General features: G+C 45.8%; 8 protein-coding genes across 12 annotated transcripts in view; 5 read left to right on the forward strand and 3 right to left on the reverse strand.

The window, feature by feature from the left end:
* Positions 1 to 11,592: 11,592 nt before the first annotated feature.
* LOC125430036 lies at positions 11,593 to 50,264 on the reverse strand. Its single transcript, XM_048491711.1, has 7 exons — positions 50,161 to 50,264; positions 41,445 to 42,385; positions 40,775 to 40,895; positions 33,081 to 34,252; positions 18,636 to 19,454; positions 17,178 to 17,316; positions 11,593 to 15,711 (listed from the first exon to the last, which is right to left on the reverse strand). The coding sequence occupies exons 2-7, from the start codon at positions 42,246 to 42,248 to the stop codon at positions 14,381 to 14,383; spliced, it is 4,386 nt and encodes a 1,461-aa protein (XP_048347668.1). The 5' UTR covers positions 42,249 to 42,385; positions 50,161 to 50,264; the 3' UTR covers positions 11,593 to 14,380.
* Positions 50,265 to 55,513: 5,249 nt separating this feature from the next.
* On the forward strand, positions 55,514 to 63,874 carry LOC125428663 (zinc finger protein 397-like). 2 transcript variants are annotated; one of them, XM_048489156.1, is made up of 5 exons: positions 55,514 to 55,729; positions 55,964 to 56,096; positions 58,174 to 59,065; positions 60,692 to 60,770; positions 62,001 to 63,874. In XM_048489156.1, exons 3-5 carry the CDS (start codon positions 58,277 to 58,279, stop codon positions 63,038 to 63,040), a joined length of 1,908 nt encoding a protein of 635 aa, XP_048345113.1. In that variant the 5' UTR covers positions 55,514 to 55,729; positions 55,964 to 56,096; positions 58,174 to 58,276; the 3' UTR covers positions 63,041 to 63,874. The 2 variants fall into 2 exon arrangements, with proteins under 2 accessions (XP_048345113.1, XP_048345111.1); XM_048489154.1 differs by lacking the exon at positions 55,964 to 56,096.
* A 3,932-nt stretch (positions 63,875 to 67,806) lies between these two features.
* LOC125428778 (protein ANTAGONIST OF LIKE HETEROCHROMATIN PROTEIN 1-like) lies at positions 67,807 to 71,428 on the forward strand. The gene is made up of 2 exons (XM_048489415.1): positions 67,807 to 68,866; positions 70,270 to 71,428. The coding sequence occupies exons 1-2, from the start codon at positions 68,300 to 68,302 to the stop codon at positions 70,969 to 70,971; spliced, it is 1,269 nt and encodes a 422-aa protein (XP_048345372.1). The 5' UTR covers positions 67,807 to 68,299; the 3' UTR covers positions 70,972 to 71,428.
* Positions 71,429 to 77,702: 6,274 nt separating this feature from the next.
* On the reverse strand, positions 77,703 to 85,877 carry LOC125428564 (zinc finger and SCAN domain-containing protein 2-like). 2 transcript variants are annotated; one of them, XM_048488879.1, is made up of 4 exons: positions 85,741 to 85,877; positions 83,818 to 84,784; positions 80,655 to 80,781; positions 77,703 to 79,649 (listed from the first exon to the last, which is right to left on the reverse strand). In XM_048488879.1, the coding sequence occupies exons 2-4, from the start codon at positions 84,565 to 84,567 to the stop codon at positions 77,839 to 77,841; spliced, it is 2,688 nt and encodes an 895-aa protein (XP_048344836.1). In that variant the 5' UTR covers positions 84,568 to 84,784; positions 85,741 to 85,877; the 3' UTR covers positions 77,703 to 77,838. The 2 variants fall into 2 exon arrangements, with proteins under 2 accessions (XP_048344836.1, XP_048344835.1); XM_048488878.1 differs by having other exon boundaries at positions 83,818 to 84,789.
* Positions 85,878 to 88,170: 2,293 nt separating this feature from the next.
* Positions 88,171 to 95,872, forward strand: LOC125428703 (zinc finger and SCAN domain-containing protein 31-like). The gene is made up of 5 exons (XM_048489253.1): positions 88,171 to 88,302; positions 89,238 to 89,292; positions 90,939 to 91,669; positions 93,391 to 93,487; positions 94,727 to 95,872. The coding sequence occupies exons 2-5, from the start codon at positions 89,271 to 89,273 to the stop codon at positions 95,593 to 95,595; spliced, it is 1,719 nt and encodes a 572-aa protein (XP_048345210.1). The 5' UTR covers positions 88,171 to 88,302; positions 89,238 to 89,270; the 3' UTR covers positions 95,596 to 95,872.
* A 5,442-nt stretch (positions 95,873 to 101,314) lies between these two features.
* On the forward strand, positions 101,315 to 108,968 carry LOC125428693 (zinc finger and SCAN domain-containing protein 30-like). The gene is made up of 5 exons (XM_048489227.1): positions 101,315 to 101,338; positions 101,438 to 101,487; positions 103,053 to 103,768; positions 106,156 to 106,288; positions 107,704 to 108,968. Exons 2-5 carry the CDS (start codon positions 101,475 to 101,477, stop codon positions 108,585 to 108,587), a joined length of 1,746 nt encoding a protein of 581 aa, XP_048345184.1. The 5' UTR covers positions 101,315 to 101,338; positions 101,438 to 101,474; the 3' UTR covers positions 108,588 to 108,968.
* An 11,093-nt stretch (positions 108,969 to 120,061) lies between these two features.
* LOC125428792 (zinc finger protein 239-like) lies at positions 120,062 to 126,632 on the forward strand. Of its 2 annotated transcripts, none has more exons than XM_048489453.1 (3): positions 120,062 to 120,131; positions 122,430 to 122,547; positions 125,226 to 126,632. In XM_048489453.1, the coding sequence occupies exons 2-3, from the start codon at positions 122,529 to 122,531 to the stop codon at positions 126,383 to 126,385; spliced, it is 1,179 nt and encodes a 392-aa protein (XP_048345410.1). In that variant the 5' UTR covers positions 120,062 to 120,131; positions 122,430 to 122,528; the 3' UTR covers positions 126,386 to 126,632. The 2 variants fall into 2 exon arrangements, with proteins under 2 accessions (XP_048345410.1, XP_048345409.1); XM_048489452.1 differs by lacking the exon at positions 120,062 to 120,131 and adding an exon at positions 121,344 to 121,545.
* Positions 126,633 to 133,864: 7,232 nt separating this feature from the next.
* The window catches only part of LOC125428598 (zinc finger protein 271-like), an 8,831-nt gene continuing 1,744 nt past the window's right edge, over positions 133,865 to 140,951 (reverse strand). For both annotated transcript variants that reach the window (XM_048488999.1, XM_048489000.1), the window contains exons 2-5: positions 140,150 to 140,361; positions 139,378 to 139,485; positions 136,407 to 137,998; positions 133,865 to 135,320 (exon numbers count right to left, since the gene is read on the reverse strand). In XM_048488999.1, the coding sequence (XP_048344956.1) occupies positions 134,814 to 135,320; positions 136,407 to 137,998; positions 139,378 to 139,485; positions 140,150 to 140,303 (2,361 nt within the window). In that variant the 5' untranslated portion in view covers positions 140,304 to 140,361 and the 3' untranslated portion in view covers positions 133,865 to 134,813. The remainder of the gene's footprint in view (positions 135,321 to 136,406; positions 137,999 to 139,377; positions 139,486 to 140,149; positions 140,362 to 140,951) is intronic.

Raw genomic sequence — 140,951 nt, forward strand, 5'->3', positions numbered from 1 at the left:
GTAGCGAGGCTCTATCTTGAAAGTGCGCCCGATGTTTTCCCAGTCCTTAAGATTCAATGTCCCCCCTCTGGGTACCATGGACACTGAGCTTCAATCTCCTCAACCAATTTCGCGCCCAGCTCCCTTCTCTTCACGGGGACCCTGCAGCATTTCGTTAAGCAGCTTTCAGTTAGATCCGCGTGCTTGTCATAAGCCCTGCTTTTGCAAGCTCCCATACTCACCGGTGTTCCGTCCGGACGAGAGAGTGTCCTAGGGCCAGCGTGTCTCTGGATCGCATGATCAGAGGACGAAGCGATACGAAAGCAGTGGTCCCTGGATGCGCCCGATCCAGCGGACTTCCGGTATTCGGCCCTTCCCAGGCGGCGGTGAGCAGGGTGGAGGTTCGAGGATTGCCGGGTTTCGGCACCAGCTTGTAGTCCCAACCCGCGGGGTCATTAAGCTAAGGAATAGAAGCGAGGCGGAGGAGGAGGGTTTCATCTGGGCGTCCAGCTTAACAGAAGGCCAGCGGAGTTTTCATGATCCTGACAACTCTGCCCTGTGCTGGTCTCTCGCACCTTTTATTAGGGTTTCCTTGTGGGCGTGTAAAGGAGGTGGGTAGGGAGATGAGCGGGAGACCGGGAGACCTGGAGATCATCATGTGATGCATGATCTCACCTGGCTACGTGCGGAGAGGAGCGTAAGCGTCTGAGCCTAATCCTCACCTGGGGGCAAGACCATTGTCCCTGCGCCCGGTGACTGAGCCAGACAGTTCATGACCCGTGACTCATAGGGGGATGAGGAGTGGGGGTGCGGTGCGACCAGCAAGGCCGTAGGTCCATTGGCGTCCCAACGTTCTACCACGGTGCTGCTGGGTCAGCAGTGCATCACTACAGACTAAACAGAGGCGATTGTACTTTGGTCACACTGAGAAGGAAAGAGTCACAGGAAAAGCGGAAGCTGCGGGGAAAGAGGAAGACGGGTTTACACTCAGTCAAGGAGTCCAGGCCCTCAGTTTGCAAGCCCTGAGCAAGACTATTAAGAACAGGACTTTAATTCATAAGGCTGCCATAAGCTGGAGACAACTTGAGGGCACTGAACACACACACGCTATCATTAAATGGGGTCATTTTACATTTGGATACGTTACGGTTATATCCAGTAATAATTTGTGTGTGTAATATTTAAAGATGATTATTTTACATTCAGGTTCCTCTTCCTTTCAAGTAACTATGGTAAGTGAAAGCGAGGAAAACAAGATGTTTCAGGCCTCTGAGACTAGCCTTCCCGCAAGAGGAAGAGACCCAGCAGGGGTCGATTTCCAGCTGTCAATTAATCGCGTGATAGTCACGCGAAATATCAACGTTTCAGCAAGAGCTCCCCACTGCTTAACTGCCAATCACAGATTCATCCCGGTTCTGGCGTGTGCTCTCCCCCTATCCCGTGTTTTTTCAGAACCTGCATTGAAGTGCACCTTTTCTCCCAATCACGCTTTGAAGCCGGATAGGTGGAAAGAAACGGGACAGACGCGGCTTATTGTTCCCGCCTTTGGAACCTTCCAGCCAATCAGAGCGCAGTAGGCTGTGCGCAGAGCGCGCGCAGCCTTTTTTTTGTGCCACGCTGAGCATGGCTACGTATAAATGTATAAACGTAAATAAGAAACTACGGTATAATGATTTTAATACATTGTTTATGCGTGGCTTCGTTCAAATGTAAAAATGAGAAGAATAACATGCATTTTCAATCGGGGCGGAGTAGTGTTCCCGCTCCAACACAATAGCCAATCAGAAGGCGGAGAAATTCTGCCTATGTAGTTACGTAGCTGCGCGAAAAAATATTTTTTTAAAAAAAATTCCCACCCCAACACAACAGCCAATCAGGACAAGGAAGAACAGAGCCGCTGAGCAGATGGTGCATTCGTGGGGAGTGCTGCACTGCTTGAAACTGTGATAGACATCCAGGTCTTCACTAGACACACACTGCAGTGGGAAGGGAGAAACCACGATGAAAAGGTGCTGTTTCTTTTGAAACCTGGTTGTATCTGGCTTTAATTTCTCAGTGGGGAAATGGCCAGGGAAGACAAGGAAGAGAGGTGGTGGGCCACTGCTGATGGAGGTTGAGCCGGGGGGAGCGGGGCAGCAGCAAGCAGGTCGCAGCGAGCCTGCCATGGAACTGCCAGCTGGTGCTGCCCCCCTCCCCAGTCCCATTTCAACCTCCATCAGCAGCGCCCCGCCACTTCTCTGCCTCAACTTCCCTGCTGGGCCTCTGGCTGGGCCAAGGGGCGCCCGGTGGGCCCATCGCAGGCTTTGTTGTGTGAGAGGCAATTTTGCACACATACCCCGCATGACCAGATTTGTGGCGCCTGGGATACCACAGGTCCCTCTGGTATGTACACCCCTGAGGCAGGATCCAAGCTTATGTTTACAGAGCATAATTATAACAAGCTATTTTGTAAAACAATTTACTGATAGCTTGTTTCTCATATCTTATCTTTTTGCCCTCTTTGGTGTGCCACATCATTTGTAATGCTGTCTTTTCTTTGTATATTTGTTTATTTTAGTCACTTTAGCCACCTTTCTCCCTAAGACTCAAGGCAGATGTGATGGATTTAAGCAACAAGCAGAGGTAGCAAAGCTTGCCTGAAGTTAATCCCTCACACAACCTGAGCGTGTGAGTGACAGGCTGGGAGTGGGTGGAGTAAAGAAGGCAGTCAGAGGCCAATTACACACAAGGTGTTTGCAACACAGTGGAAGTGAATGTCCTCCGCAGCAAAATTTCTTGTACAAACTTATTTATTCTAGCCCCACTTTCACTTTCCACTCTCTCTGCCGCAAGCAAATCTACTTATAGCACGATTTTAATTTTTCTTCGCAGTCAGAGCAGGACAGATTTGCCAGTGGTCACCTCTTCCCTCTGCCAGCAAGCAGCCCACCTATTCTTAACCCCCCACCACTTCCTCATGCTGCTTTGCATGTTTCCCTCTCGCTCTCCTCTGTGTTGTCAAGTACTTCCCGCTTCTTGTCCTGCTGAATCATTTCAATTGTTCATGGCCTCCCTGCTCCTGCATATCTTTAGATTAAAAAATAAATAAGCATATTGATAGATCAATAATATTGATAGATCAATCCTGCTGACAGGAAGGCTGGCTCTCAGGTAGGAGCCGGCCTGCGGCCATGGCTCAACAGCAAGCTGCTCCGGCAGGCACCACAGCCACAACCATAGCCACAGCCAGCCTCCCTGTCAGCAAGGAGGCCAGGGAGTGCAGGAGCTGGCCTGCAGCCATGGCACCCACTTGAGCAGCACAGCCGCCGGAGACATCCCCCCCCCCCCATGTGATCAAATGGCATGCAGAAACCAGACAAAGGCAGACTGGTACAGGGAGGAAAGAAAGGCAAACAATTCTCAAGGCCGCTTAAGCACTCTGTAGAAAGAAATATGGCAGGACCCTGTAAGACAGAGGCTGATGGCAGAGGCCTAGTCACATGCTGGGGATATTGTCTTAAGAGTCTCTCACAATTCTGAATTCTATGCTCAGTGCCAAATATAGAACATGTGAAATCTTGATAATGACTCCTAAAACCATTCTCAGTGTTCTTAATGCTTGGGCAGTTTTTCCTTTCCTATACCGATTTAACAATATCAGATTAGGCCAGATTCCACGTGTCACCATTGAAACAAGTGGAAGTGGAACATACAAAACAATTACACACTGAGCAGGGAAACCAGGTCTTCTGTGTAAGTGGGAGACCTCTGCCTTCAACCCACACTGCCTGCTGCGTTTCACCTAGGCTGTGGGAGAAAAATACAGAGGGTGCCATGACATCACTTCTAGCATGTCACAGAAGTGAGGTCAATGAATCATGCAGCAATCTAGCACATCTCCCGAACTCCATAGTGTTTTGGGCAAATGCCAGCATGATTAAATCTCCAACAATAACAGAACTCCTCCCAGTCACCTCAACAAAAAAATTGCTGTTGGGTCAATGGCTTGATATCACTTCCAGGGGAAGGCCAGAAGTAACATCAGCCCTGTCTAAGAATCGTCCTAAAAGCACTGCCCCCTGCCCTGCCCCACCATGACCCTATCCTTTAAAAGTCTGTTCCTGGCAACCCGAACAAATGCAAGATCCCAGAGGCGTAGCACAATGCCCTGGGCGGAGGCGTGGCCAGGCTGCAGAGGGGGCGTTCTGGGGGCATTTGGGGGCAGGTGACACTGTGGCAGGGGCACAGCGCAGGCACGCACCCCAGGAGGAGTTTCCCCTCGCTCTGCCTCTGCAAGATCGTCACCAGCGATGCAATGACATCACTTCCGTGTTGTGCCAGAGTTGCGGTCACTGCACTGCCGGCAATACCTTCCCTTGCATCATTTTAAGAGGGTGGTCAAAAATACCTCTTCCTCCAAGCCTTTTATGTAGCTTGGGCTAGGTTGGGTAAAAGTTTGCTTTGAATTCATGCCTTAACTGTGGTTGTTCCTCATGATAATTGCTTTCACTACTTAGACTCCACAATTTATTATTGTGCAGATGTTAATTCTGCATTCTTGTTTACATTCGGCAAATAAGAAGCCATTGCAGCCTTTAATCCTGAAGCCCCCGTTTTATTTCCTGTCCTCACTCCATGGTATATAAAACCTATAAAAATCTTTTGTTAGAAAGCACGAGATGCCTTATTAATCCTCTCATTAAAACAAACCTGGTATTCTCTGGGGAGTAAACCTGGCATATCTTAACCTAAAGCACTAGTTGTGGCTGACTAGATGTGCTTTGAAAACTGAAGCATTTAATGTATTATAAAGGAAACCAGAATTAACTTGCCCTTCAAGGATTCAGAGAAAAAGCAGAAGACTTCTAAAAATGACAAAAGCCATCAAAAACAGGAAAAAGCAGCCTTCTCTAGTGAGTTAAAAGCATCATGGTCAGGTAGGACCTACACTAATTTGGTTCCAGGCAATCCTTTGTTTCAGTCGTTTCAAGATGGAGACTCTGGATGAAGCAGAAAGCAATTTAAGCATAGTAAGCATCAATACATAATCAATCTCCCAACATCAGCCCCCTGCAGGTTTAAAGGGTAATGCAGACTGAGGAGGGGCTGTGAAATTGATCACAGGGGCCCTGTTGAGAGAGAATTGATTCGTCCATTCCTCATAGTCCATTTGGAGATTTAAATTTCTTTCCCAGCTGTTATCCCACCCACCAGAATTCCCACTCCATGGGTGGGAAAGCAACGTTGGAGCAATAATTTGGGTGACGGAAAAAAATGCCCCACTCCTTTAGGAAGTGTTATTTGGCTCCTCTACCAAATGCAACAGCTACCGTCAACTTTACACCCCCTCCTATTTCCCGTAATAAAAACGGAACGTCGGGAGATCAATCTCCCTAGCTGAGCTTCAGGGATGGTTAAATAGTGCTTAAAATGCCGCAGTGGAAGTTATTACATCGCCACTCGCCTCTGGACATTTTCTGTCTGCTTTGGATTCTCAGGCAAAGATTTCCTCTGCACACACCCCTATACAGGCACAAAAGACTACCCAGGTTACAACAAAGGTAGTCTAGTTAATTAGTTAACAGTTAAAAAATTTCTCATTATGAGGTAATTCTGTCCAGAGCTATATTGTACAGAGGCGCCTCATGCTCTGAGGAGCCGAACACAGCTGTGGTGTGTTTTGGCCCTTCACAGACAATGGAAATTATAAATCAAGCAGGAAAGCAGGGCACTGTGTCGGATTTCAGTCTTATCTGTTTACCTTGTGCACAACCTACAATTAATCTCCAGCTTTGATAATATCAGGACTGCCGCATTTGCATTCATCGGCGGCCCTGTGTTTTACAAGGGCCCCGTGTGCACAATGGCGAGAGCTTTGATTAACTGCTGGGGTATATGTTTTTAAATGGAGAGAGCAGCCATTTTCTCCTTCCCTATCCCAGTAGCCTCTGGTGCATCCAGAAATCATTTTTTTCACATCATTAAGTATGCAATATTTCCAAGGGACTCTCTAGGAGCAGCAGTGGCGTAGGAAGTTAAGAGCTTGTGTATCTAATCTGGAGGAACCGGGTTTGATTCCCAGCTCTGCCACCTGAGCTGTGGAGGCTTATCTGGGGAATTCAGATTAGCCTGTACACTCCCACACACGCCAGCTGGGTAACTGTGATGGAATAGTGCTGTAAAACGAGCAAAATCACACATGACTGTGAAAAGCATCTTTGCCTTTTGATCTCCTGGAGGGAGGACAGGAAACTATGCAAAGGTGCCAGGATGAAACTTCAAAGGCCTAAGTTACTCGTGGCCTGAACAGAGTTTTCCTGGGAAGGGGAAAACAAAGGTTTTAGAATTCCATCTTGAGACGTGGTCAGAGAAGGATCTCTGGGCCATGGGTTCCCGGAATGGGGACAAAGAACCAAAAGGGATATGACCACCTAAGCAATCCCTTAACTGCATCTAAGTTTTATTTCTTTTATTTCTGTTTTTCAATAAAAATTGTTGAGACCTCAGCTGGTTGGAGTTATTGGAGAAAAGAACCCAGGTTTTAATGAAACAAGCATTGGCTCTCCCAGGCTTGCTTTCATGATAGTAACCTTGGGCTAGTCACAGCTTCTCGGAGTTCTCCCAGCCGCACCCACCTCACAGGGTGTTTGTTGTGAGGGGGGAAGGGCAAGGAGATTGTAAGCCCCTTTGAGTCTCCTGCAGGAGAGAAAGGGGGGATATAAATCCAAACTCTTCTTCTTCTTCTATGGAAGGATTTTGCCTTCTCTGCAGTTGAAAGACTGCTGTTAGAATCCAGATGACGTTGCCACTCCCAACCCACTGTTTTCCTGTATTTTCCACATGGGTAGACTGTTGAACTAGGAGGTTCAAATTCCCACTGTGCCATAAAGCTTGCTGGGTGACCCAGGGTTGATCAGGGAGGACAACATTAACAATATTCCTGGAAGTCCCATCACTGATGTTCTAGGATTTTGCCAATCTCTATGATTTTTACCATAGAGACTGGCAAAATCATAAAGTGTCAGTGATGTCTTTTCCAGGTTTTAGCCAGAAGTGACACTGATGTGTTGGCAACATCTTTTTTCCTGTGCACTGAACCTCAAAGTATCCCAGGAGTATTCAGGAACTCTAGGAAGCATCTATTTGGAAACTGCTGTTTCCATCACAGGAGTGTGCTTGGCAAGTTGGTTTGGAACTGTTGGAGACAGCAACTCAGCATGCCCGGACATTGGGGAGGAGGCGCACGCTAAATCTAAGTGTATAATGGTTAACTCTTGAGATGTTCCTCTTGTTGTCCGTACCTGGGAGCTGCCTCTGACCCCTCCTCATTCTGACTCAGTAGCCATTGCTGTTTTGGACCAGGGAACCGCATAGATCCACTTGGAGGGCAGAGCCCTTTGAATTTGTGTGGTCTGTTGTGGTGTGATCTGTTGTGGTCCAAAGCTTGTTTTGCAGTGCAGAGCAAACTTTCTAAGTATCATTAATGTTATCTATTTATTTGGAAATTTTGACGCTGCTTCTCCAAAGAACCTTCCCTGTTCACAATTGGATTTGCGTTCAGTGTCGACTTCCTAGGGATTAAATCCTGTTGACTTTAGTGAGGTTTACATCAGAGGAAATGTTTCTGGTGTACTTATTCATTGTCACCAATACTTCAGAGACAGAAATACTGATGTTCTTGTGGTTTTGCAGCACCTACTGGGATGACATTGACATATGAGTGACCCCATGCCTTTTTCTGAAGGAAATATTGTCACAGTTAATGTTGGTTTTCATTGCTTTGTCTGTTCTGGACCACATATTGTCGCACTGTTTCTTTAATTTTATCATCTAGTTTTCTTTCACTGTTTTTGTATGTTTTGTTGGGTATAGCACACACTGTTTTGTTGCATGTAGGGTATCATGTTTTAGTGCACTACTCTCAAATTTTGTATTTTTTCTCTATATTTACAGTCAGCATTTTTTTTACCAGAACTCAAGGAAGATTATACAGTGTAGCCACCTTTTGTCCTTCGGGAGATTGGTGGGGTAAAAATGTAATATAAAAATAAATAAATAATAAGGCAATGTTATCAATAGCATGAGAACATCTAATAAGCAATGTACTAGGATTACAGAAAAGCATAGCATATTACAGAGGATTGAGACTGCAGATACATTGCAAAAAATGGTATTATCTCTGTAGAAAATGAGGCAGTAACAACCACATAATATATACAACAAACGAATACAGTGGTATGGTCCACAGTCTCTATTCCTTGATGAAGCGCTCCTTCTGAACCATTCCGTTATAGTATAGCCCTGTTACCTTTATAGAAATTCCCTCCTGAACTATTCTGCTTTACATAGCTTGTGGAATGCCAGGATGGTGGAGGCATTTATAAGTTCATCAGGCAAACTTTTCCATAAGGTGGGGGTCACAACAGAAAAAGCAAGTAAATGGACAGCTGCGTCCATTTCAAGGGCAGAATCCCCCAGATGAGCAAAGCTGTTAATAATACAACATGGGGAAGAAGCGGTTTCACAGATATTATGGTCCACGGTTATGAAAGGCTTTGTGCTATGATAACCACAGTAACATAATTAAACACAGTTAACAAATGAGCAGCCAAAGGAAATGCTGCAGAATGGGTGGATATACATGTTCCATTTAGGCTCTGATAATAACTGAGCAGTTCCATTTTATACCCACTGAAATTTCTATGTTGACTTCAAGGGCAGACCCATGTAGGGTGTATTACAGTAGTCTAGTCTTGATGTGCAGTGCCATAACTCCAGATGGTCAGATATGCTGAATCAAAATAGGGGTAACACCCCTTCATTGCACTGTTTCAGTTGTGTGAACTGCCTGGTGTTTTGGTCAGAAAGGCGTCAATAAATGGAGAAAGTAAATACATTCAGTGCATTCTTACATTTCCAGACCTTTCTAGGACTCTGACCTGATCTCTGTACATTTAACCATTGTTGTGAAGGCACTTGGCTGGCTGAACTTCAACTTTCATGCTCCAGTCAAATCTCTCCTTTTTGTTCTGCATGGAGTTGCTGTAAAAACAAAAAAAGACTTACAATTCAAGTGGAATCCTCTGGACATGAACAGAATGATTTTGGAGATGAACCATTTTTTTTAAAGGCAAAGCTTTTCTGAGGATGTACCAAGTTCATTTGCTTGGTGAACTAGCTTCTGCATTTTAAAAACAATGGCCTCTGAGCATGTGATAACTGGCAAACGTCTCACAAAGGAGGCTACATTATTTGTAGCAAAATATGTAAATATTTGCCAGTGTTGAACTCTTCTTTCCGAAGACCAGATGTTAGAAGGATGAAATCATGTCTGGGTTTCCCAGCTGCTGGAAGACTGGAAATATAAATTAACGTCTTAATGGGAAGAATTAAGGGAAGAACAGAGCAATTTTTTTTGCACTTGCTGGAAAATTAAATTGCACTGGAAGTAGATAACACAATTAATGGCAATGCTGCCAACCAACTGGAAATATTGTCAATTAATCCTGCTTGTTGACCCACTTAACTGATCAACTCCTCTATTACATCTAAAAAATATGTGCATATTATCCAACCACCAATATATGGGCTTTTTGAAATAGGATAGGGTGTAGATAATTTGTGAGGTAATAAAGAATAAAGGAAAAAAAGTAATAAAGGAAAAATCCTGCCCCTTTCCTCTCTCATTTGCTTTTTCATTCTCTGCTGGTTTATTTGAAAACATGTTTCACCACCAAAGCCAGCCCAGGCCCAAAAACAACAAATTTTTCAGACCTCCTTCAGTGAATGAAATCACTGGTACCTGTCTAAGATGTCCTAAGGCACAGGTGTCAAACTCGCAGCCCTCCAGATGTTCATGAACTACAATTCCCATCAGCCCTTGCCAGTATAGCCAATGCTCATGTTGGGAGGGACTGATGGGAATTGTAGTTCATGAACATCTGGAGGGCCACGAGTTTGACACCCGTCCTAAGGAGTTCACAGCTGGTCAGCACTAGTTCTGTTCAGGGCAGGGTGGGGATTGGGAAAGCCGCCCCAGCTGTCAAAACAGCACCAAATATGATAGAAGAGAGTTGGAGGAATCCACACTCCCTTGGTTGCCAACTCTTTGTTGGCAAATTCCTGGGGATTTGGGGGTGGAGTCTGTGGTGGGTGGGATCTGGGGAGAGGAAGGACCTTACTAGAGTATAATACCATACAAGGGTGTTGTAGGTTTTCCGGGCTATATGGCCGTGTTCCAGTAGACTTTTCTCCCGATGTTTCGCCTGCATCTGTGGCTGGCATCTTCACAAGAATCTTCACCTCTGTATCGCTTGGTGGGAAAGAGAATTTCTCCCGGGCTCTGACCCTTAGCTCATTCCTCAATATGGTATACCTCCCAGTATTTGACTACTTGTTCCCTCTCCTTGGTCCTCTGTTGTCTGTAGTCCTGGACTTGGCATTCATGAGTTAACAATTCTGATTCCCCCTCTTCCTGTCACATGACACAGATAATATGTGCTTACAGTTCAGTGGGTTCTGAGTCCAGGAAGGTTGAAGATTTAGATCACCGACTGGGAATGTACACAGCTACTTCCTAAACCACTTTCTAAAACCATTCGGTGGGCACCAGGAAAGGTGTTGGTGGGTGCTGTGGAAATCACAAGCACCATGTTCAGGACCCCTGCTTTATGGTACACTTTAAGAGTCTGGGACACTGATGGCAAACCTTTCGGGCTCGATGTGTCAAAAATCTGAAAAATGCCTAACTTGACACTGCTGGAGTGCCCTCCCCACACCTCACACAAAAGAGAAGCAATTCTTTACATATTTATTTTTAAAATACAGCCCAGTCATGTGGAGTACTATATATTATGCGAAGAACCATCAAATAATTGCAAAAATGACTCAGACTGAAGCAGGGAAAATAGTTGTTGTCGGGTGCTGGTGAATACTGGTGTGTCACTCAAAACCTCATGGCATGTTGTCTTTGACACGTCATAGGTCAGTGATGGCGAACCTTTTCGAGACCGAGTGCCTAAATTGCAACCCAAAAACCACTTATGTATTGCAAAGTGCCAACACGGCAATATAACCTGAATACTGAGATTTTAGTTTAGAAAAATGGTTGGCTCCGAGGCATGCGTTACTTGGGAGTAGTCGGTGGCTTTGCTTTAAAGCAACCGTGCAACTCTTCCAGCAGGTGAATCACAACCCCTAGGAGGGTTTACTCAGGAGGGTTTACTCAGAAGCAAGCCCCATTGCCAGCAACTGAGCTTACTCCCAGGTAAAGGATTGCGCTTTAGTTCTTCGCATGAAAATCAGTGGGGTTTAACAGCACTTTGTTTGCTCGTGCCCACAGAGAGGCTCGGAGTGCCACCTCTGGCACCCGTGCCATAGGTTCGCCATCACTGTCATAGGTTCACCATCACTGGCTTAGGTTCACCATCACTGGCTTAGGAGAAACTGGATTTCTAGAGTGGTAACAAATCTCAGCGGGTCCCTCTGCAAAATCTCCAGATAACTTCTCCTCCATCTCCAGGAAATTTACCTTGGTGTAGGCGGCAACTCCGTTCTTCGATGGTCTGAAAACCACTGAACTTTAGATGCCAAATCTCTTAACTTCAGCGTATTCATTGCAGTTAAAGTTAAGTGTTTGCGACTGGGTTAAATTTATTACATAGATTTTAAAAAGCAGACCAGTTTTAAAACGAACAGACTATCGCACAAATTGTTTCACTATTAGATCTGATAGTAAAATAAGTACCTTGCACCACTGTTGAAAATATGGTCATCCACAGTCGAGCTGAGGTTTCTGACATAGTTGGGAGAGGGGGATCCAAAGATACACAGATATTTTGAAAAGGGATAAGGACTGAGCATGCTGTAGGAGGCATGGAATGTGGAAAACAACTGAGTCAGTTAGGAGGGGGGATGACAAAGGGGAAATTGCTCAAGCCCTTGAAAGTTTTATTTCCCTTTGTTTCCTTCTCCCTCATAAAAGTCAACAAAATGTGATCCCCCCCCCGCCCCGGAGTACTAAAGTTGCCAACATCCAGTACAGCCTGGAATTCTTCCAGAATTATGTATGATCTCCAGACTGGAGTAAATGGCAGATTTACCCCTGGAGTAAATGGCAGATTTGTAAAGCAGACTCTATGGTATACCACAGAGTCTAGAAAAAATGGAAATCCTAGAGTGACATTTCCACTGAGTTCCCTCCTCTCCCTAAATTCTGTCTTTCACAGACACAGCCATGTTCAAATTTCCAATAAATTCTCAAAGTAGAGTCAGTGACCCTAATATGTACCCTTTTATATATTTGGTATTTCAAATTCTTTCCAAAACTTTAGAGTTTAGCTAATGTTGTAAATGCTCCCCAGCTGTTACATTATATGTTGACAGCTAACAGGGAGCCTGTTTCCTTGTTGAAGCCAAAACAAACAGACTATAGGCCATTAACCCATTAAGTAGTGTAAAAATAGACCTGATTTGTGGAGAATTCTTCTGACCATACATTCTGCTAGATACTCCTAGGGTGAAATTGTCTGATGAGTGCTAATATAAAATCTCCCACAGGAAAAAACTTCCTTCTCCGTCATAAAAACTGTATCCTGTCTTTCCCCAAAAACTAGCCCCCAAGACAGATTAGAACAACTACCTCGAGCTATACAAACATATAGCACAAGCACAAAAGCACTGGAATAAAATAGCAAGGAATATGAAATAGCAGCAGAGGTAATAATGAATAAACACACAAATGTAAGAAAAACACCATCAAGTGCTGTCACAGGCTTGCAAAACTAAAAAGTTTTCTCAGCTGGCCTCTAAGGTGAATGCGGATAGCGCAGTCTGGGTGCCACCACAGAAAAGTCCTTTTTTTCTAGGAGCTACCCACCTCGCCCTCCAAGGTAGGAATATAGCACAGGACTTCTAGGAAGCTTGACGAGGAGGCAAATTCGTGAATACGAGCAGACAGCCTTTAGAGATACTAGAGTTCAATCTTGTGTCTTCGCAAGTTTTTTTAAAAAACAGCGCAGTGCTCTTGTTTCCAGCGCAGATCTTAAAAGCAGTGGTGGGATGTGATTGGTTTTGCCAGTGCCAGTCAACTCCCTGGCATTTGTATTCTGACCACGATGCAGTTTCCAAACGCTCTTCCTCAACATCCCCTCATATCACCCACTGCGGAAGTCTAACTTGTACATTACCAATGTGTGATCACCGTGTCCAAACAAATACTCTACATACATGTAAAACTCAAAGACTTTCACAGCCTTGAAACTGCCCGATCAAAAAGCAGAGGAACAATTTTAAAATTCGGGCAGAACTTAAGATGACCTTGCCCCATTAATATTATAGGCCGTGTGTTGCACTAACTGTCCCATTTCTCATTCCAGATTCAGTTGTGTTCCCCTACCCAGTTGTGTTTCCCTCGAACAGTCACGATTTCCTGGTCAGTGCCCCAATATTAATTCAGACCTCCCTTAAGCACAGACCTCTATCCCTACAGGTTCTTATGACCCGCATGCAACTATCAGTAGGAAGACGCAGAATCCAAAGTGTTATTTTGATACCATCCCACACAACCATTCCACACTGTGCCAAGGAGAGAAACACATCTTGCTATGACATGTCTCTCAAGATGCCAGCCATAGATGTGGGCAAAACCTTACAACCAAAAACTACCAGACCATGGCCACACAGCCTGGAAAACCCACAACAGACAGTTGATCCAGCTATGAAAGCCTTTGACAGTTCACTGTTATTTTGCTGCCATTCTATGTGAAATCACCATCCCCTGCCCCTTGACATCACTAGACCTTCAACCATGATGGGGAACCAACCAATGAATTCCAGCAGTTAAAATGATGGGGTCCTGGAAGTCCACCCAATTCACAGCATTTAAGCTCCTGCCTTATTTTTGACTACACGCCAGCTTTATAGTTAACTGTTCAATTTCAGTTTGGATCATAAGTTTCTCAACTGGGTCCTTAATTGCTTCTTCAGAAAATGTGCATTTGCTATTCGTGTTTTCCTCTTTCAGCAAAAGATCATTTGATTTTAACATCTCAGTTTCTGTCTAGGATTGCCAGACCTGTCTAGCAGGGTCGTGGTGGGTGTGGTGGGGGGCACAACGTTGGTTACATTACTACATCAGTTCTAGGGGAAGCACCTGGAAGTGATATGCCCTAGAAATCGCAAAGCTACCCTATATCACTTCCAGGTTTCTCTAGGAATTGAGAGCGATGCTGTCAATGTTGCCCCTTTTCCCCTTCCCACTGATGCTCAGAGCAGTAGGAAACCACTAGAGATGCTGGTTTGAAGGCCCTCCACCATAGCAGAAGGCCTGCTAGCCCTATTTCTGTCTCATTCTTCAACTCAGCAAATGAGAAAACAGACACAAGAGAATTTTAGGAAACAGATCCAAGACCCTAGGCTAGACTCAACAGCGAGGTTGACTTTCCTCCATCTTAGATTCTCTCAGCTGACAGACTGCAACAACCTCAAGTGACCCCTGACCTGTATCTGCATATGGTTGCTCTTCTAGGTTATAAGATACATCAATTTTCATGTGCCCTGCATTTTGAGTGCTGACAGAAGCTTTTTCACAATCAGAGCTTGCACTGGATTCCCCTGAAGGGTTTGTATACTGAAGCACAACACCAGAGCTAACAGAAGAACCCTTCTGACTTGCCGAGCGCCTTTTTTGTCCCGTGTGAACACGCTCATGTGTCATTAGGCCTGATCTCTGGCAGAAACATTTCCCACACAGCGGACACTTATAAGGTTTCTTCCCTGTATGAATCCTTTGGTGCGTAATGAGATTGGAGCCATCGCTGAAGCTTTTTTGACATACCGAACATTTATATGGTTTCTCTCCCGTGTGGATCCTTTCATGAACGGTTAGTTCAGTAGAGCTACGGAAACCTTTCCCACACTGAGAACACTTGTACGGTTTGTCGCCAATGTGAATTTTTTCGTGAGTGGAAAGGGTTCCCTTCTGACGGAAAGTTTTCCCACACTTTGAACACGCGTAGGGTTTCTCTCCCGTGTGAATCCTTTCATGCGCGATCAGGTTAGAGCCGCTTGCAAAACTCTTCTGACACATCGAGCATTGAAATGGTTTCTCTTCGACATGGATCTTTTCATGTGTCGTAAGGTTTCCCTTCTGGTGGAAACTCTTCCCACACTGCAAACACTTATATGGCTTCTCCCCAATATGAATTTTTTCATGTGTTGATAGGGTTCCTTTTTGACGGAAAATTTTCCCACACTTTAAACACTTGAAAGGTTTCTCTCCAGTGTGGATTCTCTCGTGTGCAATCAGGTTGGAACCGCTAGCAAAACTCTTCTGACATGTCGAACACTGGAATGGTTTTTCTCCTGTGCTACTTCGTTCCGGGCTCCTCAGTTCACCAGTACCACTGAACTTTTTTCTACATTCTGAATACTTCTCTGCTTTCTCTCCAGAGCGTACTCTCTCATGTGTTTGAAGATCTAAAATACTTCCAGTGGTCTCCCCATAGGCACAGCGTTGGGTATTTTTGACGCGCTTGGTTTCTTCCTGGCTGCCCTTCAGAACAGGTTCATCCATTTTCTTTTCCAGTGTGGTTCTCTGCTTCCTACCTGGTTCCATCCTATTCCCAACTCCTGTTTTTTCATCACAATATTGAAATGTGCTGTTACTTCCCAGTGACATTCCCTCTGGGGCTCCTTGCTGGAGAACACCCTGATGAAGATTGTCCACTTGGATCACACGCATTGGCCCATTGCCTGCAGAAAAGAAACATAGCCATTTGATTGATTGATTGATTGATTGATTGATTGATTGATTGATTGATTGATTGATTGATTATACATACTTGTATACCGCCCTCCCCCGGAGGGCTCAGGGCGGTGAACAACAAGATATACAGATAGAGCACGAAATAAAATAAATAAATCCCAGAGTTAATTAATTAAATAATTATGGCTCCATACACATTAAAACCAAACCCCATTAAAATGCAGCGTCTGAATACCAAACACAACAGATGGCAACCTACTACCAAATCCCCTAAAAGAAGGGGAGGGGAGGGGATGGCAGGATCCCCCGATGTTATGGGGGGGCTATCAGCGGCCGGCCTCCCCAAAGGCCCGGTGGAACAGCTCCGTCTTGCAGGCCCTGCGGAACTCATTAAGATCCCGCAGGGCCCGCACAGCTGGAGGGAGAGCGTTCCACCAGGCAGGGGCCAGAGCTGTAAAAGCTCTGGCCCGGGTGGAGGCCAGCCGCATCATTGAGTGGCCAGGGGTCACCAGCAAATTAGCCTCTGCTGAATGCAGAGGCCGATTAGGGACATATGGGGTAAGGCGGTCCCATGGGTCCTTCCCTGAGTAGCATTAAAGAATGTACAACTCTAAAAGATGAGGAGAAAGGTGTGAAAGGAGACGGTGCCACTGAACATGTATAATCTGTTTTCTTTTCTCTCAGCATTACTTCATCATGTTTGCTTCAGAGGTAGGGAGTCTACGGTCCAGTCCTCAATGAGGTAGTAACTCTGCACAGAGAAAACTACCTTGTTATGGGGAAGGTGAATTTTTGTGTATGTGAGATTATCCAGCTACATGAGCCTTTCAGTTACCCAAGGGCAGTGGTGGCGAACCTTTGGCACTCCAGATGTTATGGACTACAATTCCCATCAGCCCCTGCCAGCATGGCCAACTGGCTACAGACTGGGTGGCCACTAAAACTAAAAACAGTGGAAGAACCGTGACACAGAGGTCAACAAATGGAAGTTCTTGCTTCTGTTTAGGACTAATAAAAAGAACAAGCCATTCAACCACAACGCAGGGGAAAGGCTGCAGCTCAGTGGTGCAGCATCTGCTAGGTATGCAGAAGGCCCCCGGTTCAATTCCTGTTATCTCCAATTTACTGTACCAGGTAGGAGGTGATGCAAAACATCTCTACCTGAGACCCTGGAGAATCGACGTCAGCCTGAGGCAACAATACTGATGGTGAGGAACCAATGTTTTGATTCAGTGTAAGGCAGTTTCGTGCGTCCATGTGACTCCTTACAACTTTTTAACAGGGCGGGGCCATGGCTCAGTATCTGCTCGGCACACAGAAGCTCCCCAGTTCAAACCCCGGCATCTCCACTTAAAAGGGCCAACAAATAGGTGATGTGAAAGACCTATGACCCTAGAGAGCTACCAGCAGGCTCAGTAGCAAACCAATGGTCTGATTCATTACAAGACAGTACCGTGAGTTTTCCTACCCAGCATCCATTCTTCTCCTTCCCACTCCTGTTTGACTTCCACAGCAAGGTCCCAAGTATCTGGTGGTGGACTCTTGCGCCCCTTGGAAGGAGTGGCGCCTTCTTCAGACAAGGGTTCTGGCATCTGAAACATGAAAGACCTATTACAGTGATGGCGAAACTTTTCGAGGCCGAGTGCCCAACTGCAACCCAAAACCCACTTATTTATTGCAAAGTGCCAACACGGCAATTTAACCTGAATACTGAGGTTTTCATTTAGAAAAAACAGTTGGCTCTGAGGCATGCGTTACTTAGGAGTAAGCTCGGTGGTAGTCGGTGGCTTTGCTTTGAAGCAACCGTGCAACTCTTCCAATGGGTGAATCATGACCCTAAGAGGGTTTACTCAGAAGCAAGCCCCATTGCCAGCAACCGAGCTTACTCCCAGGTAAAAGATCGCACTTTAGTTCTTCACATGAAAATCAGTGGGGGTTACCTACACTGCTTCCCCAAAACTAGGTCTTAGGTTTAATGCTAATAATCAAGCCCAGCAGCCCAGGCCAGCCTAGATGTGTGTGGGGGCACTCTGCGTGTGCCCACAGAGAGGGCTCTGAGTGCCACCTCTGGCACTCGTGCCATAGGTTCGCCACCACTGACCTATTAAGTGTGACAAGGGCCATTTGCACACTTACGACTTGTCGCAAGCTTTGCGTTCAATTGACCTGCAGGTTTTTTTTCTCCGTGGAGTATGGTATTATTTTTACACTTTTCTTTCCCCCCCCCCCCCCCCCATCTGCTCGAATTCATCATTTTTCTTGTGCAGAGGAATGAGCTTTTGATGCCCCAGGTTTCCGGCTTCCCGTGATGTCAGTCATGGGGGAGTTCCTTTTTTAAAAATGTGCATACAGTTCAACCAACACAGCATCGCAGCGCAGAACCAAGCAGCTTGCATTGGTCGTGAGTGCATGCACGCAGCTTGCATTGGTCGTGAGTGCATGCACGCTAGGGCAGTTGAGTAACTGCACAAATCTTGACTGTTGGATCTGAAGTCAGATTCATACAAGCAGATGAGTCCTTAGTTGATCCTTCATTGGTTCCACCATTCCACAATACTGGACAAATTATAGATCTAGTTCAACTCCGTGGTGGCAACCGAACCTGATTACACATTTGGTCCTCTCAGACATTATAATCCCCCTTGAATCCTTACCAATTAATCGTCGTCATCATGGTCTACATTTTTTAAGAGAGAATTTAGATTGTTACCCACTCTCGCATTTAAGTCCCCCAATATAACAATTTCTGATGAGGGGGTGTGAGGGCGATCTGGCTGCGACATCTGTCACCCCATTGATCACCAGGGTTGATTCGGCTTACCAATTAAGGAATACATGTTAAGGAATTGAACAAACAGCTCTGTACTGAACAACAGGTCTGTTTGGAAGTACTCTCATCAAACTCTCTCACCTGCTCTTTTGGTCTCGTAGCCTCATTCTTCTTCAAGAGGAAATCTTCTGCCAGAGCCACGGCCTGGATGCAGGTTTCAGGGCCACGTTCCCGGACCCAGCTCTGCATCTCCTGGGGCAGGACAGTCAGGAACTGCTCCAAGATCAGCAGCTCCAAAATCTCCTCCTTCGTGTGTCTTTCAGCTTTCAGCCACTGATGGCAAAGCTGCTGGAGTCTCCCATAAACTGCCCTCGGCCCCTCCACTTCCTGGTAGCAGAACTGCCTGAAGTATTGACGACGCCTCTCCCTCATGACAGCCTCTCTTTGCAAGATGGTGGCTTTCACCTTCCCATAATCCTCTCTGTCCCGGACACTGAGGTCGCTGAAGGCCTCTCTGGCATCTCTGCTGAGGGCGGGCAGAAGGAGGGTCGCCCACTTGTCTTGAGGCCAGCGGCATGTCAACGCAACTTGCTCAAAGGAGGCCAGGAAAGCCTTGGCATCTTCCCACAGTGTGGGCTCCTCACACATCTGTGTGTTACCCCATTCTGTGTGAGGGGCCTGTAGGGCTCCCAGAAACTCCTGCCACTGGGCCTCCCAGTGCTGCTGCATCCCTTCATCCAGTTCCTTTTTTACGAGGTGTGGGGATATTGCAGTCTCCAACTCCCTGATACTCCCCACATGTAGAATCTGTGGGACTTTTGTTCCCTGAACCTGTGAACCCAACTTGAAAGAGTCTGTGTTCTCTTCTTCCTTCACCTGCTGTGGGACTTTGGTGGCCCTGTCCTCTACAGACATGTTCACCTCTACCTCCACACACTCGTTCTCCATTAGGCAGTTAAAACATCAGGGTGTCCGAGGGGCTTTTAGCCTCTGAACTAGTATATTCTACTCCAGTCTGTCTTGTAGGTTTCCCATTTCCCTCAGTTGGATGTGTCTCTTTTCCAATAGCTACGCAGGTTCTCTACAGAAAGAGAAGAGTCCATTTAAGGAGACAGGATTTCGCACACTTAAAAACATATTCACAAGATCCCAGAGCCGCCAGAGGAAATTCAAACTCAAGCCAAGTTCCCAACTAGTGAGGAAATTAAATTTACCTGTCCATTTGGGGCCCTGACCTGAAAGGCCCAGGCCCATGGTGGCGAGCCTATGGCACTCCAGATGTTCATGAACTACAATTCCCATCAGCCCCTGCCAGCATGACCAATTGGCCATGCTGGCAGGGGTTGATGGGAATTGTAGTCCATGAACATCTGGAGTGCCATAGGTTCACCACCAATGGCCCAGGCTAACCCAATTTGGTCAGATCTCAGAAGCTAAGCAGGGTTGACCCTAGTCCAGGGGTCTGCAACCTGCAGCTCTCCAGATGTTCAAGGACTACAAATGCCATCAACCCCTGCCATGCTGGCAGGGGCTGATGAGTAGTCGAGACATCTGGAAAACTTACGATTTACGAATCTACTAGATCAGTATTTGGATGGGAAACCACCACAGAAGTCCAGCATTGCTTCACATGGGCAGTCGATGGCAAAGAACCTCTGAATAGCTCTTCCCTTGAAAACCCCATTGAGAGGTCACCATAAATCAGCTGTGATTTGATAGCACCTTCCACCTTCAGGTAGGAGCCTTGGGACCTTAGACATTCCATCCCACTTGAATAAAAACCCTACTCTGAATACCATCACCCATCTTTACTGAATTTTCACCTTCTGGAGGCCCTTTACAAAGAACCCTTTCTCTGGATCTTGAGACACTCAGGAGAAAGCCAGGCAGGCATTTTGAAATAAATTAAACAAATTAGATTTCGGAAGGCTTTCAGTGATGCTTTTAAGCCCGATTTCTTTTTCAGTGAAAATGAAGGAATTTAGAGTGTTGTTTTCGTGAAATATTGACCATTTTTTAAATGTATGTGCTTGATTTTTTTAAAAAAATGTGAACCACTTTGATGGGGTTTTGTTTTAAAAAAATACAAATAGTCTAGAAATTTTATTTATTTGTTTGGAATATTTCTATGCCGCCTCTTCAGAGTCCTACTCAAAGCAGCTTAAGAACATAAGAACAAGCCAGCTGGATCAGACTAAAGTCCATCTAGTCCAGCTCTCTGCTACTCGCAGTGGCCCACCAGGTGCCTTGGGGAGCTTGTGAGTTTAAAAATTATTTTAAAATAGTCAGTGCTAGGTTCCCCATACAACTGTGGTAGAGTTGATTGAATGCTGAACTGGTTGGAAAATAAACCTGGTCTTGCGGTGAAACGTGAAATAGGATGTTCAAATGAACTGAACGTAGCTGTGTCCTTTTAAAACAAGGAGCCTCAAAATTAACCTGGTTGTTCTAGGGGCAAGAGTTGTAAATCAAATGACATCCAGTAACATGTGGGGCTTTTTAGTGTGTGGGAAAAATAACTAAAGGACAGCAGGTGTGATATTTATTAAGTTATGCTTGGTGTGGGGAAAGTAGGTAGGTAGGTAGGTAGGTAGGTAGGTAGGTAGGTAGGTAGGTAGGTAGGTAGGTAGGTAGGTAGGTAGGTAGGTAGGTAGATGGATGATGGGTAGATAGGTAGGTAGATAGGTAGGTAGATAGGTAGGTAGGTAGGTAGGTAGATAGATAGATAGATAGATAGATAGATAGATAGATAGATAGATAGATAGATAGATAGATAGATAGATAGATAGATAGATAGATAGATAGATAGATAGATAGATAGATAGATAGATAGATAGATAGATAGATAGATAGATAGATAGATAGATAGATAGATAGATAGATAGATAGATTGATTGATTGATTGATTGATTTCTCCTCTTCCCTTAATACTAGAACCAGGGAACACCCAATAAGAAAACTGGTAGGGATGTGAGCCACAGCTGACTAAAGGAAATCCTTCCTCGCTGAAGGGATAATTGGCTTGTCAAATTCACTGCCAGAGGATATAAAATCTAGCTAGAAAGTTCATCTTTCTCTGAACTCTTACATTCCAAGTGAGGTGTCCCCAATGCAGTGCCTGTTGGTAATATGGCACCCGCCAACTCCTTTCTTGGTGCCTGCCAAGTATTTTCAGAAAGCGGGTAGCACTAAGCTTTTGCCCACCAAATCTTCTGACTGGCCACTGGAAGTTTGATTGGCTGTGCAAATTTAAAAAAAAATGTTTTGGAAGCAGCTGCCACCACATTATAAGGATCGGCATGATGTGACTGAAGATCAGCTGTGGTGGCCATTCGTGGACACCCATTACACTATGTCAGAATGCCAAAGGTGTACACAGCCCCAAAAAGGTTGGGGAGCCCCAAGCACACCAGTACCTCAGCAAAACCTTCTGAGCCCCACAGTATCTGGAGGACTGCCTCGATTTCTCAATTTCTTGGAAGTAACTGGTCAACTGGTTATTGTGGGTTTTCTGGGCTGTGTGGCTGTGCTCTGATAGATCTGGTTCCTAACGTTTTGCCTGCATCTGTGGCTGGCATCTTTAGAGGTGTTATCACAGAGGGAAGTTTGTTACACAGTGTGTCTAGTGAGTCAATCTTTGTAAGGAACAAGATGGTGGACTGATGGATGTTCAACCTAACTGGCCAACCTTTGTAAGGAACAAGATGGCGGACTGATGGATGTTTGCTGTGATGCGCTGAAGCCACTGTTAGCTTCTTCCCACCTAGCCAGGCATTGATTGAAAACAGATATGATGATCTTAGTGAACCTGGCCCCCAGGCCAAAATTCAAAATGAGCCCTGAGAATTACTGCTGTTCCCTGCTGCCTCACCCCTGTCCTTACCCCACTACCTGAGCATCCCTCACCCCATATGAAACAGCAAGGAGCCACTGCTGCCCCCAAAAGCTGGCTGCCCAGACCACAGGTGGGGTGGGTGTCTATAGTTACTGGTGCTGAGATGACTGCCCCCTTTATTAGCAGGCAGGGCCATGGGAAATCAGGACTCCCCAGCATGGGAGCTGGGGCAGCTGCCCCCATTGCTCAATACCAGCCTTGATGAAAGAGTTGAGGAATTATTATACTCTGTATAATAATGATATACCTATTGTATGCATAATACATACAGAGTATAATAATGCTATACTGATTGTATGTGCATTTGTATATGGATGCACACACAATACTGCTGTGTACTGGTCCACTCTAGCAGCTTTCCAGGGTCTGGGACAGAAAAAGGTTTTTCCCAACACCCATGCCCCGGCTCTTTGGCAGGGGGTATTGGGGGCTGAGGCTGGGACTGTCTGTATCCAAAGCAAGTGCTCTGTTACAGAGCACAGGATCCAGATCTATACCCACCCTGGGGATTTCATCTCCAGAGCAAAGGAAAGAGCTCTGTCCATGTGAACCATAAATAAAGACCCCTTTCACAACATCTCTACGCCTGCCCCGTTCGCTTTCTTTTCTGAACAGGAACCAGAAGACAGAGACAGGCTCTACCGGTTGCCAACTCTGCAACGGGAAATTCCTGGAGACTGGAGGAGAGGGGTTTGGGGGAAAAAGCGGGACCTCACCAGGGTATAACGCCATAGAGCCCACCCTCCCAAGCAGTCCTTTTACTCCGGAGGAAGCAATCACCTGGAGATCAGTGGTAATGCAAGTGGAGGTTGGCAACTTTGGCAAATGCCGATCTAAATGGGAAATGTGCATTTAAAAAAAAATGTTCTGAACGTTTTTCCCTCCCCTCCGACTCACACCTGACCTTCCGTGGCTCAACAGCTCCTTTTGCAGCCCGGGATTCTTCTGCTTCTCCTGCAAACGCCCCCACCAGTCTTTGCACTCACCTCTCCTTGCAGGGCTTTGCAATGCAAATCAAAAGAACAGCCTTTTTCCCCCCTACCAGTGGAAAAGAAGGGAATTGGGCTCCCTGGATCTTATATCAGACATCCTTTCTCACATTTTTTGTTGTGCTGGTCTCTCTAGGACTCAGACCCGAACTCAGTGGGTTTAACCGTTACATGCACCTCGCGATTGCCTTCACTCTTGTATGTTAGATGAACTTCGTTTGTCAGACTGTGGAAAGCTGCTGTCCTTTGTGTTCAACGGACAGATCCCTGCAAGGGAATCTGAACGTTTCCAAATATGTGCAATGTTTGAGGAGAACTTTAAAAAAAATAGGGCAAAGCTTTCTGGAATTGCCAGAAAATTAGAGCACCAATGAAGGAGATCATTAAAATTGATTGTTGTGGGTTTTTAGGCCCTATGGCTGTGATCCAGTAGCTAAAACGGCCACACCACAGCCACACAGCCCAAAATACCCACAATAGCCAGTTGATTCCAGCCATGAAAGCCTTCATCATGGAAACTGTTAAAATAATTAACTCCAGGGCCATGAACAAGTTTAAAAACATCTACAGTAGAATCTTAACAAGCTGATAAAAGCCAAAGGGACTTAGAAGATCACAGTAATCAGTCATTTGGTTTGAGCTGATCAATTCAGCTCTTAAATAAATATGGGCATTAATCCAAACCACACCGTTCATGTTATTTGAACTATTCTAAAGAAGCGCAAACGTGGCTTGCAATTTAACAAAGAAAACTGACCCATCTTAGAAGGAAAGGCGATCTTTAATAATTAATAATGAACATTTTTTCATTAGCTTATTTGAAAATGTCTTTCACTGTGGATAGAAAAACAGGGCAGACTTCACAATTCTTAAATGAACTGAGGATGACAGGTTTAAAGTGCAGCAACAGGAAGAGTTGAATGGGAAATTGTTCCAGAGGGTTTTGTTTGCCAGCATTACCCTCGTCCTTCCAAGCTTTTGTTGACACCCTTGTGAGACATTTGAGTTTTCTTGTTAAAAGGTACACTGAAACTTTCACAGTGCTAAGTTCTACGCCTGATATGAAGTCCCTAGTTTGCTCAGCGAGTCAGCATGATCCCCACACACAGCCTAAATGAATGTCCCCCAAAATCATTCTCAAAATTCCTACCATGCAGCCAGATTCCCCCTTCCTGCATGTATTATAAAAAGGAAGCTAGGGAGCCTTGTGTGTCTCCAGGGGGGAGCCAGAATCCCCGAAGCCAGAATCCTAGAAACCTCAGGGGCCGTGCAACTGTGAAGAGTTATTATGGAGACTGGGCTCATGAAAAATGGCAGAGCACACATTCACTGTTTGAGGGGTTGTGATGGACAGCAACGCAGTTTGTTTGCCACGCTTGTGCACTTCCTGCCCCCTGCCCTTATACAGAGACTGCAATTAAAAGTGAGCAGACTGCCAATCCCAATTTGCCACAACACCCAAAAATGATGTGCCTGACCAAGCTAGAGTTTTTGTTTCAGCCCCTCCCCCCAAAAGAATTCTAAGCTGGTGTCTAGAATTACAGGAAATTTTTAATCGTACCCCCCCACCCCCACAAGGGGGAAGCAAACAAGAGGTGTATGTGCCCATCACAAACAGGTTTCTTTTTGTGACATCTAAGGGAGTTAGGGCTGCCAACCACCAGATTGAATGGCATTATAACCTTCAGCCTCCCACCCACCCAATTCTACCTTCCCTATTCTCCACCCTCAAATATCCAAGAATATCCCAACCCAGAGTTGGCAACCCTAGAGAGGCCTTGAGCTTTGGCATTGGTGCTTTTCACAAACTACCTTTTTCAGGATAAAGATACCAGATTTGAGAATTCATCCACCATTTCCTGGACCGTCTTTGTTCTAGAATGCCCCGTTTGGGTCCTGGTGCCTGCCTAGCTCTGTCCTCAAGGCTCCAGGACCCAAGTCTAGCATTCTAGAGCAAAGACGGTCCAGGAAATGCTGGATGAATTCTCAAATCTGATGTCATCTTTATCCTGGAAAAGGTACAGGTTATAGTCATCTGAGGGGTGAAATCTTCTGAGCCAAGTTGCTGGAGTAGACAGATTGGCTACATAACAGTATTAAATGGGCACCTACTATATATTTATTTTATACTTTAAATTTAATAGCAGGTGCCCAATTTACTAGGAATTGCGGAGGTATAATACCTTGTACTTCAGCTTTCTAGTGTCACAATGCAAATGCCCAGACTACTAAAATTCGAGGTTAGGAACGCAAGAACCTGCCAAACTAGATTTGAATGTGGTTTGTGTAGCATAAGAGGGTTCTCATGGTGCTTGATTTTTCTTAAAAAAGAAAATATGAAAGGGGAAAAACCCTCAAAAATGGGATATAGCAGAACAGCCAGATTTGAGTCCAGTTGCATCTTAGAAAGCAATAACATTTTCAGCTATAAGCTTTCTAGAGTCAAAGTTCCCTTCGTCAAGACTTTGGAAAGCTTACACCCTGAAAATCTTCCTTTCTCCAGAAGAATATCAGCTGCTGGGAGGACTTTAAATTTTCCTTCCTGCAGCCGTTAATTACTTAACATTCTGTACACCGCAGAGTTAAAAAAAAGCATACTTAGTGTTCACTGGGGAATGAGAAAAGGTGTGTATATCCTCTTAAAAATAAAACCCCATATGAATAGTTTTCTGTATACCTGGGCTGTCCCTAAAGTACACAGAACCCCTTACCTTGTCTGTGGGAGACCCCCCATTCACTGCCCTGATGACATACATGAGGCCTTCAATTTCGGCAGCAGAGGGAGTGTAGGCGCAGAAGAAAGAGAAAGTCAGAGCAAGTGGAAGAAAGTCAGAGACAGAGAAAAGGGTTTTGGATTTAACAAAAAGGCTATTTCTTCTTTCCCTCCATTATTTTTCCTATAATGGAGAGATGGCAACCATAATGCAGCTGACTTGACCAAAGAAATCATGCAGGCCTTAAACCTATTCTTTTCTATTGCTAACATAGCTTAATAGCTCCAAAAATGTCCCTTTGTTCACAATTATACAAAATGGGCAAACTAAACTGTTTTTGAGATCCTGTTGCACCCAAAAGATACCTTAAAAGTTGCCCTCTTCCTGAGAACAATAGGAAAGCCTATGAGAAAGTTCAGGCTCCTCGTCTGAGAAATAGGTCAACTTGAAACATACATGATAAGAGGAACAAGGGTTTTTGGTTCATGTAACGTCAAAGAGTGAAATAATGACATCCTCCAATGGGGATCTTGGACAACCCCAAAGGGCTGTGGGAACAGGGGAAATCTCCACCTTTTGTGTGATTGATTGATGATGTGGGCATTTTGGGGTGTCTTCTTTGCTGCCATTTTGATATTGCTTGTCATTAATACTATAAAAGTGAGAACACACCGACATTTTAGTGTGGCTACCCTGATTATTGCCTTTGCCCGCAGTTAGCCGAATAAAGATCTCTGATTTTCTTCTGTATCGGCTTGAGCTTCTTTGAGCTTCTTTATTTTAATTCGTTACTCCGTTGTAACAGGAGGATAACGTTTTGAGCCAGGACTCTGTGTACCATGCCAGAAGCCAGACGGGGTGAGTTCTCCAACTTAAGGTCCCTAGAGACAGAACTATACCAGGCACTGCTTTGCTAATGGGAGAAAGTCAGAAGGGACAAGCTCCTTGTATTTATGCCTGACCACTCTAGAGACCGGATGATGCCAGCCCATCCAAAGCAGTTTATACTCGACATCCTTTTTTGTGCATGGGTCTGTAAGTATACACTGTCCACAGTTGCTCAATATGCTAAATCTCACTGAGGTTTGCTATTCTGGAGTCGTCTGGCTCCCACCAGAGTTTACTCATCTGTTATTCCAAAAGGCCAAGACCAAACCACATCTTCTCGAGGTCCTGGGGGATAGAAAGCTGGAAGTTTTTTTGCTTTAAGAATAACTCAACAATATTGTAGCTGTCATCCGTGAATCTGAACGTGACCCTTTCACCCTAGGCCTCTGGCTTGGGGGCAGGGCACAGGGCAGCAAGGCGTTGTGTGACATTGTGACATCACTTGTGAGTTTTACCACAGAGTAAAACCATAGAGTTTCAGAACTTTCTGGAACCTCATTTCCTGACCACCACTCTACTAAATGAGAGCAGTGGACACAGTGGAAGCATAAGTAAAAGTATACTCCTACCACGAATGACTAAGTGGCAACTCTATCCCACACATCAAAAATTGCTGCTGTAAAAAATACATTGAGGAGGACCAAGAGAATATCCATAACCAATGTAAAGGTGGTTTGTGAACACTCAACAGGAAGAAGGCTCTTCGACAGTCCTTTGGCACAGTGGTTTTCAAACCTCTGGCAAATCCTTTCCTGCATCGGCTCATCTGCCACGTAATAACTGCATGTCTTGTTAGGCAACCCAGGATATTAAAGAATTCTGGAGCATGCCAGGTGTATCCTACTTAGTACAGATGAAATCAGGGATGTTCCTGTGTGCCACTACCTGGGTGGGTCTAGTGCAGTGGTGGCGAACCTATGGCACGGGTGCCAGAGGTGGCACTCAGAGCCCTCTCTGTGGGCACGCACAAACAGAATGCCTGCCCCAACACATCTAGGCTGGCCTGGGCCACTGGGCTCGATTATTAGCATTAAACCTAAGACCAAGTTTTGGGGAAGCAGTGTACATAACCCTGTTAAGCGCTTTTAAACCCCACTGATTTTCATGCGAAGAACTAAAGTGCGATCCTTTACCTGGGAGTAAGCTTGGTTGCTGGCAATGGGGCTTGCTTCTGAGCAAACCCTCCTAGGGTCGTGATTCACCCATTGGAAGAGTTGCCCGGTTGCTTCAAAGCAAAGCCACCGACTTCCACCAAGCTTACTCCAGAGTAACGCACGTCTCAGAGCCAACCGTTTTTTCTAAACAAAAACCTCAGCATTCAGGTTAAATTGCCGTGTTGGCACTTTGCGATAAATAAGTGGGTTTTGGGTTGCAATTTGGGCACTCGGTCTCGAAAAGGTTCGGCATCACTGGTCTAGTGGCAGGCAAAATGTGGCTGTCGAAGAGAAAGCCGAGGGCGTGACTTGAGGACTATGGAGGGTCCAGGGTTCGCAATGCAGTTCAAGGTACCAAAGCCACACAAGCAGAAAGTAATAAAGTGCATGCAGAAGAGATAAGAGAAAGGAAGCCAAATCCACACACTTCGGTTTAGGTTACATATACATATAGATATATACATATATGCACATAAATAGAAAGAGAGAAACAGAGAGGGACAGACAGAAAACAAGAATAATGTTAGGGAATTAAGTATGCAGACAACATTACAGAAAACATTTATCCAGTTTAGAGAGTGGAACACAGAAGTGGAGAGGTGATAAGTCGGTCCTCCGAAAACACACAGAAAAACACAGCATGGCCCTGAAAAGTTTACTCAGAAGTAAGCGCGCCTAGGCTCGCAGCTTATCCTAGGCATGCTTATCTTGAAATGACTTCAATTAGCTTATTCTCACATCAGGACTGTAACCCCTTTGATGGAATGCCCAGGCATGCCACACTCCAAACTAAATACCAACAGCCTCAGTGTTATTTACGTCTGAGTAAATCTGGCTAGGATCAGGCCAAAAGTCATGGATCCAAGTTTGAAGATATTGTAGGCATAGGCATCAATACACTTCCAAGTTTCATTTACAACCAAGTTATAAACTGAAAAGTCTTCAAACGTCCAACAAAAATCAGATGAATCCAACTTAACGATGTAAAATCAAAACATCTCTTAATGTTCTTTTGAAATAGAGAGAGACCAATAGAGGAAGACTTCTTAATCATGAACATGGTCAGAGTTTATGATGAAGTTGAGCTCTTGCAGCTCAACCCTATCATTCACAGCCACACATGCCAAACATAACCTTTTGGGGTGGGGGTGGGGGGTTAAAAAGCAAACACCACTTGTAGGAAGCTACCTGCCACTACTTGGATTCTCATTTCCCATCCATCTCACACTTATTCCCTTTAAAGAGTGGTCAATCTTTCAGTCAGTTTCTTTATACTACAGACTGGGGTTTTTCTCATCATCTGTTATCCAAGGCCCCTTACCAGGAAGAGCCAGGGTTTGAACCGGGAGCCCTGGGCATGAAAATCAGGGACCCTGCCACTGATGGTCTACACAACAGGCTTTTCCCAGGTAGTTCCCCAGATGTGGTCTGGGATTTCCATGCTTAAGCCTGCCTACCACACACCATTGTCTTAACCTGAAAAGACATCAGAGACCTGCCATTTGCCCCAACAGGGAAACTTGATGGGTACCTTTTCAGTAAATGTTAATATTGCCCAGTGTAAAACAAGCACTGGGGATTGGAGACTTAACCCCCTTCTGACCATGGTCCGCTTGCAAATTGGACCTGCAGGTACATGGGAAACCCAGCACTCCCAGAACACATCTGTCAACTGGATGGAGGACACACGTAGGAGAAATGCACCATGTAGTTAGACTCTGAGCCTCCTGTTCCTTCATGGAGCCCATGAAAATACTTTTTCATGGAGCCCAGAAAATACTGACTTAAAGAACAGGGGTGGGTGGTAGGACAACAGGTGGGAATAGGGAAGCCAGACTGCCTGCCATCGTGGGCAACTTCCCAACCTTGTGCTCCTCGTCTCCGATGCCACTCCCTCAGGGCACTGGAAGCAAAAACGAGAAAAGGAAATGATGTTGCATGACAGGGTGACATCACTTCCAGGTGAAGACCCAGAAGTGACATCACCATATTGAACAATGCTCTGAGTATTCCCTCATATTTACCATAAGAAAAGAGTTTGGATTTAAACCCTGCCTTTTTCTCCTGTAATGAGTCTCAAAGCCACTTACAAGCTCCTTCTCTTCCTCTCCCCACAACAGACACCTTGTGAGGTAGGTGAGACTGAGAGAGTTCCGAAGAACTATGTCCAAGGTCATCCAACAGGCTTCTAGTACAGGAACGAAGAAACAAATCCAGCAGATAAGAGTCTGCTGCTCATGTAGGCATGGGGGGAATCAAACCTGGTTCTTCAGATTAGAGCCCACTGCTGTTAACCGCTACTGGCTCATAGAGATTGGGGAAATTCCTAGAGCTTCACTCCACATGGTGACATCACTTCTGGGTCTTCACCTGGAAGTGACATCATCACATCATTCCCTGGAAGTGACATCACTTCACCTGGAAGTGACATCATCACATCACATACTATCCCAACCCACTAGGCTCCTGACACATTTGCCAACCCTAGGTGGGAATTCCAATCAGCTGCAAGGAGATTATTTGTTCTAATTCCCTTTTTATGTGCTTTCTTTATAGGTGGGTCCAGTTTGGAAAAGGGGTTTTGTGAAAATGAGGGGATGGGGGAGAGCCCACCTGCAAAGCTTCTGTCTTGCCTCTCTCATCCTCATGGCTGTAACAATAAATGGCAGAGCTGACAGTTGAGTAGGCCAGGCTCCTGCTGAGATTCTTTGACTGACAGCCCTGAGCTCTCAGGTGCGCCCTCGCAGGAAACGGTGCCAGAACTTGCTTCCCTTGCTTGCAATAACAGTAGGAGAGGCTGTCCAGCATGCATGCAAGTTGAATAGTCCCATAGTCTGTATTCTCCTTCTGAGTGGGGCTGAATCAGACAAGCAAGATGGATGCACCATGTAAGATGAGGGAATATCTGCACCCCCTTAGATTTGCTGACAAGCTGTGACCCCTGGCGGGTGACAACATAGCAGTGAAGAGAGTATTAAAATCGGGGCCAACCAGCGCAAATGGGGATATTTTGAAGGCTAATGACTTAACTGGGGCAGAGTTAATATCAGAACTATCCTCAGAAAATGGGGACTGTTGGAAGGCATGGAACATGTTCTAGGACACAGAAGCGTTGGCTACACGTCCCACCACCAACGTACCGCATGAATTAAAGACATCACAATTCATTCAACACTCTCTCCCCCGTGGCTGCATATTGCATAGGAATATATAATGTCTAATCCTTAGTGCCCTCGTTATCACCTGTGCTGGAACTGTGCCATTTCAGAGTATAGATGAGGACTCACAAGACAGGAATGTACCCTACACACAGAAAATCAGTACTTGAGGGGAAAGTCTCCTTCTGGCATTCTAATTTTCAGTGAGGAAGGGATTATATTCATGGAGAAGCATTTAGCCATGTCAGCCCAAACCAGATACAGTGGAATCTCGGTTTTCATTGCCTTCGGTTTTCATCGGTTTAGGTTTTCATCGATTTTTTTTTCAGTGAAAAATTTGTCTCAGTTTTCATCGATTTGCAGTAAGGTGCAGGGGTTTGTGGAGAAAAATCACCCAGATAAAGCTGTTGCGGGCCGTGTCTGCAAGTTGTTTAATGACGTCTTGCCCCATTTCAGACAAATCTTAAAGAGGCGTCAGAAACAGACCTCTTTGGACAGCTTTCTGGTGTGACATTGGTCCACTGGCTCTGAAGCTGGTCCTAGTGTTATTGTTTGCTACTGCTTTCAGAATTAAACACTATGTTTATTCACCAAAAATGTGTTTGTAGTATGTTTTTTGGAGTGCCTAGAACGGATTAATTGGATTTACATTGATTCCTATGGAAAAGTTTGCCTCGGTTTTCATCTGTTTCGGTTTTCATCGATTCTTTTCGGACAGATTACCAACGAAAACCGAGGTTCCACTGTACATGTTTACTACTTCAGTGAAAACTAGGCCTGAGGAACTTCAGGTCCCTGGAATGTTAATTTGATAACTGCTTTATCATCATAAAGGAAGGGAGAACCAAAGTCAATGTTTTTTTTTTATCTTCAGTGGATTCACCGCAGTGAAATTTAACTGTTTTGAGGCCAAATATATAATTTTTTCAACAAATACTTTGATTATCGAACACATATACTGTATACTTGGGAGTTTCCAATCCTTCCGGAAAAAAATCAGGGTGAGGTAAGGGTTAACACAGCCAGTACAGGCAGAACTGGGCTTCGTGATGAGCATTTCCTTATTAAGAATGTACTGTGGGAACTGGCCCTAGTTTGCAGACAGTTCTGGTCAAACCTTCTTTCGCATACATTGCCTAATGAGAAATAAATGGTGCCTGCTTAATTTTCCTTCCAGTCTTATGTTTTAAAGTTTCATTCTCACATGAATGTTCAGATCTTACTAAATGCTGTACTCTGACTAAAATATTTCTCCACACAAGCATGTCCAGGCTGGGTAGATTTTGCTGGAGTTTTAGAACATCAGGTAACCATTTTTAGGTTTCCTCACTGTCCAAATTTCTCAACAGTTCTTGTCTCTCCTGAATAAGCTTTCCTACATACACTAAAGGTTGAACTATGTCCCAAACTATTTCCACAGTCTGAGCACTGATATGGCTTCAGTCCTTTTCGATGTCTCTGACAGGCCTTAAGGCTTGAACTCCAGCCATGGCTTCCCTCCAGTGTGAATTCTGTTCTGGTGACAGAAGGAATTAATCCTTTCCTTCATGGTTATGTTCCTACATTACATGATTTCTTTCATAAGCCCTGCAAGCTGGACGCTCACTGAAGTTTTCCCAGCAACCACTGCATGAATGCGAGTTCTCTCTATTGTGGATTTTCACATGCACCGTAAGCTTGGAGCCATCGGTGAAGCTTTTCTGAAGCACCGAGCATTGATAAGATTTCTCTCCAGTATGGATCATTTCACAGCACCCAAGTTCTTTAGCCCTACAGATACTGCCCCTAGTAGAAATCTCTTCCAATGTGAATTTTTTCGTGTGCTGTAAGTGTTCCTTTCTGACGGAAACTTTTCCCACATTTGGAGCAATTATATGGTTTCTCTCCAGTGTGAATTCTCTCGTGTGAAATAAGGTTGGAACCGGTACTAAATCTCTTCTGACACACCGAGCATTGATATGGTTTATCTCCAGCATGAATTCTCTCGTGTGCAATGAGGTTTGAACCGCTTGCAAAACTTTTCTCACATATGGAACATTGATGGGGCTTCTCTCCGGTGTGGATTTTTTCATGTGTTCTCAGATTTCCCTTCTGATGGAAACTTTTCCCGCACTTTGAACACTTGTAAGGTTTCTCTCCAGCATGAATTCGCTGATGCGCAATAAGGTTGGAGCCAGAGCCAAAACTTTTTAGACACACTGAACATTCATATGGTCTCTCTCCAGCATGAATTCTCTCATGTGCAATAAGATTAGAGACGCTTGCAAAACATTTCTGGCACACGGAACACTGATGCGGTTTCTCGCCAGTGTGGATTTTTTCATGTGTTCTCAGATTTCCCTTCTGATGGAAGCGTTTCCCACATTTTGAACACTTGTAAGGTTTCTCTCCTGTATGAATCCGCTCGTGTACAATAAGGTTGGAGCCACTAGCAAAGCTCTTCCCGCATACAGAACACCGAAACGGTTTGTCTCCAGCGTGAATTCGCTCATGCGCAATAAGGTTGGAGCCGCTAGCAAAACTTTTCTCGCAAATGGAACATTTGTGTGGTTTCTCCCCAGTGTGAATTTTTTCATGCGTTGAAAGGTTTCCCTTCTGGCGGAATCCTTTACCACATACTGAACATTTATATGGCTTTTCGTCAGTGTGAGTTCTCTCATGAACTCTAAGATCGGAGCTTCTTCTGAAACTTTTTCCACACTGACAAATGTGGAGTTTTAGGCTATCCTTGGTATCTTCCTGATTAAAATCACCTTCACCAATGAGAATAGGTGCATCCATGCTCTTCCCTGGTTCAGGTCTCTGCTCACCCTCTGGTCCCTCCTGACTTCCAAACTCTGTTCCCTCCTTGCAACATGGGTTGGGGCTGTCTGTTTTCGGCAATTCTTCATCTGGGGCAACCTGCTCAGAGTCAGTTTGATGTATATTATCCATTTGGCTCCCAAGCACCTCATCAGCACCTGCAGGAACAAACAAGAGTCACATGTCCTGTTTTGGACAATTTCCCCAATACATGATCAAACAAGAAACCTAGGAGGAAGATGTAAAAGTAGATTGTGCCTCTGAAAATGTACAGCCTGTTATTCTCTCAACATGGGTGGAGTTGAATCAGGGAGATCTAGTTTCAAATCTCATGATTGGCCATGAGGCTCACTAGCCAATTTGTGATTTTGGGTGTCATTCTCTCTCAATTTAGCCTACTCTGCACCATTGTTGTGAAGATTAAATGAGAATCACTCTCAGACAGGATACTCTGAACTCCACAGAATCAGGGTAGGATATGACTGTAATTACTTAAAATTGAGCTAAGTGGCTCTTTCTTCTTCAAGCTCAGAACCTTCCAGGACAAAGACGACCACATATCTGTGTATCATATAATGTGCAGACTCATGCAACTTCAATTTACGTTAGGGCCATGCAGGGGTGGAAAAATAAAAGATTTTAAACCATTCAATGTTCACCCATTTCTTCCCAGTTGAAACTGGCCTCTGTAGTATTTTAAAATATTAACAGCAGAGACAGGAAACAAGCTAAATCTCTCTCCCCATCCTGCAGAGCCTAAAGGCAAATTGATGCTGAATCAGCCTGCAATTGGCATTTTTATAGACTAACAGAGATGTGCCTCCTTTGTCATGACTTTGCCATGCTCACAGTCTTCTGCTCTTTCAGAATTCTCAGATTCTCCATCACTACCACAATTTTACTCCCACCCTACGCCCTCTATTTTCTGTGCAGGGGTTCTCCTCTCAGGTCTCATGATTGTTTTGGTCATTCAGTCAAAACCAACAGAAATTGTGTAAGTGATCGTCACATAATGCAGGTATCAGAGAACAGGAAGTCCTTTTGAGCACGTGGCTGTTGTGCTGGCATGAGGGGACTCCGTTTTAGAAGAGACACCTAGATCTGCCTGGTGCCCACCTTGCTTACCTGGGGTGCAGATCATGAAAAGGAGAGCAAATAAAGAGAGATAATGTGTGTGCAGGCATTAGTGTATACCAGAGGTCTGCAACCTGCGGCTCTCCAGAAGTTCATGGACTACAATTCCCATCAGCCCCTGCCACCATGGTGAATTGGCCATGGTGGCAGGGGCTGATGGGAATTGTAGTCCATGAACATCTGGAGAGTCGCAGGTTGCAGACCGCTGGTGTATACAATGGCCAGAGGAAAAAGTAGGCATAAGAAGTCTAGTTCCCCGCCCCCTTGCCAGTTTCTGTAAGACCACAGAAGTGAAAGAAAGGCCTCTGTTACCAACCACAGGAAAATGGGCCCCAGGACAGTTCCACCTTTTTTTGTCCAACCTGCATGAACAAGGAGGGGAAACCAGCTTTACACAACGGCCTCAAATGGATCTCCCTACCCCAGAGGTGGGATCCAGCAGGTTCTCACCAGTTCCCGAGAGTGGGTTACTAATAATTTGTGTGTGCCGAGAGGGGGTTACTAATTGGGTCTGCTTTTCTGTTAGAAATTCCGTTAGGTCCAAAAATCATAAAGTCCTGTTGTTTCCTATGTGGCTGGTTAGCAAAGGTAGAAAATGGGATAATTCTCCCTGTTGGGCTGTTTTAAAAACATGTTTTAGAAATATGGTAAAGTTCCTTGTTTAAGGAAAGTATTCTTCTTTTGATTTCTAGAAACAAAATTAAGTATGTGAAAGTATTAAGTATTTGACAGGCAGTCAATTAGAGGAGAAGTAGTTGTTTCTGTTGGCAGTAGACAATAGGACTTGCTATAATGAGTTTAAATGATGGACAGAAAGATACCAGCTGGAAATTAGGAACTTTTTTTTTTACAGTAAGAGTTTTTTAAAGCAACAGAGAAATTATTAATACCCCACCCCCGGAATGCCCGGCCACGCCCCTGTCGTGCCCCGCCCCGCCCCATTGGCACTGCGCCACTCTTTGAATCCCACCACTATGGGAACCTGTTACTAAAATTTTTGGATCCCACCGCTGCCCTACCCTATCTTCTCCCTTCCCTTCCTCTTCCCTTCCTGTTTTGCTATTTCATTTTACAAGCCTGAGGTCAGAGCCTGCCTTTCTTCATTGACAAGGTTGGGTTTGGGCGACGCTAGGCCGGAAACCAGGTCTAGCTAGGCCGAATAACTACAATGCACAAACTCAAACACACCTTTGTGGGGAGCCTGAACTATTCCCACCCCACCTGTGAAAAACAAGCAGGGACTGTGTGCTCCATTGCAGAATGGTGTTGCTAATTATACACAAGAGTGCTGATTCAAGTTGCATACTTTATTTCCTCGTTTTTCAGAGCCTGCTAACTAACAGCCACTGTGATAATTCAGTCAAGACTCCACACAGCTTACTGGAAGCCTTTTAAAACTGGGGAATACTCGCAATGAATATTCACTTCAGCCGGGAAATCTGGCAAAAAAGGAGAAAGAAACCCACCCTCAACCAAAGTCAGTGTTGCTCTTGAAGAGGAGGGCAACTTGGATTTGCAGTGGATTATTACGCTGAAGCACAGCAGCCTGGCTGTATTTATGGGGAGAATAAAATTTTATGGCGGTAACCACAGCAACGGGGCAGACTGCATTGCCAGGAGAAGCTGTGAAAACTCGCTGCCCTCTGTTTGTACTCTTAACAAACCTAGTTTTTTATTCTTTCAGTTGTGTGGCCTGCCTACATCCCATCTCCCATCCTTGTTTATTCACTGCACTCAGTGGGGTTTACTCCCAGGTAAGTGAGCGGTGGATTGCATTGAGAGGTATCTGTTGGACTGCACAACCAAGGTATGAAAACAAATCCTCCCTAGGGTGCTGTGTGGTTTTGGGCTGTATGGCCGTGTTCTAGCAGCATTCTCTCCTGACGTTTCGCCTGCATCTGTGGCTGGCATCAGATCCTCTGAAGATGCCAGCCACAGATGCAGGCGAAACAACACCAGTGATTCGACAGTGAAAGCCTTCGACAAATCCTCCCTACTTCTTTTTGTCAGTCTACTTCCACTCCAAAAATCTGCGGTTCGGAGGTATACTGATAGAGGTTGCGTTCAGCTATCACATTCAGTCTTTTTTCCAAAGAAGCAACAGAATGCTTGGATCGTCAAAGCACACCAGTGATGGGGTTAAGATAAAACTGCTCAGAAATTCCCTTAACTTCTGTGCAGTACAACCATTTTATAGACATCAGCGCTGCTCTTTCTTTCCAAAGTGTCCCTCCACATCTTGTATTTTTTTTATTTATTTATTTATTTATTTATTTATTTATTTATTTATTTATTTATTTAATTGTTTCGTTTTCTATACCGCCCTATTCAGAGATACAGTGCCTAAGAACACGGAGGCGCCATTCAGTTGTCAGGGCTAACAGTTCTTGGTGGACTACTCTTCTGTGAGTTTGACTAAACCCCGTTTTTAAACCCAATGGCCAGCATGGCATCTTGTGGAAGGGAGTTCCGCAAGTTAATTATGCTTCCTTTTTTCTCTCCTGGCTCATAAATTTCATTGGGTGCCCTGGAGTTTTAGCATTGCAGAAGGTGGTGAGTAATCTGTTCACTTTTTCCTGCACTATAAGAAATGTTATAAACCTCTTTGCCATTTCCCTCTTTGATTATCTCTTTTAATTATATTGACAAACATGAGCTACCACCTAAACGTCACCTTTGTGATGACAGTACACAGAAAGGAGTTCAAGTTGTGAGTTAAGATAAATCATGCTTATGAGACTCGGCGAGTGACCTGGGGCTCTTGTCGCTACTGTTTAGCCTAACCTACCTCAAGGCCACCATGTTCATCAGTCACTTTGAGCTCCTTGAAGGAAGCATGGTATGAACATGTAGTCTGCATATGCTGGAGAACTCTCTAAATATGATGTCATCCCATGTCACAACAGTGATTTTTGCATTAGTCCCTCCCCCCATCCCTCACTGGTCTACCAAGTGGCAGAAGTTCAGGGGTGGGGAGACTTCTGGCAGGAGAGACCTGACAATCTTAACCTGAGTTGTTTCAGGTCAGGAAAATGGCACTGGAAAATGGCATCTCAAGCCCCACCTCCCCCATTGGATTTGTGTTTCCACATCCTTGGAAAGGTTTCAAGTACAGAAACCTGCTTCTGATTAGCAGGACCCACAGAAAATGTAGCATGTAGTTAAGCTCTTCAGCAAATTTGTACTTGTGGGCAGTGGTGGGATCCAAAAATTTTAGTAACAGGTTCCCATGGTGGTGGGATTCAAACTGTGGCGTAGCGCCAATGGGGCTGGGTGGGGCACAACGGGGGCGTGGCCGGGCATTCCGGGGGTGGGGCATTCCTGGGCGGGGTTGTGGCAAGGACGCAGCCGCTGCGCCGGTCCTTGGGCGGGAAACGAATGCACGCAGGCGCAGGCTGCCACGCACGCCGGTGCACCTCCTGCTAGGCTGCTTCAAGTTCTGCGCGCTACTGCTGAGAGGAGGGGCGTAACTAAGGCAAAAATCATGTGGCAAAATCACCAATTAGTAACCCCCTCTCGGCACACACAAATAATTAGTAACCTACTCTTGGTAACCTGTGGGAACCTGCTGGATCCCACTTCTGCTTGTGGGTTCTTACAAGAATCTTACAAGAATCATATTCTACACGTTTGTGCGGTGAGGCAAAAAGCTTTCTTCCTACCCTTGGGCCTCGTATCTCTGGATAAAGTCCTGCCACTCAAAACTCAGCAGACACTGCAAACTTTGAATTTTTGTTTTTGTTTACAATTGCCATCACCATTTACATTTTGAACCGAAGAACTTCCATCCCCACTGACTGGATGTTTTCTGTTGCTTTCACAATATCCCAGGTATTCAGTGTAAAATATTCGAGAGGCAGCTAACAGAACCAGTCATGGCTACTGTGGGAAGGGGAAGCAGTACATTAAGTAGCGGTTCTCAGTGTGGTGTACGTTTTCCAGGGCCCACTTGCTTCCTCCTCAAAGCAAAGAGCCAATCCTGGCTTTTCTCCAGAAAAAATGAAGCAGGAGGTGCTTCAGAAATGCCCAGGAAACATCACTTGTATATCTGCAAGGGAGCATCCAGTCAGAAAAAGTTGTCTCCATCTTGGGATGACTTTTGGCTTAGAGAACACTCCACTAACTCCACAGCAGCCATTTTACGATCGGTTGCTTTCCACACGTCAGCCATTTTGTGGCGGCTTTCCCACACGCTCACCAAGGTCGGGAACACCACAGTTAAAGATTTTGTCCCCAAACTGGCTTGGATAGCCTTCGGACTTTTCTCCCAACATTTCTTTTCTCCTCCCCCACCTTTTTTTACTTATAGTTGGCTGTACACAAACAGCTGATAAGGCCTTGCTGGGCAATGGGAATCCCTGGAGACTTTGCAGTGTGGGACAGGCAGAAAAGGACATCTGTGATGCTTCTATGCCACTCTACAATTGCGCCTGGTAAAAACCAGCCAGAAGTGATGTTGACCGATGTCTGATGCCTTCACCATCATTTCCCCCACACTGATGAACTTCTGAAGGGACAGGGGAGAGTTGGTGAGAATTTTCCCACCAAAAACTGGCAAATGGCAACCCTAGGGATTAACATGGCTACTGAGGACCTATTTCCAGGGATATCTGCCTAGTCCAAGAATGAGTAACTGGTAGATAATCCCCTATCCCCATAGAATGGGCAAAGGGCAAATAGCAATGAGTCTACGTGCACATCTTAAACAAATATGACTCTATTATAAGGTGACCAGATGGTCACCTTTGTGATCCGTGACGGGGAAGCGGCCGTGCACACGCACGCGCAGCCGCAGAAGCGCACGGGCTTCTGGGGGTTGCTGTTTGCCGCCCTGTGACAGAGCGGCAAACGGCAAGCCCCAGAAGGCCATGCGCTCCTGCGGCCAGGCGCACAGGAGGCTGCCACACTGCCTTGAGCCCCAGAAGGCAGTGCAGCAGCCTCCCAAAAATCGGGACAATTTGTAGAACTCGCGGGACGCGGGACAAATTGTTTAAAGGCGTGACGGTCCCGCCAAAAGCGGGACGGCTGGTCAGCCTACTCTATTACTAACTTATACACCGATCTGCTTCTTGAGCAGAAATGTTCAGGAAGTGCACCGAACTGATGACCTGGAATCATCCTAGGATATGCATACCATGCCCCTTCTGATCAATGAATACCACCAAGTAAGGAAGAAGTCTACGGCCAAACTATACATCAGGCCTTCCATGGATCTGACTGGTAGGCAATGCCATTTTAAAGTGATTTTAAAAATGTTGTGAAGGCCAGAGCCTGATTGGGCCCACAGTGAACAAACTGAGGCACTCTTGCCCACACCTCACCGTGCCTTTTCAACAGCCCCTCCCTCGCAATGGCCACATCCCACCCAGCAGTCCACACAACTGTGTAAGGAGAAGAGAAGAAACTCCACGAATATAGAAACTGTACACTGGTCGGTCATCTTCAAGCTCTGGAGACTGATGTCCCATCGTTAACGCAACTGGCAAAACGAGGCTTATTATTTATTTTATTTTATTTCTTAAAAAAACACCACAGCGTAACCTTACCTGTGGACTTCTCAGGTCCATCCCAGTCCGAAGTTGCATCCACGTCAATCCATGTATCTGGCGGTGGGATCTCGTCCCCCTCGACAGGAGTCACAGCCACCCCCTCCCAAGAATCTGGTGCCTAAAACAGTAGCGGAAAATTCCAATTAAGGGAGACAGCACAAGTCTTGGTTTTCCTCCCAAGAGGGGTAGATTCTTACAAATCAGTTGATTCCCCACAGACATTTTTGTCATGAGCTATTCCTTATTTGTCCCTACCGTTGCCCAGATTTGGGCATGCTGTAAAAACCCTGAAGGTAGACACTGAGATGGCAACACACCGTGCTGCACATAACCTCCTGCACATAACTTTTCACTACTCCAGGGATGTTAAAACTGGGGAATCAAAGATTGTCTGGGGCTTTCCGCACTACAGAAGGGAGCTAAGGTCGACTCGGTTCCCTTCAGTGGGGGGCGATTCCAGGCTGTCCGCACAGGGATGTCGCAGTTCTGAGGGGGGGGGGGCTGAGACAAAACAACGTTGAGCTCAGTTGCAGTGCAGATACACTAAGGTGAACCTAGATAGAAACCAGTACAACTCTGTCAGTGCAGAAAGCCCCTCTGAATCCAGCTTCAGTCTCTTCGAAGGAAACTTGGACCCTTTTGAAATGACAGTATCAAAACCTCTTACCTCCTCTTTCAACCTAACAACTTCTTTCTGCTTCAACAGAAATTCTTCTGCCAGGGCCACTGCCTGGACGCAGGTCTCTGGGCCACATCTCCTAACCCAGCTCTGCATCTCCTGGGGCAGCACAGTTAGAAACTGCTCCAGGATCAGCTGCTCCAAGATCTCCTCCTTTGAGTGCCTCTCCGCCTTCAGCCACTGGCGGCAAAGTTGATGAAGTCTAGCGTAAACGGCTCTTGGCCCCTCTGCTTCTTGGTAGCAGAGCTGCCTGAACTCCTGGCGCCGCTTCTCCCTCGCAATGGCCGCAGCTTGCAAGATGGCTGCCTTCACCTTCCCATAATCCTCTATGTCTCGGACACTGAGGCTGCTGAAGGCCTGCTCGGCTTCTCCACTGAGGGCTGGCAGAAGGAAGGTCACCCACTTTTCTTGAGGCCATCGACACGCCCTTGCAACTTGCTCAAAGGAGGCCAGGAAAGCCTTAGCATCATCCCAGGGCGCAGACTCTTCAGAGATCAGTGGGGTCCCACACCCTGACTGAAGGGGCTGCAGTGAGCCCAAGAATTCCTGCCACTGGACTTCCCAGAGCTGCTGCTCCCCTTCTTCTGGTTCCATTTTAATATACGGTGTGCTGATTGCCTTCAGCTCCCCAATGCTCCCGACATGTACGATCTTGGGGGCTTTAGATCCCTCCATCTCTGAGCACAGCCTGAAGGCCTCTAGATTCTCCTCTTCCTTCACCAAAAGAGGGAGCACCCCTGCCCGTTCCTCCACAGACATGTTCACCTCCAAATCCACGATCAAATTCTCCATCAAAGATGCAAAACTCTGGGAGAGAGGGAAATTTGGGGGGAACCCTCCGGGGCTGTTTTCTTGGGCCAAGCCCGTATCGTAGGTTGCCCACCTGTGTCAGCCAATCGGGATGTCTCCAAATGACGACACAGATTTCTCTACAAAAGAGAAAGTCCATGTTAGTGAAGACACACACAAATGCGGAAGATCAGAGAAGGCAGAAACTTCTGGTCTGAGTGGAAATTCAACCACAGAAGTTCTAGCTGACCAAACTGGGGAGGGGTCTACACGCTGGCATGGCACCAATATCATTTCTAGGCACAACAATAAGTGATGGCATGGGATGCTCTAGATTTGGGGGGGGGGTCTACAGTTTTACCACAGAATGTTTCTCAAACCTAGAGGACCCCCATAATGTCTGTTTCAGTTTTTCCAGAAAAGGCATCAGTACCAGTGGACCCTGTCTCTTAAATGCTCCCCACGGTTTGTCTGTTTGTTTTATTATCATATTTATATACCGCCCCTTCCCCTGAGGACTCTAGGCGGTGAACAACAAGACAATGCTACAAAACCAACAATAGCAATAAATAAATAATATAGGCTCATTGAGCCTATGCTACATAAAGCCTATGCTACATATGCTACATACAAGGTTGTCAGTTATGACCAGGCAACTCTAACACCCTGTCCTTGGGCTGCAAAAACATTATGGATTATTAATTAACTAGCAATAAAGAGCGCTGCAGGGAAAAATACAATAGGCTATAGAAAACCACGGCCACATTCAGTGGGCCCCACACCCTCTTCTTTCTTTAAGTCTACTTTTGATTGTGATCATGTTTTGCAGAATATTCTACATAGATAAGTGGGCCATTAGTTGGGTGTGTGTGATATGTTTTATATGTTTATTTTAATGTTTTAAATATTTATAACATTACACAAGAGCTGGTGTTTCAGGATAAAACCCAAAGGAAGAAGAAGAAGAGTTTGGATTTATATCCCCCCTTTCTCTCCTGTAGGAGACTCAAAGGGGCTGACAATCTCCTTGCCCTTCCCCCCTCACAACAAACACCCTGTGAGGTAGGTGGGGCTGAGAGAGCTCCGAGAAGCTGTGACAAGCCCAAGGTCACCCAGCTGGCGTGTGTGGGAGTGTACAGGCTAATCTGAATTCCTCAGATAAGCCTCCACAACTCAAGCAGCAGAGCTGGGAATCAAACCTGGTTCCTCCAGATCAGAGTGCACCTGCTCTTAGCCACTACGCCACTTCACAGGAGAAGAACTATTCAGGTAACTGTTCATATTTCTAGAAACCTTGTCTAACTGACATTTTTAAGCACAACAGTTTCCTGCCGTGTAAGAAATAACACATTTCAGTGTTTCACAGTAGAAGTAAACATACCCTGTTTTCGTAATTAGTCTAACAACTCTGTCAATTATTAAAATACAGTGTTTCTTTAATCAAGACAATCCTTTCAAATGGCTAGACTGTTTTTTTTGATAATATTTGACTTCTCAACTGACCAACCTTTTTGGCAGGTTAAATGACCAGTCAGACTTTTTTTATTTAAAAGCAAACAAAAACATGGGAGGGGAATAGTCTTCTTAGGAGCCAGGTTTCATCTGCCAAGACAATTCTAAGAACATAAGAACATAAGAACAAGCCTGCTGGATCAGACCAGAGTCCATCTAGTCCAGCACTCTGCTACTCGCAGTGGCCCACCAGGTGCCTTTGGGAGCTCACCTGCAGGAGGTGAAATTCTCCCTTACTTCCAATCTCAGCTCCCACGAGAGTCCATCTTGGGCCTACCACATGCTGCTGAACTCAGTCTCTTGACCACTCAAGACCACTGGCTCCACCCAAAACCACGGCAGGGCCCATCCAGGTAGCAGATGTTTGTGTTGGAAGTGCTGGTGTTTTCAGCTCCAAAGGAAAACAATCTCTTCTACATCAAGATAAACCCTGAAGCAGAGTCCAAATCAAAAGTTGCGAGTGCACAGACTGTGCGATGGTGGTCTCCTGCTACAACTGAAGGGCTCTTGGCACCGGCTCCCTGGTTGCCCATTCATAGGACAGTGAGGAGGAGAACGGGGTTCTGCCAACACTAAACTTGAATCAATGCTGTGCTGAGGTAATGTCCTCTAGGATATGCACAATCTGTATGAGTTTGTGCCAGAAGTGATGTCACAAGTTAGAATGACACCAGCAAGTCCAACCCCATCCCTAATTTCTCCTGCCAGGTTGCCACCTCTATAGCCTGAAGATTTTTCTCTGCCTTAAACTACAGCAGTGGTGGCGAACCTATGGCACGGGTGCCAGAGGTGGCACTCAGAGCCCTCTCTGTGGGCACGTGCAAACAGTGCCCCCCCCCCCCCATCTAGGCTGGCCTGGGCTGCTGGGCCCGATTATTAGCATTAAACCTAAGACCTAGTTTTGGGGAAGCAGTGTTGGCAACCCTGTTAAGCGCTGTTAAACCCCACTGATTTTCATGCGAAGAACTAAAGTGTGATCCTTTACCTGGGAGTAAGCTCGGTTGCTGGCAATGGGGCTTGCTTCTGAGAAAACCCTCCTAGGGTCGTGATTCACCCATTGGAAGAGTTGCACGGTTGCTTCAAAGCAAAGCCACTGACTACCACCAAGCCTACTCCTGAGTAACGCACGCCTTGGAGCCAACCGTTTTTTCTAAACTAAAATCTCAGTATTCAGGCTAAATTGCCGTGTTGGCACTTTGCGATAAATAAGTGGGTTTGGGGTTGCAATTTGGGCACTCGGTCTCGAAAAGGTTCGCCATCACTGAACTACAGTGTTTGGGGGCAGGTGGGTCTGCCCCAGAAGCAACCAGACACTGTTATTCACAACTCTCCACGTTCCAGGTTTCCCCCATTCTCCATACATTGCTTCTCCGATCTGGTTTGCTACAAAGTTTATGGAAAGACCACAGTCCAAGCTGTTTGCATGGGAAAGCGCACATTTCAGAAGGTCTCGCCCACATTCTGCTTGCCCGTGTCCTGCAGCTACCATTTTCCGCTGGCTTTTTCAAGCAAAACAACATCAACAACAACAACAAGTAATTGTTGTTACACTGTAGCCCAATATCATTATAATGATATACTTCCACAATCAATTAGTTCCTCTGAAACACCACTTTCCAAAGAAAGAAGTCTCTAGTACTTCATTGCTGCTTACTTGAAAATAAACAAACAAAAAAGGAAGCTGAAAGATTGTGGTAATAGATATTGCACGGTAGCACTGCAGCAATTACTGCAGTAATTGCTACCATTTTTTTAAAAGCATGTTTTTAAACCACCACCCCTGCCCCAAAGCTTCAAGAGCCCCGTGGTGCAGAGTGGCAAATCAGTTTCAGGTAGCCAGCTCAAGATGAACTCAGCCTTCTATCCAGTGGTGGGATCCAAAAATTTTAGTAACAGGTTCCCATGGTGGTGGGATTCAAACTGTGTTGTAGCACCAATGGGGCTGGGCGGGGCACGATGGGGGCGTGGCCGGGCATTCTAGGGGTGGGGCATTCCTGGGCGGGACTGTGGCAAGGACGCAGCCGCTGTGCCGGTCCTTGGGCGGGAAACGAATGCACGCAGGCGCAGGCTGCCACGCACACCAGTGCACCTCCTGCTAGATTGCTTCAAGTTCTGCGCGCTACTGCTGAGAGGAGGGGCGTAACTAAGGCAAAAATCAGGGGGCAAAATCACCCATTAGTAACCCCCTCTCGGCACACACCAATAATTAGTAACCTACTCTCGGGAACCTGTGAGAACCTGCTGGATCCCACCTCTGCTTCTATCCCTCTGAGGTTGGTCAAATGAGTACCCAGCCTGCTGGGGGTAAAGTGTAGGTAACAGGGGAAGGCACCCTGTAAACATAGTCTGCCTAGTAAATGTCATGCTGTGACGTCACTCCATGGGTCAGTAATGACCCGGTTCTTGCACAGGGGACTGCCTTTACCTTCCATTTACCAAAAACTTCCAGTGCGCCGGATGAGGACAAATGCAGAAGGAATCCCAACTATGGATGAAAACACGCACAGAACTCAGCATCTGCTGCAACAGTGACAGAGAAACCGACAATCCAGCCACGTGGAGGCAGCCAAACCCTTAGACCTCTAGGAACTGCACAAATAAAGCTAAATGAGTTTGCACTGAAAACTGATTGTTTTACGTGTGTGGATGAGCAAATATTTCTGCCTGGCACTGAGGCCCCATCCTCCTTGACCACGAAAAGTTATGATCAGCCCAATAAGCCAGACCCGCCTTGCAGAGTGTGGCCTTTCCACACCTCACTTTTTCTTTTAAAAAGAACATTCAGACTTTCCTTTCCTTGGCTCTATCGTCAAGCCAAAGGGAGACTGCGACCAAGAAATCAGGAGGAGATTGAGACATGAAGGGCAGCCATGAAGAAGCTAGAAAACATTCTGAAGTGTAATGATGTGTCCCCAGCAACCCGGATGGAGTTAATTCCTGCCATAGTTCTTCATTACTATGTATGGGGGTAAAAGCTGGACAACAAAGACAGCAGACAGGAAGAAAGTAGATTCCTTTGAAATGTGCTGCTGGAAGAGAGTTTTGTGGACACAGAATGGTAAACTGCAATACTGCAGTCAAAGCTGTGCTCACGACCTGAGTTCAGTCCTGATGGAAGTCAGTTTCAGGTAGCCTTCCATCCTACCAAGGTTGGTCAAATGAGCACCTAGCTTGCTGGGGGTAAAGCATGGATGGTGGGGGAAGGCAATTACAAACCACTCTTTAACACAGTCTGCCTAGTAAATGTGATATCACCCCATGGGTCAGTAATGACCTGATGTTTACAAAGGGAAACCTTTACTCTAGATCAAATCAAGCCTTTGCTCTAGATCAAATCAGTAATGACCTGCTTGCAAATCTTTAGATCAAATCAGTAATGACCTGCTTGCAAATCTTTACTTGAGATCAAATCAAGCCTGAACTGTCCCTAGAAGCTAAAACGACTAGACTGAGGCTATCATGCCTTGGTCACATTATGAGAAGACAAGAGTCACTGGAAAAAACAATCGGAAAGGTTGAAGGCTGGAAGAAAAGACTAAGACCCAACGTGAGCTCTTGCAAGGCCCAAACAAGGCTGTTAACGATTGAACATTCTGGAAGATATTGATTCCCAGCGTCTCCGTGAGTTGGAAGTAACTTGACAACATTTAACACACACACGAAGATTCTGCCCTTCAGTAAGCATCAGCTTTGTACAAGTGTAACTCTGAAATATCAGAATACACACAAGTCCAGTTTCTGCAGTCAGAGCTAAAATCCCAAAAGTCGTCTTAGATGCTGTGTGGCTCAGTCCATTCAACCCCCATTTTGCAGAAGGTCCCAGTTTCAATCCTTGGCATCTCCAGGCAGTAGATTTTGGGAAATACTTTTCTTGGTCTCTAGAAAGCCTCTCTCAGTCAGAAAAGACTACACTAGACAGACCAAGGGTTTGATGGTCCATGGAGCTTCCTATGTTCACTTATTAGGAATTCAGTTCTGGAGATTTGGGCCCCTTCCGCACACGCAAAATAATGCATTTTCAAACCACTTCCACAACTGTTTGCAAGTGGATTTTGCTATTCCGCACAGCTTCAAAGAGCACTGAAGGCAGTTTGAAAATGCATTATTCTGCATGTGCGGAATGAGCCTTGGGAATGGAGCCTACAGATGTTGGGGCTGAGGGGAGGAGCCTCTGCAGAATACAAAACCACTGAGCTCCAAAAAAGTGGTTCTCAACCTTCCTAATGCCACGACCCTTTAATACAGTTCCTCATGTTGCGGTGACCCCTAACCCTAACATTTATCCATTTTACAGATGGAGAACACTGATGCAGACAGTCTTAGGCGACCCCTGTGAAAGGGTCATTCGACCCACAAAGGGGTCGTGAACCACAGGTTGAGAACCACTGCTCTAAAGAAAGCACCTCCAAAGCAGCTATTTTCTTTAGGGAAACTGATCTTTGGATTGGGAAATCACTTGTCAATGTGGGAGATCTTCCAGATCTGCATGGAGTTAGCAGCTCCACTCCTTCCCTACAGATAACCTTGTGGACTTGTGGGGGTGGGATTAGATGGTCTTTCCAACTCTATGATGCTATGATTACACCCCTGTTCCTGTACTAAAGATGACTGACTAAGGCAAACAACAACACCCCATCATTATAGTCTGATGAATGCTATACTCATTGAGTGGGAGGAGTGTTTGTGCAGGTCAGGGAAACAGTCCTGCTCCAGCTTCTCAAGCAAGCTGTGTTAGTTAAACAGACAGACACTTGTTTTTTAGGACTTCCCCTCACAAGACAATTCTCAACTTTATGGACCAGAAATCTGCTTTATCGCTTTGCAGTTGTAGTTCATTTACTTCCCAATGCATACATTACATATACCTTAATGCATAGATGTCAAACTCGCGGCCCTCCAGATGTTATGGACTACAGTTCCCATCATCCCCTGCCAGCATGATGCTGGCAGGGGATGATGGGAGCTGTAGTCCATAACATCTGGCAGGCCGCAAGTTTGACACCTGTGCCTTAATGCATAAGAGAAGAGAAAAAGAAGAGTGTTTATAACGAACACCAAGAGTGATTCTGAATGGGCCAAGTTGAGGCCCTTCTTAAAAGCTTGCCCCCCGCAAACGCCTCTAACCCGATTTATTGGCCGCAACCCGGGTTGCATGAAAATCGCTAAATTGTTGACTTTTCCCTTTTAACCTGGGTTGCAAATGCTTCCTACTTGCCTATGCAAACTACAGCAAGCAGGAAGTGTTCAATCCCCATCCCCTGTCATCCACCATTATGGTGGATTCCCCAGGCAGCCACTATTAGAGTGGACATTCTAATAGGCGGCCACCATGCTGTGCAGGTTGGTGGGTGGATTCTCGGGGGGGGGGGTGGATTCTTGGCTGAAGGAAAATACAGCGTTTCCATGCAAAACGTGGTGCTGCCTCCATGATCCCAGCAATCCCGGCTAGTCCCTGCAGCTGCTATGCAAATGGTGGATTAGGCAGCAAAAACAGGTTCCATGAACCCCATTGCTGCCTGTGTAAAATCAACCAAAGCAAAAGGGTATGTTTCCCCACCCCCCCAATTCCCACACACGACAATAATTGCCTGAAATTTAAAAGAATTATCTGTATGTTGCAAATTAATTCTTTGCAACGTTCCAGATGCAACTCAACCCATCTTTAATTGGTGGTGATGGGGAGAAGGGAGTGTCTGTTTTATTCCAGTATGCCACAATACCCAGCAATAGCTGCAGAGATGCACCAGCCTAAAGCAGACATCAGGTCAGTGCAACTGGAGGTGGGCTAGGGGTGTTCCTGGAGGTGGAGCCAACTTTAGTCAGCTTCCACTGGGACAACAGAGATTGAAGGTGTCACTTTTTTGCATGCAAAGCAGATGCTTTAATTTTCAAAACTTAAGAATTTTTAGAAGAACCCTTAACCTCAATAGTGTTTTTTTCCCCTTTTCCCCTCCCCCCTTATAAAATAATCACCAAAGCAAAGAATACATTTACTCGCTTGGTAAGTTTTTTAACAGAGGCGGAGCTGCAAAAATTAAACAAATTTTATTATAGAATTTAGGGACATCTCCTATCCCATATAATAGTATTTCATTTCTACAGATGGGGAGGGGAATTCTCCACATGTGCACAATAATAAAAGTGTTTAAAGGAAAACACCACCCCTCCAACAAAAATCACCTCCCCAAAAAGCTAAATCAGGGGTAACAACTTGCACTTGGGCAGGAATTATGAGCCGTGTGTGGCTAGTTGGCAACAGGGCACAGGCTGGGGGGAGGGCATCTTTTGGAAGACGGAGTTTGCCTTCCGTGTTGCCCCACCTGGCCAATCCTGCCTCCGCCTCTCGCTTAGAAGCAGAGATTCCCGACTGCTCTTTTTCAGCTTTCTTTTATTCCACACTCACCCGCTCCCTGCTGGTCTTTCTCCAGTGCAATTTCTCCCAGATCTCGGAACAAGGAAGAAATGCAGGAGCTGGTTTCTCACCAGTTGTAAAGAGGGGAAATGACTTCTCTCATATTTTTACAAGCCTTTCTCATGTTTCCTGGCCTCTCTAGGACGCACGGAGGCACTCGGTGGAATTAACCTTTGAAGGCACCGCGACGGTGCGCTCGATGCTGGGAAAGGTGCGGGTTGGTGGAGCTTCGGTTTTTTCGCTCTCCAGGCGGACTTTCCGGCTTCCCGGCTTAACAACTTGCAAAATCTGTGCGCGCGCCTGTGTCCGTGTCTGTGTGCATCTCTCTCTCTCTGGCTGATTCCGCATGGGCCAAAAACAGCAGTGTGAAAACGGTGTGAAAACGGTGTAAAAGGGTTTGAAACGGTGTAAAAGGGTTTATGCCAGTGATGGCGAACCTTTTCGAGACCAAGTGCCCAAACTGCAACCCCAAACCCACTTATTTATTGCAAAGTGCCAACATGGCAATTTAACCTGAATACTGAGGTTTTAGTTTAGGAAAAACGGTTGGCTCCAAGGCGCGCGTTACTCGGGAGTAAGCTTGGTGGTAGTCGGTGGCTTTGCTTTGAAGCAACTGTGCAACGCTTTGAACAGGTGAATCACGACCCTAGGAGGGTTCACTGAGAAGCAAACCCCCCCACATGACAAACTCTGTGTGTGCGTGGCCACAGAGAGGGCTCTGAGTGCCCCCTCTGGCACCCGTGCCATAGGTTCGCCACCACTGGTTTATGCTGTTTTCACAGCACTGTTTTTGGCCCATGCGGAATCAGCCATACTCTGTGTGTGTGTGTGTGTGAGAGAGAGAGAGAGAGAGAGAGAGAAGTATTTAAAAAAGTGTTTTGCCTTTTGACGATGTTTTGACGATGGGCCTTTTATGTAAAAAAAAGGGAGCACCAAGTGTCTCTGAGAATGTACAAAGTATCTTGTGTGTGTGTGTGTGTAAGAGAGAAGTATTTCAAAAAGTGTTTTGCCTTTTGATGATGTTTTGACGATGGGCCTTTTATGTTAAAAAAAGGGAGCACCAAGTGTCTCTGAGAATGTACAAAGTATCTTTTTTTCCTGTGGTGAACTAGCTGCGGGGCTTATGATTTATGAACACTGTACATCTAAGTATGCACAGAGTATCTTATTCTTAAGCTAGTTTCAGAGGATAGCCGTATTGGTCTGCAGTGGGACAAGTCCAGTAGCACCTCAGAGACCAATAAGATGTTTTTGGTGTGTTGTGAAAGGCGGCTTTCATCCACTTGTAATGTACTTTGCAGCTGTGCGGAATAGCAAAATCCACTTGCAAACAATTGTGAAAGTGGACTAAAAGTGCATTATTCTACATGTGCGGAAGGTATGATCCCTCAAAAATCCTAATATTTCAAAACATATGTTTCTGACACCCCAGTTACAATATTAGAAACTGGGAAAAATATTGTACTAGGGGGGAAAAAACACCTACACAAACAAATAATGGCAACTCCATAGGGAAGCAGAAATGGTTTGCCATTGCCTTCCTCTGCATAGTAGCATTGGACATACTTCACATTCTCCCACCCACATGTTAACCACGACCAACCCTGCTTAGCTTCCTAGATCTGATGGGAATGGGCTGGGCCTGGGCCATTCAGATCAGGCAGGGACAAAGTTACACCCCCACGGGTGAAATTAAGAACTAGCCACCCGACCTGCAGGTAAATATAATGCAGCCAAAGATGGCCCTCCTCCTAAGCCCTTCTGGAAAGGGGTGGGACTAGCCGTGCCTTTTGGAAAACAGGTAAATAATAAATAGAGACAGCATATACAAATGGGTGCTGTGTGGTTTCCAGGCTGTATGGCCGTGTTCTAGCAGCATTCTCTCCTGACGTTTCGCCTGCATCTGTGGCTGGCATCTTCAGAGGATCTGATAGTTGCCCTCCTATCAGATCCTCTGAAGATGCCAGCCACAGATGCAGGCGAAACGTCCGGAGAGAATGCTGCTAGAACACGGCCATACAGCCTGGAAACCAAACAGCACCCCAGTGATTCCGGCCATGAAAGCCTTCGACAATACAGTATATACAAATGTTTTCTGCCATTCATTTCAGGGCATTGGAGCCTAAGTCAGAGGATGCCATTTTGGTTGGAAAACTGACCAATCTCAAACAGGGAGAAAGAAATAAGGAACATCAACAATTTTCTGGATTTTCCATAGAGTATGCTCAAAAGCGATAATGAAAATGATTAATCCAAAAGTAATCAGTAACTGGCCCTGACCTAGATGGCCCAGGCTGATTTAATCTTGGCAAGAGTTCAGAAGGTAAGCAAGGTTGGCCCTGGTTAGTATTTTGGATGGGAGACTCCCAAGATAGCCCAAGATTGTGATGCAACTAGCTAATTTTATACCATGCACAATTATCTGGTTGCAATTCTGTGTTAGCTGAAGACGTCAGGAATAAAACATGGGATCTTCTCAGGGTTTCCAACCTTCAGTTGCCATCTGGAGATCTGCTATTATAGTTCCCTGGAGATAATGGCTGCTTTGGAAGGTGAACTCTAAAGCATTAAACTCCATGAAAGACCTTCCCCTCATCTAACCCTGCCCTCCTCAGGCTCCCCCCCGCTCTCCAGGTATTTTCAAACTTGGAGTTAGCAACCTAATTTCCAGGTAATCGATGGATTCCTCCTCTGGAGAAAATGGCTGTTTTGAAGATGAGCTCTATGGTATTATACCCGGCTGAGGTTCCTCCTCTCTTTAAACCTTGCCTTCCCAAGGGTTAGATGAGGGGAAGGTTTCTGTTTCTTTTGTTTGATCAGACACAGCACCAGAGAGGAGACATGAGGTAGAGACATGTGAGACAGCAGATAGGTAGCAAGATGTAACCAAATGTACTGTAATTTAGATGTGTAACAGGAAAGAAAGGATTTCTTATTTTATCTCCATGTAACCCCTCCCTTATAATTAGTAAACTCATATATAAAAAGCAACTGAGAATCTGTCTCTTCTGTTCTACTCTGCTAATATATACAACAATTAGCTACCCCTCTGCAAATTTAATTAGCATGCCATCTATTCCATCTTCCAAGTCACTCATAAAAAATTATGAATAGCACTGGGTCCAGAATAGAACCCTGTGGCACTTTACTAGTTATTTCTCTCCAGGATGAAAATGAGCCGTTGGTGAGCAGCCAACCAATTATAAATCCATCTAACAGTAGCATTGTCTAGCCCACATTTTATTAGCTTGCTTGCAAGAATGTCATGGGGGATCTTGTCAAAGGCCTTATTGAAATCAAGGTATGCTACATACACAACACTTGCTTCGTCTAGCAAGCTTGTCACTCTATGTATCTAACACCAGAATGGTATATTGGTTAATATCAGACTAAGATCTGGAGATCCAGGTTCAAATTCCTGCTTGCCATGATGCAAGCTTGCTAGATGACTTTAGATTACCTTAATTAATGTACTAAAAACTAAATGTACGAAATAATACAGAACTGCAATTCCAAACATGTTCTGAGGGACTTGTTTCACAGCAAACATGCCTAGATGTCAGCAAACTAGCGTGACATATTGAAGGCATGGAGGAAGCCTTTTTTCCGGACATGTTATTTTTCTACATGCAGGGACCTTTAATATATATTTTTTCCAAATTGGAGGGTATCCTTCTTTTCTGACATGTTATCTTTTATATTAAAGAATCTTTGTGGGGTTTTTTAATTCCCACATATCACTTTCTGTGTGGAACAAACTTTAGCATCGGATTGTATGAACTGGATATTTTAGTTGAAAAAGTTGTACAGCCATACTGGTCTATGCAAAATCCCTCAAACAAGAACAAGGCATATTTTATTAGACCAACTAAATTAGCACAAAAAGGGCAAGTTTTGACCTGGATGGTCCAGACTAGCCTATCTCATCAGGTCTCAGAAACTAAGCAGGGTCAGCCCTGGCTAGTCTTTGGGTGGGAGTCGGGAGGCCACCAAGGAATACTAGGGTCTCTACATATAAGCCAGCCAGTGGTGGGATCCAAACATTTTAGTAACAGGTTCCCTCGCCAGCCCCCCCCCCCTCAGCAAAGGGAGCAGAGGCGTACCTAGGCAAACCTGAGCCCTGGGCAAAACCTGAGTTGGATGCCCCCCCATGGGCAGCCACCCCACCACGACCCCCAAAATTTTTTTTGCACCAGGTCATTTCTAAATCATCATCACATTATAGAAAATGCCCCAACTCACAAATCTGAACACAGCAATGGTGAAACATGCAGGTTCTTGATAGAGACTGGTGAGATAAAAGGTACGAAAGGCTAAGAATCAATGAATTGCAGTACCTGAAAGGGATTAACCCAGTTCACGGAGTTACATTATTAGTCACAATTGCTATATGGAACCTTCAGGTTCAAAGGCAGTATGCCTCTCGGGGAGGGGAGGGCGTGGAGATGGAAAAGCGAACCCAATTAGTAACCCCCTCTCGGCACACACAAATAATTAGTAACCCACTCTCGGGAACTGGTGAGAACCTGCTGGATCCCACCTCTGAAGCCAGCTGTTACTTCTCGTCAAAAATTAAATAAAAAAAAAAGATGTTCCATGGATTTTGTTTTTCCTTTAGCTGAGATATTCAGCATTGTCAGTCTTGTGCTAAAATGGACCAGTAATCTGAATACGGGAGTTCTTTATTAAAATACAACTAGCCATGTAAGCTAATGTAACCCCCATGCTCAGGATGGGTTGACCCAGAAAGGGTTGGAGACCCAAAGCAGGAGGAGGCTGCAGAGCTCATGTAGTTTGGAGGAGACAAGGCTACCAGACTCGGACCTTGATTTGCATAAGCCCTTAACACCTTGTTAAGGGTTTTTTGTGGTTGTAATGGGTGAGAGTTCTCCTGGAAACCTTCATCATGTTGAATCCTGTTCATCAAGCCCTTGGAATCTTCAGGAGCCAACCCACTTGCAAAGAAGAATTGGACTTGACAGTATCAGTAGATTGTAAATATAAGGACTTGAAAATGCAACCTGAACAGGACCTTGAAGTGTGATATTCAATGTTGATGTTTGATGCTATCTGTTAAGAAAGTAAACCATTTTGTTTTTAAAATTTGTTGTTGCAAACTCATTCCAAGTTCTGCCCCACAGAACCCACAGATAGAGGTTACACTAACACCAGAAAAAGACTCCCTCGTGAACACCAATGGCCATGATAGGGTTAAAACAATGGAGGACATTTGTAATTCCTAGGGAGGAACCGGAAATGTGGGTCAAAATATAGCTGGTGACTTGCTTCCTGCTCAGGGCTTTATCCTCGCCTTCTGATAATGGCAAATATTGCCTCTAAGCGCAAGCTAGAGAGCTGAGATGTTCATTTAAGGGTTAAATCCACTGAGCTTGCGTCTAGAGAGGCAGCTAGAGAAAGGAGGCGCAGGTCTTGCAAAGGCTGATTGGAAACTGCACTGTGGATTTCTTTCTTTAGCTTTGGGAAGGGGGCAAGGCACGAACTGCACTAGCCCGGTTTTCCAATCTAGGGGGTTGGAGCAGTGCCTACCCTACAGGGAGAGGTGAGTGAAGCGGGGGGAGGTATCTTCAAGAAGGGAAGACAGTTGCAGAGAGCAATGAATAAAAATTGCAGGAAATGCATTCCTTGCATCAAAGCGGGGCAGCCTCTCTTTCAGAGTTGAAAGTTATTCATATATTTGCGGCAGGAGAAAGCTGACTCCGGAGTGGGCAGTTTCACACGCTCCAGGTTGTCCGAGTTTGAATCGGTTTATCTGTTTTTTTTCCCCTTTTAACAGCCGACTGGGACACTGCAATTGATTGCAGAACAGTCCACTCTTGCGGCGCTTTTTAAAGATTAACGACTTGATCAAAGCTTAAATCCTTGTGATTTCTCAGATGCCAGAAGCGGATTATCAACGAGAAGGGCGGGTGGGAGGGAGACACCTATGCATTAAAAGTCCAGGAAATGCAAGAGTACCGTTTTCAATGTTTTTGTTTTAAAAAAAAAAGCTCAAAAATATACAATTTCACGGACTGTTTGCAACAGCTGGGATTGCTGTTTTGGTAACACCTCCCCTCCCCAAGCTTTCTGTTGGGAATCCTGTCTATAAACATACTTGGTGAATATACACTCCAGTGCATCTATTGAAGTGGACTCTGACTCATTATTGTGTAGACTGGAATACGTTTTTGTTAGTCTTTAAGATCCTGCTGGACTTCTGATTCTGTCATCTTCATAGAATTGTTGCTAGAGACTTAATGGGGTGTTATTTACCAGTTGATGTTATTTACCACCGTTCTGCGTCAAGCTTTGCCTGCTCATTTCTGCACATCAAGCCTTGATTTGAGGGACAGGACGCTTTTCAGCAGGTTGTTTACCAGCCTACATACTCACTACCAAGAACAAAATTGTTGGCCCCTATTTTATTGGTGTGGTCATGAAAAGTGTTCTCAGGTCGCAGCATACTCTCAGTCAACCTGTAGGGTTTTCAAGGCAGGAGATGGGGGTTTGCCTTTGCCGGCCTCCCATAGGGCAACCCTGGACATCCTTAGTGGTCTTCCCTCCCAAGTACTCACTAGGGCAGTGGTGGCGAACCTATGGCACGGGTGCCAGAGGTGGCACTCAGAGCCCTCTCTGTGGGCACGCGCAAACAGAATGCCTGCCCCAACACATCTAGGCTGGCCTGGGCCGCTGGCTCGATTATTAGCACTAAACCTAATACCTAGTTTTGGGGAAGCAGTGTAGGTAACCCTGTTAAGCTCTGTTAAACCCCACTGATTTTCATGTGAAGAACTAAAGCACAATCCCTTAGCTGGGAGTAAGCTTGATAGCTGACAATGGGGCTTGCTTCTGAGTAAACCCTCCTAGGGTCGTGATTCACCCATTGGAAGAGTTGCACGGTTGCTTCAAAGCAAAACCACCGACTACCACCAAGCTTACTCCTGAGTAACGCACGCCTCGGAGCCAACCAGTTTTTCTAAACGAAAACCTCAGTATTCAGGTTAAATTGCCGTGTTGGCACTTTGCGATAAATAAGTGGGTTTTGGGTTGCAGTTTGAGCACTTGGTCTCGAAAAGGTTCGCCATCACTGCACTAGGGCGACCCTGCTTAATTTACGAGATTGAGCTAGTCTAGGCTATGCTAGTCAGGGCTTACTTTTCCAATAGGGCAAGGAAAAGTAGCAGCTCAACGCAGAGGTTTCTGCAAACTCCAAGGACCATGCAAGATGCAATAAAAAGTTCTTATTTGTAAATAGAAGACACCCCCTCCCTTGATGAGGAGTGAACAGGTGCTTCTAAAACCACGTACTGTATATTCCAGCCTGCCAGTTGAGTCCCCCCACCCCTTTAATCTTAGGCCTTGTCATTTGCCCTCCATAATTCAGGAACAGACATTGAGGGCAGTTGAGTGTCCATTAAAAATATGGGTTTGGAGGGGGAAATTGGCTGACTCACCCCTTTGAAATGTTATAGGACACTGGTGAAGATTCATATTAATTCCACATAAGAAGAACATAAGAACAAGCCAGCTGGATCAGACCAGAGTCCATCTAGTCCAGCATTCTGCTACTCGCAGTGGCCCACCAGGTGCCTTTGGGAGCTCACATGCAGGATGTGAAAGCAATGGCCTTCTGCACATGGACACATGTACTGCAGGACATTGAAGCATCTATCCTCAGAGTTCGACAATCGTAAGGTTGTTGATCCCAAACTTTTTAGTCCTTCAAAGGACTCCGCTTGGAGGGGTTATAATCCACAGTCTCCTGCTTAACAGGTGGCAGGGATTTCTGAGTTGCTGAAGGCTTGAAAAGTGACGAAAAGCTTATTGTCTTAGAAAGGTGGTAAGTCAAGAAGCGTTGCAATATTTGCAAATGCAGGGATGTGGGCTGCTTTGGCTGTGGCGGGCTGTTTCCTTCTTTGGCTGGTAGGTTTTCTTTTTTCTTTAGAGGTGAGGCCAGTCTCTTCCTGCTGGGGACCCCCTTTACCCATCTTCTGCTGTTTACAGGTGAACGGCCTTTTTGCAAGAGTTCCTGGAGCGGCTGTGTGCTTTATTCAAAGCAGAGTTCTTCAAAAGCCGAAAATCCATCCTTCCCCATGTGAACTGAGCAATGGAAACCTTGAGCTTGGAGGTGAACATGTCTGTAGAGGAGGGGGCGACAATGGCCACACGGCTGGAAAATGCCCCCAATTTCAAATTATGGGCAGAGTTAGAGGGAGCCAAGTCCCCACACAGTTTGCGTGTAGGGAGCATTGGAGAGTTGCAGACAGAGGCAGCTCCACATCAGATAAAATGTGAACGAGAGGAAGGGCTGCATGACCGGTGGGAGGCCCAGTGGCAGGAATTCCTGAAGACACTGCAAGCTCCTGACTCAGGATGGGGGAGCCCACATGTGGCCAATAAACCCGCACCTTTGGAGGATGCTAAGGCTTTCCTGGCCTCCTTTGAGCAAGTTGCATGGGTGTGCCAGTGGCCTCGTGACAAATGGGTGACCCTCCTACTGCCGGCCCTCAGTGGGGAAGCCAAGCAGGCCTTCAGCAACCTCAGTGCCCGAGACAGAGAGGACTATGGGAAGGTGAAGGCAGCCATCTTGCGAAGAGAGGCCATCACCAGAGAGAGGCGACGTCAGCACTTTAGGCAGTTCTGCTACCGGGAAGCGCAGGGGCCGAGAGCAGCTTATGGCCAGCTCCAGGAACTTTGCAATCTGTGGCTGAAAGTTGAAAGATACACCAAAGAAGAGATCTTGGAGCTGCTAGTTCTGGAACAGTTCTTGGCTGTCCTTCCCCAGGAAATGCAGAGCTGGGTCAGGGAATGCAACCCTGAGACGTGCATCCAGGCAGTCACCTTGGCAGAGGATTTCCTGGTAAGACAGGTGGACCCCACGAGACTGAAAGAGCAGGTGAGAGGGTTTGAAGATGCTATGTCAGGAGATTCTTTTCATGAGATTCAGGCAGCTTTTGCATCCTTGACTTTTTGTGTTGGTTGCATTGAGGGAAATCCACTGGTACCTGGTTGTCTGAAGGGATTAAATGAGCCAGAGCAGGGGTCTGCAACCTGCGGCTCTCAAGATGTTCATGAACTACAATTCCCACCAATTCCCACCATCAATTCCCACCAATTGGCCATGGTGGCAGGGTCTGATGGGAATTGTAGTCCATGAACATCTGGAAAGCCGCAGGTTGCAGACCCCTGGGCCAGAGGCTCAATTTGCCCTGGAGCAGCAGTGGCGTAGGAGGTTAAGAGCTCGTGTATCTAATCTGGAGGAACCGGGTTTGATTCCCAGCTCTGCCGCCTGAGCTGTGGAGGCTTATCTGGGGAATTCAGATTAGCCTGCACACTCCCACACATGCCAGCTGGGTGACCTTGGGCTAGTCATAGCTTCCCGGAGCTCTCTCAGCCTCACCTACCTCACAGGGTGTTTGTTGTGAGGGGGGAAGGGCAAGGAGATTGTAAGCCCCTTTGAGTCTCCTGCAGGAGAGAAAGGGGGGATATAAATCCAAACTCTTCTTCTTCTTCTTCACCACTTTCAGCCATCTGGGGTTTCTTTCCCCATCCCCTTTATTTATTAACTTTATTTATATCCTGCCTTTCTCCCCAACAGAGATCCAAAGTGTCTTATATTGTTCTCCTTTCCTCCATTCTATCATCACAGCAGCCCTCTGAAGTAGATTAGGCCAAGAATGTGTGGCTGGTTCAAGTCACCCAGCAAGAGACAGCATGGTGTATTGGCTAAGAGTGATGGACTCTAATCTGGAGAACCGGGTTTGATTCCTCACTCCTCCACATGAGTGGTGGACTCTTATCTGGTAAACTGGATTTATTTCCCCATCCCTACACATGAAACCTGCTGGGTGTCCTTGGGCTAGTCACAGTTCTCAGAACTCTCTCAGCCCCACCAGTCTCACAAGTTGTCTGTTGTGGGGAGAGGATAGGAAAGGAGTTTGTAAGGTGCCTTGAGCCGCCTTACAGGAGAGAAAGGCGGCTAGGGCAGTGTAAGGTTTTGAACCTGGGTCTCTCAGGCCCTAGACTGACAGTCTAGCTGATTACACCATACTGGTTAAAATGGACTGGTGGGAGTTTGTGGGGTGTCTTATTGTAGTAATTTGTGGGTGTTCTTAGTCAAGGCTTAGCCTGCCTGGATGTATCCCTCTTGCTAACCAGGATTGAGCCTCGCTTTCATTTCAGATTCAGCCTCTTATGGGGATGGTAGCTGTGATTTCTTAAATTCTTGAATGGTTGGGTGTGGCAATGGCCACACACATGGAGACTTCCAAAGTTCTTGGAGGATGGGTCTGTCTACTTGCTTCCAGCCATGAGGACTAAAGGGAACTTCCATATCCAGAGGCAGTTAGCCTCTGAAATATCAGCATCAGGAGGCAGTGTGGGGGGAGTCCTCAGCCTCTATGCTCTATGTTGGCACTCCTGGTCATCTAATTGGTGAGAAACAGGTGCTTGACCAGGTGGGCCACTGGTTTGATTCCATGGGACTCTTCTCATGTCCCTGTGTTCTTCTTCCACATCCCAGGTTCCACCCTCTGCCACCTGGGCTCATCATCTCTGCAGCGATGCCAAGCAGGAGCAAGTAGAAGAGGCAACACCACTGGGTAAGGACTCATTGATGCGGCTGGCCTCCACCCGGGCCAGGGCCTTTACAGCTCTGGCCCCTGCCTGGTGGAACGCTCTCCCTCCAGCTGTCCGGGCCCTGCGGGATCTTAATGAGTTCCGCAGGGCCTGTAAGACCGAGCCGTTCCGCCGGGCCTTTGGAGGATCCGGCCGCTGATGGTGCCCCCTCCTTCTTTTCCTGGCCCTTTACACCTGGGCCTCTGTCATCTATTGGGACCTGCCGCCCCTCCCTCTTGGGAGAGGATTTTGAAAATGGGGTTGTCGGACGCCACTTATACCTATATTTATTATATTTACTATATTTAGTCTTTTATGTTTTACCGCTGCTTTAAAGGTTTTAGTTATTTTATGACTGTATCATGTCTATATGTTGTACACCGCCCGAAGCCCCTCGGGGATAGGGCGGTATCCCCCTCGGGGATAGGGCGGTATAAAAATCTAAAGAATGAATGAATGAATGAATGAATGAATAAATAAATAAATAAATAAATAAATAGATAGGTATCCAAATCACTGAGTAAAGCAAATTACCTATCATGCTGTAAAGTGAAGGTTGATTAGCTAATGGTTGCTAATGAGGAGTTTGGATTTATGCCCTGCTATTCTCTCTGGGAAGGAGTTTCAAAGCAGCTTATACATTCATTCTCTTCCTCTCCGCTCAACAGACACTTTGTGAGGTTATTTTATTTATTTTTATTTTATTTATTATTTAGATTTGTAGACCGCCTCATCCCCAAGGGGCTCTGGGCGGTGCACAACAGTGTCAATGAATAAACAAGGTATAACAAAGATCACAATAGTGACCACATTCACTAAGATCCATTAAAATCCATTAAAACAGCGGTCAAAGCAATAATAACAGGCGTCCCATAACCCAGTTCATGAAAAACCTCCCCAAAAAGAGGGAACGGCCGGACTCCTCCCTCAAAGTTGTAAAGATAAGGGTTAGTGAGGCTGAGAGAGTCCAGAGAGACCTGTGACTAGTCCAAGGTCACCCAGCAGGAATGTAGGAGTGTGGAAGCAAATCTGGTTCACTAGATAAGATTCCACTGCTCATGTGGAGAAGTGGGGAATCAAACCTGGTTCTCCAGATTCGAGTCCACCACTCTTAACCCCTTCATCCCTTTATATGAATCTGAATGCAGGACTGATCTGATCCAGCAGGGCTTTTCTTATGTTCCTACGTGTAACTTCTTTGTTTATTCCTGCAGGAGATGAACAGACCTCTGATGATAAATGTCAGCAGGACAATTCAGAACAGGTGGAATTGAGACTTGCATGGCTAGGAGGAAACCAGATTTCTCCGTATTACAATGGGAGTGAATTAGAGAGTGAAAAGGACGGTCTGGTGGATAAAGCCCTTTCCACTGTAGAAGATACATGTGATCACGCAGGAATCAAAACAAGCCAAAATATCCACCTCTCCGGAAGAAGTTTCAGATGGAGCTCAGATCTCCGAGTGCACGAGTGTACCCGATCAGATGGAGCATATAAGTTCACCAAGTGTGGGAAAGATTTTTATCAGAAAGGAGCCCTTAAGAGAAACGAGAGAACTCACCCAGGAGAGAAACCATTCAAGTGCTCGTTGTGTCCGAAGGGTTTCTCTAATGGCTCTAGCCTAATGGTGCATGAGCGAATCCACAAAGGGAAGAAGCCGTACAAGTGTTCAGCATGCGAAAAGAGCTTTGGCCGCAAGGGCACACTCATCATACATGAAAATCTCCATGCTGCAGGGAAACTGTACAAGTGCTTTGGTTGTCCCAAAAATTTTGCCAGCTGCTCCAATCTCGTTGCCCATGAGCGAATTCACCGAGGAGAGAAACCCTACAAATGTTTGAAGTGTGGGAAGGGTTTCAGTCAGAAAGGTACCCTTACAGCACATGAAAGAATCCACTTTGGGGAGGAACCTTTCAAATGTCTGGAATGTGGGAAGAACTTCTGCAGAGCCACGAAACTGAGAGACCACCAGAGAATCCACACCGGAGAGAAACCATATCAGTGTTCCACGTGTCAGAAAAGTTTCACGGACGGCTCCAACCTCAGTAGACACGAGAGAGTTCACACGGGAGAGAAGCAGTTTGTGTGTTCTGAGTGTGGGAAAAGCTTCAATCAGAAGGGAAACCTACTGATACACGCCAGGATCCATACTGGAGAGAAGCCGTTTAAATGTGCGGTGTGTGGGAAGAGCTTTAGCCAGAAAGGAAACCTTGCAAAACATGAAAGAACTCATACTGGGAGAGAAATATTATAACTACTTGTGACGCTGAACTGGGCTTTATTTTCCAACTGGTCCTGCTGTTTCCTGACATGTCCCTGTGAACTGAGAGGGGTAGATTTTGTGCCGTACAGGAAAAGTTTCTTCCCTCCACCCCCTGTAAATAGAAAATAAGAAAATGAATATTAATCTTTTTTAAAAATACACACACACACACTCAAAGTGGGGTTCACCTGATGAAACTGCTGTGGGAAAAGAAAATACTTTTCATGCAACCCATGTTCAGAAACATGGATCTCTTTGCCATGAGATATAAAGGCAGCCAATTTCAATGCCTTTAAAATAGGGCTTCCAGTTCCCTGGTAACTCTAGGTGAGCAGTTTTACCACAGAGTGGTAATTCCTAGAGCAACTCTTCCAGGTACTCTATGGTAGGAATTCTTTGGTAGGAACTATGATAAGAGTTTCCTGTAAGCAGAAAAACTTTATTTTTCTTTTTTATCCCAGAATGCCACCTCTCCTAACCCTCCTGCCAATTGGCAGGTACTGGTAGGGTAATTTTGTCAACAGCTATTAATCGTGATAGCTAAGCAGAACCTCAGTGTACTGAATTGATCTATTTCAGAGAAAAAGAACAGAAAAACTTATTTAAATAACAGCCTTTTCTCCCTTCCAGCCACAAGGGCAACAACCCCTTTTCTCCCAACTCCATGTCTCTTCTCCTTCTGTCAAATTGTTCCCGAAAACCTGTGTTTTTCAAAGCCACTTGCTTTCTATTCCACTTTTTGGGGGTGATTAGGTTTTAGGAGCAGCTGTGGCGTAGTGGATAAGAGCAGTGGCTAAGAGCAGGTGCACTCTGATCTGGAGGAACCAGGTTTGATTTCCAGCTCTGCCGCTTGAGATGTAGAGGCTTATCTGGGGAATTCAGATTAGCCTGTGCACTCCCACACACGCCAGCTGGGTGACCTTGGGCTAGTCACAGCTCTACGGAGCTCTCTACTTACAGTTCAGGCTCAAAAACGGCCTGAGGAACTACAGTTCCCAGGAGACCTTGGAATTCACAAGGTATCATGGGAAGTATAGTTCCTCAGGCAGTTTTTAGCCTAAACTGTGAAGAGGCCGCTTTTTTCAGCCTGAAAAAGTACTAGAAAAAGAAAAGGAACTAAGGTAAATGTGGGATGGGGGGGGGGATGGGGGGACAGAAAAAACACATTGCACACCCCGCGCAGTTTGGCCCAGCTACGCCTCTGCCTTGGGCTAGTCACTGTTCTTCGGAGCTCTCTCAGCCCCACCCACTTCACAGGGTGTTTGTTGTGAGGGGCGGGAAGGGAAAGGAGTTTGTAAGCCCCTTTGAATGTCCTTACAGGAGAGAAAGATGGGGTATAAATCTAACTCTTCTTCAGGAACTGGCAGCTATAACATGATTGACAGTCCACATGGTCTATTCACACATACTGCAACATATAGTTTGGCCCTTACTTGGTAGCTTATATTAGCTTTTTCAATAATGCATGGTTAGCCTATCTGCCCTCCAAAGTAGCTCAGGCACTTGTATGTCATTTTCTCCTCACAGTTCTAGGAGGTTGGTAATGCTGAGAGAATGCAGCACATCCCAAGCCATTCAATATACTCCATGGTAAAAGTGTGGATTTGAATCCAGACCACCCCATACTAACCCTTACACCAGACTGGAGCTAATTCACAAAAATGGACTGCCCAAGTCAGGTATTGGGATTAAAATGGTTTCCAAACCGGCTTGTTTAGACAATTTAGTCAGATAAGCTGTTGAAGTTGAGCTGGTCTCTTGGAATAGAGAAATTGCTTAGGCAGTTGTCACAATTATCTGCAGGGTTTTTGATCAATAGTCCCTTTTGCCAGAGCTTAGGGAGCTCCTTGCTTTAGTGGGAACTTGCAGACGAGGCAGCAGGAAGACGGCAAATGGGTGGGAACTCTGAATGTCAATGAGATCCAGCGTAGTGTAGTAGTGAAAAGTAGTGGACTCTAATCTGGAGAACTGGGTTTTGATTCCCTACTCCTCCACATGAGCTGCAGACTATTATCTAGTGAACCAGATTTGTTTCCCCGCTCCTCCATACAAAGATTGGGCTAGTCTCAGTTCTTCAGAACTCTCTCAGTCCCACTCACTTCACAAGATGTCTGTTGTGGGGAAAGGAAGGGAAGGAGTTTGTAAGCTGCTTTGAGACTCCTTAGAGTTGAAAAAAGCAGGGTATAAATCAAAACCCTTCTTGATTAGTCTGATAAGAGTGTTGAAGGCTGGAATAATCCTATTCCTTCCAACACAAGGCCAAGTGAAAGGTCAGAGCTGTGCTGGCAGGGGATGATGGGGATTGTAGTCCATGAACATCTGGAATGCCATAGGTTCGCCACCATGGGTAGGGTTACCATTCTCCAGGTGGGGACTTTGAAGAGTGGAGCTTATGGCTTTGCCCAGGGTTAAGGAGCAGCAGTGGCGTAGGAGGTTAAGAGCTTGTGTATCTAATCTAAAGGAACCGGGTTTGATTCCCTGCTCTGCCACCTGAGCTGTGGAGGCTTATCTGGGGAATTCAGATTAGCCTGTGCACTCCCACACACGCCAGTTGGGTGACCTTGGGCTAGTCACAGCTTCTCGGAGCTCTCTCAGCCCCACCTACCTCACAGGGTGTTGTGAGGGGGGAAGGGCAAGGAGAATGTAAGCCCCTTTGAGTCTCCTGCAGGAGAGAAAGGGGGGGATATAAAGCCAAACTACTACTACTCTCCTCCTCCTCCTCTTTATGCCTAACTGAGGTCCCTTCCCTCCCCAAAACCCACACACTCCCATAGCTATATCCCCAAATCTTCGGGAATTTCCCCAACCTAGAGTTGGCAGTCCTAGCTGTAGGAGTCCCCTAACTGTAGGAGTCCCCTTTATTGAGCCTATTGCTGCTTTTGGAATTTTGAGGGAAATGGCATCCAGAGAAGGTGGGGTCTGTCACAAAGTGATTGCCAGATCTGAGAAGGCGGACTTGTCACAAAATGGCTGCCATGGGAGGCCAGTTACAAAATATTGGGAAGACTTCAGCCAGGTTTTCTTGTGATTGAGGCAGCTATTTTCCAAATGGGTGCTCCTTTTAGACACAAAGTTGATGTCTACTGCCCTTCTCCAATGATGCATGGGAAAGCCAAAGTTGGCCCCTTGTTTTGGGAAATAAACAAGAATATATGTTCGTTGACACCACGTTGGAGATTATATTTTTGCCCAGGGTTAAGGCAGAAAGCCTACTCAGTGAATATTTTTACACTTCATGTCATACAGTTGAACACAGGGCAACGAAAACCAGTCTTTTAAAATATTAATTCTGTTGAGACTGCTTCACAGTATCTTAAGTGCTTATAGGTCTGATCTTGATTTATGCTGTAACTTTGCAGGAGCACAGAGATCTACCAAGATTTATAGCCCATGCCATCCAGGTCTTGTCTAGTGGCTGCTAGAGAGGTAATAATTAGGAGAAGCCTGTGGCCCTTGTGTTGTGCATCTGACCCTTCCGGGGCATTGAGTTTCCTCAGAATTTCAGTATGACCCTTCCTTCCTGTTTTAGAGCAATGAAAATTTATATGGCTAATGAACCACCTATCAACATGCATTAAAACAACAGTGGATAATCAACAGAAGCATAAAAACAACAGCTTTTCTTATTGTCAACTTATGACTCCATAGGGTTTTTAAAGGCAAGAGATTTTCAGAGGTGGTTTGCCATTGCCTGCCTCTGCAGAGGAAAGGGGTGGGAAATCTTCCTGTTCTTCCTCGGATATGGGCAACATCCATAAAATCAACAAATCAAGAGGGCAGAAAACACCTATTCCAGCAAGGTCACAGACCCGCTTCCATCCAGAAAGCTCGAAAGCCGGGCAGAAAGAAAATTGCACTGCCCCACTGATTGTGATGATTGCCAGTAAGCCTAAATATGCATATTTGGTCCCCTTAATAGAGACTTAATGGATGGAAATAAGTAGCTGAAGCTTTCCATGGCTTGGAGGCAAATCATATATCTGGTAAACCTCCATTAAGGGGGCAGGGCCTTTTTTTTCATCAGACAGTTGGAAACCACCTCTGTTTCAGATACTGACTGGTATAGTGCCCCAGTATGTGGAGGTTTTACTTATATTTTTCATGAGCAATTGCTGACCAATCCAAAAGCTGAGCATTGACTTTCACTAAACTTCACAACTAGCTGAGGTACACTGCACCTGAACATGGAGGATTCTTTCAGTTACCATGACTCATACCCACTAACAGACAGACACATCTTTGTCAGGAAAATAAATTGTATTAAGCCAAGAGCTATCCTCTCAAAGCCAGCGGGGCATAGTGGTTAAGAGCAGTAGGATCTAATGTGGAGAACTGTGAAGAACTGAGTTCGAGTTCCTGTTGGGTGACTTTGGGCCAGTCAAAGCTCTCTCAGAACTTCCTCGGCCCACTCAGCAGCAGCCGATGGCAAAACTTGCTGGATTGTATTAAATTAATCGGTATTAAATTAATTTGTGCAATATCAATGCAATAAAATTGCAATATTAATGCAATTAATTTTGCAATATCAATGCAATTAATTTTGCAGTATTAATGCAATTAATTTTGCAATATTAATGCAATAAAATTCATCACCTTCGTCAATTTCGCCAACCATCAGAGACCATGGAAATATTCGCAAAAGCGCCCCGCCCCCAAGAGAGGAGGGATCCACATAAATGACGTCATTCCACAGCCACATTACCAAGACAGCCACCCCTCCCGCCTTGAAATGTTTAAGGACCGCCTAGGAACGGGCACTCTATGGCGTTAACTCTTGCAGCTCTCTCGTAGCCGTGATTAGAAAAACACGCCCAGAGAGCCTGGGAGGAAGAGAGGCAAGGGAAGGAGAACGGCTCAGAAACTTTCTTGCAATGCGATTGTTCGTTTCTTTGGACAATTAGATTGCAGCTTTAAAAAGGAGAAAACAGGGCGGAAGTCAGGTTCCTTTGCTATGTTCCCAACAGCAAGGCTTAGCTAACATTGTTTCGGAATTTGTTTTGTGCTTGCAGTTCTCATGGTGTGCCTTATCCGTCAATCGCTCCAGCTTTATTGGCATGAGCATTGGCCACCAATATTTTTGTGTTAAAATAGTTATCGATCTGGTAGTGATTTGAGAGGTTTTGGGGGGTTGGGGGGACACTCACAAAAGTTGCAAATAAGGTGGTGTGTATGAGCGAGGGAAAGAGGGCTTCCCCCACCTTTTAGAAAGAAATCAACCTTGTGTAGGTGTTTTGTGTGCTTCTGGGCATCATGGAGAACCTAGAGGCAATCATCCTGGTGATCCTGGCCACCCACAACCTGGTCCGCCTGCACTTGCACCGCAGCGGCGTTGCTGCCCGGGCCCGGAGAACCATGCACCGGGTCATGGCAAACCACATCTCCCTGCTGCACCAGCTCCTTCCAGATATGTGTCCCGACAATGAGACCAGGCTGATGGTGGAAGAGCTGAACGCCGGCCCGCATCGCTTCTGGTCCCGTCAGATCAGCCAGGACTGGTGGGAACGGGTGGTGCTGGAGACCTGGGACCCCAACCAGTGGCTCCAGAACTTCCGCATGACCAAAGACACCTTCTTGGAACTCTGCGAGAAGCTGCGGCCGGAGCTGCAGCGCCAGACCACCACCATGAGGGCCCCGCTCAGCGTGGAGAAGCGGGTGGGCATTGCCCTCTGGAAACTGGCCACCACCGAGTGCTACCGGTCTGTGGCCAACCACTTTGGGGTTGGGCGGTCCACCGTCGGGGAGGTCTTCATCGAGGTGTGCCTGGCCATCGAGAAGCTGCTTTTCAAGAAGGTGGTGTCTCTTGAAGACCCAAAAGAGGTAGTTGCTTTTGTGTCATGGTGGCCTTGAGTGTCGCGTATCGTTCGGTAATAATAATAATAGTAATGCATTTTTCACTTTATTTGGGACAGGGGTCCTCAGCGTGACCAGGGCTTCATGGTGCCCACAAGTGTTTTTGGAGAGTGGGTGGGACCAAATAGGATTTTTGTCAATCATGGCTTCTGACTGACCACTAGAGGTTAGATTGGCTTTAAGATTTTTTAAAATGTTGCTTAGGCTTCACCAGGATCTGTTCTGTGCTACTGAAGGTAAGCTGCAGCAGTCATATTGTGACTGTCTTAGCTTCTTGTAATCATTTTATGACTGTGCCCACCACACTGTGCCAGAATTGCAATGCCAGGGACTCCAATTTAGGAAATGAGTTCTGTGCTTTCTATCTGAGGGGCTCTACAAATAAAAATATCCACAAAGAGGGTATATCATTTGTGCAGGCTGGGAAGATAAAGGGCCTTGGAGCAAGTCAAGGAGACTGGCTGCAACTGTGGTGTTGCAAGCTAATTGCTGCAGGGGCCACTCAGTTTAGACCCAGCCAAAAGTAGGTGTCAACTCACACACTGCTTCTCCCAAGAGGAGGCTGTGAGACAACATCCATCATTGGCACAGCTGGCAAAGTCTGGATGGCTCCTAAGCACTGGCAGAGCTACTGGGACTTGGCTCTGCTTGCTCCTGGATGCCAGTGGCCCTTCAGTTCAGTGGGCTACCAGAAACTTTCCCTATAAGTGAAATGGCCAGGCTGCCCCAAATACAGCTTTTATTTTTTAAAAATCAATTTCCTTCTTTCCTTTTTAAGAATCCATAACATGGGTTTTAAAGAAATTGATAAAAATGAATAATGCCTTTACAAAGCACAAAATGACCAAGAGATATACTTCTTGGGGTGCTGTGTGGTTTCCGGGCTGTATGGCCATATTCTAGCAGCATTCTCTCCTGATGTTTCGCCTGCATCTGTGGCTGGCATCTTCAGAGGACCCAGCCACAGATGCCAGCCACAGATGCAGGCGAAACGTCAGGAGAGAATGTTGCTAGAACACGGCCATACAGCCCGGAAACCACACAGCACCCCAGTGATTCTGGCTGTGAAAGCCTTCGACAATACATTGAACATCTCTATGGGGAGAAATTGTTCCAAGACACACGGAGACTGGAAAAACTACAGCTCAGATATACTTCTTATTTTACTCCCCTTATACAGTGCTTTCTCCCCCAAGGCGGCTTCCTGGTATGTTGTTTTCTCCTTCATTTTATCCTCACAACAACCCTATATCTAGTCCCCTTGTGGGGGTTAAATATGGCCAAAATGTGAAAAGAATGAAGATGACGTTGTTAGGAAAATGAGGGGATATATGGGAATGTCTTAATTTCTCGATCTTTCCATTCTGAAGGTTATGGAGGGCTTTGCAGAAATGGGGTTTCCCAACTGTGTGGGCGTCGTGGACACAACCCACATCCCCCTCATCTGCACATTTCGAAAGGGCACCAGCGTCAGCCAGAAAGGGTTTTTCCCCATGTCGATGCAAGGGACTGTGGACCACAGGGGCCGTTTCATTGACATTGAACTCAGCTGGTGTGGCAAAGATAAGGACGCCTCCTTCTTCCAAACCTTGGGTCTCTGTGAGGCAATGGACCAAGGATCGTTCGTCCCCGGGAACCCTACGATGACCCTCAGTGATGTGGAGATTCCCCCGCTGATCTTGGGTGATGAGTCCTACCCTCTGAAGAAGTGGCTCATGACACCCTTCACTGGCAACCTCGACCCACGTAAGGAACGATTCAACTCCCACCTGAGCGACTGCAGGAAGATGGCCGGACACGCTTTCGGGCTGCTGAAAGGGCGGTGGCGATGCCTGGCTACCCGATTGGAGGTCGCGGAGGAGAACGTCATCCCCGTTGTGGTGGGCTCTGTTGTGCTTCACAACATATGTGAGAGTCGTGGGCATGCCTTGCTCGATGGGCCGTGGGTCCAGGACGGAGCGTGGGACCAAACTCCAGAGGGACACTTGAAATTCCCTACATCCACAGAGGACACAAGGAATGGGAACCAAGTGCGGGAGGTCCTGGCCAGCTACTTCATGAGCAATTTCTGATTTTGATAGGCCTTGATTGAAGCAAGGCCATTGTTTTAAATTTGTACTTCGGGTGAATTCAGACCCACTATTTACTCTTGTAAGGAAAGAGAAGACAGAGGAAGGTTGCGAGCTATGGTATGAAGCTAATTTTACCATTCTGAAACTCATTATATCTAAATGTGTCATCTTTTTATTTTGCCATTCTGGGTGGCTTGTGATCCTCCCCTGATTTCTTTGTGGTTGTCATGGTGATTCATACCTCAGGGCCTAGCTTCCAGGCAAGGGGCTTTTAAAGGGGCAGGATACAGCCTGGCTAGTTCCCCCTACCCCCAGTTGTCAACTCTAGCACTCATTGGATTCCTCTGTCTTTACAAAAGAGTGGCTGTTTGACAGAAGCTAAAGACAGGCGTTGAGGAGGAAAGCGCTTGCCAACCAGATATTTCCTAATTTTAAAAAATAAACCATTTGGAAACCATTCGACTCCATTGAACTTTTTTTTTTAAATTGAAATCAGCTTGGATGTAATTTGTGTTGGTGTTAAGGCTTCCAACCTCCAGGTGGGACCCAGAGATCTCCCAGAATTACAGCTGATCTCCAGATGACAGATATTTAGTTCCCCTGGACAAAATGAGGAAAGGAGATGGCTGAGGGGGGATATGATTGAAGTCTATAAAATTATGCATGGGGTAGAAAATGTTGACAGAGAGAACTTTTTCTCTCTTTCTCACAACACTAGAACCAGGGGGCATTCATTGAAAATGCTGGGGGGAAGAATTAGGACTAATAAAAGGAAACACTTCTTCACGCAACGTGTGATTGGTGTTTGGAATATGCTGCCACAGGAGGTGGTGATGGCCACTAACCTGGATAGCTTTAAAAGGGGCTTGGGCAGATTTATGGAGGAGAAGTCGATTTATGGCTACCAATCTTGATCCTCTTTGATCTGAGATTGCAAATGCCTTAACAGACCAGGTGCTCAGGAGCAGCAGCAGCAGGAGGCCATTGCTTTCACATCCTGCACGTGAGCTCCCAAAGACACCTGGTGGGCCACTGCGAGTAGCAGAGAGCTGGACTAGATGGACTCTGGTCTGATCCAGCTGGCTTGTTCTTATGTTCTTAAAATGGCTGGTTTTGGAGGCTAGACTCTATGGTATTATACCATGCTGAGGTCTCCTTCCTCCCCAGCTTCCACGTTTTCTCCCAATACACCTCTGGACTGACAGGGGCTCAAATGTTTACAGATGATTTCTGTCAATGCACGTGTGTGTGTGTGTGTTTTGTGCCATCAAGACAGCTGACTTGTGGCAAACCTTCAGGGTTTTTTAGGTAAGAGACGTTCGGAGGCGGCTTGCCATTGCCTGCCTCCCTGTTACAACCCGGGTACTCTTTGGAGTACTTACCAGGGCCCACCCTTCTGAGTTTCTGAGACCTGATAGCCTACATTTATCCAGGCCAGGTCTATATCTATAGAGAGAGAAGTGGGGGGAGTTGTAAAAACTAAAAATTCAACGTAGGGAAATGGATTTACTGTTCATGTGCTTTTCCAGACAGGGTATCCAATCCCACATCTCAGGTTGGGGAATCTGATGTCTGGAAAGGGAGGAGTATTACACATACAGAGTGGATGATATAATCTCTTCTGAGGGCAAGGATGTCCCCCTACCCTAAAAGCTCCAAAATGCTGGGATCTAGGCAGTGGTGGGATCCAAAAAGTTTAGTAACAGGTTCTCATGGTGGTGGGATTCAAACTGTGGTGTGTAATGGTGCGCCACACGATGGGAGGCTGGGCGGGGCATTCGTAATGGAGGCAGCGATGGCCAGGCATTCCAGTGAGGGCATTCCAGTGAGGGCTGTGCGCAAGGATGCAGCCATTGCATTGCACGGGTCCTTAGGCTGAGGAAGCAGATATGCACGCAGGCACAGGCTGCTCACATGCACGCCAGTGCATCTCCTGCCTAGACTGCTTCAGAGTTCCTGCTGCTAGCTACTGGCTTGCTGGAGAGAGAGGTATAGAACTAAAGCAGGCAAAAATCACATGGCAAAATCACCAATTAGTAACCCCCTCTTGGCACACACAAATAATTAGTAACCTACTCTTGGGAACCTGTGAGAACCTGCTGGATCCCACCTCTGGATCTAGGAGAACTCCAGGAACTGCAGGAAAAAGAGAGTCTGAAGTCAACCCCCAACACTGCTGGATCCCACACTGGAAGGGAGAAAATAAATGGGGACCGGAGGCTGCGAAATGCACGTAGTACTCATCCAAAGGGGTGGGGGTGGGGACAGTTGATTGTTTTCTGAAAGAAAAGCGAACTATTGATTGTTTTCTGAAAGTTATCAATTCCTTCAGGTAGCACTTTCAGAGGTAAATGACAGAGACTCAGTTTCTCCATAGAACAAAATACATTGGCCGATTACCCATGGCTGGCTCTGCCCTGCCCTTGCCCTGCTCTGGGCAAAAGTCACTCCAGAAGTGCTCTCACTTTCCACAGGGAAAGCGAGAAGCACAGGCGGGGCAAGAGGAAGCACGCTGGGACAAGAAATCTTCCCTCGATATGCTTGGAGTGCTGCAGGGAGGAAGTCTGTCTGGACAAGACTTTTTTGCCCTTTCATGTTTCTGTTCCCAGCATGCACTGGGGAGGAAGTGTGTCTGAACAAGATTTCTTGCCCTGACACACTCCACATGCCAGTGTGTGGCAGCCGCCCCATGGGTAATTGGCCATTGTGTTCAATATGGTTGGGTCTGAAACAGACCAAACTTACAGGCTACAGGTCCAAATATAACATGGTTCAATCCTGAGGGGTGTCTGGAAATATTGCTAGGCCCCCCGAATCTCTGAATTCTGGATACTGGGACCGGGCAACCCTAAACATTGTGAAAAGCTTCTATGGTTTCTCCAGAACACAGTAAAAAAAACCCTACTGATTAATGGCAGATCTTGTCAAACATGGTAGCTTCAAGGTAATATTTCCCTAACTGACTTATCTTCTCAGGAACCCAACTACATCCACCAAGGTGCCATATGCTCCCATGAACATTGTGTGTTGGTTTTTCTGTTGCGGATCCCCTTATTGGCTGTTAGAACTGAAAGAATCTTTAAAACACACTTAGGCCCCTTCCGCACACGCAAAATAATGCGTTTTCAAACCACTTTCACAACTGTTTGCAAGTGGATTTTGCTATTCCGCACAGCTTCAAAGAGCACTGAAAGCAGTTTGAAAGTGCATTAATCTGCATGTGCGGAATGAGCCTTAATTACTTCCCTAGGCTGCAGTTTCCATGGGACAATCTGTCACATCAGGCAATTTGTTTTCCAAGGAAGTCTGTTCCACGTTAGTATTATTCACGCCAAAGAACCTCTGCCTTCCATCAAAACATTTTTTGAAGAGAGACCAGTTTCTCAACTTACTCCATTTCTAAGAACCCCTTTGTGAAATCAATTCATATGACTTTCACTCTCCAATAATATATGAAATTCAGCCAAAAACCTGCAGGATTTTTTGTTGTGGAGGGTTTTTTTGGTAACTTGCTGGTTTGAGGTCAGACTTAGGGTTTTTGTAGTACATCCAGGCCCAGGGAAAACTATACTGCCTGCAAAGTTATTTCTAGAATGATTTTTAAGTGGGAGATGCCAGATCTCAACCGTGAAGATGAACAGTCGGTGTGCAGCGAGTCCTAAATTCAATCTAATTCTGTACTTCTAAAAGGGCTTCTGGTAAGCAAGTGTAACCCCCCGTGCTCAGATTGGGTTGACCCAGTAAGGGGTGGAGACTCAAAGCAGCAAGAGGCTGCAGAGCTCATGTATTTGGAGGGGACAAGGCTACCAGACTCAGACCTTGATTTCTATAAGCCCTTAACACCTTGTTAATGTAACTGCAATATTGTTGGGAACTACTGGGAAGGTAGTTGTTTGTTTTTGCTATGTTGTAAATGTTGGAGTTTATTGTTTCAGGGTTTTTTGTGGTTGTAATGGGTGAGAGTTCTCCTGGAAACCTTCATCATGTTGAATCCTGTTCATCGAGCCCTTGGAGTCTTCAGGAGCCAACCCTCTTGCAAAGAAGAATTGGACTTGGCAGTATCAGTAGACTGTAAATATAAGGACTTGAAAATGCAACCTGAACAGGACCTTGAAGTGCAATGTTAAATGTTGATGTTATCTGTTAAGAAAGTAAACCATTTTGTTTTTAAAATTTGTTGTTGCAAACTCATTCCAAGCTCTGCCCCACAGAACCCACAGATAGAGGTTACACAAGCCCAGGAAAGGACCCTTCCCTGAAACTGTAAAGAGCTGCTGCCAGTCACATGTGCTGATATCAGTTTATTTATTTCATTTATACCTCACCTTTCTCCCCAAGGGGAATTAAAAAGAGAATAGTCAGCATTCTGTTTCCAACAGTGGCCACTCAAACACTACAGAGAAGGCCCGAGGCCTAGGCAGTTCTGCTCCCCAGCCATTAACGACCAGAGGCAATCTTGCCTCTGACCTGATTTGGGTGAAATGGTTAGCTGCTGTCTATCATTAATTTATCTGTCCTGGAAGAAATTTAAAGCTAGGACACCACCATGTTTCCCCATCGAGCCTATGATCAGGACAAAAGATATTACTTCCATGATGTTTCATAATTTTATTGTGTTTTGTTTTGTAGGCCTCCTTGGGCAGGTTGCCTGGAGAGGCAGCGTAAATTTTTTTCCAAATAAATAAGCTTCCCTGGGGTGCTGTGTGGTTTCCGGGCTGTATGGCCGTGTTCTAGCAGCATTCTCTCCTGACCTTTCGCCTGCATCTGTGGCTGGCATCTTCAGAGGATCTGATAGTAGGAATGGAAAGCAAGTGGAGTATATATACTGTGAGGTCAAAAGGTGAGGCCCTCTGAATAGAGTAGCCTGGTATGTGAGTCACAAAGAAGTCTGTAGCCTGGGAGTAACCATGAAGATAGCAAGGTCAATAGGTGAATGCATCTGAATAGAAGTATCCTGGTCTTTGTTTCCTTTGATGGCTATTGTCTATAGTTGTCCTGTGTTTGTGTGGAGCTGATTAGTCACTGTCTTGATTCTAGAGTTTTTCAACACTGGCAGCCAAATTCTGTTCATTTTCATGGTTTCTTCCTTCCTGTTGAAGTTGTCCATGTGCTTGTGGATTTCAATGGCTTCTCTGTGTAGTCTGACGTAGTGGTTGTCAGAGTGGTCCAGAATTTCTGTGTTTTCAAATAATATTCTGTGTCCAGGTTGGTTTATCAAGTGTTCTTTTGACCTCACAGTATATATACTTCACTTGCTTTCCATTCCTAATATCAGATCCTCTGAAGATGCCAGCCACAGATGCAGGCGAAACGTCAGGAGAAAATGTTGATAGAACACGGCCATACAGCCCGGAAACCACACAGCACCCCAGTGATTCCGGCCGTGAAAGCCTTTGACAATACAAATAAGCTTCCCCATTGTATACTCACAACAACATAGTATTCAGATATACTGCCTCAACAAATGAAGGTTCTTTTTAGTCCTTTTTAAAAACCAACTAAGCTAGGTTCAGAAAACGTAATATGGACCACAAACACACACCTCAACTGGATTTTAATCAAACATGACTGAAGTGATAAAGAAAACCGAACACATAAATCCCAACAATCAACAATCAATGCAAGGTATCCTTTTGAATTTAGATGTACAGTCTGATAACAAAAGTAGAGTTCCTTTTTAAATTACTAGGCCGTTTTTTAGAAAGAAAAGACAACTCAACTGCTGCTGGTTCACATTTACCCAGAAAGAAGGATCCTGGTGAAGATACCTCATTTTCAGCACCCCGAGGGTAAGCTTAGAAATCTCTTCAAAGACTGCTCCTCCCAGCCCCAGTTAAACATCCAGCTCAATTCAACACCAAAACGAACACTTCAGATTTCTTCCACTGAAATGAACAAGAGTTCAAAAGGTGTTGGAACTTCCCCCTCTGAAGCCAAAGGAACTTAAGGAGTTTTGAATTATATATATATATATTTACCAATCTCCAAAATGTTATGTGAGAGTGGAGAGGAGGGAACAATGTCCCATTCTATCAGCAATTTGCCCAAAACTTCATGCGCTGTCCTTCATAGGAGCGGCCAGAAAACACAGTCACAAGCAAAACATAGATTCCTGCTCCAAGGATCTTACACACCCAATTCAGAAGGCAAGGAGAAGAAGACAGGAAAAGTAAATAACTTAATCTGAACAGCTCAACCTGGAATATATGGTCCTCCCTTCTTTCATTTTATCCTCACACTAATGTTTGAGAGAGACTGGCCAAGGTCACCCAGAGAGCTTCATGGTTAACCACTACCACACACTGGCTCCTGGTGACAAGAGATGAACATTAGCAAGCAGAGGTGGGGCTACCAGGGGACGGGGGGGGGGGGGGTCCGCCACGCACTGGGCGCATGGTTTTGGGTCATGTGGTGGGTGCAAAATTCCACCCAACCCCTTCCCCAGGCCCCTCCGCCTTCCCCCCCGCAGTGCCCCCCACCCCCCTTTCCCACACTTACCTTAGTTCCTTTCCTTTTCCTAGAACTTTTTCAGGCTGAAAAAAGGGCCTGTTCACAGTTCAGGCTACAAACAGCCTGAGGAACTACAGTACCCAGGAGACCTTGGGGCTCACAAGGTCTCCTGGGAAGTATAGTTCCCATCAGGCCGTTTTTAAGCCTGAACTATGAATAGGACTTTTTTCAACCTGAAAAAGTTCTAGGAAAAGGAAAGGAACTAAGGTAAGTCTGGGAAGGGGGGGCGCCACGGGGGGGGTGCCATGAGGGCGGGGAGCAGAAAATATAGACTGTGCACCTGGTGCAGTTTGGCCCAGCTACACCTCTGTTAGCAAGAGCAGTTCTGTTTTTTCCTGAGAACACCAAGTACCAAATCTAACCCTTCTCGCAATCAGGACATTTGTACGGTTTCTGCCCTGTGTGGTCGCTCGTGGGAGCTAGGAGATTGGGTCTTCTCACAAAGTTCCGCCCACAGTCTGAGCACTGATATGGCTGAACACCTGTGTGGACACTTTGGTGGGTGAGGAGGTGTGAGCTATTCCGAAAACTTTTCTCGCAGACAGAGCACTTGAACGGCTTTTCCTCTCCACAGTTTCTTGCCCGTACCACCAGATCCGAGCTCAGATAGCTGCTTCTCAAGCACTCAGAACATTTTGAGCCCTTCTCTCTGGTCCGGTCAATCTGGTCCAACCGCTGCCAGAAGATTCTCCCACACTCAGAGCATGTACAAGGTTCCTCTTCTGCGTGGATTTTCTGATGTCGAAGGAGAACAGAATTGGAGGTGAAGCTTTTTCCACAGTTGGAACAGTTGTAAGGTTTCTGCCCAGTGTGGATTCTCACATGCATAAGAAGATTGGACCTCCGGTCAAAGGCTCTCCCACAATCTGAACATCTATAGGGCTTTTCTCCTGTGTGGATTCTCTCATGCAACACCAGGTGAGAGCTCCAGCGGAAGGTTTTATCACAGTAGGAACACTTATATGGTTTCTCTCCTGTATGTGTCCTCTCATGTGATTTAAGATTTGGGACATTTCTGAAGTTTTTCCCACAGACTAAACATTTGTATGGTTTTTCTCCTGTATGGATTCTCTCATGAATAATCAAACTCTGCCTCTGGCTAAAACTTTTCCCGCACTGGGAACATTTATGCTGCTTCTCTCCTGTATGTACTTTCTGATGTGCGATCCGTTGCAAACTGTTCCGGAAGGTCTTGCCACAGACAGAACATTCAAAAGGCTTCTCTTTGTGGGTCCGTACATGTGCAACTAGTTCCGCACTGACACTGAAAGTCTTCCCGCAGGCAAAGCATGCAAACACCTCCTTTGCCGCATGTGTTCGCTCATGCTCGATGAGGTCCGACTTTTGACTGAAGCTTTTCCCACAGTACGAGCATAATGCTGTGTGGATTCTCTCATGCGACATAAAGTGAGAGCTCCAACTGAAGCATTTCCCACAGTGCGAGCATTTGTATGGTTTCTCCCCTGTGTGGATTCTCTGGTGGACTTTGAGACCTGAGATGTTTGTGAAGTTTTTCCCACACACAGCGCATTTGTATGGTTTTTCACCTGTGTGAGTCCTCTGATGTTTAAGGAGGTCTGATCTCTGACTGCAGCTTTTCCCACATTCTAGGCATGTGTAAGGCTTTTCACCAGCATGGATTCTCTCTTGCGAGTTCCACCCAAAGGTATTCCCACAGTGTGAGCATTTATGAGGCTTCTGCCCTGTGTGGGTTCTCTCACTTTCTCCACAGTGGGCACATTTATACAGCTTCTCCCCCACGTGGGTTCTCTCGTGGGACACAAGATCGGAGCTGCTACCAAAACTCTGGCCACAGTGCCAGCACTTGTATGGTTTCTCTCCCGTGTCGCTGCTTTCACCTGTAAGTCGGTACAAGTTCTGAGTCAAGCTTTCCTCGCACGTTTCATCTTTCACTTTATTTCCCCACTGCTGGACTGTAACTTCATCAAGACTTCTGAAAGTGCAGTCAGAAGGGACAGACTCAGCCACTTCATTATTGTTGTCACTTCTGTTCTGTCTGTTTGCCCTGCACTGGTTCTCATCACTTTCTCCACCACATGGGGTATCGTTCTCTTGGGCCGTTTCCAACGACATCATCTGTGGTCCCTCTTGCTCAGGGCTTTCCACGAAAGGCTTCTGCTCATCATTTTCACTTGGCCACCCGTCACCTGTTGAAGGAAAAGGAAGAATCCAGAAGCAAATCTAGATGATGTTATCCGAGATTAGTGAACTAAAATAAGATTAGCATGCAGGTAAAAAAAGAAAAGCTCAGTCACAGATCATCAACTGACCAGTTACTGGACTGCCTATTGTTTGACACAGGTGAAACATTGGGCAGCATTCTAAATTTGACCTGTGGGTGGCAGTGTCCCTTTTTGGTATAATTCTGTCTTCATTTCCTAGCAAGGGCAGGAAAAGGTCCCTCAGCCTTGCAAGTGTCAGGAGCATCCTGAAAGCAGAGCAAAGATTCCCCAGCTGGCACCTTGCTACGCTGGCAGCCACCTCCAAACAGGAAGAAGAAGAGTTGGTTTTTATACCTTGCTTTTCTCCACCTTTTAAGGAGTCTCAAAGCCGATTACAATCACCTTCCCTTTCTCTCTCCACAACAGACCACCTTGTGAGGTAAGTGGGGCTGAAAGAGTTCTGAGAAAACTGTGACTAGGTGACCCAGCAGTCTTCATATGGAGGAGTGGGGTATCCAACTTGGTTCTCCAGATTAGAATCTGCTGCTCTTAACCACTACACTGTGCTACTTCTCTTGGCCTACTGCCAACGCTGAACAACTTTCTAACGATCGTAGAAAGAATAATAGCCTCTTGGGTTTTTTTCACCTCCCTCACTGCCGGAGAGACACTTATTATTAAGCTCTGGAAACTTTACACCTCAAGAACCAACTATGCTGTGTTAGGACTTCAGTAAGTAGTTCAGAATGTTAGTGTTGTTATTTTTCTATGCATCTCTGAACTGCATGCCTTGTTTTAATATCTTTTTCTTAAGTTTTCTCTAACAAACCTGGCCAAACCCAGTTTAGTCTGGTTACGTTACCACACCACATCACAGCTCACTTACTACAGTCCTTGATAGAGGCCACGTTCAATTCATGTGAGCAACAGAGAAGGAGCCAGAACTACTTCAGAAATTCTGCATGGCAGACCCTACCTGGGAAGTCTTACCTGAAAAATCTGCACTTCCATCAACACACTGCTCGGCTTCGGTGAAACGCTGTTTCTTTGCTGCGTCTGGCAATTCCTTGCTTGTCTTGGGTAGATTTACAAACATATCTTCTGACATACCCTTAATCTGAAGGTGGGAGGGTGGGGAGCAGGAGAGAGCAATTAAATAGGCAATCAGCAGGTAGACAGAGAACTATGTGGCAGAATTGGGGACTTGTAGCAAACTCTAAAATACACAGTAGTATGACTTCAATTATGTTGGGTGGGTGGTTGCAGACCTAACCCTGTTTCATTGTTTACTTGAATGCCCTGCAGATACGCTGCTCCCAGACGGTTTAGGGCTTTAAAAGTTAATACCAACACCTTGAACCGGATTCAGTACAGCAGCTGGAGCCAGTCCAGCTAGAAATCAAAAATTTGGTAGTGAATGGACCCAAGGGGGTGGGACAGGAAATCACAGTGGAACATAAATACAGATAGCTTGATAAGTCTGAAGTGATTCTGCTAAATATTAACTTTACAAAACTCAAGAAGAAGGGCCTAGTATTTATTGATTTTTTTTCCAAACCCTCTTGCATTCACTGACCAGAATAAGGGAACACTGGAACAGTTCCATTCTTCCCGAAGCAACTGGATCCAATGGTTTTTTAAAAAATGTTATGGTCAAACTATTTAGAAAGTTTCAGAAGCCACAGGAATAGAAAGCCCTGGCTGAGAAAAAAGAGACGTTAATCCCTTTGATGGCTATAATAACTGACAAGAAACACTGAAGAAGGCTTAACAGCCAAAAACGCATTCAACGCGCAAGGCGTTCTAGTTATCTTTATGTTTATAAAAGAACTGTTCTACACCCACTGCTAAGATTTATGAATGAAATTTTACTACTGGATACTCCGGACAGTAGAATCTTTACTTGCAACTACAAAAAGGAGCCAAGTATCTGCATAAAAGATTTATTATAAACATTACTTATCAATATTAATTACAAGATACACCTCTTCTACATGTCTTATGATGTAATAAGAACTGTTACAACTCTGGCCTAATCTGTTTCACAGGGTTGTTGTGAGGACAAAGTATGTTGCCAGGTGAAAGACAATGTTAATCGCCTGGGGCTCCTCCTATTTTTCTGTGGCCCAGCCTTTAACAAGGCTGAAAATATGACCACCTTTACAGGGCTGTAAGGTTGCCAACTCTGGGATAAGATATTCTTGGAGATTATGGAGTGGACCCTGGGCAGGGGTTGTGGAGGGGACCTCAGTGGGATAAAAAGCCATCAGAGTCCATCATCATCAGTCGCCACATCTCAAAAGGGATATCAAAGAGATAGAAAAAGGGCAGAGAAGGGCAATGAGGATGACTGAGGGACTGGAGCACCTTCCTTATGAGGAGACTGTCTGGGGCTCTTTAGGGGGATATGGGTCTGAGGGGGGATATGATTGAAGTCTATAAAATTATGCGTGGGGTAGAAAATGTTGACAGAGAGAAATTTTTCTCTCTTTCTCACAATACTAGAACCAGGGGGCATTCATTGAAAATGCTGGGGGGAAGAATTAGGACTAATAAAAGGAAACACTTCTTCACGCAACGTGTGACTGGTGTTTGGAATATGCTGCCACAGGAGGTGGCGATGGCCACTAACCTGGATAGCTTTAAAAGGGGCTTGGACAGATTTATGGAGGAGAAGTCGATTTATGGCTACCAATCTTGATCCTCTTTGATCTGAGATTGCAAATGCCTTAACAGTCCAGGTGCTCGGGAGCAGCAGCCGCAGAAGGCCATTGCTTTCACCTCCTGCACGTGAGCTCCCAAAGGCACCTGCTGGGCCACTGTGAGTAGCAGAGAGCTGGACTAAATGGACTCTGGTCTGATCCAGCTGGCTTGTTCTTATGTTCTTATAAGAATTATATGAATTTGGTATTTGCATTTAATTATGCATTTTGTGTTTTGAATTTTTTTGAGGTATTCACATATACATGAGTATATACATAAAATACAGTTGGCAGACTGCCTCGTGTTGGTTACTTTATTCTTAATTATCAGGACCTTTTTGTACCTGGGTATTGCATTAGAGGATATTTGTTAGAAATATATAGTACCATTCAGATTTATGTAGTGTGAACACGTTTTTCTGGTAATCATGGTCAAACTATTAACAAGTTTTAATTCTTGTTTAAAAAGGGGTAGGCCACGCTGTCTGGTGATGTCTCTCTGAGCGAGACATAGGACCAGGGTGTAAAATGGGCAGTTTTCTATGTATTTTAAAAGCGATAAGACAGGTAGTGAAGTGGGGCTGCCTAACCTACCTGTAACCAGAGGTGGGATGCAGCCTATTCGCACCTATTCAGTAGAACCGGTTGTTAAAATTTTCTCAGTTTGGAGAACCGGTTGTTAATGATAAACTCCACTAGGAACAAGGGGGTAATCTCTGTCCTTGGGTACAACCAATCTCATCAAGTGAGGAATGCCCACCCCGCTCTGGAACTGCCCAGCTCTGGAATGCCCCACCCCCGGAACACCCAGGCCACGCCCCCACCACGTCATGCCCCACCCGACCCCGTTGGCCCCACCACCATTGGAACCTATTGTTAAAAATTTTGAATCCCACCACTGCCTGTAACCCTGAACCTATGGGAGAGACGTTGTGGAGGGTGGCTCTGTGTAAGTGGGAAAAGATTGTGACATAAAGACTCTGGCCCCTTTCCTTGAAGAAATATAAGGGAAAAGGCGCATCTTCACAAGAGAAGGAGATAGAGGTTTGCTATTTTTAATGAAAGCTGAGAATTCAGAGACCCTGATACATTTATTGTTAAATGGTACACTGATTTAACAATAAACTAATGCCCTTTTTTAAAAAATTGCAAAAGTTCTAGCAGCCCAGGAGAAAGGATCAGTTCTGGGGGATTGGGGCAGGGAAACCTGCCACATGGAAACTCTGTTGCTGCTGGAATTAATCTGGAACAGCCCCAGTAATGGGGAAGCCATAAACATTGTCCCCATTTGGAAGCCACCTATTATAAAAACCCCAAACTGACTGCTCTAATGTTATACTTCACTCTTCATGTCATTGTAGCGTTGGGCTCCCCCCCCCCCCCCACTTCTGGGAGGTTCAGTTCTTCTGGGATAACCTAATTCTTTGCGGGGTGGGGGATCTTGTCCTCACCTGCCGTCCCCATCCTTTGGCACCTTGCTGTGCCTGAAGGAAATCCTCCGCTAGAGTCACTGCCTGGGTGCAGTTCTCCGGATTGCTCTCCCTGACCCAGTGTTGCATCTCCGGTGGCAGGATGGCAGAGAATTGCTCCAGAGTCAGGAGATCCAAGATCTGCTCCTTGGTGTGGCTCTCGGGCCTCAGCCACTGACAGCAAAGTTCCCGCAGCTGCCTGCAAGTCTCCTGAGGGCCCTCAGCTTCTCGATAGCAGAGTTTCCTGAAATGCTGGCGACGTATCTCGGCCTTAACAGCATCTCCAGTTTGGACTTTCTCTTTCTCCTTCCCACAGCACGTGGCTGGCTGGTCCCGCTTTGCTTCTCCAATGGAAACCAACTGCGTTTGGGAAGCCCACAATCCACTGAGCCACTTGGTGGCCTCTGTCATTCCTTCAGAAAGCACTGGAGATGATCCACTATCATTCCACAGCCTCAGTTCAGACAGTTGTGGGCTGTCCCCCCTAGAACAAGGGCCCTGAAGCATCTTCAGGAATTCCTGCAACTGGGCATCCCAGTTTTGGGATGGCTCTTCCTCCGGTTCTTGCTTCACAACCTGTGGAGATTCCCCAGATAAAATTTCACCAGTCTTCCCTGCTTTTTCCATTTCTTTCCCTGATTCGGAGCTTGTAAAGTCCTGTTCCTCCATTTTGATTAGATTTCCCTGCTTCAGCGATTCTTCATCAACCGTGGTCTCTGGTGCTGTGGCCATTATCTTTCTCAAGAGGCAGCACAGCCCCCACTGGTGCACAGACACCACCCCCTTACCACCAATCCTTGTGGAACACCTCGGCTCTCCCACAGGACCCCTGAAATTCCATCAGGGCAAGAGACTGATCTGACGAGGCTGGTGGGATCTTTCAAACACGATGGTAAAACATCAGGGCTCTTCGACAAACAATGGGACCCAATGATACTTCCAGATAACTCTACACTGCAGTCAACAACAAAAATGGAGACAAAAGGAAACCAAAACAGAGATAGAATTGATTGGCGTGAAGACTCAAACTTCCGGGAAACACCCAGATCTCGTTTCATGAAGAAGTAATGGCCACTTGCTTAGATGCGTTTAAAAGGGGATTAGATAAATTCATGTTGGAGGGGGCATAGCTAAAGCAGCAGTGGTGTAATGGTTAAGAGCAGGTGTACTCTAATCTGGAGGAACTGGGTTTGATTCCCCACTCTGCCGCTTCAGCTGTGGAGGCTTATCTGGGGAATTCAGATTAGCCTGTGTACTCCAACACACATAGGCTGGGTGACCTTGGGCTAGTCACAGTTCTTCTGAGAACTCCACCTACCTCACAGGGTGTTTGTTGTGAGGGGGGAAGGGAAAGGAGTTTGTAAGCCCCTTTGAGTCTCCTTACAGGAGAGAAAGGGGGGGGATATAAATCCAAGTCTTCTAAAGGTGGCTAAACGAAGCCTCCAGTTTCAGAGGCAGTGTATCCCTGAGAATCAGTTGCTGAAGAGCAGCAGCAGGGGAGGGCTGATATCTTTCATATCTTGCTTGGGGCTTCCTGGAGACACCTGGGTGCATCACTGTGGGAAACAAGATCTTGGGCTAGATCACCAATGCAATCCAGCAGAGCTCTTATGCTTTTGATGAATCCTATTACTGCATTCCTTTCAAAACTGCAGAATCTCCATAAAAGCTAAACAACATTATTTTAGCAAGCATGATTAAGTCAGCAAACATTTTGTTAATTTAACGGACAAAAACGATAAGATATTGGGACCCAAGTATTGGAAAGCAAGTGACAAAGCTTTCCTCTTTTAATTTTAAGGGCAGGTGACCAAACAGAAACATAATATCTTCACTGTTCCAGATTCAAGATTTGGAGGCGTGAGAATAAAAACCACCCGTCCACATAGAGCTCTTTCCACTCACCTGTCCTTTGCCTCGCCTACCGGCAATCCCCGGGAATAGACGCCCTCGCTCCCTCCCCGCTGCAAAATGCAAAATAAATATGCAAACAGTTATCTATTGCAAAAAGACGGGAAGGAGCCGTTATGTTTTTTCATCTTTCCTCCCTACGTGGCCGCTCTAGGACCCAGGGCTCTGTAGTTTTAACCCCTTCATAGCGGCTGAACATCATCTGACTCCAGGGATGTAGCTGAGGTTACTCCGCTGCACAAAAAAGGGGGAAAAAGAAGAAAGACGATTGTGGCGCTTGGAAACTCACACTTTTTGAACTGTAGCACAAGGGGCTCTGGCCAGTGAAACTGAAATAGGCGCAGAGGGAACAGAAATGTGTAATTAGGCAGAAGGAAACCCAGCAAGTTTTTTTTTTACTGTTCTCAAGCCTCTCTCAATTCCGCACATGCAGAATAATGCACTTTCAAACTGCTTTCAGTGCTCTTTGAAGCTGTGCGGAATGGCAAAATCCACTTGCAAACAGTTGTGAAAGTGGTTTGAAAATGCATTATTTTGCGTGTGCGGAAGGGTCAGCTCGTTTGCCTTCAGGGCGCCATGACAAAAGCTTTCTAGTATATACATTATGATGGTGTGGGGAGGGGGTTGATCGTGGTTGTCATTCCCTAAGGTTGCCAACCTCCAGGTGAGGCCTGGAATTTGAGGTCCAGAGTACAGAGGCGTAGTTTCCCTGGAGAAAATGGCAACTTTGGAGAATAGGCAGTGTACCTCGTTGTTGTCCCTCCCCAGACTTCACCCCCAAATCTCCAGAAAATTTTTTATACCTTGGAATTTGCAACCCTATATGCCCTGGATGAGTTGGGCATGAGCAGCTGCAGCCATGATCTGGCTGCCCAAGAACGTGGGTGAGAGAGGCCACCACCAAGATGGCCCTGGTCGGATCAGGTTTGTGCAGCAGTGGCAGTCGGCTTTTCCTCTTGTTTTCCTCCCTCTGTTGGGGGAGTGGGGGCATGGGTGGTCCTGGGGACCTGTTTGCCCATTGGCTAAGACTGTCCTGTGTTAGCCCTCCCCTCTGCCTGGCATGGTTATTTTTGTGACCGGTCAGAGCTTTTGCTCTGTGGACAGGGCCTTTGCCCTGTGCCTATCATCGGTGTGGGGTGGTGATGGTGGTGGGATTTACTGGCAATTGAATATCATATCAATGTAACTTTCTAACAATATGTTCTCTAAATTCCTGTCTTTAATTTGCAAAAATAGTAACTTTCTAGCCCCTTTTGTTGTGAAGATATAAGGGGAAAGGAGTATTAAGAGATTGATTTTTCTTTTAATGAATGCTAGGAATTCAGAGAACTTGATACGCACATTGTTATAATGTTATATATCAGTGATGGCGAACCTTTTCAAGACTGAGTGCCCAAATTGCAACCCAAAACCCACTTATTTATCGCAAAGTGTCAACACGGCAATTTAACCTGAATACTGAGGTTTTAGTTTAGAAAAAACAGTTGGCTTTGAGGCACATGTTACTCAGGAGTAAGCTTGGTGAAGCAACCTAGGAGGGTTTACTCAGAAGCAAGCCCCATTGCCAGAAACCGAGCTTACTCCCAGGTAAAGGATCATGCCCAGGCCAGCCTAGGTGTGTGTGTGGGGAGGGGGGGGTAATTTTCCACACACACCCATGATGAACTCTGCACACGTGCCCATAGAAAGGGCTCTGAGTGCCACCTCTGGCACCCGTGCCATAGATTCGCCACCACTGTTATATATCAACATCATGATACTGAAGTGCTGATGAAAAAGAAAATGCCCTGGAGATGTGGGGGGGGGGGGGGGGCCACTACTGGGAGACTGGGGGGAGGAAAGTGCTGCCATGTGGAAGCTCTATTTCTACTGCACTATATCGGCATCTGCAGCATCACTAGGTACACATGCCTGTGCCCCTTTTCAAGGCTCTTACCCCGCATATTGTGATGTGGTCTAATGGAAGGCTGGAGTGAAGGTGGGAGTTGGAATTACAGGGTGAAATAACAAAATGCACTTAGGCTGTTGGGGTGCAATCGTAGAATTGGTCCAGGAATAAAATGCCTCAACCACCTAAACAGGCGACTGAAGTTTTTCATGGCATGGAGGTCAATAGGATCACTTGCTATTTGCTCAGGACGAAACTGATATTGTTAAAAGGGCAGGTGGAGGAATCTCTTTTGAAGGACGACAACCCTAGATATCAAGCAGGCAAGTCACACCAAATGCCAAAAAGCCCACAGGAAGATAAACAAACAAATATCATAAATCCCTCACGTAGGGGTTGCCACAACATGTCTCTGTTTTTCCCTCCCATCTTGCGTCAACTCCTGGGAGGATTAAAAAATACAATGTAGGATTCTGAAGGGTTAAATAAATAGAGCTCTAGTGCCCAGAGAGGCATATGAATTTGCAAAGGTCTCTGTGAATGCTGTGCCTTTGTGTCCCTCCACCCCTTCCCCGGTTGGCCGAAACTGTCCCTTTTCTGGATTTCGTCTGTTTTGCAAGATCTGGAGCCTGTTCCCGGGAAAGCGATGGAAAGACCACAAGGAACAGGTGAGTTCAAGGCCTGGAAGAAGGAAATCTGCATGGGCAGGAGAGAGGTTTTGGGATACCACTGCTGGGAAGGTGTGTATCTATTTGAAAGGTGTATATCTGGCAGCTCCCTGGAGGAAGCCATTCAGGCCATAAAATGACAGTCCACAAAACTCCTCCGCCAAGGTAATAAATGAGGGTTGCCTCTTACAAACCAGTGCTTTACGGCCATCAATCACATTTGACTGTTGAAACACTGCCCCCTACTGGTTTTCTGCAGAAGCGTCAAGAGCTGGACCAAGCTAGGACAGTACCCCTCTCGTGCCCAAGTTGGCAACCTAAGTTGGATTCTGCCAGTGATCAAACGAGGCATTCATTGGATTGATTTACAGGCTGTATTTAGGGCATAGGTGTCAAACTTGCGGCCCTCCAGATGTTATGGACTACAGTTCCCATCATCCCCCGCCAGCATCATGCTGGCAGGGGATGATGGGAACTGTAGTCCATAACATCTGGAGGGCCGTGAGTTTGACACCTGTGATTTAGTGTATTTGAATGGACATTTACAACAGCGACCTCTGACCTTCTGCAGGGCTTCTACCACTCAGCCATGACCCCTCCCTGTGAAGTGCAAAATCTCTGGTTTGAAACTTGCTCCTGGCACTAATGAAGCAGACTCTGGCTCCTGAAAGCTTCTACCAACATCTGGTGAATGCCAGAAACACTCTTTGATATTTAGGTCTTACATGAGCTGTTCCCTTTTGGCCTCAGCCCCACAGCTCCCACCTGCAATATGGGGAATCACGGCCCAGCCTACCTAATGTGACTATTGAGAGGGGATGTATACGAAGTGTTTTATGAAGGTTAAGTAGTAAATGTGCTACCTCAGGAGAGAAAGTGAGCTTTTGACACAGGGATGTAGATTACGGACTTCTCTTTTCTTAATGCCTGTACAGGGACTGTCGGCTTGGATCGAGTGGTGCATTTCGATGGACAGAAGGATTGCCACAGGTGGAGTGTGACCTTCTTGCCTCCTGCTTCTAGCTGCAGCCCCAAATGCCCCTGAGCTAGTTCTCCTTGGGAAAATGGAGGCCTCCTCTGAACATGTCTGGTGGCTGTTGTGGGTTTTCCAGGCTGTGTGGCTGTGGTTTGATGATTTTAACTCCTAACATTTCACCCACACTTGTGGCTGGCGCCAGCAGAGGTATGTCATGGTAAGAAGCATCTCACACACTGAAGACAGAGAATCAATATATTCAATGAATGTATTTATGTATATTTTATAATTGTCCAGTTACTGAATCCAATATTTGTACATCCAGTTTTTTCAATTCAATTTCAATTCCATATAGAAAGTACTTCCCAAACGACTTGCGCGTTTATAAGTACGTTTTCACTGGCTCTGGGAGCTTTGTCACCAATGGCTGAAGCCTGAGAGACACACCAAGGAGGAGATCTTGGAGCTGCTGATCCTGGAACAGTTCTTGGCGGTCCTGCCGGAGGAAATGCAAGGCTGGGTCACGGAATGCAGGCCAGAGACCTGCAGCCAGGCATTGGCCCTAGCAGAGAACTTCCTGTTGATGCTGAAGGAGTCCGAGAGCCAGAAAGGGCAGGTAAGGGGCGTGTGGGAAAGCAAATTAATCGGGGAAGAAATCTGGCTCTTCCTCAGGAGAAGCAATTCTTCCTCAGGCTCTTCCTCAGTACGTCTTCCTCAGGAGAAGCAATTCTTTCAGGAAAATTATTCATTCATTTGCCATGCACAGGTCTTTCTACAAATAAATAAAACAACATAGTATAATTTGTACATTAGATTCTAGCAATATCGAACACCATTTTTAACAATTTTAGAAAATTGGTTTTACAAAAACCATAATGATTATAGTGGGAAATGTTAGCAGTCATCTAATGTACAAATTATACTATGTTGTTTATTTATTTGTAGAAAGACCTGTGCATGGCAAATGAATGAATAATTTTCCTGAAAGAATTGCTTCTCCTGAGGAAGACTACCGTGAAAACGTACTTATAAACACGCGAGTCATTTGGGAAGTACTTTCTATGTGGAATTGAAATTGAATTGAAAAAACTGGATGTACAAATATTGGATTCAGTAACTGGACAATTATAAAATATACATAAATACATTCATTGAATATATTGATTCTCCGTCTTCAGTGTGTGACGCGCTGTTTTGTTCCTCTGTCATTTACGTTACACACAATTTGGCTTGTTTTCATGGTAAGAAGCGTGCCATGGAGAGAAACACATCTTACCGTGGCACGCCTCTGAAGAAGCCAGCCACAGGTGTGGGTGAAACGTTAGGAGCTAAAAGCACCAGACCGTGGCCACACAACCCAGAAAACGCACAGCAGCCACTTTCCAGCTGTGAAAGCCTTCAACAATATATTTGTGGTGGTGTTTTGGGTTGGAACTCCAGATAAAGGATGGGAAAGTCATGCTCTGCGGGTGGAAATTCCTCGTCGGTAAAAATGCTCTGTTAGCTCCAATTCTGAAGGTGGATCTTTACAGTTATTGTCTAACCACTACACTACATGGTCTCTCACCTGTGCGTTACGCCAATCACTTATAGCAGCTTTTCAAAAATTGGGTTTTATGCCTCTTACTGGCGCTGAATGTCTTTTGATTTTTGTCAACAGAGCAAAAAAACATGACAGAAATCAAGGTGGAAAAGCAGGATCCGGCAGCAGACAAATCAGGAGCCGGCCAGGAGAGAGACCTTCGCTTCATCCAGGTTGAGGCAAGCGGAGAACACCTGACTGAAGCAGCCAGACATGATATTAAGCAAGAGCCTCCAGAAGAGCCACATCACTTTTGGAAAGCCCAGAGGCAGGAGCTGCCAAAGGAAACACCATTTCCTCAACGAGGATGGGAAAACTCCCAGCTGCCCCAGTCTGAGGAGAATGTGAAGGCGTTGAAGCTTTGCTTCAAAGGATCAGATGATGCTGAACAGTGGCCTCGTGGTGAATGGAGGACCTCAGTGCTGTCGACTAGCAGTGTAGAAACCAACCAGGCTGACAGAAACCAGGATCTGTCTGGAAATGTGGCTCTAGTTGAGACTGCAGAGGAGGATCCCGTCGGCTTGGAGATTCGGCGCCGGCGCTTCAGGCACTTCCGTTACTGGGAGGCAGAGGGACCTCGAGAGGTTTTTGGCCAACTCTGGGAGCTTTGTCACCAATGGCTGAAGCCTGAGAGACACACCAAGGAGGAGATCTTGGAGCTGCTGATCCTGGAACAGTTCTTGGCGGTCCTGCCGGAGGAAATGCAAGGCTGGGTCACGGAATGCAGGCCAGAGACCTGCAGCCAGGCATTGGCCCTAGCAGAGAACTTCCTGTTGATGCTGAAGGAGTCCGAGAGCCAGAAAGGGCAGGTAAGGGGCGTGTGGGAAAGCAAACTAATCGGGGAAGAAATCTGGCACAGATTCCTGTTTAGGAATCTTATCAAGGGTGAGATTGTGGGCAACAGGATAGGGCATAGGTGTCAAACTCGCGGCCCTCCAGATGTTATGGACTACAGCTCCCACCATCCCCTGCCAGCACCATGCTGGCAGGGGATGATGGGAGCTGCAGTCCATAACATCTGGAGGGCCACGAGTGACACCTGTGGGATAGGGCTATCATGTAAGGGTGCATCTTCTGTATTCAAAGCAGGTGTTGCCCAGGTTTGGCATCTGCAGTATCTCCGGTGCTGAGAAAGACCTTTCTGTGCCTAACATCCTAGCAAGGTGCTGCCCATAAGAACATGCATGAAGCTGCTGTATGCTGAATCAGACCACTGGTTCACCAAGGTCAAAACTCCATATGACTAGCCGTTGCTCTCCAGGGCCTTCAGGCAGAGGCCTTTCACATCACCTGCTACCTGTTCCTTTAATCGGAGATGCTGTGGATGGAACTTGGGACCTTCTGCCTGCAAAACAGAGGCTCTTTCACTTAGCCATGCAGGAAGGCAGTGCTCGTCTGTTTAAGTTCTGGGCTGCCTCCAGCATATTTGGAGAGGTGATGTACAAACTGAAATAAATACACGAGGCAGAGCCATAGGATCATGTAAGGACAACTGCGTTTGGGTGGGCCTGTAGGGTTGTTGTAGGGTTGCCAGCCTCCAGGTGGGAGTCTTGAAATTTTTCTCTATTACATCTGACAATATGGAGAATTGTCTGAAGTCCTCCTCCAAACCCCACACTCCAAACCCCACACTCCCCACAACCCCCCCCCTTCCTGGGAATTTTCCAACCCAGAGTTTGCAACCCTAGCTCACAGTCAGTTGCTGATGATTTAGTTGGCATGACTATGCTGCAGCAGTGGCGTAGGAGGTTAAGAGCTTGTGTATCTAATCTGGAGGAACCGGGTTTGATTCTCCACTCTGCCGCCTGAGCTGTGGAGGCTTATCTGGGGAATTCACGCCAGCTGGGTGACCTTGGGCTAGTCACAGCTTCTCGGAGCTCTCTCAGCCCCACCTACCTCACAGGGTGTTTGTTGTGAGGGGGGAAGGGCAAGGAGATTGTCAGCCCCTTTGAGTCTCCTGCAGGAGAAAAAGGGGGGATATAAATCCAAACTCCTCCTCCTCCTCCTCCTCCTCCTCCTCCTCCTTCTTCTTCTTCTTCTAAGCCTGTGATCACTTTGTTTAACCCATTGTTTCTAATAGGTCGTGATTTTCTTCACATTTCTGAACCCTAGCCCTATTATGTTGCTTCCTATACTTATAGACACCTCTTTCTACTAATCATATTGATTTTCACTGTAATCTGCCTGGACTCTAAGTGAGAATGACAGACATAAACAAAGTTTTAAAAAATAAAATTCAGAAGGGGAAGGCAGAGGCGTAGCTCCAAGGGAACAAGGGGGGGGCAACGCACCGGGCGCGCGCCCCTGTGAGGATGTGGCAAGGGCGTTCCGGGGGTGTGAGTGTTCCAGGGCGGGGCAGGACAGAGGACGCACCGGTGAACCCAGCACTTTCCCCCCTTGCTACGCCTCTGGGGGAACGGGAATTCTGTGTATTTGATTTTTTTAAAACTTCGGGTGCCAAATCAGTCTCAGTGCTCATCTGGATTTATCCCCCAACCCTTGACTAATTGATGTGTGACCTTTTTTTCAGGCACAAAGGACATCTGGAGGAGATCCATCACAGACAGTAAAGAGTCAACTTCCCACGGAACCTACGCAGGAGGGTGATGGGGAGACTGCTTTCCCTGGTAAGGCGGTCGTAGAGTGTCCAGGTGTTTGCATCAGGGTGGAGAATTTTGTTTCCTGACATTCAGGATGTGATGATCATATATTGTATTTTCATCCTGCTCATTTTCCAAGGTGCTGAAACTACCAAACCAGCTTCACCGCATCATTCATACTTTTTTATTGTTGCTGCTGGTTCTGGGTTTTTTTAGTTGTGTATGGCTCATTCCGCACATGCAGAATAATGCACTTTCAAACTGCTTTCAGTACTCTTTGAAGCTGTGCGGAATGGCAATATCCGCTTGCAAACAGTTGTGAAAGTGGTTTGAAAATGCATTATTTTGCGTGTGCAGAAGGGGCCTATGTGTCAAACAGGTCTGGAGAGGTGGCTTACACAATTCCTAAATCAACAAATACACTACACTGGCCATTCCCTTTCCTCACAGTATCCTGAGTAATTTAGATATTTAGTGGGGGGACAGTCTCACTAGCTCTGTCTCCCTGAACCCTCACAAAACTACAACTCCCAGAATTCTTTGTCAGAAACCAGTCCAGTTAAAAAGATGTGGATAGTCAGAGAATGACTGTAATGTGGATGTGCTTAGTCAGTGTAGGATTGCCAACCTCCAGGCAGTATCTGGTGATCTCCTGCAGTTACAGCTGGTATCCAGGCTACAGAGATTAATTTCTGGTAGAAAATGTTGCTTTTGAGGATGGCCTTTATCATACCCAACTGAGGTCTTTCTGCTCCCCAAACTCCACTTTCCTCAGAACCCCAAATCTCCAGGAGTTTCTCATCCCAGAGTCAGCAGCTCTACCATTGACTGTGTTTCTTTTCTCAAAGTGTAGGCCAGCTCTTAGTTTGCTATATGTGTGTTCATAGGCTTCCAATTTCCTCTAGGAGCAGCAGTGGCATAGGAGGTTAAGAGCTCGTGCATCTAATCTGGAGGAACCGGGTTTGATTCCCCGCTCTGCCGCCTGAGCTGTGGAGGTTTATCTGGGGAATTCAGATTAGCCTGTACACTCCCACACATGCCAGCTGGGTGACCTTGGCTAGTCACAGCTTCTCGGAGCTCTCTCAGCCCCACCCACCTCACAGGGTGTTTGTTGTGGGGGGGGAAGGGCAAGGAGATTGTAAGCCCCTTTGAGTCTCCTGCAGGAGAGAAAGGGGGGGATATACATCCAAACTCCTCCTCTTCCTCTTCTTCCTCTTCTTCTTCACTCCAAAGGACTGGATTTCATAATGACTCTGTTTTTTCCAGGAGACAATTGGCATATAATCGTAAAAGAGGAAGAAGTGGATCTTCAGCTGGAAGAACCGAAAGAAGTGGGCACCCCTGGTGCATTGTGGGAAGGTAAAGAGAAGTTTTTCCAAGTTCCTGAGCAGGAACAGATACACAAAAGTTTGCCTGAGCCAGACAATTACCAGGAAAGCCATTCCTGGAAGACATCAGAACAAACTTTTCTTTGCGAAGGGACTGGGAAACTTTTGCACGGAAAGACCCTCCAAGAGGGCTTATGCCAACATAAGAGGAAAAAGGCAGGTGCAGATTGTAAGAAAGATATCCGCCAGAGTTTGAACTTTCTTGAGTATCAGCAAATAGAAACAGGAGGAAAAACATACAAATCCACTGAATGGGGCAAGAGCTTTAAGTTGAAACTGCATCTTAATATGCATGAACGATTGCATGCCAGAGGGAGACCTTCTATATGGTCAGACTTTGGAAAAAAGTTCCCCCGGCCCTATGAAGCTTCTCGACCTCAGGAGATCTATGCCAAAACAAACCAGCATACGTGCTCTGAGTGTGGTAGAACCTTTAGCAGGCAGTCCCACCTCTTGATACATCAGAGAATGCACACTGGAGAAAAACCTTACACATGCTCGGAGTGTGGGAAAAGCTTCAGTTACAGCTCAGTCCTTACAGAACACGAAAGAATCCACACTGGGGAGAAACCCTATGAGTGTTCAGACTGCGGGCAAAGCTTTAGCCGGAGGTCATACCTGATTCAGCACGAGAGAACCCACACAGGAGTGAAGCCATACGAATGTGCAGAGTGCCAGAAATGTTTCACCCGTCGCAGTGGCCTTCTTCGACATCAGAAACTCCACATGGCCCCGAAGCAATGTTAATTCCAGCATTATTATTTTTTTGTAATAGTTTACAGACACGAGAAAAGGTCATGTGGTTTTCCAGTGTGGTTGATTTTAGACTGTATATTTAAGCAAAGCACCATCTGTTTAGGAACAGAACTGGCAGGCTCAGTCCAAAGGTCTAGCTTGTGGAAGACCTTTTGCTGTATCTTCCTCCTGTTATGATGTTGCTTGTGTTGGGTTCAAATGTCTTTTTCTTGGCTCCCTACCCAAAGTCTGCAATTTATGGATAATAATACAGACCTTCCTTACTGGGGTTGTTTTAAGGATTATTTATGTGATACACTTTGAACGCTCAAGCCAGTGCTGTGCGGTGGTCAGGACTAAGGCTGGCAAGATCTGGTTTCAAATTCTCACAGAAACATGAAAGTTGCTGGGTGACGTCAGGCCAGTCTCTCTCTCTCAGCCCATCCTATCTGAAGGTTGCTGGATGATCTTGGGCCAATCACACATTTTTCAGCCTGTTCCTACCTCACAGGGTTGTTGTGAGGATAAAATAGAAGAATGGAGAACAATATGAGCCACTTTGGGTCCTCATTGAAGAAGAAGATGAAGTGTCAATGAAGTAAATGAGTAAAATAATAATAAACAAATGGAGGCAGGGAGAGCTATGATGACCTCCCACACAAGCTGCTTGAAATATGGGTGGGATAAAAATGTACCAACTAAATAAACCATTTTGCCGGCTGCAAAATGGTTGCTACAGTATAATTTCAGTCACACAGTGAATTTCTTTGTGCTGTGGTAGCAGTTTGTTGCCAAAGCAACATTTTAAAGAGATCTACACAGCCAATCAGAAGCCTTGCTGGGCAAAAGCCCCACCTAGCTCACCCGCTTTCTCAAAAACACTTGACAGGAACCGAAATAGGTATTGGTGGGTGCCAAGGCACCATATTGTTTTCCTGTGCTTTATATATAAATTGGACTGAGAACAGATGGAACTAATCTATTGGATAGGTTTTTCACACAATATCAGCTTTTTGTGGTTTCCCCATTGCTGCTACAATTTCCAATAAAGTGCAGTGGCACCAGGGATTCCACTTGGCAAGTTCTCCAACATTTTCCTCACCCCAGATCTCCAACAGTAGCTATTTGTTTTACATACCGACACACACTTACACAGCCCACCAGGTCTTTTCCCTTTAAAAACAACAACAAGCAATTTAATGTTGTTATAATAATATAACAATGTGTGCATCAGGTTCTTTGAATTCCCATTTTCTTTAAATGCTTTAAATTTCATTTTTAAAAAGTATTATTTTACACTTTTGATTCCAGAGATTTACCTTTCCTCTGATATCTTCCCAATGAAAAAGGTTATAGAATTACTTTAAAAAAAACCCCAAAAGCTGGAATTCAGATACTCACACAGATCATCATATCTTTGTATGATATAATGAATAATGATAGCCACTTCCCATAAAACCAAAAAAAGAAGAAGAGTTGGATTTATATCCACCCTTTCTCTCCTGTAAGGAGACTCAAAGGGGCTTAAAATCTAATTCCCCACCCCCGGTGAGATAGGTGGGGCTGAGAGAGCTCAGAAGAACTGTGACTAGCCCAAGGTCACCCAGCTGGCATGTATTGGAGTGCATAGGCTAATCTGAATTCCCCAGATAAGCCTTCACAGCTCAAGCGGCAGAGCGGGGAATCAAACCAGGTTACTCCAGATTAGAGTACACCTGCTCTTAACCACTACATCAGAGCTGCTCCAAAGGGCTTCATGGCAGCAGAAGGATATGGCATCAGTAGGCAGGGAAAATGGCCACTATGCACACTAGGCCCAGGCAAATCTGATTTTTTTCAACCACATGACTTTGTAGCAATCTTTTCCAAACTTTAAGAAAAAAGCATCAAACCTGGGCTATAATGAGGCAAAATTGATATCACAGAAACCCAGATGCCAGGAAATGCTGGCTGCTTTTACTATGCTTTGCATAGTAAAAATATTACAGATACATATTACAGTGAATGGGAGTACAGCCTGCACTTACCAAAGAAACAGCCAATATCTCTTCAGTTAAAAAAAAAGCAGGGCGGGCAATACCTGAATAAATGTATGATTTAAATTGTGTATTTCATCATATATACTTGGTACATGCACAATATTTTATTCAACAAAATTTATATCCTCTGCCAGGTTTGTGCCAGGAAGTTTGAGGGTGGGGAACATTGCTCGTTTTTGGGTTAGACATGGAAGCATTCAGATGTTCTCGACTGAATCACAGAGACAGCCCATATCTGTACACACTTCCCCCATGAGCTACCGGTAACAATCCCATGGAAATAGGGTTGTCTGTGACCAGGCAACTCAACCTGAAGAAGAATGTCCTGTCCCTTTAACAAATGGGTGGCAATGGGCAGTTGAAACTTTTCCTGACTTTGAGGTAAATAAACCTTTTGTTAAGCAAGCCTTTATTGGCATAGACAGCAGTACAACAATAATAAAAACAGATTAAAAAGCATATACAATACAGGATATACATGTTAGGACGAAGGAAATCTACTGGCATTTAGTAATTTCCAGGAGAAAGTCTGCCACTATCATACAGAGAGAAGGATCAGAGTTGTCCAACAAGTAGTGTAATTAATTAAATCGGGGAGATTGGGTAAATGTAAAGGAGTGAGATTCACATACTTGGATCTGATTTCCTTGAATCTGAGACAGTGAAGTAATTGGTGGGCCAGAGATTCAACTGAGCCATCGTTACATGGGCACAATCTTTTAGCCTTTTCTTGCTTATTAAATCTGCCATGTAACAAGGCAGAAGGCATAACATTAAACCTGGCAAGCATTATGGCTCTCCTTTGAACAGGGTTTACTAAGCAATACAGGTAGTATGCCAAGTGGGAGAGAAAAATACACAGGGGAGCACGTTTTCTTGGCTGCGGTGATTAGGGTAGAGAACTCTCTATTCAATAGTTGACCTTTTAATTTCCTATAAGCTTCTGAGTAGGACAAAGGGCAAACCTTTTGTTAAGCTTCTATCAGAGATTTTTCTACACTGCTTATTCATTGTGGATCTTTGCTTTCTCCATCTTGCCCTGCTATATCACCTTGGCACCTGGCGTTCTGTTGTCACAATGCCCACTGTAATGAGGCCGACAGCATTCTGGAAGCCTCCAAGGCGTCAGTTTTCTTCTCTTTGGCTGAGCTCCTCAGCATCTTTGAACTCTGTCCGTGGACTGTCTTGCAAAGCATTGAGTTCAAGAGAACTCAGGTCCAATGAAAGCTGCTGTCTCTGTTCAGTGAATCTGTGTTCATCAGGTTGCTGACATCCGCCCCACTCAAGCAACAGCTCTGTATCTTTTGACGGCCGCAGGACAGGCAGAAATTCATCTGGTGAAGAGGACTGCCCACCTACTTGTAATTATAACGTTTTACTTCATTGTTATTTTCCAAAGGTTGCATGCATCTATCATCCATTTTAGCTTCACAACAACCATGTAGGGTAGGGCCAGCTGAGAAAGGAACATGTGGTGGCTTGTTAGCAGAATATCTGCTTTGCGTACGTCCCCCAGAGAGCTCCCACTCCTCCTAGGCCCTGCCCCTAAATTCCCAAGAGTATCCCAAGCCAGAGTGGAAACCCATGTTGTGGAACAGGACTGATGATAACCAAAGGGTGTATATATGCTTCATCCTCAAATTGAACTACACAACCACTCCTTCAGCGGCATTGCCCCAAGCTTCAAAGCAACCATATAAGCTACTAAGAAAGAAAGATCCTGATGATGGCTCTGCCGCTTCATGTCTGGTTGGATCCGCACTGTTATGAAACGTAGCAAGCGAACTTGGGCAAGTCAATAACTTTTCTCTTTCTCTCAGTCTAACCCAGGGGTAGGGAACTCATGCGGCTCCCGAGGCAGCCGCATGCTTGCACTTCCGTTCTCAACTAGCCGGCAGCTGGAGCTCCATCTCTTCTGCCTCTGCAGGCAGTAGGGTGTGGTGTGAACCAACTGCCCGCCAGTCGGCTACAAGCGCCAGCTGGCTTCCTCTCTCAGCCCTCTGCCCCGCTGAGCTGGGCGGCACTTCCCGGCGGCAGCTGGCGAAGCCAGCCGCTGGGTTCTGAGTCCTTGCCCCGCCCTGCAGGCAGCAGGGCGGGCGCATCCATGCGCTTCTCAGAATGAGCGGAGTAAAAGGTTAAAAAACCCAATATTTACAGTGTTATCTGTATTTTAAATGTCAAAAATTATTTGCGGCTCCAAGTGTTTTCTTTTCCCATGGAAAACGGGTCCAAATGGCTCTTTGAGCATTAAAGGTTCCCTACCCCTGGTCTAACCTACCTTATAAGACAAAAAGGGGAGATGAATGTATGATAGCAGGACACAAGTGTAGAAGAAGAGGAGTTTGGGTTTATACCCTGTCTTTATCTCCTGTAAGAAGTCTCAAATTGGCTTACAAGCTCCTTTCCCTTCCTCTCCCCACAACAGACCCCTCGTGAGGTAGGTGGGGCTGAGAGAGTCCTGAGAGAACTGTGACTGTCCCAAGGTCATCCAGCAGGCATCTTGTGGAGGAGGGAACAAACCTGGTTCTCCAATTAGAGTCCATCACTCTTAACGACCACACTAAGCTGGTGTTAAACGAACAAAGCAATAATTACTAATTATTAGCTAGAGTTGCAGCGCCCAGGTGGGGGCTGGCGATCTCCTGGAATTATAATTAATCTCCAGATTACAGAGATCAGTTCCTTTGGAGCACACATGTCAAACTTTTGGCCCTCCAGATGTTATGGACTACAGTTCCCATCATCCCCTGCCAGCATAATGCTGGCAGGGGGTGATGGGAACTGTAGTCCATAACATCTGGAGGGCCACAAGTTTGACACCTGTGCTTTGGAGGAAATGCTTGGTTTGGGTGTTGACTCTATGGTATTGGACTTGGCTGAGATCCCTTCTTTCCCTGAACCCTGACCTCCCCAGGCTTCTATCCAGATCTCCAGGAATACTCCACCCCAGAGTTGGCAACTTTACATGACAACGCAGTAAGATAATAAAGACTAAATATAAGTGTACATGTGTACACACACATACACACTATTAATAACCAGGATGTAAACATAATGGTATAATGTTAACCTTTTCCAACCTGGAATGTAGTAGAATGAAGGGGTGGTTTTTTTGCAGCTCCTAACCTGGTCATTCCTTAAAAAATCAGCACTGTTAAGATGGTTGGAACTCTTTTTCTGTACTTCTCACTGCTCAGATAGACTGCTCTTTCCTTGTGGTCCTCTGCAGCCCAGTGCTCTCATATGCTCCTAATTTCTCAGTTTCTAATGCCTTGGTATTTTAATGGCTTGTTGTGTCGTTGAATTTTGTGCTTTAAATGTACCTGTTTGTTTCCCCCTTTAATGCCTTGACTAATATTCTGAAAAGTGGGTAAAACATAATTTTTGGGTCTCTGCCTTCAGCTGGCAACTTTACTCCGCCTGGCTGGCTGCCCTTTCTGCGCCTCCAAGCAATTGGCCGTGCTGTTTTTTCTTCTTGATGCACAAATCGTTATTCTTCCCCGAGGGGGTGAAAAAAAAAAACCATCAGTCAGCCTCGGATAGTTGCAACAACTGCCGTTATCTTACACAGACTGGCTGCTCTCCCCCCTATAGAATCCAATTTCCCCCTTCTGTCCCCTAAGCATGGCCGAAAGGGTTAAACGCACTGAGTTCTTCTTTCCTAGAACGTCCCAAACAGCTCAAAGTGAGAACCGAGCCAACAAAAAAAAAAAGAGGTAGCAAAGGACGCCTTCCTGCTTCCTGTCCTCTCCCTTTACTGTCCTTAATGGGATCCCCACTTCTGGATTTCTTACTGTTTTGTTTTATTTCCCCAGACAGGGAGCAACTTCAAACACGTGTCTCTTCGCCAGCATGGAAAAAGAGGGTGAGTGTCCTGCAAAGAATAGGCGGATTTCTGGAAGGGGGCGAAGCTGTGCAGGGAAGAGTTGCAAAAGGGGGGGGGGGCAATGTCTGAGATAGTTGGATCATATGTCAAAAGGTGCTCATTTCCACTGGTTGCCTTGCCCACCTTAGGACTTGGAAGCCCCTCCCCCCCCCAAAGGTGCTGGTGGATGATGATCTCCCGGAATTAACTGATCTCCAGGCAACAGAGATCACAGTGTGTAACAGACTTCCCTCTGTGATACACCTCTGAAGATGCCAGCCACAGATGCAGGCGAAACGTTAGGAACAAGATCCACCAGACCATGGCCACACAGCCCGGAAAACCCACCAGAACCAACAGAGATCAGTTATCCCTGGAGAAAATAGCTGCTTTGGAAAGCGAGATCAATGACATTATACCCTGATGAAGTTTTCCCCTCCTAAAACCTGGCTTCTTCCCAGGATCAACCTCCAACATCTCCAGGAATTTCCAAATTCAGAGCTGGCAATGTTATGTACCCTCCCCCCACCAAAAAAAAATCCCTGTCCAGTTTTGTAATCCTAAGTCTGCTGCATGGTTTGTACTATGTCGTTGCTATTTGAAGAGAATTTGTGTTTCATATTTTGTAATGGGCTTTCAGTTTCAGTAAGGGGGCAGGGGTAAGGGGGTTTGAGTAAGTAAGGGGTGTACCTGCCCGCCTCAAGTTGTTTAGGGCCACATTTTGTTAACTTACTCAGGACTCCTGAATTGTGTGTTTAAATCTAGGTTTTATATTTTGAATTATTTCATTTCATATGTTTTTATCTATGCTGTAAATTACCTGGAGCTCCATATGGACAAAAGGCAACTAATACATGTTTTAAATACATATAAATAAAGAGAATAATAATAACGGTACCAGTAGCTCAGTCTTACCATTGCTGACTGGCAAGAGTTCTCTAGGATGTTTTTCCCAACACAAATTGCTGGTAATTTTTACCTGGAGATACTGGAAATTGAACCTAGAAATTTCTGTGCACCAACAGGTGGCCTGTTGTTGAGACACAGCTCCTCCCCAAATTTTGAAAGTAATCCAAAAGCAGATTTGATTGTGAAAAATGCAGACGTAAAAGACCCATACCTTTCAATATAGCTCTCCCAGCCATACTTAACTTTGTTTCTTACTGGTAGAAGTGAAATCCTGAAGGGGTGGGGAATTTAGATCGATGATCAAAGTATGAATGAGTTGGATAGATGATCTGACTGTTCCATTTTTCCCAGGGAAGATTGGTGGCTATCTCTTCCTCTGCTGCCTTTCAAAACCAAGAGGCAAAATATTGTTTGCATTGAGGTGCTGTGTGGTTTCCGGGCTGTATGGCCATGTTCTAGCAGCATTCTCTCCTGACGTTTCGCCTGCATCTGTGGCTGGCAGAGGATCCTCTGAAGATGCCAGCCACAGATGCAGGTGAAACGTCAGGAGAGAATGCTGCTAGAACACGGCCATACAGTCTGGAAACCACACAGCGCCCCAGTGATTCTGTCCGTGAAAGCCTTCGACAATACATTGTTTGCACTGTCTTTTACAGAGCATGTGGAAGTAAAGATGGAAAAATTGGATCCAGATGGACCCCCGAAAGAGGCAAGAGACCCTACTGGTGCTTCACTAGGAACTGGTAGGGAGGCCCTCAGTGGGCTGGCTCCAAAGCAAATTAAGCTGGAACCTGAAGAGGGGTCACAGCACCAGTGGGAAGCCCAGTGGCAGGAGTTCCTGAAGACGGTGGAGTCCCCTCGCTCAGGATGGCGGCGGCCACAGATACCTCAGCTGCAATCATGGGAGAATACAAAATCTTTTCAGGACTTCTTCAGGGGAGTTGCAGATGTAACCCAGCACCTTGGGGGACAGCTTGAGACTGAGTCTCCATTGGGTCTCCATAGGGGCCTCTGCGAGGCCCTGGAAAGTCCAGACCCCCCTGTGGCAGTGAAAGAAGAGAGGCTGGATGAAAAGGGTGTCGACCCGCAGGTGAGCTGTCGGCGCTTCAGGCGCTTCTGCTACTGGGAGGCCAAAGGGCCCCGAGACGTTTGCCGGCAGCTCTGGAGACTCTGTTGTCAGTGGCTGGAGCCAGAGAGATGCACCAAGGAGGAGATCCTGGATCTGCTGGTCTTGGAGCAGTTCCTGAGCATCCTGCCAGAGGAAATGCAGAGCTGGGTGCAGGAAGGAGGGCCCAAGAGCTGCCTCCAGGCGGTGACCTTGGCTGAGGCATTCTTGCTTAGGCTGGAGGAGCCGGAGAAACAAGGAGGGCAGGTGAGTGCATTGCCATTTGGGAAGTCCGAGAGGGGATGGGGCTGTGATTCAGGGGCATAGCACCTGCCTTGGTGGCCCCAGGTTTGCTCCCCAGCACCTTCCGGGAAGGGACCCTTCTGGCCTGGTTTCCCGGATATCTGCTGGTAGATGACCTAAAATGACAGCATGTGAGATAGACCAATGGGCTGACTCAGATTAATTGCATGCAGTCTCTTTATGCACGGAAGAGACAACATAACAGCAGTCTTAGCCTGGCTTAGAGGGGACTTAGGATAAACACAAGAATCCAGCGCAGGCAAGACACGCATACATGCTGATGAAAATGACAGCACACCACGAAACGGGCATAAAACCAGGAAGCGCATCTTTGATTTTAATATTATGGATGGTTGTTGAATGGTGGACATTGGGACTCTCTCCTAGAGGACTTGATGTGAGAATTGGGCAATATACTTGAATGTTTATGGTGCGCTTTTGGAGATTCTTGAGTCACATATTCCTAACTATTTTACAGTTTCTGCGCTTTAGCAGACACACTTGCACAGAAGTATTAAAAACATGTAGCACTTTTGCACTGGATATATTTGTGTACACAATTGTGATTTTTTTTGGTTGTCACCTTGATATAGTTTCCTTTTTTTTAGGGTTTGTCTTTTCCAGTATATACTATATCTAGTGGATTCTGCATGGGTCAAAAACAGCCGTGTGAAAACGGTGTAAAAGGGTTTAAAACGGTGTAAAAGGTGGTCACGTGAAGCTGCCTTATTGTATACTCCAGGGATCTGCAACCTGCAGCTCTCCAGATGTTCGTGGACTACAATTCCCATCAGCCCCTGCCAGCATGGCCAATTGGGAATTGTAGTCCATGAACATCTGGAGAGACATGAACATCTGGAGAGCCGTAGGTTGCAGACCCCTGGTCTACTCAGACTGAAAGCAGCTCTCCGGGGTGTCAGGCTGAGATCTTTCACATAACGTACTGCCTTTTCCTGTTAACTGGTGATGCTGTGGAGTGAACCAGGGACCCTCTGTATGCCAAGCAGATGGTCTACTGCTGAGCCACAGCCCCTCTACCTCATCTTTGGGTTCATAACTGTCTCTGTTGTTACCAGCCAGACCTAGTGGTGAGATGGGGAGGCCCTGTTTTTAGCAAATACAGGCCAAAGATGGATGCCATCTCCTGTATCTAACCCCAGTAGTGCCAGTAAGAAAGAATCTGCCAGGACAAGCCTCCTGTCAGTCATTGAGATGCATAGCAGTTTGCTTCACTTTCCCCCACCCCCTCACCAAAGGCAATCTTGAAAGACAAAGCATAAACCTGCAGGACTGCAGCACCCCTGTCTCCAGTGAACAAAGGGTATGCAGATAGCCAACGGCCTAACACAATCAGAACTGCCTTTGTCCTATTCCCTGCCTCACTAATTCTATCTTCCTGACTAACCTCCGGAAAAGACCGTTAAAAATCTGCATTGGAATCACCCCAGAACTGTAATTGTATTAGTTCCACCTGAAGATTAATCACTGGGCACTCCTCGGGCTTGAGCCATCAAGCCAAAGTGTCCGCTTTTGTTCTCCTCTGAAGGACAAGAGCTTCCTTTGTCCAGGAAGATTTAGCTCTTAACATTGCTGGAAGGGAAAGTTTCCCTATAAATTAGCTGCCCACCTTGCAGTCAGTGCCCAGTGCTTTCTGGACTAACCCCTGATTCAGTTGCACTGCATGCCATCTGCTTTCACCTCTTCTCCTTGGTCCTCAGTGCTGATGCTGAATTTTGCTTCTCAAGCCATTCCTCTTCAAGGTCATTATTACCCTTCCCCACAATGCCCCAAACTATTCCAAACCTTTCCTCTCAACTCTATCTACATGCTAGGACTGTTTGAACACTCTGTGTGCTTGTGTTTTATGTTTGAGCGTGTGTAAGTTTATCATTTTACCCTCCAATAAAATTGCTAAACTTTATTTCTGACTCCTGCAGATTTCTGAGGAGAACCACCTACCATAAACAAAGATAGAAAAGATCTCGTGGCTACCCCCTCTCAAAAGGCAGGTCTGTCACTTGCTAATTCCCCCATCTAAAAAGGAACAGACTGAACCATTTCGGATAACACTGTGGGATAATGCATCTTGAGGCAGGAAATATATGGAACCTCCATGTTTAGGAGCAGTGTTCTGCTGCTGAGAGCCAACCACCAGGGAAAGGCTTTTTTTGCTTTGTCCTCTTGACAGTCGTTGGAAACACAGTGCTAGGCTAGAGAGATCCTCATCCTGAATGTGGCAAGGCGCTCTTGAATGAAATCTGGTCTACTTTACTGCCTTTGCTGCTACACAGTGGAGTCAGGCATTTGTTCTCCCTGTCCTGTCATGACATTTCCCTGCGTTTGTTCTCTAGTGTCAGGAGCTGGAGCCTTTTGAGGAGGTGATTGTTCATTCCCCCAAGGAAGAGCCGGATCTGTCAGATACCGAGGAGATGGAGCTCTCTGGGACAGCAATGCAGGAGGGCAAGGCGGGTGCCAGGGTGTTTGGTAAGTATCTGTAGGATGAGCAGTGGCATATCACCCAGGGGACGAGGGGGGGCACGCGTCTTGTGGGGGTGGGACATTCCAGGAGCACAGGGCACATATGCCCTGGGCGCAGTTCCCCCTCGCTACGGCACTAAGGGTGAGACTGGGCGAACAGTTAAAATACAAAGTACATTGGATGGTTTCCTGAGCTTGCAGGCTTTCTGTCCAGCCATGATTGCTGGTGTAGCTTTGAGCCTCTGCTCACCATTTTTGAGGATAGGACGTAAAGAAAGAATCAAGACCCTTCTTTGTGAACTTCCTGCTGTTATGCCACTTTGCACTGGGAGGAAAGGTGGGATATGCATGTTTAATAAATAAATGAATTTTGGGTAGCAAATGCCAGGTCAGATTAGAGACAGGAATTATGTTTGTGGAGGCATTCGCCATATTTTTCTCCCCAGTGGTAATTCAAAGAGGTTAACAGTGTAAACTGCTTTGGGGGAAAGATGGCACGTAGATGAAGTAAATAAATAAAACAGCTTACAGCCTCATTTCTCCTCTCCTGCATTTTATACTCACAGCAGTCCTGTGAGATTGCTTAGGCCTTAGGCCAGTGATGGCAAACCTTTTCGAGACCGAGTGCCCAAATGGCCCAAATGACCCACTTATTTATCGCAAAGTGCCAACACGGCAATTTAACCTGAGGTTTTAGTTTAGGAAAAACGGTTGGCTCTGAGGTGTGCGTTACTCGGGAGTAAGCTTGGTGGTAGTCGGTGGCTTTGCTTTGAAGCAACCGTGCAACTCTTCCAATGGGTGAATCATGACCCTAGGAGGGTTTACTCAGAAGCAAGCCCCATTGCCAGCAACCGAGCTTACTCCCAGGTAAAGGATCGCGCTTTAGTTCTTCGCATGAAAATCAGTGGGGTTTAACAGCGCTTAACAGGGTTACCTACACTGCTTCCCCAAAACTAGGTCCTCGGTTTAATGCGAATAATCGAGCCCAGCGGTCCAGGCCAGCCTAGATGTATGGGGGGGGGGGGACTGTTTGTGCGTGCCCACAGTGAGGGCTCTGAGTGCCACCTCTGGCACCTGTGCCATAGGTTCGCCACCATTGCCTTAGGATGCAGATTGGCATAAGGTCACCCATTGAGCTTCCAAGGCAGAGTGGGGATTTGAACTTGAGTCTCCCACATACTAGTCCAACACTCTAACCAGGCTGCACGCTTAAGACGCAGGTTTAAAAAAAACATCTGGAAATAGCACTTACTGGTTGATCTTGGACCGTCCAGCCTAACATAAATCACAGGACTGATGTGAGGATTAAAGGGGGAGGGGGAAACCTGTACATTTTCCTGTACATTTTTCCTGGGATCTTTAAATGATGGGTGGGATGGGAATGGAAGAAAATAGCTAACGATACTTTGTTTTAATTCCAGAAGACAATGGGCAAACGATTGAGAGTGAAGCAGAGAATCTTCCTCCAGAGAAACCTGACCAAGCGGAAGGCAGCATGAAGCTGGCGGAATGGGTAGCAGGGAAGCATCCGCAGGATTCTCCGTTTGTCCAAGACGGCAAGAAAGAAAGGCAGAACCTTCCACCAGAGAGAGCCAGACAGGCTGAAGTCAGCGAAATCTCTTTGGAAAAGCCCAGTGGGAACCTCTTCCATGTTCATAAAGGGGATGGAGCACCGGGAAGTCAACCGGGCTCCAAACGACCCCAGGAAAATCCTCCAAGGAAGACGCTGCAGAGAGACATTGATTGCAGGGTGGAAGATGATGGAATCTTAAACGAGAGCCTGTCTCAAGAGAGGGTCCCTGCAGCCGAGTGTGGGAAAAGCTTCAGTCTGGGTTTGGACCTTGGTCCACCTCCAAAGACCCAATCCTATGAATGTTCATACTGTGGGAAAAGGTGGCCATGCCAATCTCAGCTGCGCAGGCATGTGAAAATCCACACGGGGGAAAGACCGCACAAGTGTATGGACTGTGGGAAAAGCTTCAGCACTAGCTCCAACCTCAGCCAGCACAAAAGGGTACACACAGGAGAGAGGCCCTACATTTGCAAAGACTGTGGGAAAAGCTACCGGCGCAGGGCCTCCCTGGTCCAACACGAGAGGGAAACCTGCGCAAAGGGAAGCCATTTGAACACCTCGGCGGTGGGTTATGTTGTTTTGGGAAACTGCACTTTGCTTTGCGTGAAAAAGTCGACACCAGGTGGAAGAAACCGTGTCATTGCTCCGAAGGGGGGAGAACCGCCTCTAGCCCCTCCGCCCCTAAAGGTTTTGACAGGGTACAGCCAGGAGAGAAGTCACTCAAATGATTAAGTTGGGTTGGGAGGGGGAAGGGGGACAGATTCTAGCGGCAGGCCAAACCTCCTCATTCAACGCAAGGCGGGTCTTGATGAGGAAGACAGTGGTTCGAAGTGCAGCGAAAATATTTTGTCAGGAATCACAGGTGACTGTGTGAGAGAGAGTCGTGTCGTCTGACCCCCACACATGCAGAAACCATTTTCCACTCTGACTTATTTTGCAGGCCTTAAATTGGTCAATGAGTGAGAATTTGCCTGGAAGCTAAGGAACGGCTGTAAGGTGCTCAAAATAGAGATGACGAGGTGTCTGTGTCTATTGCACTGAACTTTATTATTATTATTATAGAGTCCACAATGCCTTTTTTTTTTGAGGAGGAAAATAAAAATGTGCCTGTAATAGGATTACAGATTTTTATGTTCTTAAAAGAAAGTGGATTAGGGTTGGGAGAACCTAGGCTTTGCTTAAATAAAAGTTTAGGAGGACTTTTAGGCAGGGTCAGATTTTATATCCTCACACATAGATACCCTAGTGAAACCTCTCAGCTAGGAGCAAAATTCTAAATACAAGATCAACATGCACTTGATTGGAAACTCCCTCCAGAAACCGAACCAATGTACTGGAGCAGAACCTTTGAACTGTGCTACAAAAACATCTGTGAGGTTACAACAGTGAGAGAGAAAATAATGTATTTCATGTCTACTTTTTTTAGTTGTTTTTTCCTCCCTCCATATTTTGCGTTTCAGGGCATCACGTTCTTTATAGAAGATTATAATAACAAGTTTCAAGCAGTGGTGGGATCCAAAAATTTTAGTAACAGGTTCCCATGGTGGTGGGATTCAAACTGTGGCATAGCGCCAATGGGGCTGGGTGAGGCACGACGGGGGCGTGGCCAGGCATTCCGGGGGCGGAGCATTCCTGGGCTGGGCTATGGCAAGGACATAGCCGCTGTGCTGGTCCTTGGGCGGGAAACGAATGCACGCAGGCGCAGGCTGCCACGCACGCCGTTGCACCTCCTGCTAGACTGCTTCAATTTCTGCGCGCTACTGCTGAGAGGAGGGGCGTAACTGAGGCAAAAATCACGTGGCAAAATCACCAATTAGTAACCCCCTCTCGGCACACACAAATAATTAGTAACCTACTCTCGGGAACCTGTGAGAACCTGCTGGATCCCACCTCTGGTTTCAAGCCTCCTGCTCGGCGTAGACCCTTTTGTGCAGTGCTCTAACCACTGTCCACCACTGATTCTCAGTATCTCCTTACCTTCACAGGGTTCTTGTGGGAATACTTTTAGGTAAGGTGGTCATCTTGTAAATGGGCTGCACTATGTAAGATAGCAGGGAGAGTCTTATGCTAATACAATGTTTTTCCACACTTAAAAAAAGAAAAAATTCCTGAATATAGAAAACGAGTATGTCAGACAGATGACTAAAACCCATCTCCCTGATACCCACTCTTCTACAGGCAGGGATTTTTTTTTTTGGTAGGAGCATTCCATTGCACATGAAACCTGAGAGTGGTACAGTCCAGGCACAGTTGACCACCTCAGCTAGACATGAACTTGATCAATACTGTTTAACAAAGCTCATGGCAGAATGCCGACCTGGATACAGACTTGCCTGATCCGAGCCCCAAACTGGCTTCTGCAAGACACTGGTTCTCATAGAGATGACCCATATTCTGCTCCTGGAAACAAGGAACACTGTTTTTAAATATGAAGCTTTGGTGACAATTTCCTAACTTTAGGAAATCAAAATTCCTTTTCTTCCCCTTGGTGAGGGAGTAGGGCTCCCAGTTCCTCTACCTGTAACAACTACCTGGTGTATAAACATGTAAATTTAGCAAGCCTTTATTGGCATAGACAACAGTACAACAATAATAAAAAAACGGATTAAAAAGTATATACAATACAGGGAATAAATGTTAGGTCGAAGGAAATCTACTGGCGTTTAGTAATTTCCAGGAGAAAGTCTGCCACTATCATACAGAGAGAAGGATCAGGATTGTCCAACAAGTAGTGTAATCTAATTAAATCGGGGAGATGGTGTAAATGTAAAGGTGTAAGATTCACATACTTGGATCTGATTTCCTTGAATCTGAGACAGTGTAGTAATTGGTGGGCCAGAGATTCAACTGAGCCATTGTTACATGGGCACAATCTTTTAGCCTTTTCTTGCTTATTAAATCTGCCATGTAACAAGTCAGAAGGCATAACATTAAACCTGGCGAGCAGTATGGCTCTCCTTTGAGCAGGGTTTATTAAACAATACAGGTAGTGTGCCAGGTGGCCCCGTTCAAATGGGAGAGAAAAATACAGGGGGGAGCACGTTTTCTTGGCTGCGGTGATTAGGGTAGAGAACTCTCTATCCAATAGTTGACTTTTAAATTTTCTATAAGCTTCTGAATAGGACAAAGGGCAAAGTGAATCCACTGACAGTCCAATAGAGGCCTTTTTTTTTCAATTATGGAAAACCAGGGGTTTGAATGGGTATCAGAGAGCAGACGGTGGACCAGGGAATTACAGTCTGAGAGAGAATGAATTCGCAGCCAGAATCTAAAAGGTGTTCAAACATGAGCAAGTGATAACAGGCCATGACAAGCTTGCTGAATTGGCTTCTGCAAATCAATGTATAATTTACAGGGACCAGAGCAAAGCCTGGTCAGGCTCCCCGAGTCCTACCCCATCCTTTAGTTTGTTGGTGACCCTAGAACAGTGATGGCGAACTTTTTCGAGACCAAGTGCCCAAACTGCAACCCAAAACCCACTTATTTATCGCAAAGTGCCAACATGGCAATTTAACTTTTTAAAGTTGTTTTATCATTGTTGTTCACCGCCCTGAGCCCCATAGGGGGAGGGAGGTTTAGAAATCAAATAAATAAACCTGAATACTGATGTTTTAGTATAGAAAAAATGGTTGACTCCAAGGCGCGCGTTACTCGGGAGTAAGCTTGGTGGTACTTGGTGGCTTTGCTCTGAAGCAACTGTGCAACGCTTCGAACAGGTGAATCAAAACCCTAGGAGGGTTTACTCAGAAGCAAGCCCCATTGCCAGCAACCGAGCTTACTCCCAGGATCGTAAAGGATCGTGCTTTAGTTCTTTGCATGAAAATCAGTAGGGTTAAACAGTGCTTAACAGGGTTACCTACACTGCTTCCCCAAAACTAGGTCTTAGGTTTAATGCTAATAATCTCCCTGAAATAATTACACTATTATCACATGACAAACTCTGTGCATGCGTGCCCACAGAGAGGGCTCTGAGTGCCACCTCTGGCACCCGTGCCATAGGTTCGCCACCACCGCCCTAGAAGGTGGAATTATATTTGCAGGGCTGTTACGCCCATCTGCCTCACCCCCTGGGAGACCCCAACGCTTTGGGCTGTTGCGTCACAGCGAGACCAGGCCCCAGGATCAAATCCCAGTTTCATTGCAAGAGGTTCTAATGGAGGAAGGGCTTTGGATATCTCGTGACCAGAGTGGTGGGGCTTCTGAGTATTCAAATGGGGCAATCTGTCTCATCCTGCACTTGATCCAATCTGTGAAGTAGGTTAGGTTAAGTGGAAGCAATAGTCGCAGGGCCACCCATTACACTTCCCAGTCTCCGATGCTCTAACCACTACACTACATCGGTTCAATTAAATTCCTGGAGGTGCTATGTACAGCAGTTGCACAGAAATAAATAAAAGAAGAGTCATAATTATGAACTGGTAAATTACCAGAGCCTTTCCAGGAAAGCTGTGCTTTAGTGCAGATGTCCCCAACACAGAGGTGGGATCCAGCAGGTTCTCTCAGGTTCCCGAGAGTAGGTTACTAATTATTTGTGTGTGCCGAGAGGGGGTTACTAATTGGTGATTTTGCCACGTGATTTTTGCCTTAGTTACGCCCCTCCTCTCAGCAGTAGCGCGCAGAACTTGAAGCAGTCTAGCAGGAGGGGCACTGGCGTGCGTGGCAGCCTGCGCCTGCGTGCATTCGTTTCCCGCCCAAGGACCGGCGCAGCGGCTGCATCTTTGCCACAGCCCCACCCCCGGAATGCCCCGCCCAGCTCCATTGGTGCTACGCCACAGTTTGAATCCCACCACCATGGGAACCTGTTACTAAAATTTTTGGATCCCACCACTGCCCCAACATGATACACTTGGGCACCATGATGCCTACCAATTGTGGGCAGTGCTAGGGGGGGACTTTTGCCCAGGCAGGCTTTTGATTGGCCTTTGAGAATTTGATTGGCAGTGCGATTTTTTAAAAATGTTGCTTTGGCAGCAGCTGCCACAACACAAAGATCTTCACTGTGGGACAGAAAATAAACCACGGCAGCCATTTAAGGCATGGTACCTATTGATTAGGATTTCCCTGCAAATCCCAAAATCCACTGTTCCATGGCAGGGATGGCAGATTCTACATCTAAGGGCCCCCACGAGACCATTTCAGAAGCACTTTTGAATTTCCATGGAAGGACAATAAAATTCCAACAAGACTGGATTTTAAAAATCAGACCTTGGAGAGATGGCAAGGCTGACGGTGTTTATAAGAGACATGGACCAAAACAAGTAAGGAAGTTCCGCTGGGCCTGCAAATTAGCCGACGTTCCCAAAGAACTGAGGCAAAACCGGCAAAAATAAAGGACCAGGAGATATTATTGAAGAAATGGGAGGGTGAGGGCTAACACTAGGGTGTCAGTGAAGTTGCCTGGTTGCGGAGACAGGTCACAGGGAACGTCGAAGTTGTCAGAAAGAGAACCCTAAAGAAAAATGCTGCTGTTTCTTTAGAGGGGAGGGGGCCTGCTCTTCAGAACTACTAAGGTTTTGAACTACTAAGTTCTCCCTTTTCTCTCACTGAGACAGGCACATTCCTGCTGAGCTTTAAAGCAGAGTTGCAATCTTTGCCCTGCCTCTCTGGTCACCACTCTTCTTGGTTCTGAAGAACAGGCTAGTTCTATTCAAAAAGGGGCTCCTCAGGAGAGTTCCGGGAGGGCCTCCGATCTCCCCAATACTTATAAAAGACAGAGGAAGATCAAAGCAGGAAGTCCAAGCATAGCAGGAAGATTGCAGACACAGAGAGCGCACTATAAGTTGCGTTTTTGCTATGGTCCAAATATTGAGCAGATGCTAGGCTCAAATGCCTTCGTTTCAGATTGAAGTGTATTTTCCACCTACCCCCCCCCCCCAATAAAACCCACTCCTGGTCTTGGACAGAAGCACCAAGTCCCCTCTGCTGTCTCAGGTAAGAGGTAGGTAGGAATCCAGATGCTTTATAGGCAATGTGTGTGTCCCCCCACCCCATTATGCTATTTTTGGCAAGCAAAGCCTTTTGTAAGACAAATCTGGATGGAAAACCAACCCTGCTACTCAGCAACAGCCTGCGAACCAACCGGCTCCTTTCCCCGCCCACCTTGGCAAAGTCTATTGCCGTGGTGGCGAACCTTTGGCACTCCAGATGTTATGGACTACAATTCCCATCAGCCCCTTCCAGCATGGTCAATTGGCCATGCTGGCAGAATGATGAAAGTATGATCCTGTATCTCAAAAAGATGCTAAAATTCACCACCACTGGTCTATTGCAATCAGCCCCCTACCCTCCCTATAACTCCGCATGCGTTTCTTTGCATTGCTGCCCCCGCCCAGTGGAACAGAGGAAATCAGCACCCGCTGCCCCAAAATTGTAGACTGAAACATCGCGATGGCAGTAAACAAGGACTTTATTTTACCTTAACAAAAACAAAGAAACAAAAATGCTAGTTAGCAAGGAAAAGCAGTGGCAAAGACAATTTCAGTTAACCTTTAACATTACAGTGCATGGAGCAACAAAAAAAAGTACATGTAACAAGGAACATTGTTGAGTACACAGTCTTAACAGTCCACTGCGACCCCCAAACAAACAGGGAGGACAATCAGAAGTCTTAGCGTTGCCTTGCTTTTCTCACACACACCCGTTTTCTGCGTGGTCTTTGGTTTTCCTGACACTCTGAGAGAACAGGTGGTGGGTTTGGATCTGGGGCTGCTAGTGCATTCTGTGAATTGTTGTTTATCTTTGTAATGGCAACAGGCCATCGCAGTTAGATTCTATCCCACGACAGCCTGGGACTCCGCGCCTTCCTGCACAAGTCTGCACTCCTCCATCCTCAGCTCGGACCTGCATCTTTTCTCGGCCATCTGATCCCTGTGGTGCTGCTGGGAACTCTCCACCTTACACTCAGCCTGCCCCACCGTGCACTTGGCAACATTGCTGAGCACAGCCACCTGCCTCTTCTGTTTCCCTGCACTGGTGGTGCAGGTGGCCAGGGACATCTGCCCCACTGGCATCTCCTCTGGAACCCCAGGGTCGCTTCCTGAAAGGACACAGAACATTAATGTCTCCCCCCCCACACTCCAAGCCAACATCTAGACACAAAAGTTGCTTCGGGTGGCCCCTGTTCGGCCAAAACTGGAAACCCCTGTGGTCAGGCGGCAATGTGCATGCATTGTCCAAAATGTGGGGCAGACACTTCACGTTGCCTGTCCATTTTCAAAGTCAAGACCACTTTCTGGAGGTACAAGACATAATACTGTCTCCCCGGAAAAAGCATAACAGCACCTGATAGCAGACTTGAGCGGTACTACTCAAAGTAGACAAGTGGGCATATACAGCAAACTCCCACCTTCAAGAAGAAATTCTCCACACAGCAGATTCTTTCAAAAGAAGGCTTTTACCGTAGAGTTGCTATATGTACATGATACTACCCTGTTTCCCCTAATATAAGACATCCCCTAAAAATAAGACATAGTAGAGGTTTTGCTGAAGTGCGGAATATAAGGCATCCCCCGAAAGTAAGACATAGCAAAGTTTTTGTTTGGAAGCATGCCTGACAAACAGAACACAGGAAAAATAAGACATCCCCTAAAAATAAGACATAGCACATCTTTGGGAGCAAAAATTAATATAAGACACTGTCTTATATTCTGGGAAACACGGTATATACAGAGTAGTTTAAACAGTCCAACAAAGTTGCTCCGTGGGACTACTTGTTCCCTAGGAACAACCACTTTGGTGCATTGCTTATTTGCTTATATACATGGTTCCACCCAATCACTGTAAAGGTCACTACAACTGGAATGAACGGTCTGCTTGTTCTCCAGCTGTCAGATCATTCCTTTCTTTGCTGACTCATGCTGCTGGATGCAGATCACTGCTGATCTAACTGTCTTAGTAGCACCTACCTTCAATGGCTCACCTAGGTGCTGGGGTGGCTCTTCTGCAGCAGCACCTTCCCAAGGAGAGAGAAAATGGGCAACTCAGTATTGTCCCCACTACCAATTCACCTCAAAACGAGCAACAGGATCTCTCCCACAATTGTGATTCCCCACCTCGTAGCAAGTGACTGAAAACAACCACACATTGTCCATTGTTGGGGAACAGAAAACCTTTTGAAGGTGGGGCAGAAGGAAACCATTTTTGTGATGGGGGGGATTGTGGTAGTGGGATGAACTATTGGTTTGGTTTCACAATACTTTCATGTAAAACGTACATAAAACTCCCACAACAATAGCCATCCTGATACCTAAATTGTAGACAACTGTGTTGCACCCCCCTCAGCTGAGCCAGGCCAGGGCCCGGGCCACCATCTCTGTGCAGAGGTCCTGGGCTGCATGGCATTCCAATGGCGGGCAGAAATGGTGCAGCCTCACCTCAGACTGTTGGGATCTTGCAAGTGTCTGTCACAACTCAGTTATAAAAGGGTTAACTGTATGTATACATGTTGCTGAAGTCACAATTCACGACCTGATCTATTGATTAGCTATTGGTCAGTGAGATAGCCATTGATTACATGTTAGTGAGCACGTACATCTGAAGTTATAAAGTCAACTCTGTTTCTCTGTTTGAGCAGACACGACACCAGAGAGGAGACACGAAGTAGACATTATGTGAGACAGCAGATAGGTAGCAAGATGTAACCAAACGTACTGTAATGTAGATGTGTAACAGGAAAGAAAGGATTTCTTATTTTTTTCCTCGAAGTAGACATTATGTGAGACAGCAGATAGGTAGCAAGATGTAACCAAACGTACTGTAATGTAGATGTGTAACAGGAAAGAAAGGATTTCTTATTTTTTTCCTCGAAGTAGACATTATGTGAGACAGCAGATAGGTAGCAAGATGTAACCAAACGTACTGTAATGTAGATGTGTAACAGGAAAGAAAGGATTTCTTATTTTTTTCCTCGAAGTAGACATTATGTGAGACAACAGATAGGTAGCAAGATGTAACCAAAGCGTGCTGCCAGTGTAGATGTGTAACAGGAAAGAAAGGATTTCTTATTTTTTTCCTCGAAGTAGACATTATGTGAGACAGCAGATAGGTAGCAAGATGTAACCAAACGTACTGTAATGTAGATGTGTAACAGGAAAGAAAGGATTTCTTATTTTTTTCCTCGAAGTAGACATTATGTGAGACAGCAGATAGGTAGCAAGATGTAAGCGATGCATTGTAATGTAGATATGTAGCAGGAAAAGAAAAGGATTTCTTTATTTTTTTCCCTCTGATAGACATTATCGTGGAGACAGCAGATAGGTAGCAAGATGTAATCCAAACGTACTGTAATGTAGATGTGAAACAGGAAAGAAAGGATTTATTTTTTTCTCCGCGTAATCCTCCCTTATAGTTAGTAAAGTATAAAAAGCAACTGAGAATCTGTCTCTTCTGTCCTACTCTGCTAATATATATACATAACACAGAGCTGCATGAACCCCCAGCTGAAGGGGGGGGGACACAAAATAGGCAGCTGGTGGTGGCTGCTCCATATGAGGTCTACTCGGGAAGCAGGAAATGTATGTGCCTACACCAAACTCAAAGGAGAAAATAGGACCTGGTGTCTCCCCCAATTTCAGCTGAGTTCTGTACGTTTCACATTTGCCCGGCAGTCTATTGGTTGGCAGTTGTTTGCAGCAGAAGCAATAATAATATAATACCCTGCAGAGCCCCCACAAACCAGTAATGGCAGCAAAATGGAGGCTGCAAGGGAAAGATAACGGGGAAGGGGCCGGACAGCAACATGGGATGAGAGTGTGAGGACAAAAGAGAGGAACAGCTCCTTTGTGGGAGGGGAAAAGGCGGGACGGAAGAACGTGTTTGACACATGGTCTACTTTGCCTGCAAAGAGGGGAAAGGTCAGGTTTTCCCTGCATAAAGTGTGGTTGCTTTGAAACAGTTGCATAACTGAAAATCTAACCAGGCAAATAGATCAGTTGCAGACACCCACCCACCCCCCACCCCCCAAAAAAATCAACTTAAGGCAAGGAGACATTTCATGTACAATTGGCCAGTATCCGGTTCCATTTTATACTCCCAACAAACTTGTGACTTAGGTTAGACTGAGAGCACGTAACTGGCTCAAAGCAACACAGTGAGCTTCCACAGTGCAGTGGGGATTCAAACCTGGGTTTCCCAGATCCCGCTACAACACTTTAACCACCACACAACACTGGCTATAATAATATTCCGGTGCTGAATTAAAAATTAAAAAAATGCGAAAGGCCTGTTGGCCCAGGGGAGTGAGGGTAGCCACTTCCAGGAGACAGGAAGGGAAACCTACCATGTGGAACCCCCGCCCCCATCAAGCTTAATCTGCAGCCACAGATGTAATGGAAAAAAAGAAACAAAAACTATCCTCCATGTAAGGAAGTCACCATCATTATTCCCCAAATGAGTCAAAAAAGGTAGGTTCGTGTGAGGGTGGAGTGTGATCATGCATGTTGACCAAACGTACCTGAGGTTGCAGAATCAGACCACCAGAAATCGCTGCTGATGGGCGAAGTGGAGTCCACTCTAATGGTTGTGATTTGCCAGGACCTGTAGGTATCGATAAAGAAGTATGAATAGCAAAAATACAGAAAGCAGCACCTGTCAGGAAGAAGAGAGCCGAACATACTTTGAGTTGCTTTCAACCATAAAGAGCCTTTGGGGATGAGGCGATTATAAAAAAATTCTAGGCAATAAATAAATAAATAAAAGTTTACCAACTTAAAGGGTAGGGTTGTTCGGAATAAAAACAAATAAACGTTATGCTGCTCTGTTATATTTACAGTACTCACAATGCACTTAAGACTACATCTTGACTACATATTCTACTTCTTTCTCTCCAAGTACTCCAGTCTACTCTATTCTGCTAGAACAAAGAAAACAAGTTAACTTTCTAACTTCTGATGGGAATGCTTCTAACCTGTAACCAGCGATTACCTGACTGACCAATACCAATAGCTAATCAACAGGTCAACACATTACAATATCACCTGGGCACCCTGTTTACATACAAACAGATGTTTCACCACTGGTTGTGACAGACACTTGCAAATACCTAAGGATTTCCCCCATGGGTTTGGGGATCCCATCGCCTTGCAGAATCCAATCCAGCTCTGAGTAGAAAGGGCTGGTTCTGGGGGTCTTAAAGCAATAAGTGTTGTTTGCAAAAGCCCTCTTGTGCTCTTCGAGTCGCGAATCCCCGCGATTTTGGCCCGACTTGCTCCAGCGCACAGAACGCAATAGCCAGCGCCGAGCGCCATTGCTCGGCAATTCTTTGGAAGCCATCGCAGGTCCTTTTCCGGCGGGAGGGTCGGAGGACCTCCTCCATCTTCTTACTCCAAACCCGTACCAAGTCCTTGGTCTCCCTTTCTGTCCAGGGCCCCCCACCTACTCCCTCAGAAGCGTCTCTCGACTGCATGGCCGAAAAGGAACTCAGCACTTAGAACACGCGGCGCTTTAAAAGGGCGCGGGAGTTTGGCGAGCTCTTCCGGGTAGAACGTTCCCGGGAGCGCCTTTTCCCGCCTCTGCAGATTGACCAATCCCAGTGCGACTACCAAAAATAGTGAGGTGGGCGGGGCCATGGGAAACGGGGCAAACGGCGGTGCAGCATGTAAAATCGCACTTGAGGCGGGGAGATGAAAAAAGCTTTGTGGCAGAAACGCCATCAGTCTCCAATGCACTCTGAAATAAAGCAAATCCAGAGAGTTCTGCCCCGGGAACGTCCCATTCTTTGGGGAAGAAGCTAGGATTTAGCAATGCAGTCTATAAAATTCACTGGAAAGGAACGGAGGATTTATTTATTTGCGCGACCTCTCTTGGAGGCTCAGGTTACCTTTCGGGCTGGATTTAAGTTTGTCAGCTTCTGAGCTGGCCTTTGTTTTTGTGCCTGCATAAAAGGATAATCGAAGCGAGCTAGCAAACCGGGGGGGTGTTTTCTGTCTGGTCAGAGTTGGCCTCAGCTGTGAAATGACCTCTCCCAGGGAGGTTTAAAGTGTGCCTCTGAGCATGTGCCAATTGCCCTTTTCTGGACCCAGAGGCCCCCCTTATCTTTCTTGCTAAATGAGCATCTGTTAACAAGAAGGAGTCCGCTTCGCTAGTTAGGAGACTCTGAAATTTCTTCTCCCCGCACCAATTCTCTCCGTGCTCAGAGTCTCCTCTTCACAGGTTTTCCCGGAGAAGTTAGGAAGGGGTTAAACACACTGAGTTCTGTTTCCTAGAGAGCTCTTGCTTTTGCAATTGGCCACGGGGTGCAAATTGTCCTCGGGGTGCAAAGCGGGGGGCTGCCAGAAGCAGGTGAGTTAAACCATGGAGAATGCTAAGAAATAGGGGAGCTGAAAAAGAGACCCATGGCTGGCGGCAGAAACAGTTCTACAGGCAGCCCAAAGCTTTACTCCCGCTTGCCAATGGAAGGCTCCTAGCTAGGACTCTAAGGGGATTCTCGCTGGGGGGCCATCTAGCCCGATATGGGATCCCTAAGGGGACCAATCCACCTGCAGTCTGTGGAATCAAACACCCTCTCGTCTGTATGGTCCCCAACTAGGGTTGGGACATTCCAGGATATTTGGAGCTGAAGCCTGAGGAGGGCGGGGGCTGGGGAGAAGAGGGTATTTGGAGGGATACAATGCCAGTGGAGTCCATCCACCCAAAGGAACTGATCTGTGTAGCTTGGGGATCATTTGTAGTTCTGGGAGAGTGCCGGGCCACAACTGGAGACTGGCAGCCCTACACGCTACCCTCCAATTCTTCTCCAGTTCCCCGGACTCCTGTGTTTCTTTTTCATGCTGACTCTCCAACCTTTCCTCAAAGGAAGAACATAAGAACAAGCCAGCTGGATCAGACCAGAGTCCATCTAGTCCAGCACTCTGCTACTCGCAGTGGCCCACCAGGTGCCTTTGGGAGCTCACATGCAGGATGTGAAAGCAATGGCCTTCTGCTGCTGCTGCTGCTCCTGAGCACCTGGTCTGCTAAGGCATTTGCAATCTGAGATCAAAGAGGATCAAGATTGGTAGCCATAGATTGACTTCTCCTCCATAAATCTGTCCAAGCCCCTTTTAAAGCTATCCAGGTTAGTGGCCGTCACCACCTCCTGTGGCAGCATCTTCCAGACACCAATCACACATTGCGTGAAGAAGTGTTTCCTTTTATTAGTCCTAATTCTTCCCCCCAGCATTTTAAGTGTATGCCCCCTGGTTCTAGTATTGTGAGAAAGAGAGAAAAATTTCTCTCTGTCAACATTTTCCACCCCATGCATAATTTTATAGACTTCAATCATATCCCCCCTCAGGCGTCTCACTCTCCAAATCTAAAAGAGCCTCCCAAATGCTGCAGCCTCTCCTCTCATAGGGGAAGGTGCTCCAATCCTTCCTAATCATCCTCAAGCGTCTCGTTGCCCTTCTCTGCTTTTCTATCTCTTCAATATCCTTTTTTTGATGATGTGGCGAATTCAGAACTGAACACCCAGTACTCCAAATTGAATTAAGCACCACTGCTTTATATAAGTGCAGTGAACTTTCCAGCTCAGCTCTGCAATATCCTATTGAAGCCACAGGGACCCAAACTGCACAACTGATTCCAAAGGAGGCTACTTACACCATAGCTCTATACAAGACTGTGACCATATTTGCTATTAGAGTCTTGAATCTGGGAAGCCGGCTGTACCCCTTCAGCTAGAACAGCCACACGGGCTTGTTGTGAGGATAAAGTGGAGGTGAGGAGAGTGATGCTTTGGGTCCAAATTGGGTAGAATTTCCTAAAAATCCTCAACATGGGGTTTGCCTTTTTCACTCCTGACACACCGGATCCCTTTATCTCAGGAATAATGAAGCTGCATTTATAGCCATCGTTCCAGTTAGGGGACTCTCTGGTTTGGGAGAGGAGACGATCTGAGGGGATATGATTAGAGATCTATTATAAAATTATGCATGGGGTAAGAAAATGTTGACAGAGAGAAATTTTTTCTCTCTTTGTCTAAATGCTAAGACTCAGAAGTGTCATTCATTGAAAATGCTGGGGAAGAATTAGGGACTAATAAAAGGAAACACTTCTTCCATGGTAACGTGTATTGTGATATCAGGAATATGTCTGCCACAGGAGGGGTGATGGCCACTAACCTGGATAGCTTTAAAAGGGGCTTGGACAGATTTATGGAGGAGAAGTCAATTTATGGCTACCAATCTTGATCCTCTTTGATCTGAGTTTGCAAATGCCTTAACAGTCCAGGTGCTCGGGAGCAACAGCCGCAGAAGGCCATTGCTTTCACATCCTGCATGTGAGCTCCCAAAGGCACCTGGTGGGCCACTGCGAGTAGCAGAGAGCTGGACTAGATGGACTCTGGTCTGATCCAGCTGGCTTGTTCTTATGTTCTTATGTTCTGCTAAGGGTCCACAGGACCGTCTTCATTCCTGCCACAGACAAATTGAATTTTAATCAGGCTGGGAAGTAAATCCAGCTCCATTTGCTGCCTTGCTGCTTACGATGGGAGCAGCAGGGTACACAAGGGTGAGGAATTTTGTATATTTGTGTCTAAGGTATATTATTGTTTTTTCGGCTTTGTAAAACATCCTCACTGTTAAAGGCGTTCATCTCCTTCAGGCTCCAAGACTGTGGGAGAAGATGTCTAGCACGATTTCCCACATAAGACCTGGAATCCTCCAAGACAACCTGTAATTAGGAGGTCCAGCAGAAGGCGATATGAGAGCCATGTTGTTGGGTGAGATTTCGTGTGCCTCAGGTGGTTGAAAGAATGTTCATGATTGTGTGTAGAGGGCTGACTTAACGATGGCCCTGCAGGATTTTCAAGGTGAGAGACAAACAGAGGTAGTTTTCCTTGGACTTCCTTGTTGGTCTCCCATCCAAGTACCCTGTTTCCCTGAATATAAGACATCCTCTGAAAATAAGACGTAGTAGAGGTTTTGCGGAAGTTCGAAATATGAGGCATCCCCCGAAAGTAAGACGTAGCAAAGTTTTTGTTTGGAAGCATGCCCGACGAACAGAACAGAGAAAAATAAGACATCCTCTGAAAATAAGACGTAGTAGAGGTTTTGCGGAAGTGTGAAATATAAGGCATCCCCCGAAAGTAAGGCGACGAGCAAAGTTTTTGAGCCCAGTTGGAAGTCATGCTTGAACAAGAACAGAGAAAAATAAGACATTAACCTCCTGAGAAAATAAAGGCGTGAAGTAGAGGTTTTCGCTATGAAGTGTGAAATATAAGGCATCCCCCCCGAAAGTAAAGAGCGTACGAGTAAAGTTTTGTTTGGAAGCATGTACAATGAACAGAACAGAGAAAATAAGACATCCCTGAAAGTAAGACATAAGCTATCTGTAAGCAAAATTAATATAAGACACCGTCTTATTTCGGGAAACACGGCAATAACCAGGCCAATTCTGCTTGCTTCCAGGATCTGAGGAGATTTGGCTAACATAGACTGTATGCAGGTAGAGAGGGGCTGCATGATTTAATTGTTTTAAACTAGTTGCATTTATTTTTATTTCTATCGACTGTCTCATCAAGGTTTTTGCCGGGCTGGGATAGAAATGCTCTAAACAAGAAACAATGTGTAGATATTCACAGAAAGCATGATTAAATGATGAGGTGACCTTGTTTCTTCCCTCTGTATTTTTTAAAGCTACAAGCAGCTGCTCCTTCAGCACTTTAAAAGGGAAGAAACAACATTGCCTGTTGCAGCCCTTCTGCAGACCCAACCACAATCAGTCCCTTGCAGCAATATTAAAATGTCTACTTTTTCTTTAAAATGTCTTTGACAGCTATGGATGGTCCCTGTGGCCACTGTCACATTTGGACCTTCAATGCCAGCATATCTCAGTGGAACCTCTTTGTTCAGTGACAGTCGGTCTGAATGCCAGATGCCTGAGGCAGCTAACGTTGGGCTGTTGTCTTCATGTTCTGTTTGAAGGTTTCTTAGAGGTATCTGACTGACTACTGTTAGGAAGAGATGCTGGATCACTGGTCTGATTCTGAGTCAAAGAGACATCTTTTAAAACTATATGCCTAAAATAATGTTGCTTGTGTTAGGCCAGTGATGGCGAACCTATGGCACGGGTGCCAGAGGTGGCACTTGGAGCCCTCTCCGTGAGCCACGCCAGCGCTTTACAAAGTTCGTCCATGTGGGGGCAGAAAATCACAATAACACCCACACACACACACATCTAGAAGCTGGCCTGGGTCACTGAAGCGATGTGCGCATGCGCAGTGAGCAGGGAGGACTTGGCCTGGTGAGGCCCTGGTGGCTGTGCACTGCCGGGTGGTCTGCTGACCCGAGGGAGGCACAGAGGAGGCAGAGATGCTAGAGAGGCAACAGAGTGGTGCATGCAGGACTCTGCTGGGCTAGAGCAGGCTGGCCCCTACTTTCGAAAGCGGGTGGGAGCTGGAGGAAGAGGTAGCCAACCAGTTTGTTTCTAAATCTAAAACCTCAGCATTTTCAGGTTAAATTGCCAGAGTTGGCACTGGGCTCAAACAGTGCTGGGTTGGGTGGTGCAATTTTGGGCACTTTCCCGGGACTCAAAAGGTTCACACCATCACTGTGTTAGGCTTTCGAGCGCCTATGTGCCAAAGCGTGTTGGTGAATTAAAAAAAATCCCCAAATCTCAAATTGTATTGTTGAAGGCTTTCATGGCCGGAATCAACTGACTGTTGTGGGTTTTCTGTGCTGTGTTCTGGTTGTTTTTTTTAATGTTTTGGCTTCGGAAACATCTATAGCTGTAATTGTCTTTCAGGAGGTATGTCATGACAAGACACATCTCACCGAGACATGCCTCTGAAGATGCCAGTCATAGATGCAGGTGAAACATTGGGAGCAAAAACTACCAGACTATGGCACACAGCCCAGAAAGCTCACAACAGCCAAGTCACAAATTATTAAATATTAAAGAAATAAATATAAATAAATAAATAAATATAAATTAAATACCTGAGTTTAGATGATACATACAGGCTCCTAATTTTCAGAGTAAGAAAGAATAAATTTAACACTAGGGCACTACCAGCCAAGAGATGTAAAAGGTAAAATTCATGCAAGCAGAGAAGAAACTTGGCAACAGAGGTGATATAAAGCAAGACCTGCATGCCACAACTAGGGAAGAAATGAAATAAAGATTCAATATTTGCTGTTCCGCATGGACAGCTCTCTGGGCTAGAGGGACTTCAGCAAACAGTCTGCAAATGAAGTGACAAAAACTAAAAACAAATGTAACAGGCCAAAAATAAAGCTAATATAATAAGAAATCAAGTGCAGATACGGAGCACAGTCTTGAGAGTCCTATGAACTCACACCCATAATAGTGCTGCATAATACAAAAAAAGAAGTGAATTTTTCCTCTTAACATGGAATGTGATAAATTCAAGACAAAATTCTCCTTTTGTTCTGGCAGGTGATGAGGAAGAGAGTGAGAAGAAGATTAATCCTCTGGGTGGACCGGAGCAAAGCATGCAGAATGGGGCATCCATAGATGGAGCCAAAGGAATTACACTAAACAGACCAGAAATTCATGAAATGTGTAGAAATAAGCAGAAGCTAGAAAGTCATGCCAATTTCAGTCCAGTCTCTAGAAAATCTCTTTTGAAAAACCAAAGCTTAAAAGAAAGATCTTCCTGTGGAAAAGAAATGGAGGACACTCAAGGTAGAGAAAAGATCAGGCAGAGTTTTGCCTTTCTGAAAGTAAAGCCAGCCCGCAAAAAAAAGACCTTTATGTGCTCGGAGTGTGGGAAAGGCTTTGTTTCAAATTCAGCTCTTTCTGACCATCAGACCACCCATACAGGTGAGAAGCCACATCAGTGTTTAGTTTGTGGGAGATGCTTTGGCTATAAAGCTCTCCTTGTGAGACACGAAATATCCCATGCCGACGAAAAGCCATATAAATGTTTAAAATGTGGGAAAACCTTTGGTACCAGTACCATCCTCTCAGACCACGTAAGAATCCATACAGGAGAGAAGCCCTATACTTGCATAGAATGTGGGAGAGACTTCATTAAGAGAAGCCACCTTCTGAGACACCAACAGACCCATACTGGAGAGAAACTCTATCCATGCTCAGAGTGTGACAAAAGTTTCAGTTGTAGATCTACCCTTACTATCCACAAGAGAAGTCATACTGGGGAGAAACCTTACAAATGCCCTGAATGTGGAAAAAGTTTTAGTCAGAGATCGCATCTTAGAACCCACAAGAAAATACACACTGGAGAGAAACCACACATGTGCTCGCAGTGTGGGACCAGTTTCTGTCAAAGATACAATCTTCTACTACATGAGAGAACACATACAGGAGAAAAACCTTATTGGTGCTCTGAATGTGGGAAAAGGTTCACTCAGAGTTCAAACCTTTTTGTACATGAAAGAATCCACACTGGGGAAAAACCATACAGATGTTCCGAATGTGGAAAAAACTTTCGGTGGGAAGACAGCCTTAAAATACATATGAGAAACCATGCTGGAGATAGACCATATGCCTGCTCGCTTTGTGGTAAAACTTACAGTAAGTCATCCCACCTTACTAGGCACAAAGGAACCCATGCAAGGGAGAAACCAGACTAGTGCCCAGACTTGGAGAAAATTCGCCCAGAAACACAAGTGAGTTGTAAACAGAAGAATCCACATGGGAAAGACAATCTAGCAATGCGCAGATTGTGTGGCAGCTCTTTATATGGAAAGCAGTCTTTAAAAGCACCAAGAAAAACTAACATGGTAGAGAAAACTATGAGTCCTTAGAATACACAAAATACTTTTAGGCTGATTCCGCATGGGCCAAAAACAGTGGTGTGAAAACGGTGTGAAAATGGTATAAAAGGGTTTAAAACAGTATAAAAGGGTTTATACCATTTTCACACTGTTTTCACACTGCTGTTTTTGGTCCATGCGGAATCAGCCTTAGTTTTTAATGGTGCTCTTATGGAACATAAAAGACTGAACATGACAGAGAACACAAATATAAACCATGGGACAATTTTTCACTGTAACTCCATGCTGTTAATCTGTCAGAGGATATGTGCAAGTAAGAAATTATATGAATAATCAGATTGAAGAAAAAGCCTAACGAATTTTTCAGCCCATAATTCACACATGGGACTGGGCACAGGAGGGGTAAACCAAGGGAGGACTTTTTAGAATGGTTGTGGAGAAAATGATCAGCACTATCTTTATAATAAGGACTACAGGTCTGTTTAGTAGCACCTATGCAGGAGAGGCTAATGCACTGTCCTGGACTAGGGATTGAATTCAAATTCAGCAATCTTACACTTAGATCCTACCTCAGTGATTTAAATCAGCTAGATTATGTCCCTGGGAGGTTGACATATTCCCTCACTGGTTTCTGAATGCTGTGATTTCTAATGTCTGATTTGTATCCATGTATGGTATTGTATAGACAGGCTGTGTTTCTCCAACTGTTATTATTTAACTCAATTTTACCCTGCTTTTCTCACCAATGGGAACCCAAAGCAGCTTACATAATTCTTATCTCGTCCATTTTATCCTCACAACAGTCCATTGAGGTAGGTTCAGCTGAGACAGTGGCTCGTTCCGCTCATGCAGAATAATGCACTTTCAAACTGCTTTCAGTGCTCTTTGAAGCTGTGCAGAATGGCAAAATCCACTTGCAAACAGTTGTGAAAGTGGTTTGAAAACGCATTATTTTGTGTGTGCGGAAAGGGCCAGTGTGAGCTTCCCAAAGAGCTTCCATGGTCCCTGGGCCATGGGGATTCAAACTTTGATCTCTCAAATAACTAGCCTGACCCTCTTAACTACTCTTAACCCTCTTAACCACTACACTGGCTCTCTTGTTGACATGGTAGCATGTATTAAATTGGAGGCTGAGTGAGAGGATCTTTCCAAGACAGTGATGGTCAAACTGCAGCAGATTTATGGCGATCCTTTATGGTTTTTAAGGCAAGAGTAATTCAGAACTGGTTTGCCTCTGCATAGGAACCCTGGACTTCCTTGGGTTTGTTTGCAAGATCTGATGAAATCAGGCTAGCCTGAACTATCCAAGGCTGATTCCGCATGGGCCAAAAACAGCAGTGTGAAAATGGTGTAAACCCTTTTAAATCATTTTCACACCACTGTTTTTGGTCCATGCGGAATCTGAACAAGACATTATATCTGATACTAGGCCCTGAAATAAACCTCAGTTGGGGGGGGGGGGGGGGGGACGACAAAGTTAGTATCTGGCTCTGCCAACTTTAAATGTTGGCAAAGTCAAGAAATGTTGGCTCAGTCAAGAACTTTTGTCAGCCTGCTCCCCATATGATAGAACTGACTTCCTGAGAATTTCAGAAAGTTCCCCATATTGTTTGTCTTTTGGAGGGTATACAAAGCAGAGCTATTTATCTGTTCTTTTTTTCCAGATATGCGATATATTCCTGATCAAGGGTTATTCATGATTGATATGTGTTTGGTTTTGTTATGATTATTGTTGATGTGGTAATCCACCTCAAGTTGTTTCTTGGAGGAAGTAGGATTAAAAATGTTGCAAGAAAATAAATCATTCTTTTTCACCTCTCTCCATAAGACTCATGGTCTTGGATCAGCTCACAGCTATCACTTCTCCCCACCAAAACTGCCTCCACAGTCTGCTTTAAAGCTCTGTAGGGGGGAAAAGGTTAGTACAATACAGTGTTACTCCCTGTCTTTGCTACCTTTCTGAGAAGATGACAGGGATGTAGGAATAGTTTGATTTTTTTTAAATTTATATCCCACCCTTTCCCATCCAAGGATAGATTCAGGGCGGCTTACAAACAATATAATATAATACAATACAAAAATATGCGTTTTCATACATGCAATAAAATTCCCAATAAGATATTCCTTGATGTCATATTACAAATACACATTCCTGTCAGGACAACCTTCGAGGAGGGATACATACAAGAAGGGTTAAAGAGGAGCAGGTTAGAATTGGGTGCTGTTTCACAGTAAATTATGTTAGGGGATCTGATCATGGTTCTCCATATCAGCAGAGATAGAGTCGTAAAGGTAAGGCATCTCAGTGTGCAAGTCAGTATCCCCAAAATTTCCCAATTTGTTACTTGGAAAAATTGAATATGGTATATTTTGAGTAGATAAAACATTGTCTTAAAGACATTTCACTCATTTGCAAAAGAAAATAAACTCATTAAGAGTTTTTTCATGATCCTCCAAATGTTGGACTTTTTCAGGCTATACGCTTTTGGTGGATAAAACCTTGTCTTCAAAAGCATTTCATTCACTTCCAAGAGAAAATACTATGCTGGGGTGGGGTGGGGCGGGGCGGGGCACAGCCTGATTTCAACCAGGCTTGGGGTTGCCGATTTTTGAACTAGCCTTTGCTCTGTCATGGAATGATGCTATCGCTACAGCAAAGGGAAGTCACATATGACTGTGAAAAGCATCTTTGCCTTTTGATCTCCTGGAGGGAGGACAGGAAACTGCAGAGGTGCAAGGATGCAACTCCAAAGGCCTAAGATACCTCGTGGCCTGAACAGAGTTTTCCTGAGAAGGGGAAAACAAAGGTTTGGGGATTCCATCTTGAGACGTGGTCAGAGAAGGATCTCTGGGCCGTGGGTTCCCGGAATGGGGACAAGGAACCAAAAGGAATGTAATCAGCTGAGCAATCTCTTAACTGCATTTATGTTTTATTTCTTTTATTTCTGTTTTTCAATAAAAATCGTTGAGACCTCAGCTGGTTGGAGTTGGAATCACGAAAGCAAGCCTGCCGCAAAGCCACAAAGGTGTTTACCCTGGAGTATCGGAGACCACAAAAGCTGCCACCATATCATGAAAGCAAGCCTGGGAGAGCCACGCTTGTTTCAGTAAAATCCTTTGAGTCCTTTTCTCCAATAACTCCAACCAGCTAATAATCAAGTAATGATTTTTCCAACAAGTTGTCATGATGAAAAGCTGTTTGTAGAACAATTCATAAGGGATACACATAATTTTCCTTTTTATAGCCATCTATATTGGCCAGTTTCACCTTACCTAAGTGGGAGGAAATATTTTCCTTTGCCGGTTCTGAACCTTCCACCAACCATTTTAATTGGGAAGGTTGCCAAACTCCCGGTGAGACCTGGAGTTGTTCCGGAATTACAACTGATATCCAGACTATAGCAATCAGTTCCCTTGGAGAAACCTTCTTGTCATGCTTTGGAAAGCGCCCTGTATGGCAATATACCCTGCTGCAGTCTCCCCTCTCTCTACAAGCATTTGAGGAAGGAGTCCTTGTTAGTCTGCGACATGCCCCCAGTCTGTTGGTTTTGGCTGCGACACAGCTGCCCCGTGATTGATACCTGGAGAGATTCCCTGGAACCTGACTGAGGCCTGATGCGGCATAACTTTCTGGAATGCCAGAGAGGCCACCATGATAGCAAGGAGTCTTGTGGCACTTTAGCGACTAACCAGCAGAGGCGTACCGGGGGTAAATGGCACCAGGAGACAAATTGTCTCCAGGACGCCCCCCAGGCTCTGCCCCACCCTGGCTCCGCCCCCCACTGCCCTCAACCATGCCCATGTCATCATGGACATGGGCAAGGTCTAGGGTGCCCCCCCCCCCCCCCCCCCGGCTCTCCCTGCTGGCTGGGCTCCCAGCTGGCAGTCTCTTCTGACCTACCCTCCAGGCAGGCCAGAAGAGACTGCAGTCCCAGCCTCGGAGTCCTTCTTTTATAAGCACTGAGGTGGGGGGGGGGGCTTGGGGAGCAGGAAGGGGTGGGACTTCCTGCTCCCCAAGCCCCACCCCAGGCCTCAGTGCTTATAAAAGAAGGTCTTCAAGGCCGGGACTGCAGTCTCTTCTGGCCTGCCCAGAGTGGAGGTCAGAAGAGACTGCAGGCTGCCGGGGGGAGGGAGGGAGTCCAGGGCAGGGTTGAGGGTGCTTGGAGGCAGCAGGAAGTCCTGCTGAACAATGGCAAATGCATCTTTGCATGCGCTTGGACAGGAATGGCCCAGGCACATGAAAACGACGAGACAGTAGGGACTCCCTGGTCTATCATGGGGGGCCGTTTTGGCCTGCCTCTGGGTGACCAGAAGAGTGGTGCCTGGTACCCCTTGTCCCTAGGCAGATACAGCACTGCTAACCAGCGGTTTTATTGTGGCTTCATCAAATATATGAAGTGTTGCATGCAGTTGGCGTATTCAGTAGAGTCCACCCTTTGCACTATGCCAGTAGTTCTCAACCTGGGGGTCAGGACCCCTTTGGGGGTTGAACGACCCTTTCACAGGGGTCGCCTAAGACTCTCTGCATCAGTGTTCTCCATCTGTAAAATGGATAAATGTTAGGGTTGGGGGGGTCACCACAACATGAGGAACTGCATTAAAGGGTTGCGGCATTAGGAAGGTTGAGAACCACTGCACTATGCCTTACAAAATATTAATTAGCAGAGCCATTAGGGAAAACATACTTTTATTTATTTCAGGAGCACCAGCTTGGTGTGGCAATTAAGAGAGGTAGACTCTCGCCGACAGTGTCTTTCGTGTTCCTTATACAGGTCTGAATGCTGCGTTTTGTGGTTCCTATGTAGACCTTTCCACAGCTACAGGGTATGCGATATACTCCTGCAGAAGTGAGGGGGTCTCTCTTGTCCTTTGCTGAGCGTAGCATTTGCTGTATTTTCCTGGTGGGTTTGAAGATGGTCTGTAGGTAATGCTTTTTCATCAGTTTCCCTATTTGATCTGTGATTCCCTTGATGTATGGTAGAAATATTTTTCCGGTGGTGGGCTGTTTCTCCTCAGTCCTCTGGGTTTTTCTTGGCCTTAAAGCTCTTCTGATTTCTGTAGTGGAGTAACCATTAATCTGTAGAGCCCAGGAATTAACTGCTGATCTCCAGATCCCAGAGATTAGGTCCTCTGGAGCACAGGTGTCAAACTCGCAGCCCTCCAGATGTTCATGAACTACAATTCCCATCAGCTCTTGCCAGTATAGCCAATGCTCATGTTGGGAGGGACTGATGGGAATTGTAGTTCATGAACATCTGGAGGGCCGTGAGTTTGACACCCCTGCAGTCTGGAGATAGCAGCAACTTCAAGGGGTTGATTCTACGGCATCGCATCTCTGACCTTCCCGTGCTCTGCCCCTAAATCTCTGAGAATTTCCCAACCCAAAATTGGCAACCCTAACCGGATTCAAGTCCTAGGAGTTGGCCTGTCTTCCTTATGATTCTTGAAGTAAGAACTGTCTCAAGAGGCCTCGCTGTTAAGCTCTGTGCTGTCTATTTGGGGTGCTAAAATTCCCTAGTTTTCATACAAATAAATAAAATAGTTTTGTAAATTGAAGCAATCATTTACCAGCTACTTTCCGCTCAGCGGCTGCTTGTAGTACAAATTGCAATTAAAACTTAGTAGAGCTGCAGGCCACACAATACATCCTTTTCTTTAAAGAGTCTGGACCAAACTCATATCACCCACAGCTACACAGAAGCTATACCAAACAGCTTTTTAAGAATAAAGGACAGACCAAATGGGCTTGAATTGGTGCTGGGGGGTGGGGGGGAGGGACAGCTTCTGCCTTGCTCCCAAGCTGTTTTCCTGTTCAGAAACAGCACCAGGCAGAGAAATACTTTCCCCATTTTCACTGATCCACATATAGCACAGGTGTCAAATTCACGGCCCTCCAGATGTTATGGACTACAGTTCCCATCATCCCCTGCCAGCATCATGCTGGCAGGGGATGATGGGAACTGTCGTTCATAACATCTGGAGGGCTGCGAGTTTGACATCTATGACATAAAGTATTCTGTGCACATGGTTCCACAGTCCCAATAATTAAGAATGCAAATGTGGCCCTGACAGCAGAAAGGTAACTTTTACCACAGGCATAGGAAGAGCACACTATATACGCCCCCCCTGATAAGTGTCTTTGCCATTTTCAAAGAGACAAAGTGAGGATTTTTCCCTCATAACATGCAACCCTGACAAAATTGTGACAGGGCATATTGTGAAGGACTGCGTGTAACATGTTCTCCCCATAGGCGTGGAATAAAACAACGACCGAAAAGGACTGATGCCAAACCACCCACGAAGCGGCCTTATACTGAGTCAGACCACTGAGCCCTCAAATCTGTGTGGTGGATAGAGAATGATACTCTAAAATGGCTGCCTTAGAAGGGCAGGGACAGACACAGGATTAGCACCACCTGGACAGGGGTACGTTTGAAGAAGAGATGCCCTTCAGTTTCAGTTTCCAAGGAATGAGTAGTGTGAGTTACCTGCATGGCCACAGGGAGAGGTTGCCAAACACACCCAGGAACATAAGAAAGCTTGCAAGGTGTCTGTTGCGGGGAGAAAAAAGGAAGGCATGCTGCTTTGAGGCTCCTTACAGTTGAGAAAAGTGGACTATAAATCCAAACTCACCTTCTCATGAGTATTATGTGCCTATACCAAACTCATGAGTATTATGTGCCAATACCAGTGATGGTGAACCTTTTTGAGTCCGAGTGCCCAAATTGCAACCCAAACCCCACTTATTTATCGCAAAGTGCCAACCCGGCAATTTAACCTGAATCCTGAGGTTTTAGTTTAGAAACAAACTGGTTGGCTCCCTCTTCCTCAGCCCCACCCGCTCGAGCAGGGGCCAGCCTACTCTAGCCTCCAGCAAGTCCCGTGTGCACCGCTCTGTGCCTCTCTAGCATCTCTGCCTCCTCTGTGCCTCAAGACCCCTCAGGCAGCAGCCACCTGGAGCGCAGGCACCAGGCCCACCAGCGAAGTCCGCCCTGCTCACCGCAATGCTCGCACATCGTGCTCAGTGACCCAGGCCAGCCTAGATGTGTGTGTGTGGGGGGGGTGATTTTCCGCCGCCCACATGATGAACTTTGTGTGTGCGTGCCCACGGAGAGGGCTCCAAGTGCCACCTCTGCCACCCATGCCATAGGTTCGCCATCACTGGCCTATACTGTTTCACATAAAGATTTAGTAGATGTAGTAGATGTAATAGATTCTTCCACCACAGAACAAAGCATGCTAGACCTTCTTTGTTGTAGAATGCACAGCCTGGGTTCTAATGCCTTGCTCCCCACATCTGTTTAAAAGTAAAAATACATTTTGGCATAAATGCTCTTGTATCAAAGTGCTATGTTTAATGATGCACAAAATAATAGTTTTTCACAAAAGTAGTGCATAAAAATGAATAATTCTCATATTTATTCAGGACTATGTTTGATGCAGAAGCCTACAATTTTCTCAACCACTGCACTTCCACTTACTGAACATCTTTATGTGAAAGAGTTCAGTCCAGCATCCATGGAGGCCAAGCAGTTGACCTAGGGTTGCCAGTGAATTTCTGGCAGCTGGAGGGATATACTGGTGGTGATGGTGGGGGGGGGGGGGGAGGGTAGGGGACAATGAAACTGGCATTAGGCTGACAGTGCAATGTCATTTCTGGTACAAATCTGAAAGTGATGTCACCACAATTGGGCAACACTCTAGGATTTACCTGAAACTAGTGTGTGGCATCAGTCTCTCCACCCACCCCCTCAATTTAGGATTGTCAATTCTGGCTCAGGTAGTTTCTGGAGATTTGGGGGTAGAGTTTGGAAAGGCCAAGGTTTGGAGAGGGAAGGATCCTCAGCGGGGGTATAATGCCACCGAACTGCCCTTGTTAAAAGAAGAGTTGATTTCTCATTTAAGCATGGATAGCTAGAAACCCTCAAAACATAGGCATTTATGTACTTTCTTTGCATGAAACTTCCTAAGTACAATAACACTAGACTACAGAAAAGCCTAGCTTCAATCTCAGGAGTTAGATTGCTTCTCTGCTGTGAGAGCCCTTCAATGTGAATTTTCTCATCCGCTGTGAATCCTCCAATGATGGGTAAACTTCGTGATGGAACTGAAACTTTTCCCACACTCCAAATATTTTATGGTTTCTCTTTAGCATGCTTCCTGTTGATAATTAAAGCCTGATTTGTGAGAAAAGCTCATGGTACAATCTGACCATTTGTATGGATTTTCCCCAGTGTGAACATGCTGATATGAAGTAAGGTGATCTCTCCATCTGAAGCTCTTCTTACATTCTGCACTCCAAGTATTTGTATGACTTTTCCCCAGTGTGAATGCGCTGATGTGAAGTAAAGCTGGGCTTCCAACGGAAATTCTTCCCACACTCTATGCATTTATATGGCTTCTCTCCTGTGTGAATCCTATTATGACTATTAAGGGCACATTTATGAGAGAAGCTCTTGTTACAATGTGAGCATTTATATGGCTTCTCCCCAGTGTGGACACGTTGATGTGAAATAAGGTGGTATCTCCGTCTGAAGCTCTTCTTACATTCTGAGCACTGATATGGTTTCTCACCGGTGTGAAATAGAACATGTGATGCAAGGGTTGTGCTGTTACAAAAGTTCTTCCCACACTCCGAGCATTTATATGGCTCCTCTCCCGTGTGAATCCTCTTATGATAATTAAGGACTGATTTATGAGAAAAGCTCTTGCCACAATCAGAGCATTTGTATGGTTTCTCCCCAGTGTGAAGACGTTGATGTGAAGTAAGGTGTTCTCTCCGTCTGAAGCTCTTCTTACATTCTGAGCACTGATATGGTTTCTCACCGGTGTGAAGCAGAAGATGTGATGTAAGGGCTGAGCGGTTACAAAAGTTCTACTTCCACATTCCAGAGGCATTTATGCGCTCCTCTGTAGTCCTCTATGATAATTAGGACGGTTATGAGAAAAGCTCTTGCCACAATCTAAGAGCATTTATAACAAGAAGCTTCTCCCAGTGTGAACCGTTAGTGCGGTAGGTGTTCTCTCCGTCTGAAAGATCTTCTTACATTCTGGGCACTGATATGGTTTTCATACTGATGGAAATTACTGGAAATGTGATGTAATGTTACGTGCCTAATGTGACTCTTCTCACAATCCCTTAAAGGAATTCGCCTTAAACTTCACTTCTGTGTGATCACACAGGGCGATAGAAGACTGGATTTATAAAGAAAGCTCTTGCTACAATCTGCGCATTTGAAGGTGTCTCCCCAGTGTGGATGTGTTGATGTGAAAGGTACTTTCGGCTGAAACTCTTCACTCCAAGCACTGATGAAAAACCTCCTGTGGAACTTTTCATGTTTAATTAGGTCCCCAAAATGCGGCTAGAGTTCTTTCTGCATTTCAAGAACATGATTTTCCACAGTGTAGAATGCACTTATGAAACCAAAGCTAGATTTCCAACGGAAGCTCTTCCCACACTTCTTGCATTTATATGGCATTGCTCCTGTGTGAATCCTATTATGATTATTAAGGGCACATTTATGAGAGAAGCTCTTGTTACTACAATGTGAGCATTTATAGCAGAAACTTCTCCCAGTGTGAACCTGCGCTGATCATGAAATAAGATGGCTCTCCGTCTGAAGCTCTTCTTACATTCTGAGCACTGATATGGTTTCTCACCGGTGTGAAGCAGAAGATGTGATGTAAGGGCTGAGCGGTTACAAAAGTTCTTCCCACATTCCGAGCATTTATATGGCTCCTCTCCTGTGTGAATCCTCTTATGATAATTAAGGACTGATTTATGAGAAAAGCTCTTGCCACAATCAGAGCATTTATATGGCTTCTCCCCAGTGTGAACACGTTGATGTGAAGTAAGGTGTTCTCTCCGTCTGAAGATCTTCTTACATTCTGAGCACTGATATGGTTTTTCATGTGATGGAAGTGGGAAATGTGATGTAATGTTTGTGCTAATAGTGAAGCTCTTCTCACAATCATGGAATTCATATGGCTTCACTTCTGTGTGAATCCTTTTAGGACGATGAAGACTGGATTTATAAAGAAAGCTCTTGCTACAATCTGCGCATTTGAAAGGTGTCTCCCCAGTGTGAATGTGTTGATGTGAAGAAAGGGTGCCCTTCTGACTGAAACTCTTCCCGCACTCCAAGCACTGATAGCTTTTCTCCCCTGTGTGAACTTTTTCATGTTTAATTAGGTCCCCATGCTGACTGAGGTTCTTTCTGCATTCCAAGTATTTGTATGATTTTTCCCCAGTGTGAATGCACTTATGTGAAATAAAGCTAGATTTCCAACGGAAGCTCTTCCCACACTTCTTGCATTTATATGGCATTGCTCCTGTGTGAATCCTATTATGATTATTAAGGGCACATTTATGAGAGAAGCTCTTGTTACAATGTGAGCATTTATATGGCTTCTCCCCAGTGTGAACACGCTGATGCGAAATAAGATGGCATCTCCGTCTGAAGCTCTTCTTACATTCTGAGCACTGATATGGTTTCTCACCTGTATGAAACAGAAGATGTGATGAAAGAGTTGTGCTGTGACTGAAGCTCTTCCCACACTCAAAGCATTTATATGGTGTCTCTCCTGTGTGCTTCCTCTTATGATAATTAAGGACTGATTTATGAGAAAAGCTGTCACTGCAATCTGAGCATTTGTATGGCTTTTCCCCAGTGTGAAGACGTTGATGTGAAGTAAGGTGTTCTCTCCGTCTGAAGCTCTTCTCACATTCTGAGCACTGATATGGTTTTTCACCTGTGTGAAGCAGAAGATGTGATGTAAGGGCTGAGCTGTTACAAAAGTTCTTCCCACACTCCGAGCATTTATATGGCTCCTCTCCCGTGTGAATCCTCTTATGATAATTAAGGACTGATTTGTGAGAAAAGCTCTCACTACAATCCAAGCATTTGTATGGTTTCTCCCCAGTGTGAACACGCTGATGTGAAATAAGGTGGGATCTCCGTCTGAAGCTCTTCTTACATTCTGAGCACTGATATGGTTTCTCACCTGTATGAATCAGAAGATGTGACGTAAGGGCTGAGCTCTGACTAAAGCCTCTCCCACACTCCGAGCATTTATATGGCTTCTCCGCTGTGTGAATTCTTTGATGAACCATTAGGTGGCTTTTCTCAAAGAAGCTCTTTCCACTCTCCAACCAGATAGATGTTTTCTTGCTTCCTTGAATCTTCTGGTCTTTTTTAACATTCAGTACACAGCTGAATCCTTTTCCATTCACAAGGCAATTATTCCTTCCTGTTTCTTTTTGCATTTTGCTTTGGGCTGGGATCTCACACACATTTCTCCACTGGAAGACAGCCAGTTCCTTCCTCTGCTTCTGTTTTCCTTCCCTTTCTCTTTTCAGCTGCCTTTGAGGTCCATCTCCATCCCAAGTTTCCACCTCTACATCCTCATCTGTTTCTGAAGACATCCTTCCTGGTTGTCTCTGTTTCTCGGCCTCTGATGTGTCTCCTTCTGGAAAAGGGAGAGAAGTCAAAAATACCTCCAGGAAAGAAGACCACTCAACCCAGCCTGACATTACCAAATGGTATTTTCCTGAATGAGGAGCTGTGAAAAGGTCTCTGTAATCTCTTTCTACAGGGAAGGGAAAAGGACAGGAAGAGGAGGTGAAGGGATAGAGCTAACCCAGAGGGGCAAAACAAGGGGGAACTGTTTGTCTGCAGGACAAGGGCCACTCTTGCTCCAAGAAAACCATGGTATCTTCCTGCTCCTCAGTTTGAGAAGATTTTGTCCCTGTGGGACAGTGAAGAAGTCAATAATTTCTTGCCTATGTAGGAGCTCCTCCATCTTCTAAAATTCACTCGTTTTCAAAATAGACTTATTTATGTGACAAAGTTCCATTCTGCCTCTGCAGGGAACCTCTGCAAGGTGGCTTACATAAGGGGAAAAAAATCCAGCTCTCAAAAACACAAAATATGGAGCAACTTAAAAGGGATGTTAAATATCACTCTGGCTAAAAATAAAAAGTAAAACAAGGTTGTTTTAAAACAAACATTACACGCCTGGATATACATTTTTGCCTGGCACCTAAAAGAAAGCAGAGGCACCAGGCAAACACCAAAGGTATGGACATCCTACAGGCAAGTGGTCACCCCTGGAAAAGGTTTGGCTCTGGCCATCACCTGCCCCACCTCTGAAGGCAAGGCAGAGCTTGTGATGAGGATCTTGGCTGGCAGGCTGGACAGCAGGGGAGGAGCTGATTGTATGAAGCAACCTGGCCCCAAACTGTTTAATCTGAAGAGGTGAGGTAGGAGGACCTATATATTGCATGGCAGTGGATGGCGAACCTTTGGCATCCAGATGTTATGGACTGATTCCATCAGCCCTCGCCAGCATGGCCGGTGTTGGCATGCTGGAAGGCTGATAAGAGAGTATGATCCATAACATCTGGAGATGCCATAAGGTGCTCCTGCGCAATCAGTCATGGTGATGAACCTGCCCCTTGAATTGTTCCCAGAAGAAGTACTCAGCACACAGTTAAAAACCAAGAAAACACCTATGAAAGTGGAACAGCGGCAGCATCATTCCAGAGGAGGAAAACCCAAACCTAGAAAGATCCATCCCGAGTGAAAGAAAATAGGCTGAAATCACCAAAGAAGGGGAGGAGGAAGGAACCAGATGTGTGGTCGCTGTTCCTTGGAGCACTTGTACATTTGCGATCATGTCTACTTTGGCCCTGGACAGGCTACTCTTCAAGGGTTGCACCCATGATAAGGGCCACAATGTGTTACACGTGGATAGGGTTTTTGATTAGACGGCATGGGAACATGTGGCAAAAGTGATTCAAAATGAACTGGAACACCCTTTTTACTTTCTGTCTTTCTTTTCCTTACCTGACAAGGACCCACCAGCATTCCAGCCTGATTGTTCAGAGCTACGGAGCAACCACGTTTCTCTTGAATGGTGATGTGAATCAAGGAATGGCCCAGGAACCCAAAGTCCTTGAAGGGGAACAGAAAACACCATGAAGGGGTTGAGATCTTCCAAAAAATGGTTACGATATTGAAAATATACCCAGACTGGGGTTTTTTTGGGAGGGGGGGGTCATGGAGGAGACAGGGGTATTCAAGCTACCTACATTTTACTTCCAGCTCAGCAGAAACACAATGAAGGCTATTACAAAAAACAGACGTATAGTTTGTCCAGAAAAGAACCTGAGGTAAAAATGTAACATCGACCTGTATGATGTTAGTTTTTTCTACAGTGCATAGGTAACATCCAAGCTTTTCTTGGATGGATTTACAGCATGTGAACACAGCACTCTGCTGCCCTGCAGTGATGTGCTGGACCCCACAAACCCTACAGGCAATGCAATCCTGGCAGGTCTACTCAGAATCCAAGTCAAATCTTCCCAGTGGGGCTTAATCCAGGGAGATGTTCTTCAGCACCTGCTGTGTAGTACCTCATTACGCTCAGTTCCCTAATCAGAGAAATTTACCAACAATCCAACATCTCCATAGGTTTCTGTACTTCACATGATTGGTAAACTAATCCTCTCCCTTCTCGCCAGTAACTCTTAGCCCTCAAAACACAGCTGGTAGCCTGGATGCGTTACAGATGCTTCCTCAGCTTCCCTGTTCAGGATAAAAGGGTCAAGATCCGTACCCAGAGAGGCAGCTGTCTCGCAATTATCCTGCATGACTTCCCAGTAGAGGGCTCTTTCGGTTGGCTCCAGCAAAGCCCATTCCTCCACCGTGAAGAACACAGCCACCTCCTCAAAGGTCACTGGAGGTGCTGGAGGAGGTTTACCCCAGTTCATCTTCTCTCACTGTGTCTGAGCATTCACACAAGAAAGCAGATTCCCATGCGCTGATAATCTGGGGAAAAAGTTATGGGATACATAAAATAACTGCAAGAAAAATGGAATGTGTCTTTCCAGACTCTGAAGAGTATCCCATGAGTCATTTGAGTCACATTATCTGGGGAAAGCAGAGGGGTGCCATCTTGGAACAATATTCCAAGCTATACGGATTCAGTAAGCGGTACGTCATCGGGCTTCTCTCGTGTCCAATTTGCTTAAACCCTGCATGGAATTAAATGCAAGACGACATGGGCAAAATATTCCCCTACCTACAATACCATCTTTGTATTGTCGAAGGCTTTCACGGCCGGATTCAACTGGTTCTGGTGGGTTCACCAGACCACGGCCACACAGCCCGGAAAACCCACCAGAACCATACCATCTTTATTGATGGTATGGAGCAGCAGTGGCGTAGGAGGTTAAGAGCTTGGGTATCTAATCTAGAGGAACCAGGTTTGATTCCCAACTCTACCGCCTGAGCTGTGGAGGCTTATCTGGGGAATTCAGATTAGCCTGTGCACTCCCACACACGCCAGCTGGGTGACCTTGGGCTAGTCACAGCTTCTCGGAGCTCTCTCAGCCCCACCTACCTCACAGGGTGCTTGT

This window comes from Sphaerodactylus townsendi, linkage group LG03 (assembly GCF_021028975.2).
Source record: "Sphaerodactylus townsendi isolate TG3544 linkage group LG03, MPM_Stown_v2.3, whole genome shotgun sequence".
In the NCBI taxonomy this organism is placed as follows: Eukaryota; Metazoa; Chordata; class Lepidosauria; order Squamata; family Sphaerodactylidae; genus Sphaerodactylus; species Sphaerodactylus townsendi.

Excerpts from the sequence above, each read along its gene's own strand:
- LOC125428693 (XM_048489227.1), top strand. Across the intron at positions 103,769-106,155 it reads CGGAGAAACAAGGAGGGCAG|TGTCAGGAGCTGGAGCCTTT; the intron begins GTGAGTGCATTG and ends TTTGTTCTCTAG. Across the intron at positions 106,289-107,703 it reads GGCGGGTGCCAGGGTGTTTG|AAGACAATGGGCAAACGATT; the intron begins GTAAGTATCTGT and ends TTTTAATTCCAG.
- LOC125428564 (XM_048488879.1), bottom strand. The coding sequence starts at position 84,567 with ATGGCCACAGCACCAGAGACCACGGTTGATGAAGAATCGCTGAAGCAG. Across the intron at positions 80,782-83,817 it reads CCAAAGGATGGGGACGGCAG|ATTAAGGGTATGTCAGAAGA; the intron begins GTGAGGACAAGA and ends TCCCACCTTCAG. Across the intron at positions 79,650-80,654 it reads TGGAAGTGCAGATTTTTCAG|GTGACGGGTGGCCAAGTGAA; the intron begins GTAAGACTTCCC and ends TTCCTTCAACAG.
- LOC125428703 (XM_048489253.1), top strand. The coding sequence starts at position 89,271 with ATGGACAGAAGGATTGCCACAG. Across the intron at positions 91,670-93,390 it reads CCGAGAGCCAGAAAGGGCAG|GCACAAAGGACATCTGGAGG; the intron begins GTAAGGGGCGTG and ends CCTTTTTTTCAG. Across the intron at positions 93,488-94,726 it reads TGGGGAGACTGCTTTCCCTG|GAGACAATTGGCATATAATC; the intron begins GTAAGGCGGTCG and ends TGTTTTTTCCAG.
- LOC125428778 (XM_048489415.1), top strand. The coding sequence starts at position 68,300 with ATGGAGAACCTAGAGGCAATCATCCTGGTGATCCTGGCCACCCACAAC. Across the intron at positions 68,867-70,269 it reads CTCTTGAAGACCCAAAAGAG|GTTATGGAGGGCTTTGCAGA; the intron begins GTAGTTGCTTTT and ends TCCATTCTGAAG.
- LOC125428663 (XM_048489156.1), top strand. The coding sequence starts at position 58,277 with ATGGAAACCTTGAGCTTGGAGGTGAACATGTCTGTAGAGGAGGGGGCG. Across the intron at positions 59,066-60,691 it reads CCACGAGACTGAAAGAGCAG|GTTCCACCCTCTGCCACCTG; the intron begins GTGAGAGGGTTT and ends TCCACATCCCAG. Across the intron at positions 60,771-62,000 it reads AGAAGAGGCAACACCACTGG|GAGATGAACAGACCTCTGAT; the intron begins GTAAGGACTCAT and ends TTATTCCTGCAG.
- LOC125430036 (XM_048491711.1), bottom strand. The coding sequence starts at position 42,248 with ATGGAGAATTTGATCGTGGATTTGGAGGTGAACATGTCTGTGGAGGAA. Across the intron at positions 19,455-33,080 it reads ACATTGGAAGAGATTTCTAC|TTTAACTGCCTAATGGAGAA; the intron begins TAGGGGCAGTAT and ends ACACCCTGATGT. Across the intron at positions 15,712-17,177 it reads GCTGGGTAGGAAAACTCACG|GCAATGGGCCAATGCGTGTG; the intron begins GTACTGTCTTGT and ends TCTTTTCTGCAG.